The sequence below is a fragment of the Dendrobates tinctorius genome, unplaced genomic scaffold (genome assembly GCF_039654945.1).
Source record: "Dendrobates tinctorius isolate UK_male_01 unplaced genomic scaffold, ASM3965494v1 ptg000214l, whole genome shotgun sequence".
NCBI classification, from domain to species: domain Eukaryota; kingdom Metazoa; phylum Chordata; class Amphibia; order Anura; family Dendrobatidae; genus Dendrobates; species Dendrobates tinctorius.
Genome location: NW_027361881.1, coordinates 2,696,447 through 2,810,830, shown reverse-complemented (window position 1 = coordinate 2,810,830; position 114,384 = coordinate 2,696,447). Strand labels below are relative to the sequence as shown.

Here is a 114,384-nt window from a genome sequence, read left to right as displayed (position 1 = left end):
TACAGGACCGCTAATGTCACCAGATGCACCCCAGTGTCACTACAGGACCGCTAATGTCACCAGATGCACCCCAGTGTCACTACAGGACCGCTAATGTCACCAGATGCACCCCAGTGTCACTACAGGACCGCTAATGTCACCAGATGCACCCCAGTGTCACTACAGGACCGCTAATGTCACCAGATGCACCCCAGTGTCACTACAGGACCGCTAATGTCACCAGATACACCCCAGTGTCACTACAGGACCGCTAATGTCACCAGATACACCCCAGTGTCACTACAGGACCGCTAATGTCACCAGATACACCCCAGTGTCACTGCAGCACCGCTAATGTCACCAGATACACCCCAGTGTCACTACAGGACCGCTAATGTCACCAGATGCACCCCAGTGTCACTACAGCACCACTAATGTCACCAGATACACCCCAGTGTCACTACAGCACCGCTAATGTCACCAGATACACAAGAGTGTCACTACAGCACCGCTAATGTCACCAGATGCACCCCAGTGTCACTACAGTACCGCTAATGTCACCAGATACACCCCAGTGTCACTACAGTACCGCTAATGTCACCAGATACACCCCAGTGTCACTACAGTACCGCTAATGTCACCAGATACACAACAGTGTCACTACAGCACCACTAATGTCACCAGATACACAACAGTGTCACTACAGCACCACTAATGTCACCAGATACACAAGAGTGTCACTACAGCACCACTAATGTCACCAGATACACCCCAGTGTCACTACAGGACCGCTAATGTCACCAGATACACCCCAGTGTCACTCCAGGACCGCTGTCACCAGATGCACCCCAGTGTCACTCCAGTACCGCTAATGTCACCAGATACACCCCAGTGTCACTACAGTACCACTAATGTCACCAGATACACAACAGTGTCACTACAGTACCACTAATGTCACCAGATACACAACAGTGTCACTACAGCACCGCTAATGTCACCAGATACACCCCAGTGTCACTACAGTACCACTAATGTCACCAGATGCACCCCAGTGTTACTGCAGCACCGCTAATGTCACCAGATACACCCCAGTGTCACTACAGTACCACTAATGTCACCAGATGCACCCCAGTGTCACTACAGGACCGCTAATGTCACCAGATACACCCCAGTGTCACTGCAGCACCGCTAATGTCACCAGATACACCCCAGTGTCACTACAGTACCACTAATGTCACCAGATGCACCCCAGTGTCACTACAGTACCACTAATGTCACCACAGTACCACTAATGTCACCAGATACACAACAGTGTCACTACAGCACCGCTAATGTCACCAGATACACCCCAGTGTCACTACAGGACCGCTAATGTCACCAGATGCACCCCAGTGTCACTACAGTACCGCTAATGTCACCAGATGCACCCCAGTGTCACTACAGTACCACTAATGTCACCACAGTACCACTAATGTCACCAGATACACAACAGTGTCACTACAGTACCGCTAATGTCACCAGATGCACCCCAGTGTCATTACAATACCACTAATGTCACCAGATACACCCCAGTGTCACTACAGTACCGCTAATGTCACTAGATACACCCCAGTGTCACTACAGTACCACTAATGTCACCAGATACACAACAGTGTCACTACAGCACCGCTAATGTCACCAGATACACAACAGTGTCACTACAGCACCGCTAATGTCACCAGATACACCCCAGTGTCACTACAGTACCACTAATGTCACCAGATGCACCCCAGTGTCACTGCAGCACCGCTAATGTCACCAGATGCACCCCAGTGTCACTACAGTACCACTAATGTCACCAGATGCACCCCAGTGTCACTACAGTACCACTAATGTCACCAGATACACAACAGTGTCACTACAGCACCGCTAATGTCAGCAGATACACAACAGTGTCACTACAGTACCACTAATGTCACCTGATACAACCCAGTGTCACTACAGGACCGCTAATGTCACTAGATACACCCCAGTGTCACTACAGCACCACTAATGTCACCAGATACACCCCAGTGTCACTACAGCACCACTAATGTCACCAGATACACCCCAGTGTCACTACAGCACCACTAATGTCACCAGATACACAACAGTGTCACTACAGGACCGCTAATGTCACCAGATACACCCCAGTGTCACTACAGCACCACTAATGTCACCAGATACACCCCAGTGTCACTACAGCACCACTAATGTCACCAGATACACCCCAGTGACACTACAGCACCACTAATGTCACCAGATACACCCCAGTGTCACTACAGCACCGCTAATGACACCAGATGCACCCCAGTGTCACTACAGTACCGCTAATGTCACCAGATGCACCCCAGTGTCATTACAATACCACTAATGTCACCAGATACACCCCAGTGTCACTACAGTACCACTAATGTCACCAGATGCACCCCAGTGTCACTACAGTACCGCTAATGTAACCAGATACACCCCAGTACCACTAATGTCATCTGTCACCAGTTATATCCCCAATATCACCAGAAATCCCACTAATGTCACTAGATATACCCCCAATATCAATATAGATACCACCAGTATCTCCTGTCACCACAGATACCCCCAATATCACCATGGATACCACTAATGTCACCAGACACCAGATATACCCCCAATATCACCATAGATATCACCAGTATCACCTGTCACCACATATACCCACAATATCACCATAGATACCACTAATGTCAGCAGATATACCGCAATATCACCATAGATATCACCAGTATCACCTGTCACCACATATACCCACAATATCACCATAGATACTACTAATGTCACCTGTCACCAGCTATACCCCCAATATCACCATAGATATCACTGTCACCAGCTATACCCCCAATATCACCATAGATACTACTAATGTCACCAGATATACCCCAATATAACCATAGATACCCCCAAAATCACCATAGATACCACTAATGTCACCAGATATACCCCAATATCACCATAGATACCCCCAATATCACCATAGATACCACTAATGTCACCAGATATACCCCCAATATCACCATATATACCACTAATGTTACCAGATATACCCCCAATATCACCATAGATACTACTAATGTCACCTCTCACCAGATATACCCCCAGTGTCATCATAGATACCACTGATGTCTCCAGATATACCCCCAATATCACCAGATACCACTGTCTCCAGATATACCCCCCAATATCACCATAGACACCATCAATGTCACCAGCTATACCCCTAATATCACTATAGATACTACAACTGTATGCAATTATACCCCTAATATCACTATAGATACTGCAACTGTATGCAGTTATACCCCTAATATCACTATAGATACCACTTATTTCACCAGATATACCCCCAATATCACCATAGATACTACAGTTGTCACCCGTCACCAGATATATCCCCAATATCGCCATCGATACCACTAATGTCACCAGATATACCCCAGATATCACCATAGATATCACTAATGTCACCAGATATACTCCCAATATCACCAGAGATACTAATAATGTCACCTCTCACCAGATATACCCCCAGTGTCACCATACATACCACTGATGTCACCAGATATACCCCCAATAACACCATCGATAACACTATTGTCACCAATATACCCCCAATATCACCATAGATACCACCAATGTCACCAGATATACCCCCAATATCACCATAGATACTACTAATGTCACCTGTCACCAAATATACCCCCAATATCACCATCGATACCACTAATGTCACCAGATATACCGCAGATATCAAATTCAAAGAAGCTTTATTGGCAGGACTAAATAAACATTAGTTTTGCCAAAGCAAGTGCACAAAAGGGAATAGGGATTGGGACTGTAGGAATGGTGGGTGGGGGCAGATCCAGGATGGGGCTATAGAAGTCAATGGCATAGGGAAGGTGGATGGGGGGGTTGGGGGCAGATACAGGATGAGGGCTATAGAAGTCCATGGCATAGGGAAGGTGGAAGGGGGATGGGGGCAGATCCAGGGTGGGGGCTATAGAAGTCCATGGCATATCATAGTTCTCTTTCTTGCAGTCTATGGCATTCGCTCACATATTGCGCTGCTATCTCCACTGCTCTCTCTTCTTCCCCCAGCAGGATGTATGTTTTCTCTTCCTCCTTCATGGTGGTGAAATCCGGGAAGAGATGTGAGAGTCTCCTGAAGTGAGTGTCCCTCACTGCTGAGTACTTGGAGCAGTGTAGCAGGAAGTGGGTCTCATCTTCCAGGGCCTCCTGGTCACAGTGTTGGCACAGTCTTTCCTCCCTGGGCTTGTAGCTCTGCCTGTGTCGGCCGGATTTGATGGCCAGACTGTGGGCACTGAGTCTATACCGGCTCAGGATCTTGCGGTCTCTGGGGTCCTGGAGTTTCTCCAGGTATGGAGCCAGTCTGTAGTCTCTCTGTAGCCTCCGGTACATGGTCAGTTTCTGTGAGCTGATGATGTTCTTCCAGTCACGTACCTCTCCTGGCCTTCGTCTACCATCTTCCTGATTTCGGCTTTTGTCAGGTTGCTGTGATTGGTTTTCTGGTCAGGTTGGGTTTGGGTGAGCTGTTCTGAGGGTCCTGGTTTTTCTGTTTCACCTACATGTGTCAGGGCTTTATGGTGAGGGGAGCTTGGATTGCTCCTTTGTAGGTGAGCCCGGAATGACAGTGCCCTCTTTAGAACAGTTAGGTGTAGAGGGAATCTGCCCAGCTCGGCCCGGCAAGCACTGTTGGAGGTGCTCCGATGGACTTGGAGAAGGTGCTTGCAGAATTCCAGGTGGAATATTTCTGTTGGGCTGGAATCACACCTTGACCAGTCTGGGTAGGTGTGAGGACCCCAGACTTCGCTGCCATACAGGAGGATTGGGGCGGGAGATCACCATAGATACCACCAATGTCACCAGATATACCCCCAATATCACCATAGAAACTACCAATGTCACCTGTCACCAGATATGCCCCAATATCATCATAGATATCACTAATGTCACCAGATATACCCCCAATATCACCATAGAATCTACCAATGTCACCCGTCACCAGATATGCCCCAATATCACAATAGATACCACTAATGTCACCAGATATATGTCCAATATCACCAAAAATGCCCCGAATGTCACTAGATATTCCCCAGTGTCCCCATAGATACCACCAATGTCACCAGATATACCCCCAATATCACCATAGAAACTACCAATGTCACCTGTCAGATATGCCCCAATATCATCATAGATATCACTAATGTCACCAGATATACCCCCAATATCACCATAGAATCTACCAATGTCACCCGTCACCAGATATGCCCCAATATCACAATAGATACCACTAATGTCACCAGATATATGCCCAATATCACCAAAAATGCCCCGAATGTCACTAGATATTCCCCAGTGTCCCCATAGATACCAATAATGTCACCAGATATACCTTTAATGTTACCATAGATACATCTAATATCAAATGACTGACCGTCGCTTCCAAACAGAAATCAGGTGTGTACAGGTGCTTACTGTATGCCTAAGAAATAAAGCCGCACTCTGTAGCACTATAGTACGCAAACATGAAATCAATGAAATATGAATTGAATTACTGCTCTTGATAATTGGAAATATTGAGAATATGTGGTCCTTACATTGGCTAATTCATGGGTGCCCAGCAGCCACGATAACGTGTTTCTCCCTGCTCAGACCTATCCTAATGTAAATCATTTCTTAGGCTGAAGGCCTTCAATTACAGTGGGACAAATAAGTATTTGATACACTGCCAATTTTGCAGCTTTTCCCACCTATAAAGAATGGAGAGGTCTGTAATAGTTATGAGTGAACGTGCTCTGGTAACGTGTTATCAGAGTACGCTCGGGTGTTATCCGAGTATCTTGGGTTTGTTCGAATAATATGTTAGAATCCGTGCGGCTGCATGATTTGCAGCTGTCAGACATATGCAGGAGATTGCCTGTTTGTCTAACAGCCGCAAAACATGAAGCTGTAGAGACTCAAACATATTATTCAAGCACACCCAAGATACTTGGATAACACCCAAGCGTACTCTGATAAGACGTTATCTGAGCACGTTCACTCATCACTTTAAGGCTATGTGCCCATGATCACGAATAGCGGATTTACCAAATCCAATACATTTCTATTTATGTAATTTATGCTGTGGAAACTAACATCTACGCAAGAGAAATTGACATGTGGCGGTCCTGAAAGATGTGCCACATGTCCGTTTCCACATGTGCACAGAGTTGCACAGCAGATTTGTCACGACCGACAAGATTAAGTCCAGCGGACGACACAACTTATACCTACAACAGGATAAATGTGGAGAGGAAGTCCCTAACCGTAGGGAACAAGGGACAGGGACACCTCCTGAGCTCCAATCCGAGCCTGTCCCTAAACTCCCTTAACACCCTAAGCTGGTCCTTCCCCCCGCCGTCATCATGTGCTTGGTCCCTGATTGTCACCTCACTAATCCCTGGGTAGTGCACTGGCCTGCAAGAAAGCTGGCCTCACCACAGCAGACGATCAACACAGGGAGAGTGACATACCCATGACAGACAGAAAAAGAGGAACATAACTTAATACTGTCTCTGCTGTAAAGCACCACACAGCCGAGGACAAAGGCACCAGGACTACGAACTCCATGAAAACAGCAGATTCACGACTGCAACCAGAGAGCTCCAAACTTCAGGCTGGACATCATAGATTACTCTATCACTGACAGTCAGCTGATGGGTCATGTGACGTTTTCAAGGATGGTGGGAGTGGTCACCACCCACATCAGCTGATTAGCAACAAAGCAGCTGCCAGCAAGGAAAACTGACATTTAACCCTTGCTGGCCTGAAATGAAAAAAACAAACAAACTATATTTAAATTATAGCGGAACAAGAGCTTCCACAAATCCAAAATGAATCGTGACAGTATTCCTAGAAATCCCATCCACTATGCTGCAACATGTGGCAGCTGCAGCATGAAACCCACAGCAATTCCAGAACGTGGGAGCGTAACTTTACAGACCTCTCCATTCTTTGTAGGTGAGAAAACTTGCAAAACCCGCAATGGATCAAATACTAATTTTCCCGCTGTATATGGGAAGGTAGGATCCTGCTGTAATTAAATGACATATTTGTATACATAGACTCTGTGACTGAGCACTCCACTCCTCAGCCTCTGGCAGTCTGAATTACAGCAGGATCCTATGTATACACATAAATGCAGGCTTCAGCCTAGGAGAGGATTCACATTACATAGGTACCAGCAACGAGTATCGCCTTATCGCGGCTGCCGGGTACTCATGAATTGTCCAATTTACGCGCTAAGTATTCTCAATTTTATCTAGAGCAGTAATACAATTCATATTTCTTATATATCATGTATACATGGTATAGAGTATTGATACCACTAATGCCACCAGATCTATCACAGCAGCATGGTGGCTCAGTGGTTAGCATTGTTGCCTTGCAGCGATGGGGTCCTTGGTTGTTTGTGTGGGCTCTCCGGTTTACTCTCACACTCCAAAGATATACTGATAGGGAATGTAGGTTGTGAGCCCCGATGGGGACAGTGATGACAATGTCTGTAAATAGCTGTGGAATTAATGGTGCTGTATAAGTGAGTAAAATAAATAAAAATATCACAGTGTCACCACAGATACTACAGATAATCCATTCCGGTCCCACAGGTAACTCAGCCTAGTCCTACAGATAATCCAGTCCTGTCCCACAGATAATTCAGTTCGGTCCCAAAGGTAATTCAGCCTGGTCCTACAGAGAAACCAGTCCTGTCCCACAGATAATTCAGCCTGGTCCCACAGGTAATTCAGCCTGGTCCTACAGATAATCCAGTCCAGTCCCACAGATAATCCATTCCGGTCCCACAGGTAACTCAGCCTAGTCCTACAGAGAAACCAGTCCTGTCCCACAGATAATTCAGCCTAGTCCTACAGAGAAACCAGTCCTGTCCCACAGATAATTCAGCCTGGTCCTACAGATTATCCATTCCGGTCCCACAGGTAACTCAGTTCGGTCCCACAGGTAATTCAGCCTGGTCCCACAGATAATCCAATCCGGTTCCCCCTATTGGGGAACATTTTCTCTAAGCTTTTTCTCTTAAAGACAACCTCTACTTTCCATAAATATTTTGTTATATGATATAAAAGCCGCTGTTCTCCTGATTCCAGAGTTGTTTTTCCTTTGGTCTTGACATCTGCCCCTGTCTCTGTATATTAACCTAGTCTTGTCAGACAACTGGGCGTGGTGATCTAGAAGGCACACAGGGAAGAGTTGAGGACCACTCCCACTTGGATAAAAAAATATATTTATTTACTGGGAAGATGAAGCCATATGTCAGGAACAGAGAGGAGCGCGAACAAGAGAAGCACAGTGCAGGGATTCAGGAGAACAGCGCCATTCACTCCTGGTAGAAAAGTGATAGGTTCTAATACACTGCGAGTTGCCATTTATGTATTTGGTCAGATTTATACACAGACCTAAAAAATAAAATGAAGCCTTGCATTGGCCGGGAATCGAACCCGGGCCTCCCGCGTGGCAGGCGAGAATTCTACCACTGAACCACCAATGCTCCAGCTGTGTGAAGACTGCGGAGCAGCTGTGGAATTCCTGGGAACAGACGTCCCTGCAGCACTTACAGGACTGCAGTAATGAGGGGGAGGGCTGCCGGGGCTACGTCTGTCACTAAACGCTCCTGTCTGCACAGAGCATGATGGGAGTTATTGTCCAGTGATGTTCTGCAGATGTGAACTGGAGTCAGAGGGGGCACAACAATGTTCTGAAGATCTGAGGGGGCCAGTGGTGTAATCAGAGGCGGATTAAGAGTAGCCGAGGCCCCCAGCAGTTTAGAAGGGCCCCATCCCCCAATGTATCATGTGACATATCACATGAGCCCCCTTTGATAGCTTCTGTGATAAGTCACGTGATTAGCACACAGGTGCTCTGGTGACATCTGTAGATGATAAAAGAGAGAAAGCGTCGCAAAATTTATTTCCCCTTAGGCCTGTTTCACATTTCCGTTATTTTGACGGGAGGCAAATCCGCCAGAGCGGCTAAAAACGGATCCGCCTGCGTCATGGGCTAAACGGATGCTACAGGATCCGTGTTGTGTACGGATCTGCTGGAGAGGAAATATAAAGGAACCGCGGCCTGGAAAGGAGAGAGAGAGAGAGAGATCCTCGTGTATACAGGCCGAGCCCCCCACATCGCTCCCTATATACAGGACGAGCCCCCACATCGCTCCCTATATACAGGACGAGCCCCCACATCGCTCCCTATATACAGGACGAGCCCCCACATCGCTCCCTATATACAGGACGAGCCCCCACATCGCTCCCTATATACAGGACGAGCCCCCACATCGCTCCCTATATACAGGACGAGCCCCCACATCGCTCCCTATATACAGGACGAGCCCCCACATCGCTCCCTATATACAGGACGAGCTCCCCACATCGCTCCCTATATACAGGACGAGCTCCCCACATCGCTCCCTATATACAGGACGAGCCCCCACATCGCTCCCTATATACAGGACGAGCCCCCACATCGCTCCCTATATACAGGACGAGCTCCCTATATACAGGACGAGCTCCCCACATCGCTCCCTATATACAGGACGAGCTCCCCACATCGCTCCCTATATACAGGACGAGCTCCCCACATCGCTCCCTATATACAGGACGAGCTCCCCACATCGCTCCCTATATACAGGACGAGCTCCCCACATCGCTCCCTATATACAGGACGAGCTCCCCACATCGCTCCCTATATACAGGACGAGCTCCCCACATCGCTCCCTATATACAGGACGAGCTCCCCACATCGCTCCCTATATACAGGACGAGCTCCCCACATCGCTCCCTATATACAGGACGAGCTCCCCACATCGCTCCCTATATACAGGACGAGCTCCCCACATCGCTCCCTATATACAGGACGAGCTCCCCACATCGCTCCCTATATACAGGATGAGCTCCCACATAGCCCCCTATACACCGTATGAGCTCCCACATAGCTCCCTATATACAGGATGAGCTCCCACATAGCTCCCTATATACAGGATGAGCCCCCACACAGCCGCCTATATACAGGACGAGCTCCCACATAGCTCCCTATATACAGGATGAGCTCCCACATAGCTGCCTATATACAGGATGAGCCCCTACATAGCTCCCGATATAAAATATGAGCCTGCACATAGCCTCTTATATACAGTATGAGCCTCTTATATACAGTATGAGCCCCCACAGTCCCCTATATACAGGATGAGCCCCCACACAGCCCCCTATATACAGGATGAGCCCCCACACAGCCCCCTATACACCATAGCCCAGATTGCTATCATTATAATCTGCTTATGGGTTTAATAATCTGCAGGACATATCACTATGAATCTGCCAGGAGGTGGAGGAGCGATGCTCTGCAGAGAGGTCAGTGGTGTAATAATCTGCAGGACATATCACTATGTATCTGTCAGGAGGTGGAGGAGCGATGCTCTGCGGAGAAGTCAGTGGTGTAATAATCTGCAGGATCGATCACTATGTATGTGTCAGGAGGTGGAGGAGCGATGCTCTGCGGAGAGGTCAGTGGTGTAATAATCTGCAGGATATATCACTATGTATCTGTCAGGAGGTGGAGGAGCGATGCCCGGCAGAGAGGTCAGTGGTGTAATAATCTGCAGGATATATCACTATGTATCTGTCAGGAGGTGGAGGAGCGATGCCCGGCAGAGAGGCCAGTGGTGTAATAATCTGCAGGATATATCACTGTGCATCTGTCAGGAGGTGGAGGAACGATGCTCTGCAGAGGGGTCAGTGGTGTAATAATCTGCAGGATATATCACTGTGCATCTGTCAGGAGGTGGAGGAACGATGCTCTGCAGAGGGGTCAGTGGTGTAATAATCTGCAGGATATATCACTGTGTATCTGTCAGGAGGTGGAGGAGCGATGCTCTGCAGAGAGGTCAGTGGTGTAATAATCTGCAGGATATATCACTGTGTATCTGTCAGGAGGTGGAGGAGAGGTGCTCTGCAGAGAGGTCAGACAGTGGTGTAATAATCTGCAGGATATATCACTGTATCTGTCAGGAGGTGGAGGAGCGATGCTCTGCAGAGAGGTCAGTGGTGTAATAATCTGCAGGATATATCACTATGTATCTGTCAGGAGGTGGAGGAGCGATGCTCTGCAGAGAGGCCAGTGGTGTAATAATCTGCAGGATATATCACTGTGCATCTGTCAGGAGGTGGAGGAACGATGCTCTGCAGAGGGGTCAGTGGTGTAATAATCTGCAGGATATATCACTGTGCATCTGTCAGGAGGTGGAGGAACGATGCTCTGCAGAGGGGTCAGTGGTGTAATAATCTGCAGGATATATCACTGTATCTGTCAGGAGGTGGAGGAGCGATGCTCTGCAGAGAGGTCTGTGGTGTAATAATCTGCAGGATATATCACTATGTATCTGTCAGGAGGTGGAGGAGCGATGCTCTGCAGAGAGGCCAGTGGTGTAATAATCTGCAGGATATATCACTGTGCATCTGTCAGGAGGTGGAGGAACGATGCTCTGCAGAGGGGTCAGTGGTGTAATAATCTGCAGGATATATCACTGTGCATCTGTCAGGAGGTGGAGGAACGATGCTCTGCAGAGGGGTCAGTGGTGTAATAATCTGCAGGATATATCACTGTGTATCTGTCAGGAGGTGGAGGAGCGATGCTCTGCAGAGAGGTCAGTGGTGTAATAATCTGCAGGATATATCACTGTGTATCTGTCAGGAGGTGGAGGAGAGGTGCTCTGCAGAGAGGTCAGACAGTGGTGTAATAATCTGCAGGATATATCACTATCTGTCAGGAGGTGGAGGGGCGATGCTCTGCAGAGAGGTCAGTGGTGTAATAATCTGCAGGATATATCACTATGTATCTTTCAGGAGGTGGAGGAGCGATGCTCTGCAGAGAGGTCAGACAGTGGTGTAATAATCTGCAGGATATATCACTGTATCTGTCAGGAGGTGGAGGAGCGATGCTCTGCAGAGAGGTCAGCGGTGGAATAATCTGCAGGATATATCACTGTGCATCTGTTAGTAGGTGGTGGAGCGATGCTCTGCAGAGAGGACAGTGGTGTAATAATCTGCAGGATATATCACTATCTTTCAGGAGGTGGAGGAGCGATGCTCTGCAGAGAGGTCAGTGGTGTAATAATCTGCAGGATATATCACTATGTAGCTTTCAGGAGGTGGAGGAGCGATGCTCTGCAGAGAGGTCAGCGGTGGAAGAATCTGCAGGCTGTATCAGTGTGTATCTGTCAGGAGGTGGAGGAGAGAAGCTCTGCAGAGAGGTCAGTGGTGTAATAATCTGCAGGATATATCACTATGTATCTTTCAGGAGGTGGAGGAGCGATGCTCTGCAGAGAGGTCAGACAGTGGTGTAATAATCTGCAGGATATATCACTGTATCTGTCAGGAGGTGGAGGAGCGATGCTCTGTAGAGAGGTCAGCGGTGGAATAATCTGCAGGATATATCACTGTGCATCTGTTAGTAGGTGGTGGAGCGATGCTCTGCAGAGAGGACAGTGGTGTAATAATCTGCAGGATATATCACTATCTTTCAGGAGGTGGAGGAGCGATGCTCTGCAGAGAGGTCAGTGGTGTAATAATCTGCAGGATATATCACTATGTAGCTTTCAGGAGGTGGAGGAGCGATGCTCTGCAGAGAGGTCAGCGGTGGAAGAATCTGCAGGCTGTATCAGTGTGTATCTGTCAGGTGGTTGGGGGGTGCAGAGGGATGCTCTGTAGATCTCCGCTCTCAGTATGTGCAGTGATGTAGACTGAGCCCTCGCGGGCAGGGTCCCCCCTCTCCTTATGTACTTGTGTGTCCCTTGTCTTACACATGTCCATTATACTTGTCTATATTTCCCCTTTTCACATGTAAAGCGCCATGGAATAAATGGCGCTATATAAATGCATAATAATGATCTGGGATACTCTGGGCAGTCGGTGGAGATATCTGGATGTGATGAGAATGTTGTGGAAGCTCCATACAGTATGTGAGATGGTCACATGGATCTAGTACGTCACCATGTGGATGCAGGGGGGTACTACACTTCATGATGGATGACAGATCTCCCAGGCTGTAGCTCAGTAGCAATAAGAAATCTGTCTGCAGAAGGACACAGCTCACAGACTTGGCCGTCACATATGTGGGGAAAACCCATCTGCGTTATGTAAAGTGTAATCAGTGCCAAATCTGCTTCAGTAAGTGCAATACTGATCAATAGGGTGTTCTTACAATGGCAGGCAATTACACTTGGATATTGGTGCAGAAAATCTCTGTGTGATCTGAGAGGAACAGCAATGATGCCCGAAATGCAAAAAAAAAAAAACAGCGGTTAGGCCGGGGTCACACTAGAGAGGAATCCGGACGAGTAAGAGGTGATAAAAGCACGCATTACACACGGACCAATGATTCTCTATGGGGCAGCTCCCAACAGCCGTGTAATTCTCATCCGTATCCTACAGTCCGTGCCAATCCATGCTGCGATTGTCAGCGTACTACGCCAATGAAAGTATGGGTGCGCTAAAAATACGCATCACACACGGGGACCACACATGTGACCTGCGAGAAATACGCACCCGGTGTCTTTTAGAAAAGCCGGCAATTCAGTGCGCGATACAGTAAAATCACACTGACAGGTTTAATAAAGAAACAAAAGAATAGATATATACACATAGAATACACACACACACAATAAATATATATATATACACATATATATACATACATACACACACACACACACGTCATTGAGACACTATAATATATATATATATATATATATATATATATATATATATATATATACAGTGCCTACAAGTAGTATTCAATCCCCTGCAGATTTAGCAGGTTTGATAAGATGCAAATAAGTTAGAGCCTTCAAACTTCACACAAGAGCAGGATTTATTAACAGATGCATAAATCTTACAAACCAAAAAGTTATGTTGCTCAGTTAAATTTTAATAAATTTTAAACATACAAGTGTGGGTCAATTATTATTCAACCCCTAGGTTTAATATTTTGTGGAATAACCCTTGTTTGCAATTACAGCTAATAATCGTCTTTTATAAGACCTGATCAGGCCGGCACAGGTCTCTGGAGTTATCTTGGCCCACTCCTCCATGCAGATCTTCTCCAAGTTATCTAGGTTCTTTGGGTGTCTCATGTGGACTTTAATCTTGAGCTCCTTCCACAAGTTTTCAATTGGGTTAAGGTCAGGAGACTGACTAGGCCACTCCAACACCTTGATTTTTTGCCTCTTGAACCAGGCCTTGGTTTTCTTGGCTGTGTGCTTTGGGTCGTTGTCTTGTTGAAAGATGAAATGACGACCCATCTTAAGATCCTTGAAGGAGGAGCGGAGGTTCTTGGCCAAAATCTCCAGGTAGGCCGTGCTATCCATCTTCCCATGGATGTGGACCAGATGGCCAGGCCCCTTGGCTGAGAAACAGCCCCACAGCATGATACTGCCACCACCATGCTTGACTGTAGGGATGGTATTCTTTGGGTCGTATGCAGTGCCATCCAGTCTCCAAACGTCACGTGTGTGGTTGGCACCAAAGATCTCGATCTTGGTCTCATCAGACCAGAGAACCTTGAACCAGTCTGTCTCAGAGTCCTCCAAGTGATCATGAGCAAACTGTAGACGAGCCTTGACATGACGCTTTGAAAGTAAAGGTACCTTACGGGCTCGTCTGGAACGGAGACCATTGCGGTGGAGTACGTTACTTATGGTATTGACTGAAACCAATGTCCCCACTGCCATGAGATCTTCCCGGAGCTCCTTCCTTGTTGTCCTTGGGTTAGCCTTGACTCTTCGGACAAGCCTGGCCTCGGCACGGGAGGAAACTTTCAAAGGCTGTCCAGGCCGTGGAAGGCTAACAGTAGTTCCATAAGCCTTCCACTTCCGGATGATGCTCCCAACAGTGGAGACAGGTAGGCCCAACTCCTTGGAAAGGGTTTTGTACCCCTTGCCAGCCTTGTGACCCTCCACGATCTTGTCTCTGATGGCCTTGGAATGCTCCTTTGTCTTTCCCATGTTGACCATGTATGAGTGCTGTTCACAAGTTTGGGGAGGGTCTTAAATAGTCAGAAAAGGCTGGAAAAAGAGATAATTAATCCAAACATGTGAAGCTCATTGTTCTTTGTGGCTGAAATACTTCTTAATACATTAGGGGAACCAAACAGAATTCTGGTGGTTTGAGGGGTTGAATAATAAATGACCCTCTGAATAAACTTTTCACAATTTAAAAAAAAATTAAACAAAGAAATAACATTCTTTTTTGCTGCAGTGCATTTCACACTTCCAGGCTGATCTACAGTCCAAATGTCACAATGCCAAGTTAATTCCGAATGTGTAAACCTGCTAAATCTGCAGGGGGTTGAATACTACTTGTAGGCACTGTATATATCACAGAGTTCTTCATAGCAGAATAGCTGCTAATTCAATTGCCGGCTTCTGTCAAATCATTCCCCAGCCCGACATGAAATGACACATGGTCACATACAGTAAACCATTTCATTTCATGTTTTTTTTTTTTTTTTTTTATATGTCCTTGACTAATAATTAGATGAGGGCTTGTGTGCAAAATTTGGGAGGTGTAGGTGTTATTTTAAGGGGTTAAATTCATTGTAAAAAAAAATGCGTGGGCTCCCTCTGTGATTTGTCAACCAGAGAGGTTAAGCAGGTGAGTGAGGGCAGATTTTAATAGCCATGAGAGGGACCATTGTTTTTGACACCCCTATCCCCCCACCCCCCACGGCTACAAAAATCTGCCCCCAGACACCCAAGAAATGGCGCATCTATAAGATGCGCCAATTCTGGCACTTATCCTCTCTATTCCCATTGCCCTGTAGCGGTGGCAAATGGGTTAATATAACAAAGGGTTAATGTCACCATTCGATTGTAAGGTGACATTAAGCCGATTAATAATGGAGAGGTGTCAATCAGACACCGATCCATTATTGACCCTATACTAAGAAAGGGTTAAAAATCACACACAGACATTAATTAAAAAGTCATTTCATGAAATAAATACACCAAGCTTTTGGCAAATTTTTATTAGTCTGGTAATCCCAAAAAAACCATGACCTGCAAAAAAATAAATAATATATATATATATATATATATATATATATATATACACATTCCATGTGTGTATATCTATTCTTTCGTTTCTGTTAGAAACCCTGTCATAGGGCTCCATTATATAATAATAAATAAGAATCTTTATATAGCGCCAACATATTCCGCAGCGCTTCACAGTTTAACAGTTTCAAAACACAAGTCATAACTAACAACGTTAACAATACAATAATTAAAGCACAATAACGCTGGTTTCACATTTGCGTTAAAACAACGCTGCGCCCTGCGTCGTTAGGCCCCGCCCCGAGCCGGCTCCCTGCCCGCCCCATCCGGGATCACCGCCTACTTTCGCATTTGCACGCATGCGATCGGCGCACCCTATCTTTAGCATAGGGTGCGCAGATCATGCGCTGCCAGTGTGAAAGTAGCGTGCTGCGCACTTTTGACGGTGCGCCGTGCGCGCCGAAATGCAACATGCTGCATTTCGGCGCGCACGGCGCACCGTCAAAAGTGCGCAGCACGCTACTTTCACACTGGCAGCGCATGATCTGCGCACCCTATGCTAAAGATAGGGTGCGCCGATCGCATGTGTGCAAATGCGAAAGTAGGCGGTGATCCCGGATGGGGCGGGCAGGGAGCCGGCTCGGGGCGGGGCTTAACGACGCAGGGCGCAGCGTTGTTTTAACGCAAATGTGAAACCAGCCTAAGCAGCCCCTGCTGGTGAGAGCTTACACTCTACAATGAGGTGGGGGAGATGCAGAGGACAGGTGAGTATTTACAATGGTATATCTAAAATGATGGTCCAGCCATCTTGAGGGATTGATGGCTGGATGGAGATAGTGAATGGGCTACACACGCACACTTAAGGGCCTGTCACACTAAGCGATATCGCTATAACGTCACTGGTTTTGTGACGCAGCAGCGATATTGCTAGCGATATCGCTGTGTCTGATACTTACCTCCGACCGGCTCCCCGCTGGTTATCGCTGATCGCGCGAGAACGTCCTGGGCCGCTTCTCGTCGTCAGCTTCCTGCTGTGACGACGAGCGACGCGTGGACGCGGGCGGGAGGACGTCAGGATCGCCTGGTGTGACAGGTAAGTAGCGATCCCCGTCCCCAGCAATGTCGCTGGTGAGATCTGCCTGTGTGGCAGCTCACTAACGACCACTTAGCGATGTACCAGCGATCCTGACCGCGTCATATCGCTGGTCGGGATCGCTGGTGCATCGCTAAGTGTGACAGTACCTTTACACATAGAATTACTCTGATTAGTGAACGTGGTAAGCTGCTCTGAACAAATGTGTTTTGAGGGAGCGCCTAAAACTATGCAAATTGTGGTTAGTCCTAATTTCTTGGGGTAGAGCATTCCAGAGGATAGGAGCAGCACAGGAGAAGTCTTGGAGTCGGGAGTGGGAGGTACGGATTAGTGCAGAGGTTAGTCGAAAGTCGTTATGTCCATTTTGCAAGCCAGCGAGAAAACCTCATCATACGGATGCTTACATGCGCAAAATAAGCGACCACACCTTGATTACAGATGACATACGGAGCACTATTTAGGGGTCATTCATCCGTATTACGCATGTAAAATACGGACTGTATTTTGCGTCGGTTAGTGTGACCCCGGCCTTAGTCATTAAGTTGCAGCATTAAACCCTGACGAGGGCTGGTGATTCCGGGACACCATTGATTACAAGATCGCACATTGTGTACGGGAACGTCTTGATTTCCGCGTCCTCTAATCATGAAGAGCTCAGATGAGTTTCCCAGGGATCGCTGGCAGAGCGACACAGAATACACATCAGATATGAGTCCAGGGAAAGACACAATAGTCTTGAAATTCTGAGCTCCTCAATAGGGATAATTACAGCAATTACTTCTAATCCCTCAAAAGAGAATAAAAATCTGCTTAATTCTCTTCTGTCATCTTCCTGTCTTACTGTATGTAGTCCCCGGAGGAGGCGACGAGACCCTGCTGTATGTAGCCCCCCGGAGAAGGCGACGAGACCCTGCTGTATGTAGCCCCCCGGAGAAGGCGACGAGACCCTGCTGTATGTAGCCCCCCGGAGAAGGCGACGAGACCCTGCTGTATGTAGCCCCCCGGAGAAGGCGACGAGACCCTGCTGTATGTAGCCCCCCGGAGAAGGCGACGAGACCCTGCTGTATGTAGCCCCCCGGAGAAGGCGACGAGACCCTGCTGTATGTAGCCCCCCGGAGAAGGCGACGAGACCCTGCTGTATGTAGCCCCCCGGAGAAGGCGACGAGACCCTGCTGTATGTAGCCCCCCGGAGAAGGCGACGAGACCCTGCTGTATGTAGCCCCCCGGAGAAGGCGACGAGACCCTGCTGTATGTAGCCCCCCGGAGAAGGCGACGAGACCCTGCTGTATGTAGCCCCCCGGAGAAGGCGACGAGACCCTGCTGTATGTAGCCCCCCGGAGAAGGCGACGAGACCCTGCTGTATGTAGCCCCCCGGAGAAGGCGACGAGACCCTGCTGTATGTAGCCCCCCGGAGAAGGCGACGAGACCCTGCTGTATGTAGCCCCCCGGAGAAGGCGACGAGACCCTGCTGTATGTAGCCCCCCGGAGAAGGCGACGAGACCCTGCTGTATGTAGCCCCCCGGAGAAGGCGACGAGACCCTGCTGTATGTAGCCCCCGGAGGAGGCGACGAGACCCTGCTGTATGCAGCCCCCGGAGGAGGCGACGAGACGCTGCTGTATGTAGCCCCCGGAGGAGGCGACGAGACGCTGCTGTATGAAGCCCCCGGAGGAGGCGACGAGACCATGCTGTATGCAGCCCCCGGAGGAGGCGACGAGACCATGCTGTATGTAGCCCCCCGGAGGAGGCGACGAGACGCTGCTGTATGAAGCCCCCGGAGGATGCGACGAGATCCTGCTGTATGTAACCCCCGGAGGAGGCGATGAGACCATGCTGTATGTAGCCCCCCGGAGGAGGCGACGAGACACTGCTGTATGAAGCCCCTGGAGGAGGCGACAAGACCCTGCTGTATGTAGCCCCCGGAGGAGGCGATGAGACGCTGCTGTATGAAACCCCCAGGGGAGGCGACGAGACACTGCTGTATGAAGCCCCTAGAGGAGGCGACAAGACCCTGCTGTATGTAGCCCCCGGAGGAGGCGACAAGATCCTGCTGTATGTGGCCCCTAGAGGAGGCGACAAGACCCTTGGCCCCCTTGAGACTCTGCCTCCACCATCCTCGAACCGTCCACAGTAACACTGGCCACTCTTGGAAAAACTCCACTTCTGCACCCCGTCCTCACCAATCACACATTACCAGTTCCCATCTAACACCAGATCACATACATAGCCAGCAGCTTTTGCTTTAGCCAAAAGAATGTTTAAGCCGCTAGTACGGCAAGGTAGACTCTTTTGGCCGGGCCCTACTCTACTCTAAACTATTAAACATTTCTTAAACTAACAAACACTTTTCTTAGGTATATTTTATTTATTTTTAAGTGTCACATACATTTTTTTTTTTTAAATAACCAATACCACCACATACAAGGGACATGGAAGGACCATGTATCACCACCACATCGTGACAAATAATACCACATACAAGGAACAAATACCATCACACCATGACCAGACCACATATTACCACCACATAGTGACCGAAAAATACCATGTACAAGGAACAAATACTATCACACCATGGCCAGATCTCATTTCACCACCATATAATGACACAATACTACAATACTGATCATTAATAAAAAAAAAAAAAACGCAATAGTAATATCACCATAAGGGCCATTATACACAGGAGATCTGTATATTATATATAGTGTACAGGTAATACAGGGATCACCAGTGCCATTATACACAGGAGCTCTGTACATAGCGTCAGTGTATAGGTAATACAGGGATCACCAGTGACAGTATACACAGGAGCTCTGTATATAGTGTGCAGGTAAATCAGTGACCACCAGTGACATTATACACAGGAGCTCTGTATACTGTGTATAGTGTCCGTGTACAAGTAAGGCCGGTTTCACATTTGGGTTTAGGGCCGCAGCGTCGGCCTGCGCACGGCCGCCGCTAAGCCCTGCCCCCTGCTGCGCCTCCGCCGGTAGCTCCGCCTCCGAGCGCATGACGCTGCACGCGTCATGCGTCCCCTATCTTTATCACTGAGGACGCAGGCCCTGTGCAGTATGCGCTTTGGCGGCGCATGCATCCTTTTGACGGTGCGCCGACCAGCGCCAAACGCAACCTGTTGCATTTTGGTTGCGCTCGGCGCACCGTCAAAAGGACGCATGCGCCGCCAAAAGCATACTGCGCATGGCCTGCGTCCCCAGTGATAAAAATAGGGGACGCAAGACGCATGCAGCGTCATGCACTCGGAGGCGGAACTATCAGAGGGGCGTGGCAGGGGCGGGGCTTGGCGGCGGCCGTCGCTGCGCCCTGAAACGCAAATGTGAAACTAGCCTAATTCAGTTATCACTAGTGACATTATACAGAGGAGATCTGTACGTAGTATATAGTGTCAGTGTACAAGTAATTCAGTGATCACTAGTGACATTATCCACAGGAGATCTGTACATAGTATATAATGTCAGTGTACAGGTAATACAGGGATCACCAGTGACTTTATACACAGGAGCTCTGTATATAGTATACTGTATATAGTGCACAGGTAATACGGGGATCACCAGTGACATTATAGACAGGAGCTCTGTATACAGTGTATAGTGTCCGTGTACAGGTAATACAGTGATCAATAGTGACATTATACACAGGAGCTCTGTACATAGTATACTGTGTATACTGTAAGATTCCAAGTAATTCAGTGATCACTAGTGACATTATACATGGGAGCTCTGTAAGTAGTATATAGTGTCAGTATACTGGTAACACACAGGCTTACCAGTAACGTCTGTAGTTGAAGTACTTCATCTTTGCTTTTCTTCTTTATCCAGCTCACAACGCCATCACTTATTCCAGCCAGGAATCATCTATGCAGAAAATAACACACAGTTATCTTTCAGATCATATTCCCCACTTTTTTTTCCCAACTTCTACACTACATCAGATAAAAAAGTGACATAGTGCCACCTTGCACAGTAACAGGAACCCCCAGTTCATCGTTTGCTATCCCACATTTTCAATACAGCATCATTTGTGCTCCCCCATCCTCAAGTCATCATTTGCTGTTCCCCACCCCCCAGTCTCAATTCATAATCATTGGCTTGCTCCCACCCCCAGTACAGCATCATTATATCTCCCTCACCTTCTGTACAATTCAATTCATTATTTGCTTTCCCCTACCCTCAATTAATCATCACTTGCTCTCCTTCAAGGCCCCGTTACACACGATATCGTTGCAAAGTCACCAGTTTGGTGACGTTGCAGTGATGTCGAAACAACATTGTTGCGTGTGACACGTAGCAACGATCAGTTAGCCGATCGTTAATCGTTGCCTAATAATCTGGGCCATAAATCTATCGTTGGTCTCCCGCTGGACAGCACACATTGCTGCGTGTGACAGCGAGAGACCAACGATCAGCGACGCTATGAGCTGGTATCCAGGGTAAACAGCGGGTAACTAAGAGCTGCGCGGCTCTTAATTATGCTGTTTACCCTGGATACCAGCTTGCTCGCTGGTCCTGATCGCTTGTGAGTCTGCCTATGTGACAGCTCACCAGCGATCAGCTATGTCCCAGTGACCCCATCCACGTGGGATCGTTGGTGGGATCACTGGGACATTGAAGCGCATAACGGAGCCCTTACCCTCAATTCATCACTATTTGCTCATACCTCCCCCACCCTCAATATATCATTTGCTGTCCCCCATCCTCATATCCTAATTATTTGAGCTCTCACCCTCATCATTTGCTGTCCCCTACCCGAATATATGGCGCCTCTCCTTTCCAGTCTGAGATACTTTGTCACCATGACTGTGGGTTTCTCGGTGGCACATATGTGACCGGGCGTTAGTGAGGACTACCTCTATACAATGAGAGGGTGGCGAGGTGTGCATGAAAGCTTTTTTGGAGAAAAAGCAGGTATGTCCACTCATAAAAACAATATCTTTTATTTCAGATCCATAAATAACAGTTCTGTCGGCTCATCCAGACCTATCTGACCGCTCTGCATCACAGGGATCTCTATGACTAAGAGCGGCCAGCAATGCCGGAGAAGCATCAGAAATGTCTGTATGAGCCGACAGAACAGGTTTTATGGATGTGAAATAAAGCCTCAGGTTTTATGGATGTGAAATAAAGCCTATCGCTTGTATGAATGGACGCTCCTGCTTTTTCTCCAAGTTTCCACGTATGTTACACTGGGCTGCAGTGTGAAGCGGGGCCCACATGTGAGGTGACGCTATACTACATGTGATGTCGGCGGTTCATTCCCTACACTTTGTATTCTCTATGGAGGTTATTATACCCGACAAAGAATTGTCCAGAGGAAAACAGTGTAAGGCCGGGGTCACACGAGGGATGAGTCTCATGCCAGAGAATCCGCTCAATTATGCTACTGACACTCGGCTCAAACTCTCATCCGAGCGTCATCTTAGTGTGATCCGAGTCTCTTGGTTGAGGAATCGGAGCACATTGAGAAGAGAACGTAATTTCTCCATCTCCATTGTCTGAGGCCGTGGATGTCGGACTGCGCTCAGATGACAGCTGAGTGCAGGCCGATGTATCACACGCATCCATAGATTTCAGTGGGTGCGTGTGATCTGAATTCCAGAGCCACTCGCAGCGGCTGCAGATTATCTTTCCACAGGCCAATTATGGTCTGTAGAGAAAAATCACAGATCTGCGCTGCCCCATAGTGCAACACTGTGCCGAGCGTTATCCGATAACACATCACACAGCGCTCGCTCATGTGAGAGAGGCCCGAGAGCCTTTATCCCCTGCAGACCTCCCATCAGCCTCTCATGCTGGAGGCCGGCCTCACTTACTGTAATACTGTGGAATTATTGCCTATTTCTACATATACTGTGCTTGAGATATAGATATATATATATATATATATATATATATACACACATATACACACACTAGCTGAAGAGCCCGGCGTTGCCTGGGCATAGTAACCAACTGTGGTTAGTTATAACAAATTATAATGATTATATTGCATATAAAAACCGTGAATCTAATCCTATCCTGTGTAATGCTGACTGCTGAGCCGTGTATCTAATCCTCTCCTGTGTAATGCTGACTGCTGAGCCGTGTATCTAATCCTCTCCTGTGTGATACTGACTGCTGAGTCGTGTATCTAATCCTATCCTGTGTCATACTAACTGCTGAGCCGTGTATCCAATCCTATCCTGTGTGATACTGACTTATGAGCCGTGTATCTAATCCTATCCTGTGTGATACTGACTGTTGAGCTGTGTATCTAATCCTCTCTTGTTTGATACTGACTGCTGAGCCGTGTATCTAATCCTATCCTGTGTGATACTGTCTGCTGAGCCGTGTATCTAATCCTATTCTGTGTGATGCTGACTGCTGAGCCGTGTATCTAATCCTATCATGTGTGATACTGACTGCTGAACTGTGTATCTAATCCTATCCTGTGTGATACTGTCTGCTGAGCCGTGTATCTAATCCTATCCTGTGTGATACTGTCTGCTGAGCCGTGTATCTAATCCTCTCCTGTGTGATACTGACTGCTGAGCCGTGTATCTAATCCTCTCCTGTGTGATACTGACTGCTGAGCCGTGTATCTAATCCTCTCCTGTGTGATACTGTCTGCTGAGCCGTGTATCTAATCCTCTCCTGTGTGATACTGACTGCCGAGTTGTGTATCTAATCCTCTCCTGTGTGATACTGACTGCTGAGTTGTGTATCTAATCCTCTCCTGTGTGATACTGACTGCTGAGTTGTGTATCTAATCCTCTCCTGTTTGATACTGACTGCTGAGCCGTATATCTAATCCTATCCTGTTTGATACTGACTGCTGAGCCGTATATCTAATCCTATCCTGTGGTGATACTGACTGCTGAGCCGTGTATCTAATCCTATCCTGTGTGATACTGACTGCTGAACTGTGTATCTAATCCTATCCTGTGTGATACTGACTGCTGAGCCGTGTATCTAATCCTCTCGAGTGATACTGACTGCTGAGCCGTGTATCTAATCCTCTCGTGTGATACTGACTGCTTAGTCGTGTATCTAATCCTATCCTGTGTGATACTGACTGCTGAGCCGTGTATCTAATCCTAGCCTGTGTGATACTGGGCTCCCCCTGCAGTCTGTGTCAGAGGGTGGTCTGTGTTGGCACGGTAATAAATTGTGTTATTTCCAGCTTTACAGAAGGACGATAACACCATAGAAATGATAAGAATAATAGGCCTCAGTTACCACAACTGTCTACAATGAAAACTGTTGCTGATAGCGACCAATCACAGCTCATTTTTCATCTTTTAAACAGCTCTGGGACAGCGTGGCGAGTTTTGAGTGGCGACTTTTGTGTTTCGACTTTTATGTGGCGAGGTTGGTGTGTGTGTGGTGAAATGTGTGCTGAAGGTGGTATATGTGGTGAAGCACGTGGTAGTGTGTGGCACATTTTGTGTGTGTGTTCATATCCCCGTGTGTGGTGAGTATCCCATGTTAGGGCCCCACCTTAGCAACTGTACGGTATATACTTTGGCGCCATCGCTCTCATTCTTTAAGTCCCCTTTGTTCACATTGGGCAGCTGTCAATTTGCCTCCAACACTTTTCATTTCACTTTCTCCCCATTTTACCCCCATTTTTCACTTTACCCCCATTATGTAGATAGGGGTAAAATTGTTTGAACTGGAACACGCAGGGTTAAAATTTCGCCTCACAATATAGCCTATGACGCTCTCGGGGTCCAGACGTGTGACTGTGCAAAATTTTGTGGCTGTAGCTGCGACGGTGCGGATGCCAATCACGGACATACATACACACCCACATTGAGCTATATGTGTATGTGAGTGTGTGGTTGTGTTACATGACATCTCTGGGAGGTGAGCCTATTCCTCAGCTATAACTCCTGATGAGCAGCGTCCTGGAGACCCCTGCCCCCTGCAGAGACCCATGAGGCTGCTGTGGCCCATCTGCCCCCTGACAGGACACCGCAGCTCCATTCAGAAAACTGAAGTTACCAGTTACCACACTGTGCTCTTACCCTTCTTCTCTGCAGGGGGTGAGGGGTGGCCGCACACACTGGGCTCTTACCCTTCCCTGCAGGGGGTGAGGGGTGGCCGCACACACTGGGCTCTTACCCTTCCCTGCAGGGGGTGAGGGGTGGCCGCACACACTGGGCTCTTACCTTTCCCTGCAGGGGGTGAGGGGTGGCCGCACACACTGGGCTCTTACCCTTCCCTGCAGGGGGTGAGGGGTGGCCGCACACACTGGGCTCTTACCCTTTTCTGCAGGGGGTGAGGGGTGGCCGCACACACTGGGCTCTTACCCTTTTCTGCAGGGGGTGAGGGGTGGCCGCACACAGTGCTCTTGCCCTTCTTTGCAGGGGGTGAGGGGTGGCCGCACACACTGCGCTCTTACCCTTCTCTGCAGGGGGTGAGGGGTGGCCGCACACACTGTGCTCTTACCCTTCTCTGCAGGGGGTGAGGGGAGGCCGCACACACTGGGCTCTTACCCTTTTCTGCAGGGGGTGAGGGGTGGCCGCACACTGTGCTCTTACCCTTCTCTGCAGGAGCTGAGGGGTGGCCGCACACACTGTGCTCTTACCCTTCTCTGCAGGGGGTGAGGGGTGGCCGCACACACTGTGCTCTTACCCTTCTCTGCAGGGGGTGAGGGGTGGCCGCACACACTGTGCTCTTACCCTTCTCTGCAGGGGGTGAGGGGTGGCCGCACACACTGTGCTCTTAGGCTGTGTGCACACGCTGCGGATTTTGCTGCGGTTCCGCAGCAGTTTTTGCTGCGGTGTACAGTACCATGATTCCCTATGGGAATCAAAAACCGCAGTGCAGACGGTGCGGAATTTTCCGCGCGGATTATCTGCGGTTTTCAATCCGCAGAAAGAATTGACATGTCAATTCTTTCTGCGGATTCTCCTGCGGTTTGCCATCTCCTCTATTGAGGAGATGAAAAACTGCAGGGCAAAACCGCAGAGCAATCCGCAGGTAAAACGGCAGGTCTTTTGACCTGCGGTTTCACCTGCGGATTTTACAAAATCCGCGCGGATGAATCCGCACATAATCCGCAGCGTGTGCACACAGCCTTACCCTTCTCTGCAGGGGGTGAGGGGTGGCCGCACACACTGCGCTCTTACCCTTCTCCTCTGCAGGGGGTGAGGGGTGGCCGCACACACTGCGCTCTTACCCTTCTCCTCTGCAGGGGGTGAGGGGTGGCCGCACACACTGCGCTCTTACCCTTCTCCTCTGCAGGGGGTGAGGGGTGGCCGCACACACTGCGCTCTTACCCTTCTCCTCTGCAGGGGGTGAGGGGTGGCCGCACACACTGCGCTCTTACCCTTCTCCTCTGCAGGGGGTGAGGGGTGGCCGCACACACTGCGCTCTTACCCTTCTCCTCTGCAGGGGGTGAGGGGTGGCCGCACACACTGCGCTCTTACCCTTCTCCTCTGCAGGGGGTGAGGGGTGGCCGCACACACTGCGCTCTTACCCTTCTCCTCTGCAGGGGGTGAGGGGTGGCCGCACACACTGCGCTCTTACCCTTCTCCTCTGCAGGGGGTGAGGGGTGGCCGCACACACTGCGCTCTTACCCTTCTCCTCTGCAGGGGGTGAGGGGTGGCCGCACACACTGGGCTCTTACCCTTCTTCTCTGCAGGGGGTGAGGGGTGGCCGCACACACTGGGCTCTTACCCTTCTTCTCTGCAGGGGGTGAGGGGTGGCCGCACACACTGTGCTCTTACCCTTCTCTGCAGGGGGTGAGGGGTGGCCGCACACACTGGGCTCTTACCCTTCTCCTCTGCAGGGGGTGAGGGGTGGCCGCACACACTGGGCTCTTACCCTTCTCCTCTGCAGGGGGTGAGGGGTGGCCGCACACACTGGGCTCTTACCCTTCTTCTCTGCAGGGGGTGAGGGGTGGCCGCACACACTGGGCTCTTACCCTTCTCTGCAGGGGGTGAGGGGTGGCCGCACACACTGGGCTCTTACCCTTCTCCTCTGCAGGGGGTGAGGGGTGGCCGCACACACTGGGCTCTTACCCTTCTCTGCAGGGGGTGAGGGGTGGCCGCACACACTGTGCTCTTACCCTTCTTCTCTGCAGGGGGTGAGGGGTGGCCGCACACACTGGGCTCTTACCCTTCTCTGCAGGGGGTGAGGGGTGGCCGCACACACTGGGCTCTTACCCTTCTTCTCTGCAGGAGGTGAGGGGTGGCCGCACACACTGGGCTCTTACCCTTCTCCTCTGCAGGGGGTGAGGGGTGGCCGCACACACTGTGCTCTTATCAGGGTCTACAGCTGACACACAGGGTCCTCAGTGATAGTATATGGCCGCCGCTGTCACTGAGCACACCGCCTGCTGGAGCCTCCTCACACCGTCCGTACACGTCACACAGGCTCAGTCACACTCCTCACCCGGGGCCGCTCCTGACTGATAACACTGAGGAGAACGCTGAGGAGAAACCCGCGCTAAGCAGGGATTGGCTGGTGGGAAGCCCCGCCCAGCTGTCAGTCACAGTGACTCCGCCTCCTGCTCTGTCCACGAGACGCTGCTGTGTGAGATGTGCCGTGTTCACACTGGAGCAGCGGAAAAAAGCGGACCAGAGGCATATAGCGGAGCGGAGGTGCATACTGAGCAGCAGTTTATACTGAATCAGTGGTTTATACTGGAGCAGTTATCATTCTGAAGCAGCAATTTGTTCAGCAGCGGCGGTCTGCACTGGAACAGGATCTGCACTGGAGCGGGATCTGCACTGGAGCGGGATCTGCACTGGAGCGGGATCTGCACTGGAACGGGATCTGCACTAGAGCAGCGGTCTGCACTGGAGCGGCGGTCTGCACTGGAACAGGATCTGCACTGGAGCGGCGGTCTGCACTGGAACAGGATCTGCACTGGAGCGGGATCTGCACTGGAGCGGGATCTGCACTGGAACGGGATCTGCACTGGAGCAGCGGTCTGCACTGGAGCGGGATCTGCACTGGAGCGGGATCTGCACTGGAGCGGGATCTGCACTGGAACGGGATCTGCACTAGAGCAGCGGTCTGCACTGGAGCGGCGGTCTGCACTGGAACAGGATCTGCACTGGAGCGGCGGTCTGCACTGGAACGGGATCTGCACTGGAGCGGCGGTCTGCACTGGAACGGGATCTGCACTGGAGCAGCGGTCTGCACTGGAGCGGGATCTGCACTGGAACGGGATCTGCACTGGAGCGGGATCTGCACTGGAGCGGGATCTGCACTGGAACGGGATCTGCACTGGAGCAGCGGTCTGCACTGGAGCGGGATCTGCACTGGAGCGGGATCTGCACTGGAGCGGGATCTGCACTGGAACGGGATCTGCACTGGAGCGGCGGTCTGCACTGGAACGGGATCTGCACTAGAGCAGCGGTCTGCACTGGAGCGGCGGTCTGCACTGGAACAGGATCTGCACTGGAGCGGCGGTCTGCACTGGAACGGGATCTGCACTGGAGCGGCGGTCTGCACTGGAACGGGATCTGCACTGGAGCAGCGGTCTGCACTGGAGCGGGATCTGCACTGGAACGGGATCTGCACTGGAGCGGGATCTGCACTAGAGCGGCGGTCTGCACTGGAGCGGGATCTGCACTGGAGCGGGATCTGCACTAGAACGGGGTCTGCACTGGAACGGGATCTGCACTGGAACAGAATCTGCACTGGAGCGGCGGTCTGCACTGGAGCGGGATCCGCACTGGAACGGGATCTGCACTAGAGCGGCGGTCTGCACTGGAGCTGGATCTGCACTGGAACGGGATCTGCACTGGAGCAGCGGTCTGCACTGGAGCGGGATCTGCACTGGAGCGGGATCCGCACTGGAACGGGATCTGCACTAGAGCGGCGGTCTGCACTGGAACGGGATCTGCACTGGAGCGGCGGCCTGCACTGGAACGGGATCTGCACTAGAGCGGCGGTCTGCACTGGAACGGGATCTGCACTGGAGCGGCGGTCTGCAGTGGAACGGGATCTGCACTGGAGCGGAGGTCTGCACTGGAGCGGGATCCGCACTGGAACGGGATCTGCACTAGAGCGGCGGTCTGCACTGGAACGGGATCTGCAGTGGAACGGGATCTGCACTGGAGCGGCGGTCTGCACTGGAGCGGGATCCGCACTGGAACGGGATCTGCACTAGAGCGGCGGTTTGCACTGGAACGGGATCTGCACTGGAGCGGCGGCTTGCACTGGAACGGGATCTGCACTAGAGTGGCGGTCTGCACTGGAACGGGATCTGCACTAGAGCGGCGGTCTGCACTGGAACGGGATCTGCACTGGAGCGGCGGTCTGCAGTGGAACGGGATCTGCACTGGAGCGGCGGCCTGCACTGGAGCAGTGGTCTGCGCTAGAGCGGCGGTCTGCACTGGAACGGGATCTGCACTGGAGCGGCGGTCTGCACTGGAACGGGATCTGCACTAGAGCGGCGGTCTGCACTGGAGCAGGATCTGCACTAGAGCGGCGGTCTGCACTAGAGCGGCGGTCTGCACTAGAGCGGCGGTCTGCACTGGAACGGGATCTGCACTAGAGCGGCGGCCTGCACTGGAACGGGATCTGCACTGGAGCGGCGGTCTGCACTAGAGCGGCGGTCTGCACTAGAGCGGCGGTCTGCATTGGAACGGGATCTGCACTAGAGCGGCGGTCTGCACTGGAACGGGATCTGCACTAGAGTGGCGGTCTGCACTAGAGCGGCGGTCTGCACTGGAACGGGATCTGCACTAGAGCAGTGGTCTGCACTGGAACGGGATCTGCACTAGAGCAGTGGTCTGCACTGGAGCGGGGTCTGCACTAGAGCGGCGGTCTGCACTGGAACGGGATCTGCACTAGAGCAGCGGTCTGCACTGGAACGGGATCTGCACTGGAACGGGATCTGCACTAGAGCAGCGGTCTGCACTGGAACGGGATCTGCACTGGAACGGGATCTGCACTAGAGCGGCGGTCTGCACTGGAACGGGATCTGCACTAGAGCAGTGGTCTGCACTAGAGCGGTCTGCACTAGAGCGGCGGTCTGCACTGGAACGGGATCTGCACTAGAGCGGCGGTCTGCACTGGAACGGGATCTGCACTAGAGCAGCGGTCTGCACTAGAGCGGTCTGCACTAGAGTGGCAGTCTGCACTGGAGCGGGATCTGCACTAGAGCGGCGGACTGCACTAGAGTGGCGGTCTGCAGTAGAGCGGCGGTCTGCACTGGAGTGGCGGTCTGCACTGGAGCGGCGGTCTGCACTGGAGCCGCGGTCTGCACTGGAGCGGTGGTCTGCACTGGAGCGGCGGTCTGCACTGGAGCGGCGGTCTGCACTGGAGTGGGGTCTGCGCTAGAGCGGTGGTCTACCCTAGAGTGGCAGCCTGCACTGGAGTGGGGTCTGCACTGGAGCGGGGTCTGCACTAGATCGGTGGTCTGCACTGGAGAGTTGGTGCATTCATGGCCACTTTTGGTGCATACGTCTAGAACTTGTACGCTCAACAGTGGCCACAATCAGGATGGGTGGCTAGCCATCCCTTCATCATAGGGACCAATTTTTTGAGAACGAGTACAGCACAGTAAACATTTTTTGCACCTGCCCACTACAAGAAGAGGCCCTCAGTCTGAAGAAGTGGCCCTCAGTCTGAAGAAGAGGCCCTCAGTCTGAAGAAGAGGCCCTCAGTCTGAAGAAGTGGCCCTCAGTCTGAAGTGGCCCTCAGTCTGAAGAAGTGGCCCTCAGTCTGCTTCCATTTCCTATGCAGTTAAGCGGACATCATGCAGATCCTGAGCGGCCAGGTGCAGGCCAAGACAATCCCTTTTGGCTTCTGTCTGGTAAATGGGGCATACAGCTATGGGAACGGTAAAGGACCGATCGGGAAACCCTTATGGCACACAAAGTGCACAGAAGGCAGGGCACACTTCCCCTAAGAGAGGACGCATCACGGCATAGTTCACATTCAGGGGTTCGGGAAAGCTGGGTGATATCTCCTACTGAGGAGGAATCAGCTGATCTGCGGCCGAGGGCAGCGGCGGCATAAGCCGCGGTATCGGATAAATCAGCCAGGATTGCGGAGAGCTACTTTAACTTGAAAATAGGATTGTGGAAAATCCCTATTCCGCCTAATCCGCCGATTTGTCACAATACACATGTTTTGCCTTGATCTGGCAGCTGTGGATTACAGACATGCGGCGTATATCCAGACAACTGACCCAGCCGCCCGGAGTGATGCTATAAACTGCGGGATCATAATATAAAGCACAGGATCGGGATACAGCAGAGCCGGCCGGATCGTCTGCAGGCCGGGTATAGATGCAATACTGCGCCATAACATTAATACCGCTGCCTTCGTATGGCGCCTCTCCCTTCCTCTGAGGCCTGGGACTCCACATTCCTCCGCAGCCGTCCTGCGTTCCTGACAGCAGATCCTGTGCGTTGCTCGTGGATCGGACTTGTTTTTCCCTCCTCTGATCGGTCGGACATCGATCTAGGAGTTTGGAGCCGAGTCCTCACCTTGATTTCTTGGTCATGTTTCTCAGACGATTCCTGACGACCATTATCCTGATGAGAGGCGCAGATGTTAGGAGATAACAAGTGCTCCATGTCACTGCCACATGGCCCCACCACACGGCCTCCGCCAGCTTCTCTCCTCCCCACAGTCACTCGGTGCAATCTTCAATGGCGCCATATAACCATCCCCATGATTACACTCGCCTCACTTCACCCAGGTACGGCTACACCGGGCCTACATGCAGCTTCATGGAGCAGAGAAGCCATCTTGCCTCTGGCAACCAATCACAGCACAGCTTCCATTCCATTTTCTGGTCTGGTAAAATGAAAGCTGAGCTGTGATTGGTTGCTATGGGCTACAAACGCTCACGGAGGACAACAGGACTGTACAGTGATGATTTCACTAGGCCGGGCCACACGGCAGCCATATAGGCGGTCACCTCACGAGAGGCGATTTGGGACAAATCCGCCATCGCCACATTATCTATATACCTCCTACTAACAGTGTTAAACCCTGAGGAGCAGTTGCCGTTAGCAACCAAGTGATTGCTGATTCCCGCCATGCCTCTGAAAAGCGAGTGTTGGAAACCAACGGGGGCAACACCGACGCGCGTTTCAAGATTTTTCTAATGTCACCGCCATTGTGAAAGGGCTTTATAATTTACATTGTATATTAACCCCTGGAGTGTCTTTTTTATGTTGTTATTTTATTTTTATTTTTTTCTGGTAATTTCCTGAGAATTTATTCTACATTTTTTTCCACCTGTGTGTTTTTTACAAACTTTTTTTTTCCAGCGTTTTTTTTTTTTCTGTCTTTTACATTTTTGGGAATTTTTTTTATTTACATTAAACGTTAAAAAAGACGCCTTTTTTTTTTTTTAAAGCTGTGGACACTCCGGCATCCTCTGAGTGTCGTTTTGAGCCTTCCTATTGACTTGTATTGTAAAGTATAGAACAATAAATGGTGATTACAGTGGATGACGTGCCTCTTCTAGTCACCTAACCGCTGCAGACAATCATAGTCCTCTGCCGTCTGGATGGAGCAGGCGCCGGAGGGGCCTCTGGTACATGCACAGACTAAAGCCAACCACTGTGCATGTGCCGATCTTCAGCTGCACCTTATGACGTGGAGCCCATAGACGAGGCTGTAGGCATCACATCAATCAATGCCGCGTGGGCGGGATTAGCGGAGATCGACCAGGGCTCTTACACATCTGGATACGCCCACTGGACACTTCAGCCATATTCAGAACAGGCACATTTCTAGATCTTTTTATAATTGACTAATGGAAAGAAGTTTTGAAAGTTATGTTCAGGTCACAAGCGCTGATGGGGGAGATTCAAGGGCAGACGCGGTGGAGCCTTCAGTGGCCCAATAGGTAAGGGGGCCACCTCCACCTCCAAAGCACGTTAATTTGATGGGTGATTGGACTGTAAAGCGCCATATATTGTCCTTGCACAGGGGCCTTTTTTGTCTGGTAAGGCTTATTACAGCAAAGTTCTTTGTATCTGCAACTTTTAATATGCTTTTTTGTTTATTCATTCATTTTACAAAATATCTGCTTGCTGTCAGTGAAGAAATTCTAATATAAAAACTAGAGATCTTGTGGATCTGATACTTCTGAGATCCAACGAAGGGTTTGCTTCATGCACTATACGGAGAGAAGTTTTTGGCCCTCTCCTGTCTATCCCTCATCATTGTGACTCCTGTGACTGAAGACACCGTAACCATCCTCCTCCGTTCTATAGGGATATACAGTGTTCCCATTCACTGACAGCAAACAGAGGACTACAACATGCCAGGGATTGTCTGTCCGCTGTCTCTAACATGATGCCCTTCATTTATCTGAAACTTAATCTCTCCAAAACTGATCTTCTCGTGTTTCCGCCTTCTGCTAACCTACCTATACCCGAGATTCCAGCTACCTTGGGTGGTTCAACCATAACTCCCCAGCAGGACGCCCGCTGTCTTGGGGTCATACTTGATGTAGAACTTTCCTTTAATCCCTATATCCAATCCCTCACTCACTTATATCACATGTCCACAATCCGACCTTTTCTCACCCTTGAAAGTGCAAAATCTGCTACTGTCGCCCTTATTCCTTCTCGTCATGGCTTTACTGATCCGTCTCCTTCTAACCAAACTTCCTCCAATCCGTCCTGAAGACGGTAGTCAGTGTCATATTTCTGTCCAGCTATTTCACCGATGCTCTCCACCTTGTGTCAGTCATTGCACCAGTTTCCCAATACAAACGTATCTCTCCCCCACAAAGCTCTCCACAGTTCAGCACCGCCTGATACCTTATCCCTCATTTCTGTCTATCACCCTACCCGTGCCCTCCGTTCTGCAACTGATCTAAGACTAACATCCTCCATAATCCGAACCTTGCACCTCCATATCCATGTCTGCTCTCGTGCTGCGCCAGTTTTCTGGAACGAACTACCCCAAAAGAACCGACTAATATTTAGCCTCTGTTTAAGCGTTCTTTAAAAAAAAATAACTTTAGACAAATCTATTACCTCAACGCACAAACCCAACTCTCTCCTGTTCTCTCCTAAACGTAAATGATAATCTGCTCCCTCCTATCCATATGTCTCCACGTTCTCCATGCCCCTGACAGCACACGGTAACAGCACTCAGACTGATCCTGGCTGATGACCAATCATACATGCACATATACAGATCCTGGCTGGTGATCGGGTCATACATGTACATATACAGATCCTGGCTGATGACCGGGTCATACATGTACATATACAGATCCTGGCTGATGACCGGGTCATACATGTACATATACAGATCCTGGCTGGTGATCGGGTCATACATGTACATATACAGATCCTGGCTGATGACCGGGTCATACATGTACATATACAGATCCTGGCTGATGACCGGATCATACACGCACATATACAGATCCTGGCTGGTGATCGGGTCATACATGTACATATACAGATCCTGGCTGGTGATCGGGTCATACATGTACATATACAGATCCTGGCTGGTGATCGGGTCATACATGTACATATACAGATCCTGGCTGATGACCGGATCATACATGCACATATACAGATCCTGGCTGATGACCGGATCATACATGTACATATACAGATCCTGGCTGATGACCGGATCATACATGTACATATACAGATCCTGGCTGATGACCGGATCATACATGTACATATACAGATCCTGGCTGATGACCGGATCATACATGTACATATACAGATCCTGGCTGATGACCGGATCATACATGTACATATACACATACTGACTGGTGGCCAGATCATACATGCACATATACAGATCCTGGCTGATGACCGGATCATACACGTACATATATAGATACCGGCTGATGACGGGATCATACATGTACATATACGCATACTGGCTGGTGATCAGGTCATACATGTACATATACAGATCCTGGCTGGTGACCGGATCATACACGTACATATATAGACACCGGCTGATGACGGGATCATACATGTACATATATGCATACTGGCTGGTGATCAGGTCATACATGTACATATACAGATCCTGGCTGATGTCCGGATCATACACGTACATATATAGATACCGGCTGATGACCGGATCATACATGTACATATACACATACTGGCTGATGACCGGATCATACATGTACATATACACATACAGACTGGTGACCAGATCATACATGCACATATACAGATCCTAGCTGGTGACCGGATCATACATGCACATATACAGATCCTAGCTGGTGACCGGATCATACATGTACATATACACATACAGACTGGTGACCAGATCATACATGCACATATACAGATCCTAGCTGGTGACCGGATAATACATGTACATATACAGATCCTGGCTGATGACCGGATCATACATGTACATATACACATACTGGCTGATGACCGGATCATACATGTACATATACACATACAGACTGGGGACCAGATCATACATGCACATATACAGATCCTAGCTGGTGACCGGATCATACATGCATATATACAGATCCTAGCTGGTGACCGGATCATACATGTACATATACACATACAGACTGGTGACCAGATCATACATGCCCATATACAGATCCTAGCTGGTGACCGGATCATACATGCACATATACAGATCCTGGCTGGTGATCGGGTCATACATGTACATATACAGATCCTGGCTGGTGATCGGGTCATACATGTACATATACAGATCCTGGCTGATGACCGGATCATACATGTACATATACAGATCCTGGCTGGTGACCGGATCATACATGTACATATACAGATCCTGGCTGATGACCGGATCATACATGTACATATACAGATCCTGGCTGATGACCGGATCATACATGTACATATACACATACTGACTGGTGGCCAGATCATACATGCACATATACAGATCCTAGCTGGTGACCGGATCATACATGCACATATACAGATCCTAGCTGGTGACCGGATCATACATGTACATATACACATACAGACTGGTGACCAGATCATACATGCATATATACAGATCCTAGCAGTTGACCGGATCATACATGCACATATACAGATCCTAGCTGGTGACCGGATCATACATGCACATATACAGATCCTGGCTGATGATGGGATCATACATGTACATATACACATACAGACTGGTGACCAGATCATACTTGCACATATACAGATCCTAGCTGGTGACCGGATCATACATGTACATATACAGATCCTGGCTGATGACCGGATCATACATATACATATACAGATCCTGGCTGATGATGGGATCATACATGTACATATACACATACAGACTGGTGACCAGATCATACATGCACATATACAGATCCTAGCTGGTGACCGGATCATACATGTACATATACAGATCCTGGCTGATGACCAGATCATACACGTACATATATAGATACCGGCTGATGATGGGATCATACATGTACATATACACATACTGGCTGGTGACCGGATCATACATGTACATATACAGAGCCTGGCTGATGACCGGATCATACATGTACATATACAGATCCTGGCTGGTGACCGGATCATACATGTACATATACAGATCCTGGCTGGTGACCGGATCATACATGTACATATACAGATCCTGGCTGGTGACCGGATCATACATGTACATATACAGATACTGACTGGATCATATATGTACACATACAGATCCTGGCTGGTGACCGGATCATACATGTACATATACACATACTGACTGGTGACCGGATCATACATGTACATATACAGATACTGACTGGATCATATATGTACACATACAGATCCTGGCTGGTGACCGGATCATACATGTACATATACAGATCCTGGCTGGTGACCGGATCATACATGTACATATACACATACTGACTGGTGACCGGATCATATATGTACACATACAGATCCTGGCTGGTGACTGGATCCTGCAGCCTCATATCATAACCATTATTATCTATATATATAAAACTGAGTGTATGCATGTGTGTGTATCAAGCCACGCCCATTCCACATAGCCACACTCACTCCATACGCAAAGCCCCATATAATAAATATCTTATATATATGTGTATATATATATGTTAACTGATCATTATATGTATATATATATCTAATATACAGTGGGGCAAAAAAGTATTTAGTCAGTCAGCAATAGTGCAAGTTCCACCACTTAAAAAGATGAGAGGCGTCTGTAATTTACATCATAGGTAGACCTCAACTATGGGAGACAAACTGAGAAAAAAAAATCCAGAAAATCACATTGTCTGTTTTTTTTTCATTTTATTTGCATATTATGGTGGAAAATAAGTATTTGGTCAGAAACAAAATTTCATCTCAATACTTTGTGATGTATCCTTTGTTGGCAATGACAGAGGTCAAACGTTTTCTGTAAGTCTTCACAAGGTTGCCACACACTGTTGTTGGTATGTTGGCCCATTCCTCCATGCAGATCTCCTCTATAGCAGTGATGTTTTTGGCTTTTCGCTTGGCAACACGGACTTTCAACTCCCTCCAAAGGTTTTCTATAGGGTTGAGATCTGGAGACTGGCTAGGCCACTCCAGGACCTTGAAATGCTTCTTACGAAGCCACTCCTTCGTTGCCCTGGCGGTGTGCTTTGGATCATTGTCATGTTGAAAGACCCAGCCACGTTTCATCTTCAATGCCCTTGCTGATGGAAGGAGGTTTGCACTCAAAATCTCACGATACATGGCCCCATTCATTCTTTCATGTACCCGGATCAGTCGTCCTGGCCCCTTTGCAGAGAAACAGCCCCAAAGCATGATGTTTCCACCACCATGCTTTACAGTAGGTATGGTGTTTGATGGATGCAACTCAGTATTCTTTTTCCTCCAAACACGACAAGTTGTGTTTCTACCAAACAGTTCCAGTTTGGTTTCATCAGACCATAGGACATTCTCCCAAAACTCCTCTGGATCATCCAAATGCTCTCTAGCAAACTTCAGACGGGCCCGGACATGTACAGGCTTAAGCAGTGGGACACGTCTGGCACTGCAGGATCTGAGTCCATGGTGGCGTAGTGTGTTACTTATGGTAGGCCTTGTTACATTGGTCCCAGCTCTCTGCAGTTCATTCACTAGGTCCCCCCGCGTGGTTCTGGGATTTTTGCTCACCGTTCTTGTGATCATTCTGACCCCACGGGGTGGGATTTTGCGTGGAGCACCAGATCGAGGGAGATTATCAGTGGTCTTGTATGTCTTCCATTTTCTAATTATTGCTCCCACAGTTGATTTCTTCACTCCAAGCTGGTTGGCTATTGCAGATTCAGTCTTCCCAGCCTGGTGCAGGGCTACAATTTTGTTTCTGGTGTCCTTTGACAGCTCTTTGGTCTTCACCATAGTGGAGTTTGGAGTCAGACTGTTTGAGGGTGTGCACAGGTGTCTTTTTATACTGATAACAAGTTTAAACAGGTGCCACTACTACAGGTAATGAGTGGAGGAAAGAGGAGACTCTTAAAGAAGAAGTTACAGGTCTGTGAGAGCCAGAAATCTTGATTGCTTGTTTCTGACCAAATACTTATTTTCCACCATAATATGCAAATAAAATGAAAAAAAACAGACAATGTGATTTTCTGGATTTTTTTTTCTCAGTTTGTCTCCCATAGTTGAGGTCTACCTATGATGTAAATTACAGACGCCTCTCATCTTTTTAAGTGGTGGAACTTGCACTATTGCTGACTGACTAAATACTTTTTTGCCCCACTGTATCTATTTCATCGGCACATCTTCTTGACCACAACAGGTACACTGCCTGTGTTGCCCATAGCAACCAATCACTAAGCATCTTTCATTTCACCACAGCTGTTTAAAAGATGAAAGCTAAGCTGTGATTGGTTGCTATGAGCAACAGTTTTCCTTGTAGACAGTTGTGGTAACTGAGGCCTATTATTGTTATCATTTCTATGGTGCTATCGTCCTTCTGTAAAGCTGGAAATAACACAATTTATTACCGTGTCGACCCAGACCACCCTCTGACACAGACTGCAGGGGAGCCCAGTATCAGGAACTTCTCTTAGTCTGGCATGAAGCATCTCATTAACTTAACAGGTATCAGATTAATCGGTGAAACAGCGCCAACCTGACAATGTTGGCTCTGACGGGATGATATGGGATATTAGGGGTAGTAGTTCGGTGGCTCTGGCTGATGGGATGATGTGGGATATTAGGGGTAGTAGTCCGGTGGCTCTGGCTGACGGGATGATGTGGGATATTAGGGGTAGTAGTCCGGTGGCTCTGGCTGACGGGATGATGTGGGATATTAGGGGTAGGAGTCCGGTGGCTGTGACGGGATGATGTGGAATATTAGTGGTAGTTGTCCGGTGGCTCTGGCTGACGGGATGATGTGGGATATTAGGGGTAGTTGTCCGGTGGCTCTGGCTGACGGGATGATGTGGGATATTAGGGGTAGTAGTCCGGTGGCTCTGGCTGACGGGATGATGTGGGATATTAGAGGTAGTAGTCCGGTGGCTATGGCTGATGGGATGATGTGGGATATTAGGGGTAGTAGTCCAGTGGCTCTGCCTGACGGGATAATGTGGGATATTAGGGGTAGTAGTCCAGTGGCTCTGGGTGACGGGATGATGTGGGATATTAGGGGTAGTAGTCCAGTGGCTCTGGGTGACGGGATGATGTGGGATATTAGGGGTAGTAGTCCAGTGGCTCTGGGTGACGGGATAATGTGGGATATTAGGGGTAGTAGTCCGGTGGCTCTGGCTGACGGGATGATGTGGGATATTAGGGGTAGTAGTCCGGTAGCTCTGGCTGACGGGATGATGTGGGATATTAGGGGTAGTAGTCCGGCGGCTGTGACAGGATGATGTGGGATATTAGGGGTAGTAGTCCGGTGGCTCTGGCTGACGGGATGATGTGGGATATTAGTGGTAGTTGTCCGGTGGCTCTGGCTGATGGGATGATGTGGGATATTAGTGGTAGTATTCCGGTGGCTCTGGCTGATGGGATGATGTGGGATATTAGGGGTAGTAGTCCGGTGGCTCTGCCTGACGGGATAATGTGGGATATTAGGGGTAGTAGTCCGGTAGCTCTGGCTGATGGGATGATGTGGGATATTAGTGGTAGTAGTCCGGTAGCTCTGGCTGATATGAGATATTAGTGGTAGTAGTCCGGTAGCTCTGGCTGATGGGATGATGTGGGATATTAGGGGTAGTAGTCCGGTAGCTCTGGCTGGCGGGATGATGTGGGATATTAGGGGTTGTAGTCCGGTGGCTCTGGCTGACGGGATGATGTGGGATATTAGGGGTAGTAGTCCGGTGGCTCTGGATGAGGGGATGATGTGGGATATTAGGGGTAGTAGTCCGGTGGCTCTGGATGACGGGATGATGTGGGATATTAGGGGTAGTAGTCCGGCGGCTGTGACGGAATGATGTGGGATATTAGGGGTAGTAGTCCGGCGGCTGTGACGGGATGATGTGGGATATTAGGGGTAGTAGTCCGGCGGCTGTGTCGGGGTGATGTCGGATATTGGGGGTAGTCCGGCGGCTGTGACGGGATGATGTGGGATATTGGGGGTAGTCCGGCGGCTGTGATTGGGTGATGTGGGATATTGGGGGTAGTCCGGCGGCTGTGACGGGATGATGTGGGATATTGGGGGTAGTCCGGCGGCTGTGACGGGATGATGTGGGATATTGGGGGTAGTCTGGCGGCTGTGTCGGGATGATGTGGGATATTGGGGGTAGTCTGGCGGCTGTGTCGGGGTGATGTGGGATATTGGGGGTAGTCCGGCGGCTGTGTCGGGATGATGTGGGATATTGGGGGTAGTAGTCCGGCGGCTGTGACGGAGTGATGTGGGATATTGGGGGTAGTCCGGCGGCTGTGATTGGGTGATGTGGGATATTAGGGGTAGTAGTCTGGCGGCTGTGACGGGATGATGTGGGATATTGGGGGTAGTCCGGCGGCTGTGTCGGGATGATGTGGGGTATTGGGGGTAGTAGTCCGGCGGCTGTGACGGAGTGATGTGGGATATTGGGAGTAGTCCGGCGGCTGTGTCGGGATGATGTGGGATATTGGGGGTAGTAGTCCGGCGGCTGTGACGGAGTGATGTGGGATATTGGGGGTAGTCCGGCGGCTGTGACGGAGTGATGTGGGATATTGGGGGTAGTCCGGCGGCTGTGATTGGGTGATGTGGGATATTGGGGGTAGTCCGGCGGCTGTGTTGGGATGATGTCGGATATTGGGGGTAGTCCGGCGGCTGTGTCGGGATGATGTGGGATATTGGGGGTAGTAGTCCGGCGGCTGTGACGGAGTGATGTGGGATATTGGGAGTAGTCCGGCGGCTGTGTCGGGATGATGTGGGATATTATGGGTAGTAGTCCGGCGGCTGTGACGGAGTGATGTGGGATATTGGGGGTAGTCCGGCGGCTGTGACGGGATGATGTGGGATATTGGGGGTAGTCCGGCGGCTGTGACGGGATGATGTGGGATATTGGGGGTAGTAGTCCGGCGGCTGTGACGGGGTGATGTGGGATATTAGGGGTAGTAGTCCGGCGGCTGTGTTGGGGTGATGTGGGATATTAGGGGTAGTAGTCCGGCGGCTGTGTCGGGATGATGTGGGATATTAGGGGTAGTAGTCCGGCGGCTGTGACGGAATGATGTGGGATATTAGGGGTAGTAGTCCGGCGGCTGTGACGGGATGATGTGGGATATTAGGGGTAGTAGTCCGGCGGCTGTGTCGGGGTGATGTCGGATATTGGGGGTAGTCCGGCGGCTGTGACGGGATGATGTGGGATATTGGGGGTAGTCCGGCGGCTGTGATTGGGTGATGTGGGATATTGGGGGTAGTCCGGCGGCTGTGACGGGATGATGTGGGATATTGGGGGTAGTCCGGCGGCTGTGACGGGATGATGTGGGATATTGGGGGTAGTCTGGCGGCTGTGTCGGGGTGATGTGGGATATTGGGGGTAGTCCGGCGGCTGTGTCGGGATGATGTGGGATATTGGGGGTAGTAGTCCGGCGGCTGTGACGGAGTGATGTGGGATATTGGGGGTAGTCCGGCGGCTGTGATTGGGTGATGTGGGATATTAGGGGTAGTAGTCTGGCGGCTGTGACGGGATGATGTGGGATATTGGGGGTAGTCCGGCGGCTGTGTCGGGATGATGTGGGGTATTGGGGGTAGTAGTCCGGCGGCTGTGACGGAGTGATGTGGGATATTGGGAGTAGTCCGGCGGCTGTGTCGGGATGATGTGGGATATTGGGGGTAGTAGTCCGGCGGCTGTGACGGAGTGATGTGGGATATTGGGGGTAGTCCGGCGGCTGTGACGGAGTGATGTGGGATATTGGGGGTAGTCCGGCGGCTGTGATTGGGTGATGTGGGATATTGGGGGTAGTCCGGCGGCTGTGTTGGGATGATGTCGGATATTGGGGGTAGTCCGGCGGCTGTGTCGGGATGATGTGGGATATTGGGGGTAGTAGTCCGGCGGCTGTGACGGAGTGATGTGGGATATTGGGAGTAGTCCGGCGGCTGTGTCGGGATGATGTGGGATATTATGGGTAGTAGTCCGGCGGCTGTGACGGAGTGATGTGGGATATTGGGGGTAGTCCGGCGGCTGTGACGGGATGATGTGGGATATTGGGGGTAGTCCGGCGGCTGTGACGGGATGATGTGGGATATTGGGGGTAGTAGTCCGGCGGCTGTGACGGGGTGATGTGGGATATTAGGGGTAGTAGTCCGGCGGCTGTGTTGGGGTGATGTGGGATATTAGGGGTAGTAGTCCGGCGGCTGTGTCGGGATGATGTGGGATATTAGGGGTAGTAGTCCGGCGGCTGTGACGGAATGATGTGGGATATTAGGGGTAGTAGTCCGGCGGCTGTGACGGGATGATGTGGGATATTAGGGGTAGTAGTCCGGCGGCTGTGTCGGGGTGATGTCGGATATTGGGGGTAGTCCGGCGGCTGTGACGGGATGATGTGGGATATTGGGGGTAGTCCGGCGGCTGTGATTGGGTGATGTGGGATATTGGGGGTAGTCCGGCGGCTGTGACGGGATGATGTGGGATATTGGGGGTAGTCCGGCGGCTGTGACGGGATGATGTGGGATATTGGGGGTAGTCTGGCGGCTGTGTCGGGGTGATGTGGGATATTGGGGGTAGTCCGGCGGCTGTGTCGGGATGATGTGGGATATTGGGGGTAGTAGTCCGGCGGCTGTGACGGAGTGATGTGGGATATTGGGGGTAGTCCGGCGGCTGTGATTGGGTGATGTGGGATATTAGGGGTAGTAGTCTGGCGGCTGTGACGGGATGATGTGGGATATTGGGGGTAGTCCGGCGGCTGTGTCGGGATGATGTGGGATATTGGGGGTAGTAGTCCGGCGGCTGTGACGGAGTGATGTGGGATATTGGGAGTAGTCCGGCGGCTGTGTCGGGATGATGTGGGATATTGGGGGTAGTAGTCCGGCGGCTGTGACGGAGTGATGTGGGATATTGGGGGTAGTCCGGCGGCTGTGACGGAGTGATGTGGGATATTGGGGGTAGTCCGGCGGCTGTGATTGGGTGATGTGGGATATTGGGGGTAGTCCGGCGGCTGTGACGGAGTGATGTGGGATATTGGGGGTAGTCCGGCGGCTGTGATTGGGTGATGTGGGATATTGGGGGTAGTCCGGCGGCTGTGACAGGGTGATGTGGGATATTAGGGGTAGTCCGGCGGCTGTGACAGGGTGATGTGGGATATTAGGGGTAGTAGTCCGGCGGCTGTGACGGGGTGATGTGGGATATTAGGGGTAGTAGTCCGGCGGCTGTGACGGGGTGATGTGGGATATTGGGGGTAGTCCGGCGGCTGTGACGGGGTGATGTGGGATATTAGGGGTAGTAGTCCGGCGGCTGTGACGGGATGATGTGGGATATTGGGGGTGGTAGTCCGGCGGCTGTGACGGGATGATGTGGGATATTAGGGGTAGTCCGGAGGCTGTGTCGGGGTGATGTGGGATATTAGGGGTAGTAGTCCGGCGGCTGTGACGGGGTGATGTGGGATATTAGGGGTAGTCCGGCGGCTGTGTTGGGATGATGTCGGATATTGGGGGTAGTCCGGCGGCTGTGTCGGGATGATGTGGGATATTGGGGGTAGTAGTCCGGCGGCTGTGACGGAGTGATGTGGGATACTGGGAGTAGTCCGGCGGCTGTGTCGGGATGATGTGGGATATTATGGGTAGTAGTCCGGCGGCTGTGACGGAGTGATGTGGGATATTGGGGGTAGTCCGGCGGCTGTGACGGGATGATGTGGGATATTGGGGGTAGTCCGGCGGCTGTGACGGGATGATGTGGGATATTGGGGGTAGTAGTCCGGCGGCTGTGACGGGGTGATGTGGGATATTAGGGGTAGTAGTCCGGCGGCTGTTTTGGGATGATGTGGGATATTAGGGGTAGTAGTCCGGGGGCTCTGGGTGACGGGGTGATGTGGGATATTAGGGGGGTAGTCCGGCGGCTGTGACGGGATGATGTGGGATATTAGGGGTAGTAGTCCGGCGGCTGTGACGGAGTGATGTGGGATATTAGGGGTAGTAGTCCGGCGGCTGTGTCAGGGTGATGTGGGATATTGGGGGTAGTCCGGCGGCTGTGACGGAGTGATGTGGGATATTAGTGGTAGTAGTCCGGCGGCTGTGACGGAGTGATGTGGGATATTAGGGGTAGTAGTCCGGCGGCTGTGACGGAGTGATGTGGGATATTGGGGGTAGTCCGGCGGCTGTGACGGAGTGATGTGGGATATTAGTGGTAATAGTCCGGCGGCTGTGACGGAGTGATGTGGGATATTAGGGGTAGTAGTCCGGCGGCTGTGACGGAGTGATGTGGGATATTGGGGGTAGTCCGGCGGCTGTGACGGAGTGATGTGGGATATTAGGGGTAGTAGTCCGGCGGCTGTGACGGGGTGATGTGGGATATTAGGGGGGTAGTCCGGCGGCTGTGACGGGATGATGTGGGATATTAGGGGTAGTCCGGCGGCTGTGATTGGGTGATGTGGGATATTGGGGGTAGTAGTCCGGCGGCTGTTTTGGGATGATGTGGGATATTAGGGGTAGTAGTCCGGTGGCTCTGGGTGACGGGGTGATGTGGGATATTAGGGGGGTAGTCCGGCGGCTGTGACGGGATGATGTGGGATATTAGGGGTAGTAGTCCGGCGGCTGTGACGGGATGATGTGGGATATTAGGGGTAGTAGTCCGGCGGCTGTGACGGGGTGATGTGGGATATTGGGGGTAGGCCGGCGACTGTGACGGGGTGATGTGGGATATTGGGGGTAGTCCGGCGGCTGTGACGGAGTGATGTGGGATATTAGGGGAAGTAGTCCGGCGGCTGTGACGGGGTGATGTGGGATATTGGGGGTAGTCCGGCGGCTGTGACGGGGTGATGTGGGATATTGGGGGTAGTCCGGCGGCTGTGACGGGGTGATGTGGGATATTGGGGGTAGTCCGGCGACTGTGACGGGGTGATGTGGGATATTGGGGGTAGTCCGGCGGCTGTGACGGGGTGATGTGGGATATTGGGGGTAGTAGTCCGGCGGCTGTGACGGGGTGATGTCGGATATTGGGGTAGTCCGGCGGCTGTGACGGGGTGATGTGGGATATTGGGGGTAGTCCGGCGGCTGTGACGGGATGATGTGGGATATTGGGGGTAGTCCGGCGGCTGTGACGGGGTGATGTGAGATATTGGGGGTAGTCCGGCGGCTGTGACGGGGTGATGTGGGATATTGGGGGTAGTAGTCCGGCGGCTGTGACGGGATGATGTGGGATATTGGGGGTAGTCCGGCGGCTGTGATTGGGTGATGTGGGATATTGGGGGTAGTCCGGCGGCTGTGACGGGGTGATGTGGGATATTGGGGGTAGTCCGGCGGCTGTGACGGGGTGATGTGAGATATTGGGGGTAGTCCGGCGGCTGTGACGGGGTGATGTGGGATATTGGGGGTAGTCCGGCGGCTGTGACGGGGTGATGTGGGATATTGGGGGTAGTCCGGCGGCTGTGACGGGGTGATGTGGGATATTGGGGGTAGTCCGGCGGCTGTGACGGGGTGATGTGGGATATTGGGGGTAGTCCGGCGGCTGTGACGGGGTGATGTGGGATATTGGGGGTAGTCCGGCGGCTGTGACGGGGTGATGTGGGATATTGGGGGTAGTCCGGCGGCTGTGACGGGATGATGTGGGATATTGGGGGTAGTCCGGCGGCTGTGACGGGGTGATGTGGGATATTGGGGGTAGTCCGGCGGCTGTGACGGGGTGATGTGGGGGTAGTCCGGCGGCTGTGACGGGGTGATGTGGGATATTGGGGGTAGTCCGGCGGCTGTGACAGGGTGATGTGGGATATTGGGGGTAGTCCGGCGGCTGTGACGGGGTGATGTGGGATATTGGGGGTAGTCCGGCGGCTGTGACGGGGTGATGTGGGATATTGGGGGTAGTCCGGCGGCTGTGACGGGGTGATGTGGGATATTGGGGGTAGTCCGGCGGCTGTGACGGGGTGATGTGGGATATTGGGGGTAGTCCGGCGGCTGTGACGGGGTGATGTGGGATATTAGGGGTAGTCCGGCGGCTGTGACGGGGTGATGTGGGATATTGGGGGTAGTTCGGCGGCTGTGACGGGGTGAAGTGGGATATTGGGGGTAGTCCGGCGGCTGTGACGGGGTGATGTGGGATATTGGGGGTAGTCCGGCGGCTGTGACGGGGTGATGTGAGATATTGGGGGTAGTCCGGCGGCTGTGACGGGGTGATGTGGGATATTGGGGGTAGTCCGGCGGCTGTGACGGGGTGATGTGGGATATTGGGGGTAGTCCGGCGGCTGTGACGGGGTGATGTGGGATATTGGGGGTAGTCCGGCGGCTGTGACGGAGTGATGTGGGATATTGGGGGTAGTAGTCCGGCGGCTGTGACGGAGTGATGTGGGATATTGGGGGTAGTCCGGCGGCTGTGACGGAGTGATGTGGGATATTGGGGGTAGTCCGGCGGCTGTGACGGGGTGATGTGGGATATTGGGGGTAGTCCGGCGGCTGTGACGGGGTGATGTGAGATATTGGGGGTAGTCCGGCGGCTGTGACGGGGTGATGTGGGATATTGGGGGTAGTCCGGCGGCTGTGACGGGGTGATGTGGGATATTGGGGGTAGTCCGGCGGCTGTGACGGGGTGATGTGGGATATTGGGGGTAGTCCGGCGGCTGTGACGGGGTGATGTGGGATATTGGGGGTAGTCCGGCGGCTGTGACGGGGTGATGTGGGATATTGGGGGTAGTCCGGCGGCTGTGACGGGGTGATGTGGGATATTGGGGGTAGTCCGGCGGCTGTGACGGGGTGATGTGGGATATTGGGGGTAGTCCGGCGGCTGTGACGGGATGATGTGGGATATTGGGGGTAGTCCGGCGGCTGTGACGGGGGATATTGGGGGTAGTCCGGCGGCTGTGACGGGGTGATGTGGGATATTCGGGGTAGTCCGGCGGCTGTGACGGGGTGATGTGGGATATTGGGGGTAGTCCGGCGGCTGTGACGGGGTGATGTGGGATATTGGGGGTAGTCCGGCGGCTGTGACGGGGGATATTGGGGGTAGTCCGGCGGCTGTGACGGGGTGATGTGGGATATTGGGGGTAGTCCGGCGGCTGTGACGGGGTGATGTGGAATATTGGGGGTAGTCCGGCGGCTGTGACGGGGTGATGTGGGATATTGGGGGTAGTCCGGCGGCTGTGACGGGGTGATGTGGGATATTGGGGGTAGTCCGGCGGCTGTGACGGGGTGATGTGGGATATTGGGGGTAGTCCGGCGGCTGTGACGGGATGATGTGGGATATTGGGGGTAGTCCGGCGGCTGTGACGGGGTGATGTGGGATATTGGGGGTAGTCCGGCGGCTGTGACGGGGTGATGTGGGATATTGGGGGTAGTCCGGCGGCTGTGACGGGGTGATGTGGGATATTGGGGGTAGTCCGGCGGCTGTGACGGGGTGATGTTATAGTGAGTGTGGCTCTGCGGAGTGGCCGGCCATCCTCTCAGCTCTCCATGTATAGATATAACCCTTATAATGCCCGCTGCCGGCCTCTTCATGGCGGCACGTTCTTCCTATCGCTGCCGCCCCTCGCTCCTCCGGTCTCTGCTGGTTTCTGGCGTCTGTACTCGTCCCCGCTCGTTGTACAGCGCCGTGGAATATGTTGGCGCTATGTAAGTGATTATCATCAGTCTCCTCCCTGACAGCAGGCCGAGCACTGGGCGCAGACCCTCCTGGAGGACTACAAGTCCACGCCTGCCCTGAGCCCCGGTGCATGCCGGGAGAGCTGCACATCTGGAGCCCCCAGGAAACCTCCAGCGGCTCCTGAGGTGGGACGAGTCCATGTCCGGTGACTGCTCGGGGGCGACCTCATTACTGAGGCCTTCTCTCACCCACGGCAGCTCTCGGCACAGTTCTCTTCCCTGGTCGCTGATGTAATTAGTTTCGCCCTCGTTCTCCCATTCGCTCCGCTTCCTACAACCCCTCACACCCCCCTGTACGATGAATGGTTCCATCCTCGCCTGCCTTGTTTGTGACTGGCAGCCCAGTAGGCCAATAGATGGTGAGTGGAGGGGCGGGGTCCCGGTAGAGCCCGCCCACTATGATTGACAGGCAGCCTGCACCATCCACGACAGCGCTTTTTTTTCCTCTCCTTCTACTCAGTGATGAGAAGAGTGACAGGGTATATTGACCAATCAGAGCAGACATTCTCAGTATGTGGGCGGTCCTCACTTAGCGGCCAGCCAATGGCGTGGCTTGGCAGAGCGGGCCGCGGGCGGGTCATCGTGTCAGCGCTGGGGCGCCAGCCGATCATTTTTAACGGTTTGTGTGAAGGAGGGAAGGCCGCGCTCCTGGGCAGCGGTGTAGTCTGCCGCCGGCGGCGCTGCTGGTGTCTCGCCCTCACACGGTCACCCGGACCGACACCCGCCGGGAGAGGGCGGCAGCGGCTCACCCGCCTCCGGGAGGAGCGTCCGAGCTCGGGAGGCCGGGGCTATCGCGACAGCTCCTCACCTATTACATTCTTGTCACGACAGGCCCCGCCCCGGAGGCTCCTGGTGAGTGATAGACGCGGGAGCTCCGCACATCGGCGACAGCTGAGAGCCGGTCACAGCGGTATAGAGAGGGACAGCGGTATATAGAGCCTGTCACAGCGGTATAGAGAGGTGTACAGCGGTATAGAGGGGGACAGCGTTATATAGAGCCTGTCACAGCGGTATATAGAGCCTGTCACAGCGGTATAGAGGGGGACAGCGGTATAGAGAGCCTGTCACAGCAGTATAGAGGGGGACAGCTGTATATAGAGCCTGTCACAGCGGTATAGAGGGGGACAGCGGTATAGAGAGCCTGTCACAGCGGTATAGAGAGGGACAGCGGTATATAGAGCCTGTCACAGCGGTATATAGAGCCTGTCACAGCGGTATAGAGGGGGACAGCTGTATATAGAGCCTGTCACAGCGGTATAGAGAGGGACAGCGGTATAGAGAGCCTGTCACAGCGGTATATAGAGCCTGTCACAGCGGTATAGAGGGGGACAGCTGTATATAGAGCCTGTCACAGCGGTATAGAGAGGGACAGCGGTATATAGAGCCTGTTACAGCGGTATAGAGGGGGACAGCGGTATATAGAGCCTGTCACAGCGGTATAGAGGGGGACAGCGGTATATAGAGCCTGTCACAGCGGTATAGAGGGGGACAGCGGTATATAGAGCCTGTCACAGCGGTATATAGAGCCTGTCACAGCGGTATAGAGGGGGACAGCTGTATATAGAGCCTGTCACAGCGGTATAGAGAGGGACAGCGGTATATAGAGCCTGTCACAGCGGTATAGAGGGGGACAGCGGTATATAGAGCCTGTCACAGCGGTATAGAGGGGGACAGCGGTATATAGAGCCTGTCACAGCGGTATAGAGGGGGACAGCGGTATATAGAGCCTGTCACAGCGGTATAGAGAGGGACAGCGGTATAGAGAGCCTGTCACAGCGGTATAGAGAGGGACAGCGGTATAGAGAGCCTGTCACAGCGGTATAGAGAGGGACAGCGGTATATAGAGCCTGTCACAGCGGTATAGAGAGGGACAGCGGTATAGAGAGCCTGTCACAGCGGTATAGAGGGGGACAGCGGTATATAGAGCCTGTCACAGCGTTATAGAGGGGGACAGCGGTATATAGAGCCTGTCACAGCGGTATAGAGAGGAACAGCGGTATAGAGAGCCTGTCACAGCGGTATAGAGAGGGACAGCGGTATAGAGAGCCTGTCACAGCGGTATAGAGAGGGACAGCGGTATATAGAGCCTGTCACAGCGTTATAGAGGGGGACAGCGGTATATAGAGCCTGTCACAGCGGTATAGAGGGGGACAGCGGTATATAGAGCCTGTCACAGCGTTATAGAGGGGGACAGCGGTATATAGAGCCTGTCACAGCGGTATAGAGGGGGACAGCGGTATATAGAGCCTGTTACAGCGGTATAGAGGGGGACAGCGGTATATAGAGCCTGTCACAGCGTTATAGAGGGGGACAGCGGTATATAGAGCCTGTCACAGCGGTATAGAGAGGGACAGCGGTATATAGAGCCTGTCACAGCGGTATAGAGAGGGACAGCGGTATATAGAGCCTGTCACAGCGTTATAGAGGGGGACAGCGGTATATAGAGCCTGTCACAGCGGTATAGAGAGGGACAGCGGTATATAGAGCCTGTCACAGCGGTATAGAGAGGGACAGCGGTATATAGAGCCTGTCACAGCGGTATAGAGGGGTACAGCGGTATAGAGAGCCTGTCACAGCGGTATAGAGAGGGACAGCGGTATATAGAGCCTGTCACAGCGGTATAGAGAGGGACAGCGGTATATAGAGCCTGTCACAGCGGTATAGAGGGGGACAGCGGTATAGAGAGCCTGTCACAGCGGTATAGAGGGGGACAGCGGTATATAGAGCCTGTCACAGCGGTATATAGAGCCTGTCACAGCGGTATAGAGAGGGACAGCTGTATATAGAGCCTGTCACAGCGGTATAGAGAGGGACAGCGGTATATAGAGCCTGTCACAGCGGTATAGAGGGGGACAGCGGTATAGAGAGCCTGTCACAGCGGTATAGAGAGGGACAGCGGTATATAGAGCCTGTCACAGCGGTATAGAGAGGGACAGCGGTATATAGAGCCTGTCACAGCGGTATATAGAGCCTGTCACAGCGGTATAGAGGGGGACAGCGGTATAGAGAGCCTGTCACAGCGGTATATAGAGCCTGTCACAGCGGTATATAGAGCCTGTCACAGCGGTATAGAGGGGGACAGCGGTATATAGAGCCTGTCACAGCGGTATAGAGGGGGACAGCGGTATATAGAGCCTGTCACAGCGGTATATAGAGCCTGTCACAGCGGTATATAGAGCCTGTCACAGCGGTATATAGAGCGGGACAGCGGTATAGAGAGCCTGTCACAGCGGTATAGAGGGGGACAGCGGTATAGAGAGCCTGTCACAGCGGTATATAGAGCCTGTCACAGCGGTATATAGAGCCTGTCACAGCGGTATATAGATCCTGTCACAGCGGTATATAGATCCTGTCACAGCGGTATATAGATCCTGTCACAGCGGTATATAGAGCCTGTCACAGCGGTATAGAGGGGGACAGCGGTATAGAGAGCCTGTCACAGCGGTATAGAGGGGGACAGCGGTATATAGAGCCTGTCACAGCGGTATATAGAGCCTGTCACAGCGGTATATAGAGCCTGTCACAGCGTTATAGAGGGGGACAGCGGTATATAGAGCCTGTCACAGCGGTATAGAGGGGGACAGCGGTATATAGAGCCTGTCACAGCGGTATATAGAGCCTGTCACAGCGGTATATAGAGCCTGTCACAGCGGTATAGAGGGGGACAGCGGTATAGAGAGCCTGTCACAGCGGTATAGAGGGGGACAGCGGTATAGAGAGCCTGTCACAGCGGTATAGAGGGGGACAGCGGTATAGAGAGCCTGTCACAGCGGTATAGAGGGGGACAGCGGTATATAGAGCCTGTAACAGCGCTATAGAGGGGGACAGCGGTATAGAGAGCCTGTCACAGCGTTATAGAGGGGGACAGCGGTATATAGAGCCTGTCACAGCGGTATAGAGGGGGACAGCGGTATAGAGAGCCTGTAACAGCGCTATAGAGGGGGACAGCGGTATATAGAGCCTGTCACAGCGTTATAGAGGGGGACAGCGGTATATAGAGCCTGTCACAGCGGTATAGAGGGGGACAGCGGTATAGAGAGCCTGTAACAGCGCTATAGAGGGGGACAGCGGTATATAGAGCCTGTCACAGCGTTATAGAGGGGGACAGCGGTATATAGAGCCTGTCACAGCGGTATAGAGGGGGACAGCGGTATATAGAGCCTGTAACAGCGCTATAGAGGGGGACAGCGGTATATAGAGCCTGTCACAGCGTTATAGAGAGGGACAGCGGTATATAGAGCCTGTCACAGCGTTATAGAGGGGGACAGCGGTATATAGAGCCTGTCACAGCGGTATAGAGGGGGACAGCGGTATAGAGAGCCTGTCACAGCGGTATAGAGGGGGACAGCGGTATAGAGAGCCTGTCACAGCGGTATAGAGGGGGACAGCGGTATAGAGAGGGACAGCGGTATAGAGAGGGACAGCGGTATAGAGAGGGACAGCGGTATATAGAGCCTGTCACAGCGTTATAGAGGGGGACAGCGGTATATAGAGCCTGTCACAGCGGTATAGAGGGGGACAGCAGTATAGAGAGCCTGTCACAGCGTTATAGAGGGGGACAGCGGTATATAGAGCCTGTCACAGCGGTATAGAGAGGGACAGCGGTATAGAGAGGGACAGCGGTATATAGAGCCTGTCACAGCGGTATAGAGAGGGACAGCGGTATATAGAGCCTGTCACAGCGGTATAGAGGGGGACGGCGGTATAGAGAGCCTGTCACAGCGGTATAGAGAGGGACAGCGGTATATAGAGCCTGTCACAGCGGTATAGAGAGGGACAGCGGTATATAGAGCCTGTCACAGCGGTATAGAGAGGGACAGCGGTATATAGAGCCTGTCACAGCGGTATAGAGGGGTACAGCGGTATATAGAGCCTGTCACAGCGGTATAGAGGGGGACAGCGGTATATAGAGCCTGTCACAGCGGTATAGAGAGGGACAGCGGTATATAGAGCCTGTCACAGCGCTATAGAGGGGGACAGCGGTATAGAGAGCCTGTCACAGCGGTATAGAGGGGGACAGCGGTATATAGAGCCTGTCACAGCGGTATAGAGAGGGACAGCGGTATAGAGGGGGACAGCGGTATATAGAGCCTGTCACAGCGGTATAGAGAGGGACAGCGGTATATAGAGCCTGTCACAGCGGTATAGAGAGGGACAGCGGTATATAGAGCCTGTCACAGCGGTATAGAGAGGGACAGCGGTATATAGAGCCTGTCACAGCGGTATAGAGAGGGACAGCGGTATATAGAGCCTGTCACAGCGGTATAGAGAGGGACAGCGGTATATAGAGCCTGTCACAGCGGTATAGAGAGGGACAGCGGTATATAGAGCCTGTCACAGCGGTATAGAGGGGGACAGCGGTATATAGAGCCTGTCACAGCGGTATAGAGAGGGACAGCGGTATATAGAGCCTGTCACAGCGCTATAGAGGGGGACAGCGGTATAGAGAGCCTGTCACAGCGGTATAGAGGGGGACAGCGGTATATAGAGCCTGTCACAGCGGTATAGAGAGGGACAGCGGTATATAGAGCCTGTCACAGCGGTATAGAGAGGGACAGCGGTATATAGAGCCTGTCACAGCGGTATAGAGAGGGACAGCGGTATATAGAGCCTGTCACAGCGGTATAGAGGGGGACAGCGGTATATAGAGCCTGTCACAGCGGTATAGAGAGGGACAGCGGTATATAGAGCCTGTCACAGCGCTATAGAGGGGGACAGCGGTATAGAGAGCCTGTCACAGCGGTATAGAGGGGGACAGCGGTATATAGAGCCTGTCACAGCGGTATAGAGGGGGACAGCGGTATAGAGGGACAGCGGTATATAGAGCCTGTCACAGCGGTATAGAGAGGTGTACAGCGGTATATAGAGCCTGTCACAGCGGTATAGAGGGGTACAGCGGTATATAGAGCCTGTCACAGCGGTATAGAGAGGGGGACAGCGGTATAGAGAGCCTGTCACAGCGGTATAGAGAGCCTGTCACAGCGGTATATAGAGCCTGTCACAGCGGTATAGAGGGGGACAGCGGTATAGAGGGGGGACAGCGGTATAGAGAGGGACAGCGCTATATAGAGCCTGTCACAGCGGTATAGAGGGGGACAGCGGTATATAGAGAGGGACAGCGGTATATGGAGCCTGTCACAGCGGTATAGAGGGGGACAGCGGTATATAGAGCCTGTCACAGCGGTATAGAGGGGGACAGCGGTATATGGAGCCTGTCACAGCGGTATAGAGAGGGACAGCGGTATAGAGGGGGACAGCGGTATATAGAGCCTGTCACAGCGGTATAGAGGGGGACAGCGGTATAGAGGGGGACAGCGGTATAGAGGGGGGACAGCGGTATAGAGAGGGACAGCGCTATATAGAGCCTGTCACAGCGGTATAGAGAGGGACAGCGGTATATAGAGCCTGTCACAGCGGTATAGAGGGGGACAGCGGTATAGAGGGGGACAGCGCTATATAGAGCCTGTCACAGCGGTATAGAGAGGGACAGCGCTATATAGAGCCTGTCACAGCGGTATAGAGGGGGACAGCGGTATATTGAGCCTGTCACAGCGGTATAGAGGGGGACAGCGGTATATAGAGCCTGTCACAGCGGTATAGCGGGGGACAGCGGTATAGAGGGGGACAGCAGTATATAGAGCCTGTCACAGCGCTATAGAGGGGGACAGCGGTATATAGAGCCTGTCACAGCGCTATAGAGGGGGACAGCGGTATATAGAGCCTGTCACAGCGGTATAGAGGGGGACAGCGGTATATAGAGCCTGTCACAGCGCTATAGAGGGGGACAGCGGTATAGAGAGCCTGTCACAGCGGTATAGAGGGGGACAGCAGTATATAGAGCCTGTCACAGCGCTATAGAGGGGGACAGCGGTATAGAGAGCCTGTCACAGCTGTATAGAGGGGGACAGCGGTATAGAGAGCCTGTCACAGCGCTATAGAGGGGGACAGCAGTATATAGAGCCTGTCACAGCGCTATAGAGGGGGACAGCGGTATATAGAGCCTGTCACAGCGGTATAGAGGGGGACAGCGGTATAGAGAGCCTGTCACAGCGGTATAGAGGGGGACAACGGTATAGAGAGGGACAGCAGTATAGAGAGCCTGTCACAGCTGTATAGAGGGGGACAGCGGTATATAGAGCCTGTCACAGCGTTATAGAGGGGGACAGCGGTATATAGAGCCTGTCACAGCGTTATAGAGGGGGACAGCGGTATATAGAGCCTGTCACAGCGTTATAGAGGGGGACAGCGGTATATAGAGCCTGTCACAGCTGTATAGAGGGGGACAGCGGTATATAGAGCCTGTCACAGCGCTATAGAGGGGGACAGCGGTATAGAGAGCCTGTGACAGCGGTATAGAGAGCCTGTCACAGCGCTATAGAGGGGGACAGCGGTATAGAGAGCCTGTCACAGCGGTATAGAGGGGGACAGCAGTATATAGAGCCTGTCACAGCGGTATATAGAGGGGGACAGTGGTATATAGAGCCTGTCACAGCGGTATAGAGGGGGACAGCGGTATAGAGAGCCTGTCACAGCTGTATAGAGGGGGACAGCGGTATATAGAGCCTGTCACAGCGTTATAGAGGGGGACAGCGGTATATAGAGCCTGTCACAGCGCTATAGAGGGGGACAGCGGTATAGAGAGCCTGTCACAGCGGTATAGAGGGGGACAGCGGTATAGAGAGCCTGTCACAGCGGTATAGAGGGGGACAGCGGTATAGAGAGCCTGTCACAGCTGTATAGAGGGGGACAGCGGTATATAGAGCCTGTCACAGCGTTATAGAGGGGGACAGCGGTATATAGAGCCTGTCACAGCGCTATAGAGGGGGACAGCGGTATAGAGAGCCTGTCACAGCGGTATAGAGGGGGACAGCGGTATAGAGAGCCTGTCACAGCTGTATAGAGGGGGACAGCGGTATATAGAGCCTGTCACAGCGCTATAGAGGGGGACAGCGGTATATAGAGCCTGTCACAGCGCTATAGAGGTATATATAAACTTGGCACACACCAAAGGTTTCTGATGCAGAAAGGTGATTTTTAATTATACAACAGTACATACATACCCTAACCCAAGCACTTGGGATTCGCGGCGGATACTGCGTCCACACTCCACAAACCACCACGCAGTGGGACGGCTTCATGTGCCTCCTCACAGGATTGGTCTATCTCACAAAGCCCAGTCACTAAGAATCTCACAGTACAATATATCGTACATTGATGAAGGTCCTAGACCGAAACGTCTGTGTATGTATGTACTGTTGTATAATTAAAAATCACCTTTCTGCATCAGAAACCTTTGGTGTGTGCCAAGTTTATATATATTTAGTTCACGGATTGGGATCCTACTTGGGCACCACCTACAATTCTCAGGGTTGTGCCAACGGTTTTGTTCTTACAGCGGTATAGAGAGGGGGGACAGCGGTATAGAGAGGGGGGACAGCGGTATAGAGAGGGGGGACAGCGGTATAGAGAGGGGGGACAGCGGTATAGAGAGCCTGTCACAGCGGTATAGAGGGGTACAGTGGTATATGGAGCCTGTCACAGCGCTATAGAGAGGGGGACAGCGGTATAGAGGGGGACAGCGGTGTAGAGAGCCTGTCACAGCGCTATAGAGGGGGACAGCGGTATAGAGGGGTACAGTGGTATAGAGAGCCTGTCACAGCGCTATAGAGGGGGACAGCGGTATATAGAGCCTGTCACAGCGGTATAGAGAGGGACAGCGGTATATAGAGCCTGTCACAGCGCTATAGAGGGGTACAGCGGTATAGAGAGCCTGTCACAGCGCTATAGAGGGGTACAGCGGTATAGAGAGCCTGTCACAGCGCTATAGAGGGGTACAGCGGTATAGAGAGCCTGTCACAGCGGTATATAGAGGGGGACAGCGGTATAGAGAGCCTGTCACAGCGTTATAGAGGGGGACAGCGGTATAGAGAGCCTGTCACAGCGGTATAGAGAGCCTGTCACAGCGCTATAGAGGGGGACAGCGGTATAGAGAGCCTGTCACAGCGGTATAGAGGGGGACAGTGGCATAGAGAGCCTGTCACAGCGGTATATAGAGGGGGACAGCGGTATAGAGAGCCTGTCACAGCGGTATATAGAGGGGGACAGCGGTATAGAGAGCCTGTCACAGCGGTGTATAGAGGGGGACAGCGCTATATAGAGCCTGTCACAGCGGTATAGAGGGGGACAGCGGTATATAGAGCCTGTCACAGCGGTATATAGAGGGGGACAGCGCTATATAGAGCCTGTCACAGCGGTATATAGAGGGGGGCAGCGGTATATAGAGCCTGTCACAGTGGTATATAGAGGGGAACAGCGCTATATAGAGGTGTACAGCGGTATAGAGAGGGGGACTGTCTTATGAGGAAAGGTTGCAGGATTTGGGAATGTTTAGTTTGCAAAAGAGAAGACTGAGAGGAGACTTAATAGCTGTCTACAAATATCTCAAGGGCTGTCACATTGTAGAAGGATCAACTTTATTCTCATTTGCACAAGGAAAGACTAGAAGCAATGGGATGAAACTGAATGGGAGGAGACACAGATTAGATATTAGAAAAAACTTTTTGACAGAGTGATCAATAAGTGGAACAAGCTGCCACGAGAAGTGGTGAGTTCTCCTTCAATGGAAGTCTTCAAACAGAGGCTGGACAGACATCTGACTGGGATGATTTAGCGAATCCTGCTTTGAGCAGGGGGTTGGACCAGATGGCCCGGAAAGGGCCCACCCAACTCTACCATTCTATGATTCTATATAGAGGGGGACAGCGGTATAGAGAGCCTGTCACAGCGTTAGAGGGGGACAGCGGTATAGAGAGCCTGTCACAGCGTTATAGAGGGGGACAGCGGTATAGAGAGCCTGTCACAGCGTTATAGAGGGGTACAGCGGTATATAGAGCCTGTTACAGCGCTATAGAGGGGTACAGCGGTATATAGAGAATGTCACAGCGTTATAGAGGGGTACAGCGGTATATAGAGCCTGTAACAGCGCTATATAGAGGGGGACAGCGGTATAGAGAGCCTGTCACAGCTGTATAGAGAGGGGGACAGCGGTATATAGAGCCTGTAACAGCGCTATATAGAGGGGGACAGCGGTATATAGAGCCTGTCACAGCGTTATAGAGAGGTGTACAGCGGTATATAGAGCCTCTCACAGCGCTATATAGAGGGGGACAGCGGTATATAGAGCCTGTCACAGCGGTATAGAGGGGGACAGCAGTATAGAGAGCCTATCACAACGTTATAGAGGGGGACAGCGGTATATAGAGCCTGTCACAGCTGTATAGAGAGGTGTACAGCGGTATAGAGAGCCTGTCACAGCGGTATAGAGGGGGACAGCGGTATATGGAGCCTGTCACAGCGGTGTAGAGAGGTGTACAGCGGTATACAGTTGTGGCCAAAAGTATTGACACCCCTGCAATTCTGTCAGATAATACTCCGTTTCTTCCTGAAAATGATTGCAAACACAAATTCTTTGGTATTATCTTCATTTAATTTGTCTTAAATGAAAAAACACAAAAGAGAATGAAGCAAAAAGCAAAACATTGATCATTTCACACAAAACTCCAAAAATAGACCAGACAAAAGTATTGGCACCCTCAGCCTAATACTTGGTTGCACAACCTGTAGCCAAAATAACTGGTCTTCTTTCTTTTCTCCATGCTCATTGTGGTACACACAAGGACACAGGACAGAGGTTGAGTCAACTTTACTCCATGTCAACTGGCTGCAAGTGTGATTTAGTTATTGCCAACACCTGTTAGGTGCCACAGGTAAGATACAGGTGCTGTTAGTTACACAGATTAGAGAAGCATCACATGATTTTTCGAACAGTGCCAATACTTTTGTCCACCCTCTTATTTATGTTTGGTGTGTAATTATATCCAATTTGGCTTTAGGACAATTCTTTTTGTGTTTTTTCATTTAAGACCAAAGAATTTGTGTTTGCAATCATTTTCAGGAAGAAACTGAGTATTATCTGACAGAATTGCAGGGGCGTCAATACTTTTGGCCACAACTGTATAGAGCCTGTCACAGCGGTGTATAGAGAGGGTACAGCGGCATATAGAGCCTGTCAGCGGTATAGAGGGTATAGTGCTCTATAGAGGGGTATAGTGGTCTATAGAGGCATATAGCGGTGACAAGGGCGTACAGCGGCGTGTAGCTACCGTGTGTGTGTATATATATATATATATATATATATATATATATATATAGCTACTCTCCTACAATATACAGTAATATATAATGTACAGTGATATTTATGATATACTATGTATAATCATATAATGTACAGTGATGTATAGTATGTAGTGAGATATATATACATTTATATTTAACTAAAATATACATCAGTCCTACATTATACACTAATATGTGTTGTGTACAGTGTTATATAATGTACAGTATGGCTGTGAAGTCATAGCTGACTTACTGATAATGTACAGATCCATGTAATATACAGTGTGATATATACTGATACGGTGTGATGTTATCTATCTCATGTGTAATGCGCAGTGTGATTCATTACTGTACACATTAAGATCAGTAGGATAGATGATATAATGTACGGTGTACTTATACTCATGTGACATTGCTAATAATGCACAGCAGGAATTATACTGATATAATGATTAGTACTATATAACATATGTAATGTACCTTATGGTAGAGAGCAGTCGTGGACACTGGTGATATACTGTGTAGCAAAAATATGCAGAATGTTAATTACAGAACAGCCACGTAATGTGCAGTGTGATACATGATATATACATTGTACAGCATCATATGTACAGCACAGCGCGGTCATATAATGTACAGCACAGCGCGGTCATATAATGTACAGCACAGCTGCTAATGGCTACAGTAGAGCGAATGTCAAGGGTGCGGTGGATATACTGTGTAATGTACGGTGCGGTGGATATACTGTGTAATGTACGGTGCGGTGGATATACTGTGTAGTGTACGGTGTGGTGGATATACTGTGTAATGTACGGTGCGGTGGATATACTGTGTAGTGTACGGTGCGGTGGATATACTGTGTAATGTACGGTGCGGTGGATATACTGTGTAGTGTGCGGTGGATATACTGTGTAGTGTACGGTGTGGTGGATATACTGTGTAATGTACGGTGCGGTGGATATACTGTGTAGTGTACGGTGCGGTGGATATACTGTGTAGTGTACGGTGCGGTGGATATACTGTGTAATGTACGGTGCGGTGGATATACTGTGTAATGTACGGTGCGGTGGATATACTGTGTAATGTACGGTGCGGTGGATATACTGTGTAATGTGCGGTGGATATACTGTGTAATGTACAACGGTGCGGTGGATATACTGTGTAATGTACAACGGTGCGGTGGATATACTGTGTAATGTGCGGTGGATATACGTGATGGATATACTGTGTAATGTACGGTGCGGTGGATATACGTGATGGATATACTGTGTAATGTACGGTACGGTGGATATACTGTGTAGTGTACGGTGCGGTGGATATACTGTGTAGTGTACGGTGCGGTGGATATACTGTGTAATGTACAGTGCGGTGGATATACTGTGTAATGTACGGTGCGGTGGATATACTGTGTAATGTACGGTGCGGTGGATATACTGTGTAATGTACGGTGCGGTGGATATACTGTGTAGTGTACGGTGCGGTGGATATACTGTGTAGTGTACGGTGCGGTGGATATACTGTGTAGTGTACGGTGCGGTGGATATACTGTGTAGTGTACGGTGCGGTGGATATACTGTGTAGTGTACGGTGCGGTGGATATACTGTGTAATGTACGGTGCGGTGGATATACTGTGTAATGTACGGTGTGGTGGATATACTGTGTAGTGTACGGTGTGGTGGATATACGTGATGGATATACTGTGTAATGTACGGTGCGGTGGATATACTGTGTAATGTACGACGGTGCGGTGGATATACTGTGTAATGTACAACGGTGCGGTGGATATACTGTGTAATGTGCGGTGGATATACGTGATGGATATACTGTGTAATGTACGGTGCGGTGGATATACGTGATGGATATACTGTGTAATGTACGGTACGGTGGATATACTGTGTAGTGTACGGTGCGGTGGATATACTGTGTAGTGTACGGTGCGGTGGATATACTGTGTAATGTACGGTGCGGTGGATATACTGTGTAATGTACGGTGCGGTGGATATACTGTGTAATGTACGGTGCGGTGGATATACTGTGTAATGTACGGTGCGGTGGATATACTGTGTAGTGTACGGTGCGGTGGATATACTGTGTAGTGTACGGTGCGGTGGATATACTGTGTAGTGTACGGTGCGGTGGATATACTGTGTAGTGTACGGTGCGGTGGATATACTGTGTAGTGTACGGTGCGGTGGATATACTGTGTAGTGTACGGTGCGGTGGATATACTGTGTAATGTACGGTGCGGTGGATATACTGTGTAGTGTACGGTGTGGTGGATATACGTGATGGATATACTGTGTAATGTACGGTGCGGTGGATATACTGTGTAATGTACGACGGTGCGGTGGATATACTGTGTAATGTACAACGGTGCGGTGGATATACTGTGTAATGTGCGGTGGATATACGTGATGGATATACTGTGTAATGTACGGTGCGGTGGATATACGTGATGGATATACTGTGTAATGTACGGTACGGTGGATATACTGTGTAGTGTACGGTGCGGTGGATATACTGTGTAGTGTACGGTGCGGTGGATATACTGTGTAGTGTACGGTGCGGTGGATATACTGTGTAATGTACGGTGCGGTGGATATACTGTGTAATGTACGGTGCGGTGGATATACTGTGTAATGTACGGTGCGGTGGATATACTGTGTAGTGTACGGTGCGGTGGATATACTGTGTAGTGTACGGTGCGGTGGATATACTGTGTAGTGTACGGTGCGGTGGATATACTGTGTAGTGTACGGTGCGGTGGATATACTGTGTAATGTACGGTGCAGTGGATATACTGTGTAGTGTACGGTGCGGTGGATATACTGTGTAATGTACGGTGCGGTGGATGTAGTGTACGGTGCGGTGGATATACTGTGTAGTGTACGGTGCGGTGGATATACTGTGTAGTGTACGGTGCGGTGGATATACTGTGTAGTGTACGGTGCGGTGGATATACTGTGTAGTGTACGGTGCGGTGGATATACTGTGTAATGTACGGTGCGGTGGATATACTGTGTAATGTACGGTGCTGTGGATATACTGTGTAGTGTACGGTGCGGTGGATATACTGTGTAATGTGCGGTGGATATACTGTGTAATATACGGTGTGGTGGATATACTGTGTAGTGTGCGGTGGATATACTGTGTAATGTACGGTGCGGTGGATATACTGTGTAGTGTACGGTGTGGTGGATATACGTGATGGATATACTGTGTAGTGTACGGTGCGGTGGATATACTGTGTAGTGTACGGTGTGGTGCATATACTGTGTAGTGTACAGTGTGGTGGATATACGTGATGGATATACTGTGTAGTGTACGGTGCGGTGGATATACTGTGTAGTGTACGGTGCGGTGGATATACTGTGTAGTGTACGGTGCGGTGGATATACTGTGTAATGTACGGTGCGGTGGATATACTGTGTAGTGTACGGTGCGGTGGATATACTGTGTAGTGTACGGTGCGGTGGATATACTGTGTAATGTGCGGTGGATATACTGTGTAATGTACGGTGTGGTGGATATACTGTGTAGTGTACAGTGCGGTGGATATACTGTGTAATGTGCGGTGGATATACTGTGTAGTGTACGGTGCGGTGGATATACTGTGTAGTGTACGGTGCGGTGGATATACTGTGTAGTGTATGGTGCGGTGGATATACTGTGTAGTGTGCGGTGGATATACTGTGTAATGTACGGTGCGGTGGATATACTGTGTAGTGTGCGGTGGATATACTGTGTAGTGTACGGTGCGGTGGATATACTGTGTAGTGTACGGTGCGGTGGATATACTGTGTAGTGTACGGTGCGGTGGATATACTGTGTAGTGTACGGTGCGGTGGATATACTGTGTAGTGTACGGTGCGGTGGATATACTGTGTAGTGTACGGTGCGGTGGATATACTGTGTAATGTACGGTGCGGTGGATATACTGTGTAATGTACGGTGCGGTGGATATACTGTGTAGTGTACGATGCGGTGGATATACTGTGTAGTGTGCGGTGCGGTGGATATACTGTGTAATGTACGGTGCGGTGGATATACTGTGTAATGTACGGTGCGGTGGATATACTGTGTAGTGTACGGTGCGGTGGATATACTGTGTAATGTGCGGTGGATATACTGTGTAGTGTGCGGTGGATATACTGTGTAGTGTACGGTGCGGTGGATATACTGTGTAATGTACGGTGCGGTGGATATACTGTGTAATGTACGGTGCGGTGGATATACTGTGTAATGTACGGTGCGGTGGATATACTGTGTAGTGTACGGTGCGGTGGATATACTGTGTAATGTGCGGTGGATATACTGTGTAATATACGGTGTGGTGGATATACTGTGTAGTGTGCGGTGGATATACTGTGTAATGTACGGTGCGGTGGATATACTGTGTAGTGTACGGTGTGGTGCATATACTGTGTGGTGGATATACGTGATGGATATACTGTGTAATGTACGGTGCGGTGGATATACTGTGTAGTGTACGGTGCGGTGGATATACTGTGTAGTGTACGGTGCGGTGGATATACTGTGTAATGTACGGTGCGGTGGATATACTGTGTAGTGTACGGTGCGGTGGATATACTGTGTAGTGTACGGTGCGGTGGATATACTGTGTAGTGTACGGTGCGGTGGATATACTGTGTAGTGTACGGTGCGGTGGATATACTGTGTAATGTGCGGTGGATATACTGTGTAATGTACGGTGTGGTGGATATACTGTGTAGTGTACAGTGCGGTGGATATACTGTGTAATGTGCGGTGGATATACTGTGTAGTGTACGGTGCGGTGGATATACTGTGTAGTGTACGGTGCGGTGGATATACTGTGTAGTGTATGGTGCGGTGGATATACTGTGTAGTGTGCGGTGGATATACTGTGTAATGTACGGTGCGGTGGATATACTGTGTAGTGTGCGGTGGATATACTGTGTAGTGTACGGTGCGGTGGATATACTGTGTAGTGTACGGTGCGGTGGATATACTGTGTAGTGTACGGTGCGGTGGATATACTGTGTAGTGTACGGTGCGGTGGATATACTGTGTAATGTGCGGTGGATATACTGTGTAATGTACGGTGCGGTGGATATACTGTGTAGTGTACGATGCGGTGGATATACTGTGTAGTGTGCGGTGGATATACTGTGTAGTGTACGGTGCGGTGGATATACTGTGTAGTGTACGGTGCGGTGGATATACTGTGTAGTGTGCGGTGGATATACTGTGTAGTGTACGGTGCGGTGGATATACTGTGTAGTGTGCGGTGGATATACTGTGTAGTGTACTTGAGCTCAAAGGTTTACACACCCCGGCAGAATTTTTTCTTTCTTGGCCTTTTTTCAGAGAATATGAATGATAACATCAAACTTTTTCTCCACTCATGGTCAGTGGTTGGATGAAGCCATTTATTGTCAGACTACTGTGTTTTCTCTTTTTAAATCATAATGACAGCCCAAAACATCCAAATAACCCTGATCAAAAGTTCACATCCCCTGGTGATTTTGACCTGATAACATGCACAGAAGTTGACACAAATGGGTGTGAATGGCTACTAAAGGTAACATCCTCACCTGTGACCTGTTTGCTTGTAATCAGTGTGTGTACATAAAAGCTGAGTGAGTTTCTGGGATCCGAACAGACTCTTGCTTCTTTCATCCAGCCACTGACATTTCTGGATTGTGAGTCATGGGGAAAGAAAAAGAATTGTCAACAGATCTATGGTAAAAGGTAGTTGAACTGTATAAAACAGAAAAGGAATACAAAAAGATATCCAAGGAATTGATATTGCCAGTCAGCAGCGTTCAGACTGTGATTAACAAATGGAAAATCAGGGGCTCTGCTAAAACAAAACCACGGTCTGGTAGAACAACAAAAATTTCATCCACAACTGCCAGGAAAATTGTTCGGGATGCAAAGAAAAACCCACAAATAACATCAGCTGAAATACAGGACTCTCTAAAAACTAGCGGTGTGGCTGTTTCAAGATGCACAAGGAGTCAATTGAAGAAAAATGAGCTGCATGGTCGAGTCGCCAGGGGAAAGTCATTACTGCACAAATGCCAGAATCTATCCTACAATACGCGAAACAGCACAGAGCCAAGCCTCAAAACTTCTGGAATAAGGTAATTTGGAGTGATGAGACCAAAACTGAACTTTGTGGCCAGAACCTTAAGCGTTACATTTGGATAGAGGTCAACAAGGCCTATGATGAAAGGAACACCATTCCTACTGTAAAGCACAGAGGTGGATCGCTGATGTTTTTGGAATGTGTGAGCTACAAAGGCACAGGAAACTTGGTCAAAGTTGAAGGAAAGATGGATGCAGCACGTTATCAGCGAATACTGGAGGCAAAATTGCAATCCTCTGCCCGGAAGCTGCGCATGGGACGTACTTGGACGTTCCAACATGACGACCAAAAACACAAGGCCAAGTCGACCTGTCATTGGCTACAGCATAACAAAGTGAAGGTTCTGGAGTGGCCATCTCAGTCTCCTGACCTCAATATCATTGAGCCACTCTGGAGAGATCTCAAGCGCGCAGTTCATGCTAGACAGCTTAGGAATTTACAGGAAGTGGAGGCTAATTACCAAGAGGAGTGGGCAGCTTTACCATCTGAGAAAATAAAGAACCTCATCCACAACTACCACAAAAGACTTCAAGCTGTCATTGATGTGAGAGGGGGCAGTACACGGTATTAAGAAATGGGGAATGTGAACTTTTGATCAGGGTCATTTGGATGTTTTGGGCTGTCATTATGATGTAAAACGAGAAAACACAGTAGTCTGACAATAAATGGCTTCACCCAACCACTAACCATGAGTGGAGAAAAAGTTATGGTGTTATCATTCTTATTCCCTGAAAAAAGGCCAAGAAAGCCAACTTCTACCGGGGCGTATAAGCTTTTGAGCACCAGAGTATACAGAGTGATCCCTCTCTTGTGTATCCCCCCAGTATCCCCTCTCTTCTGTGTATCCCCCCCAGTATCCCTTCTCTTCTGTGTATCCCCCCTCTTCTGTATATCTCACCAGTATCCCCTTTCTTCTGTGTATCCTCTCTCTGTATCCCTCCAGTATCCCCTCTCTCTGTATCCCCCCAGTATCCCTCTCTCTGTATCCCTCCAGTATCCCCTCTCTTCTGCGTATCCTCTCTTTTGTGTATACCCCAGTATCCCTCTTTTCTATGTATCCCCCCAGTATCCCTCTCCTCTATATATCCCCCCAGTATCATCTCTTCTTTGTATCCCCCCAGTATCCCTCTCTTCTATGTATCCCCCAGTATCCCCTCTCCTGTGTTTCCCCCAGTATCCCCTCTCTTCTGTGTATCCCCTCTCTTCTGTGTCCCCCCAGTATCCCCTCTCTTCTGTGTATCCCCTCTCTTCTGTGTATCCTCTCTTCTATGTATCCCCCCAGTATCCCTCTCGTCTGTGTATCCTCTCTTCTATGTATCCCCCCAGTATCCCTCTCTTCTGTGTATCCCCTCTCTTCTGTGTATTTCACCAGTATCCCTTCTCTTCTGTGTATCCCCCCCAGTATCCCCTCTCTTCTGTGTACCCCCCCAGTATCCCCTCTTCTGTGTATCCCTCTCTTCTATGTATCCCCCCAGTATCCCTCTCTTCTGTGTATTTCACCAGTATCCCCTCTCTTCTGTGTACCCCCCCAGTATCCCCTCTCTTCTGTGTATCCCTCTCTTCTGTGTATCCCCCCCCAGTATCCCCTCTCTTCTGTGTATCCCCCCCCAGTATCCCCTCTCTTCTGTGTATCCCCCCCTAGTATATTTTTCTGGGATACCCAGCTGTATACCCCCATCACCCAACGGCTGCCCTTGGCCCTCACGCCTGTCTTTGTCTCCACAGGTGTCATGATCGCGGCTTGGTGAGCAGAGGACCCAGCAGATGGAGCCGTCCCGGTGAGTGCTCCTCCCGGCAGCAGCGCACAGCCCCGGAGGGGAAGGCGGAGGTGGGCCGCACCAGAATAGGAGGTGGTATCTACGTGTATCTCGGAGAGCGCAGGCTCAGACGCCACGTGGGTTTGGGACACCATGGTGGAGAAGCAGCGCTGTCCCTTGCAGAGGGACGGCGTGTACCGCTGGTTCTCCGAGCTCTCCTCCTCCCAGCGCATCGAGTTTCTGTGTGGCCTTCTGGACCTTTGTCTCCCTCTGGAGCTGCGCTTCTTGGGCTCTTGCTTGGAGGACCTGGCCCGCAAAGACTATCACTCACTGCGGGACTCTGAGATCAAGGCTAACAACCCAGCCGACCTGGGCGGCCTCACCAATCTGGCGGATGAGGTGGTGCGAAGCAAACTACTGGTGTCCCTGGCGCTGCTGGCGTCTGACAACCGGGAGGCAGCAGGCGTGCTATGCCGGACCCTCACCCACATCGACTCCATCATTAATAACCTGGGCCTGCAGCTCAATGAGGGCCGCACGGGGGATGAGTTCCTGCTGCTCTTTACCATGGCCACCAACCATCCGGCCTTCAGCTTCCATCAAAAGCAGCTGCTGCGCAAAGAGCTGGCCCACATCCAGGGGAGGCACTGCACCAGCACCGGACCCCCGACTGTGCCCACCACTGCCACCACCACAGTCAGCAGCAAGGGCTGCATCAAGGTACGTGCCTGCCTGGCCTCCTGTCTCTGCCTACCAGTCCCCTTGGCCACCTGTGTCTCTTTTTTTCCTGCCTTCCCCTTAGTTGCCTTCTGCTTTGCCCTCATGGCTACTTTATCCTGCCTGACCTTCTCATCCTGCCTGTGTGCCTGTTAGGCCATGTGTCTTTGTTCCTGCCTGTCTGTCCCTGGGCTGCCTGCTGCTCTGTTCCCCGGCCCCCTTATACTGCCTGTCCTCTTGGCCGCCGGTGGCTCTGTGTTACGAGGGCACAGTCAGTCCGGTTTTTGCGCCCTCCTCCTCGGCAGTGGCCTTCTTTACAGGGGTTCAGCATGGACCCAGATGTCATGTGAGGACGCGGCCTGTGATTGGCGTTACCTTCAGTGGATTCTGGCCGCCCTGCGGTCACTTATGTGCCACCTGCTGACCTTGGTGAAAGAGGAGGCCACGATCGCTGTGTGCCCTGCCTGCCAGGGAAATGTCACTCACTTGGCAGGCAGGCGCTGCCTTCTATACATAGCATTGGGGGATGTGCCAGCAAGTGTAACGGAGCAATAGCCGCTACACTGGGCCGCAGGAGTGTATCAGGGCTGGCCAGCAATAGGGGAGATTCCCCTTTACCCTTTTTCTTTTTTTCTTGCTTGACATGTGAGTGGAAAGATTGCGAGCATGTGTGTCCAGCCGAGCACCACGCTGCACGCCTCGCCTCCTGCAATCACTGCTGGGACTAATGGGGCTTATTGGGCCCCCACCCACCGCCTGGCGTTGTGCTGATTGATAGAAATAACATTTATTCAGGGTATAAATAAAAGTTTAGTAACTTTCTAGGAAGTCATCACTTGTTAGAATTTCCCAGCAGCTGGAACACTGGCCCGACACGGTGTACGTCCTATATAGGCTCCGTTCACACCTGCGGTGTTCACTGTGGATACTGGCGGTGGTTGCTGACGCTCCGCTGCCTGTAGGAGTGATTGTCCAGATGCTTCACCCACACAGATTGACTTTTGGTATCAGTGAGGGTCTCAGCATGCTCCTGTCCTAGAGCCTGCAGCGGTGGCTGGTAACCTTGACAACGAGCTGTACACTATGGACCCCTCCATTCTTCAGAAGGTGGAGTATTTTTAATAAGCGGCAGTCGCATAGTTGCTTATTTTTACTAGCCCTTTTGCCCATTATTGAAGATGAGACAACCCCTGTGTATATAAAATGTAATGTTATTTATTGGACAATTCCTTTAAGCATCCCAATTGGAAAATGTAAACTGCAATGTTTTATGTTTCTAGTTGACGCCATAAACTGATTTGCAGCCGCCTAATGCCAGCGAGTGTTCACAGTGTATCGTCCTGGGTGATAGTCTGTACCTACTTTGTCTTACAGATGACCCCAAGAACAGAGACCCCGACCAGCAGCATTGGGAACAGCCTAGCAAATGCACTTCACACCTCCGCACATTCCATAGATGACCCCATACCCAAGAGGCCTTCTGGAAAGCACTCCAAAGGTAGGACGGCATCGTGTGACACTGTCAGCAGCCTCTCCACCAGGCACGTGTATACTTGGGGAATCCTGTTCATTGACTCTTGCATCCACCATGCTTTACATACCGGCCTCCCCGGTGTCCTGATATATTGTAGGACATGTAGTGGGTCCGTGGTCCCTTCCATCACCCATGCTTTACATATCACCTGCCCCGGTGTCCTGATATATTATAGAATATGTAGTGGGTTTGTGGACTCTTCCACCCCCCCATGCTTTACATGCCGGCCGCCCCGGTGTCCTGATATATTATAGGACATGTGGTGGGTCTGTGGTCCCTTCCATCCCCCCCCCCCCATACTTTACATGCCGGCCGCCCCGGTGTCCTGATATATTATAGGACATGTGGTGGGTCTGTGGACCCTTCCGCCCCCCCATGCTTTACATACCAGCCCTCCCAGGTGTCCTGATACATTGTAGGTCATGTAGTGCGTCTGTGGACTCTTCCACCCCCCCCCCATTCTTTACATACCGGCCACCCTAGTGTCCTGATATACTATAGGACATGTGGTGGGTCCGTGGTCCCTTCCATCCCCCATGCTTTACATGCCGGCCGCCCCGGTGTCCTGATATATTATAGGACATGTGGTGGGTCTGTGGACCCTTCCGCCCCCCCATGCTTTACATGCCGGCTGCCCTGGTGTCCTGATATATTATAGGACATGTGGTGGGTCTGTGGTCCCTTCCGTCCACCATGCTTTACATGCCGGCTGCCCCGGAGTCCTGATACATTGTAGGGTATAAACCCCTGTGATCGGGGCCGGGACAGTGGGAATGTGTCGCTCTCCCGCACTAATAACACCGCCATGTGGCGCTTGTGTCTGGACTTGCTGCTGTAATTTGTTTTCCTCCTTCCAGTTCTCTTTTTGCCTCGGGACATTTTTTTCTTGGTGGTTTTGATTGTTTTTTTGTGCTGCGACGTTCACACCCAGAGAGACGTCCTGATAAGTTTTACCCTGGATGTGGAGTCTACGCTGCAGTCATGTGTCACCTTACTGTGGACGCTCGCGTGGGATCGGGGGGCCAGTCGTTACCATCTCTTCATAGAAAGCGAGCCGACACTCGTGTATGGGGGCTTCAGCCCTTCGCTAATCATAGGCCCAACTGGAAGTGAATATTGGGGCAACCCATTTACTCTCAGATTTTGGAGTTCGTCTGTGAGGGCCAGGAGTCCCTCGCTGTGTCGCCCCCGCACGCTGTGTCGCCCCCGCACGCTGTGTCGCCCCCGCACGCTGTGTCGCCCCCGCACGCTGTGTCGCCCCCGTCGCCCCGCTCCTGCACACGGACGTCTCCGTGTCTTGTATTTCTGATCTTGCTTCTCTGTTATCTGATCTCCGCAGAGCGTTATCGTAGATCGCAGATTCAAGCCAAGGCATGCGGCCCCCCGACAGCTGCGCAGACCCTTAATCTGCTATGTGGACATTTTAACTCTCTCACTGCTGGAGGGAGCACTGCGCCACCATGATGATGGAGGACGGAGTAGTATTCAGTCTGGTCAGGTTGTCGGATGGCCGCCATTGCCCCGTGTGTTATCGTAGCAGCTGCCGTAAGGAGCGAGCGATGGCTCTGTATGAAGGGGATCCGGACACCCCCTCTGCATACCATTACGGTGGGAGAAGCAGCTGTTGTCTCTACAGAATGAAGCTGAAAGTTGACATTTCTTTCTCTCGAGCCCGTAGACCCCCGACCTTCCCCCATGAACAGTGTAAAGTTGAGCGCCAAGGCCGCCAACTGAGCAGACGTGCTTCCGTCCAATTTCTGCTGGAAATGCTTATTTTTTGCCGTTCACGCGGCTGACTCCCGCCTCGCCCTGGTTATTTGTCCGACATTATGCTGAATTAGCATTAATAGAAATTACAGCTGTGCTTGGGGGCTGGGGGGATTCCTTCCAGGCCGCAGCAAAAAAACTATCAAAAGGAAGCGCGGCAATGGGATGTGACGCGGGGCCGTGCGGCGGGGTGTGACGCGGGGTCAAATAAGCCGACAACCCTGGGGATTGATTTCCATTCTGTGCTACACTCATGTGCGGAGAGACCTAGACTTGTGCTCATCCAGGGCCTGCTGGTTCTTGAATGGAAAATCAGCACAACAGGTGCAGGATGGGTGTGACCGTTACCCCTGCCCTTTTATATGTACCATGTAGTGTCTATGACAACTCTATGGGCATTGACAGGAGCAGAAGTGTCTCCACCATAGTTATATGGTTTTTGGCCGGCGTGAGATCAGCAGCGTGGACGGCAGGGCGCCCCTTCTCCGCGCCGAGGTCTGGACGTGGATGGCAGGGCGGGCGCCCCTTCTCTGCGCCGATGTGTGGATGGCAGGGAGCCCCTCTCCGCGCCGAGGTCTGGACGTGGATGGCAGGGCGCCCCTTCTCCGCGACGAGGTCTGGACGTGGATGGCAGGGCGCCCCTTCTCCGCGACGAGGTCTGGACGTGGATGGCAGGGCGCCCCTTCTCCGCGCCGAGGTCTGGATGTGGATGGCAGGGCGCCCCTTCTCCGCGCCGAGGTCTGGATGTGGATGGCAGGGCGCCCCTTCTCCGCGCCGAGGTCTGGACGTGGATGGCAGGGCGCCCCTTCTCCGCGCCGAGGTCTGGACGTGGATGGCAGGGCGCCCCTTCTCCGCGCCGAGGTCTGGACGTGGATGGCAGGGCGCCCCTTCTCCGCGCCGAGGTCTGGACGTGGATGGCAGGGCGCCCCTTCTCCGCGCCGAGGTCTGGACGTGGATGGCAGGGCGCCCCTTCTCCGCGCCGAGGTCTGGACGTGGATGGCAGGGCGCCCCTTCTCCGCGCCGAGGTCTGGACGTGGATGGCAGGGCGCCCCTTCTCCGCGCCGAGGTCTGGATGTGGATGGCAGGGCGCCCCTTCTCCGCGCCGAGGTCTGGACGTGGATGGCAGGGCGCCCCTTCTCCGCGCCGAGGTCTAGACGATGGTGGAGTGGAATTTCTGTGGATCATCACATCTGGCGCCGCGGCCTCCGTCCCGGGGATGACTCATGGCTGACGCTGCAGCAGATGGAAGCGTTTCACTCCCCGAGTTCTGTGCGGAAACCATGTGCCGGCACAGCGGACACTTTCTTTGATCTGCATTTGCTGACGTCGGATGTTTTCTGCGGCCACTGCGCTCTGCTGCCGGCGGAGCTGCGTGCCCGGGGGGGCGCTCACGTGTAGGGTCTCCTCTGCCGGAGTCACCATCACCATTGTGTCTGGATCACTTGTTCTTTTCATCTAGAAAAAAACTCCCGACAATGAAAAGTGCGAACGCGGCAAATGTCTAGTGTGTGGCCTGAGAGCGAGCTGCCAATCACTGCGTCCCTGTGGTGACAGCCACCCAGCTTTCCCAGACTCCTGAATGCCAGATGGCAGCTAGCAGACATATGCTGGACTATGCTGACAGTATTGGGTTTGGTGGCTGATAACAGGGAACAGTAGATTCCTGGCGTCTCGCTGTATTCCTGGCTGGTGTTCTCTGTTCCTGTGCTCTTCATGATGATTGTGCACTGAATCTGGGGGGGATCTGAGAGGTAACGGGGCGATACCTGATATCACATATTCAGTGTGTACTCTGGATTGTACAAGATCACAGAAATCTGTCACACAGCGCCCCACCTGACTACAGGTTGTGTCTGGTATTACACCACTGATTCATGGAGAAAAATGGGCTTACATTGTAATACCACACACGACCTGAGGACGGGGGTGGCGCTGTTGAATGAACAGCCATGTTTTTCTGATCCTGCACTGAATGTCAGAGTGCTGCTCTCTGATCATTACAGACGGCACTGATCATAGAGACCCTCCGTACATCCCCCCACTACAGAGCGCACGTGTATGTGCCCCGACGTCAGCGAGAGGAAACACAACTGATCGCCCTGATGTTAGGAGCCCCGGGGATAAGGAGAGATGGGGTCTGTGTCCACGGTGTAATGATGAGGTACAATGAGCCCCCTCAGCACAGCGAAGACCCCATAACCCTGACCGCGAGGGGCCAGGACCTTTGTGACCAATGCAGTGTGAATCGCCTAGAAGAGCTTTTCTCTTGGAGTCATTTTTTTTTTTTTTTTTATTTTTTTTTTTAAATTTTAGTGAATGTTGAAAAAATTGAACTTAAAGGTTTGTCGCACAAGAAGAAGGACAAAACCGCAGACTGCTGCTTCGAGGTAAGTGGTGACGGCCGAGCCCGAAGGGTTAAACCACAGGTATTCAGAAGTAGAAAAAGTAGTTGTCGTCCCCCTGGTGTTACACAGTAGTTATGGCGCCCCCTGGTGTTACACAGTAGTTATGGCGCCCCCTGGTGTTACACAGTAGTTATGGCGCCCCCTGGTGTTACACAGTAGTTATGGCGCCCCCTGGTGTTACACAGTAGTTTTGGCGCCCCCTGGTGTTACACAGTAGTTATGGTGCCCCCTGGTGTTACACAGTAGTTTTGGCGGCCCCTGGTGTTACACAGTAGTTTTGGCGGCCCCTGGTGTTACACAGTAGTTTTGGCGGCCCCTGGTGTTACACAGTAGTTTTGGCGGCCCCTGGTGTTACACAGTAGTTTTGGCGGCCCCTGGTGTTACACAGTAGTTTTGGCGGCCCCTGGTGTTACACAGTAGTTTTGGCGGCCCCTGGTGTTACACAGTAGTTTTGGCGGCCCCTGGTGTTACACAGTAGTTTTGGCGGCCCCTGGTGTTACACAGTAGTTTTGGCGGCCCCTGGTGTTACACAGTAGTTTTGGCGGCCCCTGGTGTTACACAGTAGTTTTGGCGGCCCCTGGTGTTACACAGTAGTTTTGGCGGCCCCTGGTGTTACACAGTAGTTTTGGCGGCCCCTGGTGTTACACAGTAGTTTTGGCGGCCCCTGGTGTTACACAGTAGTTTTGGCGGCCCCTGGTGTTACACAGTAGTTTTGGCGGCCCCTGGTGTTACACAGTAGTTTTGGCGGCCCCTGGTGTTACACAGTAGTTTTGGCGGCCCCTGGTGTTACACAGTAGTTTTGGCGGCCCCTGGTGTTACACAGTAGTTTTGGCGGCCCCTGGTGTTACACAGTAGTTTTGGCGGCCCCTGGTGTTACACAGTAGTTTTGGCGGCCCCTGGTGTTACACAGTAGTTTTGGCGGCCCCTGGTGTTACACAGTAGTTTTGGCGGCCCCTGGTGTTACACAGTAGTTTTGGCGGCCCCTGGTGTTACACAGTAGTTTTGGCGGCCCCTGGTGTTACACAGTAGTTTTGGCGGCCCCTGGTGTTACACAGTAGTTTTGGCGGCCCCTGGTGTTACACAGTAGTTTTGGCGGCCCCTGGTGTTACACAGTAGTTTTGGCGGCCCCTGGTGTTACACAGTAGTTTTGGCGGCCCCTGGTGTTACACAGTAGTTTTGGCGGCCCCTGGTGTTACACAGTAGTTTTGGCGGCCCCTGGTGTTACACAGTAGTTTTGGCGGCCCCTGGTGTTACACAGTAGTTTTGGCGGCCCCTGGTGTTACACAGTAGTTTTGGCGGCCCCTGGTGTTACACAGTAGTTTTGGCGGCCCCTGGTGTTACACAGTAGTTTTGGCGGCCCCTGGTGTTACACAGTAGTTTTGGCGGCCCCTGGTGTTACACAGTAGTTTTGGCGGCCCCTGGTGTTACACAGTAGTTTTGGCGGCCCCTGGTGTTACACAGTAGTTTTGGCGGCCCCTGGTGTTACACAGTAGTTATGGCGCCCCCTGGTGTTACACAGTAGTTATGGCGCCCCCTGGTTTTTTAGAGTAGTTATATACAATGGATGAAGAGAAAAGCCAGGGTTTATCCGCGCTAGACCACAAGGAACCAACATTGTTGCCCTGATGAAGTGGCCATGAAACGCGTTGGCTTGAGTGTGAATAAAGGTTTGCTTGCATCTTCGGTTGGTTCCTTGTGGTCTAGTGCGGATAAACCCCGGCTTTTCTCTTCATTCATTGTATGTATCTGCGTTCCGGGATCTGCAGCGGCCAAAACTTCTAAAGGTGGTTGTGACCCTTCACAACCACACAGGTGAGTGGATTACCTTTGTTAAACACGCTGGTGTCCCTCATTTACCGCCTTAGTGCGCTCCCCCTCTCTCTATTTTTTTTTTTTATAGAGTAGTTATGGCACCCCCTGGTGTTACATACTAGTGATGGCGCCCCCTGGTTTTATAGAGTAGTTATGTCGCCCCCTGGTGTTACATACTAGTGATGGCGCCCCCTGGTTTTATAGAGTAATTATGTCGCCCCCTGGTGTTACGCAGTAGTTATTTCGTCCTCTGATGTTACACAGTAATTATGTCGCCCTGTGATATTACACAGTAATTATATCGCCCTCTGGTTTTATAGAGTAGTTATGGCGCCCTCTGATATTACACAGTAATTATGTCGCACCCCTGAGGTTGCACAGTAGTTATGGCGCCCCTGGTGTTACATACTAGTCATGGCACCCCCTGGAATTGCATAGTAGTTATGGCCTTTGACCCCCAACTTGTTTTATATATTGGCATTAGCAGATTGTGGGGGTCAAACCTGCTGACTGTTTCCCTTTAAAGGAATTTGACAAAAGCTTCAAGTGTTCGATTCTTACTTTTTTACTTCACGTCTCCAGTAAAGTTACACAAGTGAATGTTTCAGGTCATTGTCTTCTTACTTTAGGTATTTTGGTCCGATTCCTCGGTGTCGCTGGTCACCAAATCTTCCTCTGAAGTTACAGATCTAATTTCTAAGGTAATGAAAGCAGTAATGCCGGGAATGATGGCAGCCCCAGCGACTGCATGTGGAGTGTATGGTGAGGGTACAGCTCACCGACCATTGTGCAGGACGGGTCTTGTGGGGTGTTCCCGGGACACTGCGAGTCTTGTGGGGTGTTCCCGGGACACTGCCGGGCCTTGTGGGGTGTTCCCGGGACACTGCCGGGCCTTGTGGGGTGTTCCCGGGACACTGCCGGGCCTTGTGGGGTGTTCCCGGGACACTGCCGGGCCTTGTGGGGTGTTCCCGGGACACTGCCGGGCCTTGTGGGGTGTTCCCGGGACACTGCCGGGCCTTGTGGGGTGTTCCCGGGACACTGCCGGGCCTTGTGGGGTGTTCCGGGGACACTGCCGGGCCTTGTGGGGTGTTCCCGGGACACACTCTCTCGGGCCTTGTCGGGTGTTATTCTCTCGGTATTCTGTGGGTTATTTTTGTAATCACGTCTTGTATTTTGTGGGACGAGCTGCTGTTTTTCTCGATGTCCATCCCCTCCTTCATAGACCTTGCAGAATTGTCGATGGGTCAGGTTCTGTTGGTGTACAGACGACCTGCACAATATTCGGGGGTCTTTCTGTCGCTGATATTCAGAGTATATAGTGATGATCTATAATATAGGATCCATTGTTGGACTTATGGCTCCTGCACACGAGCGCCGTGTTCAAGCTGTAGGAGACGCGTCTTCCCCTAATGACCCTTCTGTTTGTGTCCTTACAGATCTCTCACGTCTTTTCAGAGGATTTGGAGAAATGCATTCCTTACCGTGGGGCCGTGGACTCTTACTCCGTGGACAGACACCTTGTGGATCTGGACTTTGATCACCGGTGCGCTCTCACTGCTCGTTTTGCTCCTGTGATTTTTCGCTCTCAGCAACGCTCCAATGACTTTTGTGTATTGTGTTCCAGGTGTTTGGGGTCTCTGCCCCCCCATGTATTAAAGAGTGACCTTATAAAGAAATTCTTCAGCACGACATCGAACCATCAACCGCACCAGAACCTGAGTGAGTGTCAAAGACCATCTCCTTACTGTCCATTACTGTACAAATCCCTGATTATTGGGGCCTCGTTTCCCACAGGTCCCAGCAACCCATCCCATGTGAAAGTTGGCACGTCTGTGGGACCCTCTATACGGTACGTAGGTCTTAGCGGCTGGAAGTCGTGTCCCATCCGTCGCTTGTTTGGTGTGAACAGTTGTTGCTTGTATTGCAGACCGATATGTGGCGTGGCCGGCATCCAGTCTTCCCACAGCAGCATTGCCTTGCACCACAGCGGGGCCACCATGACCATGTCGCCGTGCTCCAGCTCCGCCGCAGTGATGTACCGGCCTCCAGCAGAGCCTACATCTTCTACCGGGATACCATCCAGCGTGCCAAGCCCGCAAACTCAAGAGCAGCAGGACATACTAGAGTGGCTCCGAAAGTTACGCCTGCACAAATACTACGCAGTATTCAGCCAGCTGTCCATGAAAAAGGTAACCAGCTGCCGCTTCAATCTCATGTCTGCGGTCGCTCCAGGCTCGTGTCTGCGGTCGCTCCAGGCTCGTGTCTGCGGTCGCTCCAGGCTCGTGTCTGCGGTCGCTCCAGGCTCGTGTCTGCGGTCGCTCCAGGCTCGTGTCTGCGGTCGCTCCAGGCTCGTGTCTGCGGTCGCTCCAGGCTCGTGTCTGCGGTCGCTCCAGGCTCGTGTCTGCGGTCGCTCCAGGCTCGTGTCTGCGGTCGCTCCAGGCTCGTGTCTGCGGTCGCTCCAGGCTCGTGTCTGCGGTCGCTCCAGGCTCGTGTCTGCGGTCGCTCCAGGCTCGTGTCTGCGGTCGCTCCAGGCTCGTGTCTGCGGTCGCTCCAGGCTCGTGTCTGCGGTCGCTCCAGGCTCGTGTCTGCGGTCGCTCCAGGCTCGTGTCTGCGGTCGCTCCAGGCTCGTGTCTGCGGTCGCTCCAGGCTCGTGTCTGCGGTTGCTCCAGGCGCTGGCCTCGTGTCAGGCAGTGCACCTGAAAATTGGTGTCAGGCAGTGCAGTTCACTTGCATGGAGCCATCATGCGTATCTCTGGTGCAGAGAGAGGCCAGGAGTTCTGCTCTGCAGAGAATGACTTTTACAGAACTGCAGCCCTCCTGTCTTCGCATTGCTGGGGGTCTAAGAGGTCTGACCTCCACTGATTACGAAGTGATGGTCTAGCGACATCATTACATTTTTCCATGGAGAGTTATGCCTGGATCATCTATAGTTGGCCTCCATTAATTGCTTGATGATCACCACCTCTTTGACCCCATTGGAGCTATCGGACATGCTCATGTCATTTACATGGGTCTGCCGCTAATACCCCACACTTATATACGTGCTGTTTCTGTCTCCACAGTTCTTGAGTCTCACCGAAGAAGACTTGAACAAGTTTGAATCTCTCACGATGGGAGCGAAAAAGAAGCTGAAGACTCAGCTGGAACTGGAAAAGTGAGTGCAGCGCTCGCATCCTCGCCTCTGCCACGTCCCCCAACTAATGACTCTTTCACTTTGCCCTTTTTGTGGAAGTAAACTAGTAACAATCGTAGTGAAGGGATCGTGCATTTACCGTCTCCAACATGAGAGCTGTAATTAGTTCCCTTTGGAAAGTTGCAGGAAAGTAGAAATAATGAAACGAAGGCGACCAGGAAATCCTTGGAAGCCGGCGCTCGTTTCTGGATATGTTTGTGACGTCTGTGCAAAAGCAAGCAGGGGAATAGTCAGGAGCAAAGTGCTTTGTTTCCTCATTTTTAGAGAGAATTTCTTTTTTTTTTTTTGCTGCTCCTTGTTTTTTTCTTCATCCTTTTATTATGTTTGTATCTTTTTTAAGCTTTTTGTCACTTTCTGTTCAGTAATATGGACGTAGTTATTCAGTGTCAGTGGTTTACATCCATCTCCTCCTTTGCAACTTTTAAGAAAAGTTCCTAAATTTGTGCACAATTGCACCCTGGTGTCCTAGTGCCGCGCAAGAAGTATTATTTTGGTTGTTGTTTTTTTTTTTGTTTTTTTTTTTTTAATGAAACTTTCTACTCTTAAAGAGTCTCAGATGAGCTGTACTCTTGAAATCTTTGATTTTGCACTAGTTTATCAAGCTTCATGCTCCCATTTTGATGAATTTCACCCAAAAAGACAGAAAAGTGACTAAAGAAAAACCTTAAGGGCAGAGACACACTGGCGTATTTCTCCTGCGGGTAATCGCATCGCACTGAACGGACTGGCCCGCACCTCTCCTGACCTGAGCATGACAGCATGATGGATTACTATGCAGCTGTCAAGCTCAGGTCAGGAGAGCCGACAGCCAGTGCGAGTTTTACAATGCGATGCTGGGACGAAAAATACGGCAGTGTGACTCTGCCCTAATAGATGAATCGGCCCCAATGTCTGTAGGAAATCCTGGCGAGTTCCCACTCCACCTCCATGATGGACATTGGGTAGATGTGAGATCTCACTGACGTTTTGTGTGTTCCCTCCATCAGAGAAAAGTCTGAAAAAAGATGTCTGAATTCAGCATCGTGTGCGTTCACCAGCAGCGGGGTGGCGCGGGTTCCCCCAACCAGTCATGTGGGGCCCATACACACTGCCCACCGCACCCATTCTCCAGGTAAGACATCTGTGCTGGCGGAGATTGCAGGTGCCAGGAAGTGACTGTGCTCCGGCCGCCAGCCTTCCTCCAATGTAATGTCTAACTTTCCTTCTAGAGTTGTCCGTAGACGTGGAGCCCGCAGCCTCTCGGATGCCCCTGGAGGGCAGCTCGTCGTCGGAGTATTCCAGCTCACCATCGAGCCCAATGGGACTCCAGACCCGGGACGAGAGCTCCGACAGCGCAGAGGAAATGGACAGACGTAAGGAGAATGCCGTCCTTGTCCTAAAGGGACGCTGCCTCAGATGATCATTATTATTATTTTTTTTTTTTCAAACAGATTAAAAATGTCATGTTCATTCAGCGCCGACAGCCCCAAACACGTCAGATACATTACATACTTTTAGGACAGAGTAGGACGATCACCAGATGTGTTCGGGGGTCTCCAGACTCTGCCCTGAACACAGAAGTCAGGTGGAAAGGAGGATTGGGCATTCTGAATCTCAATATACCGTGGGGGAGCAAGTGGGCAGAGGAGTGTGGGGGAGCAAGTGGGCAGAGGAGTGTGGGGGAGCAAGTGGGCAGAGGAGTGTGGGGGAGCAAGTGGGCAGAGGGAGTGTGGGGGAGCAAGTGGGCAGAGGGAGTGTGGGGGAGCAAGTGGGCAGAGGGAGTGTGGGGGAGCAAGTGGGCAGAGGGAGTGTGGGGGAGCAAGTGGGCAGAGGGAGTGTGGGGGAGCAAGTGGGCAGAGGGAGTGTGGGGGAGCAAGTGGGCAGAGGGAGTGTGGGGGAGCAAGTGGGCAGAGGGAGTGTGGGGGAGCAAGTGGGCAGAGGGAGTGTGGGGGAGCAAGTGGGCAGAGGGAGTGTGGGGGAGCAAGTGGGCAGAGGGAGTGTGGGGGAGCAAGTGGGCAGAGGGAGTGTGGGGGAGCAAGTGGGCAGAGGGAGTGTGGGGGAGCAAGTGGGCAGAGGGAGTGTGGGGGAGCAAGTGGGCAGAGGGAGTGTGGGGGAGCAAGTGGGCAGAGGGAGTGTGGGGGAGCAAGTGGGCAGAGGGAGTGTGGGGGAGCAAGTGGGCAGAGGGAGTGTGGGGGAGCAAGTGGGCAGAGGGAGTGTGGGGGAGCAAGTGGGCAGAGGGAGTGTGGGGGAGCAAGTGGGCAGAGGGAGTGTGGGGGAGCAAGTGGGCAGAGGGAGTGTGGGGGAGCAAGTGGGCAGAGGGAGTGTGGGGGAGCAAGTGGGCAGAGGGAGTGTGGGGGAGCAAGTGGGCAGAGGGAGTGTGGGGGAGCAAGTGGGCAGAGGGAGTGTGGGGGAGCAAGTGGGCAGAGGGAGTGTGGGGGAGCAAGTGGGCAGAGGGAGTGTGGGGGAGCAGGACATATGGCTCTGTAAGAGGACAAAGGAGTCTATAAGAGGACCGGGGAGTGTGGAGGGAAAAGGTGGCTGGTGGAGGAGGACAGGGGAGTGTGGAGGGGACAGAGGCCTCTGGAGGAGGACAGGGGAGTGTGGAGGGGACAGAGGCCTCTGGAGGAGGACAGGGGAGTGTGGAGGGGACAGAGGCCTCTGGAGGAGGACAGGGGAGCGTGGAGGGGACAGAGGCCTCTGAAGGAGGACAGGGGAGCATGGAGGGGACAGAGGCCTCTGGAGGAGGACAGGATAGTTTTGAGGGGACAGAGGCCTCTGGAGGAGGACGGGAGTGTGGAGGGGACAGAGGCCTCTGGAGGAGGACGGGAGTGTGGAGGGGACAGAGGCCTCTGGAGGAGGACGGGAGTGTGGAGGGGACAGAGGCCTCTGGAGGAGGACGGGAGTGTAGAGGGGACAGAGGCCTCTGGAGGGAGGACAGGGGAGTGTGGAGGGGACAGAGGCCTCTGGAGGAGGACAGGGGAGTGTGGAGGGGACAGAGGCCTCTGGAGGAGGACAGGATAGTGTTGAGGGGACGGAGGCCTCTGGAGGAGGAGGATGTGGGAGTGTGGAGGGACAGAGGTCTCGGCAGTGGCTCGTTTCCCTCTTCTATAAATGTCGTTTGATGTTTTGGTGCTCGTGTACTCGGCTGCTGACCGCTCTTGTGTTGTAGGTCTGGGTCGGCACTCGGACGGCTCGGAGAAGGATAAGTCTGTCTTGTTGGTGAATCACTTTACATCAAGTTCCATTCGGCCGACAGCTCAGGTTTTACCAGTGCAAAACGACTGCGGCTCCAGCGTTTCGAGCCATCACCCAGCACCTCTGCAGATCATGGCCGGGGCCCCGTCTCACATGGGCCCACTGCACCTTATGAACACTTTGCACAAATCAGACCGGGGCAGCACAGAGATTAAGATCCTTCAGTCTTCTCCACACTCCCTCTTGTCTTCAGAAGACAGGGGTAAAGCTTCGCCCGGATCCAGAAGTGGCATGAAAATAGAGAAGAGTTTTGGAAACATGCTCCTGGATGTGAAGGCTTCCTCCGGCCCTCTGCAGCCTGGTCAGGTACTTTCCATTATTCCCGACAGCAGCCCCATGCAACAGACTGTAAGCTTCGGTGTCCGGACCAAAGTGGGAAATACTCTGTCTGGGGAAAGGACGATGAAGCCAGCTCCCCAGCCGGCCCTAATGGTGGAAAGCAGCGCCCCTTCCTCCATGCCATCCACGCCAGTTTTCCACGTAACCCGCACACCCGTGAAGCTTCTGGTGTCCTCGTCGGATTCTTCTGTGGTTGGAAAGATGACCGGCACCAGTGTCTCTCCTGCAATAATAAACCCCAGAAGTGTCCTGTATACAGCCAATACCAAAGTTGCCTTTTCTGCTTTGAGTGGCTTGCCTATTGCCCAATTGCCCAGCAATTTCTGTGCAAACAGCAATGCCACCGCCAGCAACCACAACTCCACGTCATACAGCAATGTGACCAACCACCCAAGCTGCCCAGTCCCCAGCTCCAGCCCCACCATGTCCTCCACGTCTGACAACAGTTACTACAGTGGCAGCGGCAATGCACCAACCATGAACATCCAGATTACCAGCCAGAACCCCGGCCACCACCATGCCCACCATCAGCCGCAGCAGCAGCCGCCACAGGCGGGGTGCACGGTCTGCAGCTCGTGTGGCTGCAGTGGCAGCTGCGGGTCGGCTGGGGTCACCGTCAATTACGGCAACTATTTCCAGCATCAGTTCTCCACCCCCTCGCTGTTCCCCTTCTCCCTCATGCCCTTCAACCCAGTGTGCAATAACGGGTACATTAACGCCCAGCAATACAACAGCAGCGCTTCATTCCCAGTGATGCACACGCCGTACAGCAACAGCCTGAACCCAGACTCCATGCTTGCGGGTCAGCCCGGCTTCTCCTTGCCCCCCATGCAGAACTTTATAACTGGCACCGCGGGGGTGTACCAGCCTCAGGGCATGATGGGAACCATTAATGGCGCAACTCACAAAAAGAGCGGAAACATTTCCTGCTACAACTGTGGGGTCAGCGGCCATCGCGCTCAGGACTGTAAGCAGCCGTCAATGGACTTCAATCAGCAAGGTAACGTGTACTGCTCGATCTCCCCTCCATTCAGCCAGGGCTCTACAGAGCCGAGCAGGTGGACCCCCAGTGATCAAGAAGTTATCCCCTATCTGTTTAATAGGGGGCAACTTCTATCTTAGGTGCAAGCCCTTTAACCCTTAGCGTCATCCTCTGTGCACATACACACTGCTCTAACCTGGCAGCTGTCAGTCCTGATGGCCATCGGGCCCCTGCCTGAAGTTATCGGGGCCCCATGTCTACCATGTTAGCTCTGTGAAGCCCGCGGCATAAAAGATGGCCAGTTTTCCAACCAAGTAGTGAGGGAAAAATAAGCCCCAAAACAGCTCCAACGCTGGGAAAAAAAAGTGTTATGAGTCACGGAAATGTTTTTCTTTATAAATGTCTTTGAGAATCACGTTCCCGAGTCACTTTAAAGACAAGGTCGGAATTTTTTTTTTCCATCTTTTTACCCTGTTTTACGCTATTTATATGGTAAAGTGAATGGTGTCATCCAAAACTACAAAACTAAAGGATACGACTGGAAAGGAAATCTTGTGCTTTGTAGGGATGTTACGCGGTCTTGCAGTGGAGGGTCCTCCTGGGCATCATGTTATCACCGCCAGTCATGGACCCCTATAAAGGAAGCCCCCCGTCTCTCTAATGAATGGCTATGTTTATGGTCTGAGTAGCTTTATCGTACAGTAGCGGCCACCACTTAATACCTTTCCTTTTTACCTCTCATTCAGGAACTTACCGTCTTAAGATCGCTCCCCCACCAGACGGCATGGACTCTGCGGACTGACGGCCCGGACTCTGCGGATTCACGGCCTGGGCCTGGGTCTCTGTTCATCTAAAGGTGCTGAAGTGATCTCCCCTCGGGGGCTGCGCTTCTTTGTTGCCAAATTCTGCTTCGGATATCAATAATCTTAATGGCGTCACAATGACCTCAGCTCGAAGCCGAGAAAGCGGATTCACTGGAAAAGAACTGGTTTATGGTTAGTTTATTTTATTTTTTGTTATTAATCTCTCAAGTTATCTGAGACTTTGAGGGCAGCTACAATAAAAAAAAAATTGCGGCATCAGTCTGGCGCCTGGTGTCCGCTCGCGGCCAGGATGTAATCACTGGGATCTCGTAGATTGCACTAGGGGACGACCGGACCGGGTATTTTATCTTCTCTCTTGTGGACCACCTGATGTCGGCAGTAGACCCCATCATACTTCATCCATGATGAATTTTTGCACTTTATTTTTTTTTTATGTATCTTTATATTTCATTGGATCTGTGTTACAAATTGGGGGAGAACACACGACGGATAATCGGGACAGAGACTCCATGCTTGCCTAGCAAACCTCGGGGCCTGGGACCCTGGAGATGACAGTATTCTCTGAGGACTTGTATCCAAGGGCTGCAAACACTACGTCTCCACCATCCGTGCTCTTGGATGCCCAGGTCGCAGTCTTGGAATTGTTGTTTTGTTACAAGACATTTCTTTTCCCACAGCCATAAAGTATTGATGAAGTCGCCAAAACGACATTTAGCACTAAAGTCCTCGATCGCTGCGGCGAGTTCGGGAACGGCGGCGGCACCGACTCCTGCAAAAAACCAAAGATTATGGAGGCGCTGCAGAAGGTGACCCGCAATGCTTCTCATCCCAATCGCTTGCTACATATCTGACTGGACACTACAGAAAAGCCAGAATATTCCTGCCCGATGCGTGGAGTGACGAGCAGAGAAGTCGCTGGGATCCGGCGTATGGTTGTATTACAGATTCGGGTTGTTTTTGCCGCTCCAGTTTACGGCATTGTGACCTTTTCCAGTAGATGCTTCGTTTTGCAGGTATGGCGGCACACAGTTTTATAGCCTGGAACGGCGACGTCTCCGCGTGCCGCCATATTGCCACCAAACATCACTTTATAATCTGAATATAATATTGGGTAATCTTAAATCATGGGTCACATCCAGATTTTTTTAAAAGTCCATCTCGCTCCCGTCAGCCCTTCGCAAACACAACGCAGAGATTATAATCGGGATGTAAAGGGTTAAATGGCGTTCAGGTCATTACATATGCAGGAGTAGGATGTCCGACTCCGCAGCCTCGAGCAATAGTCCATGTGCGAGGCGAGAAGGCGATAGGCGGCACGCTCATCGCGGGGCGGTGTATACAGACGGGGTGGGGGGGTTACACGTATCCCCCGCCTCTTAGATTATGGCGGATGCACCATGATCTTTACCGTTTATTTTTTTTATTTTTTTTTTTTTTATATATACATGAGACCTCTTTGTGCGCTGAAAGCCAAACTTTTATTTTCTTTTAAAAATAAAAAAAGGTGAAATTTGAAATGTTTAATGACCTAGGAATAACGATGAATATTAAGAGGAAAGTGGATTTTTGACCTTTTTCTTCCATCTTATGTGTAAATGGCCAGTGCACAAAAATTGTGTTTAGGAAAAATAGGAAAATGTTTGATATTTGTTGCTGCCTACGAGGAGCATTGCGGTTGTCCCCATACGTTACCGCTCCACAGGAGGACTTTGCTGAGACGCGTCGATCCCTCGCATTTCACTACGTCGATCAAATTTGCACCTTAATGTCTTCCCTGCTTCTGCCGGCGCCATTAATGGCGGGTGCTTCGCACCGGCCCGCGGCAGCAGGTAAGCACTTCTTCCACCATTTGGCAGACCGTCGGTTTTGCTTTAGCACTTCTTTTTTGTTTGCTAATTGACTCTCATCATGAAAGTCGAGCTCCGGGTGTTACACATACTAGGGTGATAATACTTAGTTGCTTTAAAGAGTCTCTGCGGCGACGCTCAGGTCCACATCCGACCGTCGGGTGTCGTTCATGTACAGACCCATCATACAATGTTCATACATCACTACGGGCCCGGACGGCCCCCTACGTGCAATAATTGCAGATTTTACACAGTTTTTTAACCACAAAACTCAACGTTATTTTCATTTTTGTTTTATTGATCCCCCCCACCATCACCGAAAAATCTCAATGGGATAATTCCCATATAACTGCAGCCATAAATCGTCCTCTGTGTGGGGAACCGGCGCCTCGGATGTGTATGGGGGGGTGTACCCCTTATTATATCAGTCCGATTACACTTTACGGTATTACACTACAGCAGGGTCAACAGACAAACCCGAGCGTGCAGCGTATGGCAGCATTAGGGTCATTATTTCCAGACATCGCGGTTACAGATGCTGCCCGATGTGCTGCTATTTGGCGCATTAATACGTATTAGTATCCTGCACCGCGGTAAAGTAACTTCAGGGGGAGTGCCGGATTACAGGGTCAGCGGGCATTTTACATATTTGCATTTGTTTTTATGAAAAAAAGGAATTATGAATCAAGAAAAGCAGCACGAGACTCCCTTCATGTTAACGGGTACATACCTGTACATGTGATGTCATACCTGTACGTACGGTGATGTCATCTTGACTCCTCCCCATGTGGTTGTCATGTTGACTCCTCCCTGTACAGTGATGTCATCTTGACTCCTCCCCATGTGGTGATGTCATCTTGACTCCTCCCCATATGGTAAATCTTGACTCCTCCCCATGTGGTGATGTCATCTTGACTCCTCCCCATGTGGTGATGTCATTCTTGCAGTTTTTACCCTTTATTTGCTGTCAGTTAATAAGCACAGGCCTTTTGGGTGTGGGACATGCTCTCCTTTTTAGTAATAACCCCGCCACATTCACAAACACTATTTTCTTTGGGCCTTCTCGGTGGCGTGCGGTTCCCCGCAGTATTACGGTGGCGTGCACTCTCCTCCTGTACATAGTCCGTGCGCTCCTCGGCTCTGTAAATGGTTGTGTACTTGGTTTCTTATGTTTATTATACTTTGGTAAGAATTATAACTGTACATTTTTAGAATGACGTTTTTATCTACGCCTTGAAGATAAAAATATGGTTTATACAGAAATGCACAAAAACAAATGAATAAAGAAAAAAAAAAATTCTTTTTTTGTTTTTTTACATGATGTCTATGTGTGGTTATTCTACGAGTGTCCAGACAAGGGTATAATACAGGCAGATAGAGCAAGTGTCCAGATTTGATCTGAACATAGACCAAGGCCTTGGTCCGGCGGCCCTGACCGTACATGCGACCCTCCCCCTACCTGCCGGAGGTCGGCATCCCCGACACCTCTGCTTATTAGTCGGCTCGACACAATGTAAAAACACAAAACTGGGAACCTCTTTTATATAATTTGTTGGTGAAATGAGACATGCCGGCATTACACCCAACATGTAACCAGCACCTCCGAGCCCCAGAGCTGAGGGTAGCCGGATACGTGTCTCCTCAGGTCACACATGGAAGCTGTAGAAATGGAGGGCAACCAGATTGAGAGGAAGTTTAGGCAATTATTTATTCAATGACCTTAGACTCGATCTCGAGCCATGGCGACGCTTTGTAGGAAGTTCCATCTTGTACAACCCTAGATAGGTTCACCAGGGTCTTCTCTGACATGATCTTGATAGTATCAAGCCATCGAGTTCTTCCTCTTAGTCTTGCTCCTTCCACTCTGACCATGATGTTCTCCAGTGATCGCTCTCTTCACATGATCTCTCCTAAGTAGACAAGTCATACCTTGGTGATCCTTGCTCTGAGTGTCTGGTTTGCTCTTCTCACCATCCATGGGATTGATAAGATCCTTCTCCAGCACATTTCCAAGGCGTTGATTCTTCTTGCATCTTGTTTCTTTCTTGTCCACAGAAAAGACCAGACTATGTACGAGCCGTGTTTTCATCGTCAGTGAAATGCTCCTTGATTTTGAAGACTTGGTCCAGGCGTCATCGCTGCATCTAAAGTGATCATTGATCAGAGTAGGTTGAAGTCTTCACAGCTTCCAGTTTATGGACATCTATCTCAGATGTGTCCTGGTGCTACCTGGCTGTTGTCAGTGTCTTGGTCTCCCTTGTAGTGACTAGCAGTCCTGTGTTTGAGGGTTTCCATCTTGTTTGTATGGTAAATAATTGAAGATTTTACCAAGAGGAATACGGTGTTTCCACTACACCATTAATGACCGATCCCCGGGATTCCTCACTGTCTCATGGTCTGACGCCACCATCCATCAGATGCTACCAGCATCCGTCACCAACGATGGGGCGGTCGTTAATAAATTGGGAGTCTGTGACCACCAGACGGAAGAGCCACTGGGCAACCATAATAATTAAGGATATGGCTGAAAGCCATGAGAAGCGGCTATTCTGCGGCGCCTCGGAAGGATCAATATGGAGCCACGGAGATTAGCTTCCTGCACGTGGACCTGAGGACGGGCTCTCCAAAAACGTTCCCACCGCTCCACAAAGATGTCAGGAAAAAATGTATCATGCAAGAGCTGAGTGTGTGAAATGCAGCAGAACCACCTGTATAGAAGATTGTGGCCCGGTATACAGGTCCGTCAGGTCCAGACTCCAAGATGGCTTGTACTAATGATGGATGAACCATGGGCAGAACGTTTGCTCTGCAGATCATCCATCCCAGTAGTCAGGCCCGGTACTGGTGGGGCTTTATCCCCCGTCTTCCCACAGGAACAATGCATCAAACCCAGAAAATATATTAATGAGGCGACTAACGACAAGAACATAAAATGCCGTAAAATCCAACTAAGGTCACATAAAAGCCAGGAATAAATATAAAAACAAGCTTTATTTATACAAGAAAAAGGACAAATGAACAGAAGCAAAACTAAAAAAAAAAAAAAAAAAAGCCTCATTATTGAACCCAAAATCAGCGAGTCTATGTTATGCCTAAAATTATAAAGAGAAAAATAAAGTGAAATACGTGCATAAGGTTATGACCCGTGCAGGACACCGCTCGGTTTATGGGGTGGCACGTCACCCGCACGACCTGTCCACAGTGTGCTGGAGCCAGCACCCATCCCTGCACCCTAACTAAAGCGGTCTCCTTCCACTTGGGTAACAGGAACATGCAGGGTGACAGTCGGGACCATATTGGACAGGTGGAGGGGAAGCCTTTGCCTCCGCCGAGCACGCTCCTGGCTATCTGAGCACGCAGACATTCAGCACTAGGCAGTGGGTGATTATATTTGTCTAGCGCAGGGTGAAGAATGGCTTTACATACAGAAGCATTAATGAAACGCTGGTCTAGAACTACGTGGGCACGTGTCACCTAATCCCACACCATCTGCAACCTTCACCCCGTTATCCCCCCAAAAGAAAAAATACTCCAGAATACAAGGGTTGGACAGAAAATCAGGAGAATTTATATAATTTACATCCCAGGCCTGAGCACCGCAGTCTGCTCCATCTGCACCAAGCTAAAACGGCTAAAGAAAAGACTTGGCTGCGAGTCAATCACATGTGCAGTGAACGTACGGATAGACAATGGCCCCCAGCATAACAAAACATGAAATGACGGGTCAGAAAAACGGCCTTTACAGAGCCAGCCTGACGCTGAGATGCATCTGGTCTCACAGCTACAAGGGGAGGAAACATGACACAGTCAGGCCTCTGGTTACAGCATGGACCTTTAATTCTCCAGACGCAGGATAAATTGTACGTGCGGCACGATATAGTCTGCGGGACGGAGGAGACGCGCAGGCGGCAGCACTCTTCTCATAAGACTCATGGGGGAAGGAATAAAAAGATAAAGAAAAATGACAACTGGGGGACGGGGGTCTTCATGCAATGTTCATCCCAAATGTCTCCTGTGACGCGTAGACCATGTACAGAAATCCGTCCTCATCCTTTTCCCGTTCGTAAACCTCAGATATAGGCGTGGAGACGCTGACCATGCTGTGGCCGTTCACCAGCAGGAAGAAAGCTTGGTTGGCGTTCAGCTGGAGACGTCTCCTGCAAAAAGTGGGTAAAGGAAGAAAGTCACATCCTGCTCGAGATCCGGGAAGAACAGACCACCGGCGCAATCTAGATCAATGCCCCCTTTATCAGTGGGACACCCCCTATAATATGCCTGTTACATATATGATCACTGACTGTATGACCACAGGGACCACCATTGCTCACCAGAAGGGGAGACGTGCCCGACGTCTGTAGGGGAGAGGCGGCCGCGCGCCCCCCCCGACGTCTGTAGGGGAGAGGCGGCCGCGCGCCCCCCCCCGACGTCTGTAGGGGAGAGGCGGCCGCGCGCCCCCCCCCGACGTCTGTAGGGGAGAGGCGGCCGCGCGCCCCCCCCCGACGTCTGTAGGGGAGAGGCGGCCGCGCGCCCCCCCCCGACGTCTGTAGGGGAGAGGCGGCCGCGCGCCCCCCCCCCGACGTCTGTAGGGGAGAGGCGGCCGCGCGCCCCCCCCCGACGTCTGTAGGGGAGAGGCGGCCGCGCGCCCCCCCCCGACGTCTGTAGGGGAGAGGCGGCCGCGCGCCCCCCCCCGACGTCTGTAGGGGAGAGGCGGCCGCGCGCCCCCCCCGACGTCTGTAGGGGAGAGGCGGCCGCGCGCCCCCCCCGACGTCTGTAGGGGAGAGGCGGCCGCGCATGCTCACCACAGCTCTAATCACTGTAGTAGAGGGACTTTGGGCCCCCTCATTTTCAGGATCGGTGGGTTTCTCTGAAAGGACAGGTCCAGACACTGAGCCAGCAGGAAGTCCTGCAGCCTGAGATAAGACTGGTGGATGCAGGCAGTGTATAAGGGAGGGCATTGTTCTACCCATCAGCTCATATGAAATTAATATCCGAAACGGACAATCCCGGAGCTCGGATGTATTCTACACAATCCCAGAATGGCTGCCCCGTCGTCTGTGCGTCTTACCGGATAATTTTGATGAGCTCGCTCATATTCACGTGATCCGGGACTAAGAATTTGGTTTTATCCAGCACTGGGAGCTGCTTCTCCCCTTTGTACCTCTCGATAATGACCTGTAGGGGAGAATGAGAGAGCGTCAATGTGACATCATCTGTACGTAGTGCGCTCCAGGTGCTTTCTCCTTTACTACATCGGCACTTAGCTATGTGACTCGTGTCACAGCCAGTTATGGTTACAGCTGAGCTGATGTTTTGTTACTGTGGCAGCTTCAAACTTAGAACAGCTGCAATTTTCATTCCCAAGCTGCTGCACCACGCGCGAGGCCACAGTACGGCATATAACACATATATCACACCCTAAGGATAGGTGGGGAAGGTACCAAGTGCAGAAAGAGAGAAGACCAAAGACACAAATATTATATATAAAACTAAAGATTACAACGGGACACCCGAAGAACCCGCCAGCAGGAGAATGTGGGTTACAGCGGCTCTCGTGTATAAATTGTATTTGATACTTATTTATGCCTTTTTTTCTGCACGCGGCCCCTGTGATAACCAGCGGAGCAGTCTTAGGGTTGGATGTATGGCTGATGAGCCTCCATTGAGGCCGCTGGATCACGGGTGGCTGTTTTGGGTCTTCTTGCAGAGGGTCCGTGTATTATCGGACGTGCACGTTTCCTTCTTGTGCTGCTTGGTTTATGACTGATATAAAACCTCCCCAATTGTGTGGTGTCACCGACTGTAAAGGGGAGAACAAGCCACTAACTATGGTTCTACTCCCCACTTTCTGAAGGGCTGGACTGATCAATGGGGACAAATTGCACAACTTGTGCTTGAACGCAGTGTAATGCAGGCGATTGGGAGTCACAGCGACGGCAGACGAGGAGCGCTCTGACTTTGCGGCCGGACGGCTAGACGAGGAGCGCTCTTAGTGGCCGTTGTACCCTGTGAGCCGCTATTCCACCCCATCCACCTGCATTACGCTTCACTGCGGCAGCGGGATACAGCTGCAGCGTTGTGGCCGTGCAGCCGCAGCGAGTCCTCGCTCACCATCTGCCATACAATGCAGGGCTTATTACAGGTGATCGGGCTGCGATGTACAGACAGCTTTTTTAGCCGCAGTCTGTGGAACTTTCCATTCTGTCCGGAATCCTGTGCAACCAGAGCAATTGACGTCACGGAGGAGCCGCCACTAGCCGGGGAAGCAAACTGTAAGCATCCAGCGTTGCATAAAGCAGTCATATGACCGAGCGAGGGGATTGCTGGAGGAAAAGCCATCTGGAGAGGCCTGAAATGTGATCGGCGGGCTCAGCTGTCTGTGTAAGCCCCTTCCTGCGCCACCTCCTCCTCTAGGCGCTCAGAGGGGTTTGTGAGAAAACACGCTCTTAAAAGGACAGAGACCCCACTGCTTATAATAAGGCTGGTGCGTTATAAGGGGAAAGTGGGGGCAGGGAGGTTTCTGCACCTTTTATTACTCATCCCCCTTACAGTACAGTCAACAGCGCACCAATGGGAAGGTGCGGGGATTTCTGTTCCGTATTGTGGACCCCCATGTTTGATCATTAGAGACGGCGGCGATCACTCACCGGGATTTTAGTCGGATGCTGCTCTCTGATCACCCGGACATCTTCCACTCTCTGCTCTAAAAAAGAAATCAGACAGTAATGTGTATACAAAGGGTGATAATGGGGCAAGAAGCTGCAGAAGCAAGCATTTACCCCTGGTACGGGGCATTATGGGGTAGACTCACTTTATATACACCCACCTCCCCCTATTACAGCCCCGTAATAAGAGATTGTGTGTCCTACTAGTAACACCCGCAGTCCTGGGGTCACCCGCCATCCTGGGGTCACCCGTCCTGCATCTGCAACGTTGACCGGTCAGACTGATACATTTCCCCCATAGGCGGCGGATGCTGAGGGATACTGCGCCGCTGCATCGCCCAGGAGGTCATGTATTTGTCTGACGGTAAATTCTACAAATGTATCTGCCACCAGGATTGCTACAATGTTACCAGTTGTGACTGTCGGGAAAGATTTCTATTGGTCGGAGCCAGAGAAGAATCAGTTAATGAACTTTTTGAAGGTTTTCAAGAATGTTTCCAGTTTCTCACAGCACGCCAAGATTTTGAGACCGGCATCTCTGGACCTGTGAGAGGTTATGGCACCCCCACAGGCAGTTATCTAGTACTGCAGGGGTTTATTTTTTCTAGTTATATAATGCATTTCCTTCTCCTATTCATCATAAAGCAGCGATATATTCTGCAGCGCTGTACAGAGACGGTGAATGGTGACAATCTAATCTCGTCATCGCAGCTGCCCCGGTGCAGATGGCAGAGTCCTCAGAGGTGATGAGCGGTCCAAGTCTTCTTGTAGAGGTCACCATCATAATTGGATTTCTCCAAGCCCTCAGCCCCCTGCACAGCTGTAGCATTGTAACCTGGTCTCCAACAGGAGGGCACTGCGGGGGGCTCCTAATACGGTTTACTGTTCATTCAATGGCAGCAAAGTCAGAGGGACCTTTTGAATATCTAACAAGTATGGGGGTGTCCCAAATCCCCCACAACAAAGGCTGTCAGGGAAAAGAGGGAATCCAGAGGACAAAGGGATCAAGGGGGGAGAAGGAGGGACAGAGGAGGGGAGGAGGAGGGACAGAGGAGGGGAGGAGGAGGGACAGAGGAGGGGAGGAGGAGGGACAGAGGAGGGGAGGAGGAGGGACAGAGGGGGGGAGGAGGAGGGACAGAGGGGGGGAGGAGGAGGGACAGAGGGGAGAAGGAGGCCCGGAGAAGGAGGGACAGAAGGGAGGAGGAGAGACAGAGGGGAGGAGGAGGGACAGAGGGGAGGAGGAGGGACAGAGGGGAGGAGGAGGGACAGAGGGGAGAAGGAGGCCCGGAGAAGGAGGGACAGAAGGGAGGAGGAGGGACAGAGGAGGGGAGGAGGAGGGACAGAGGGGGGGAGGAGGAGGGACAGAGGGGGGGAGGAGGAGGGACAGAGGGGGGAGGAGGAGGGACAGAGGGGGGGAGGAGGAGGGACAGAGGGGGGGAGGAGGAGGGACAGAGGGGGGGAGGAGGAGGGACAGAGGGGGGGAGGAGGCCCGGAGAATGAGGAGGGACAGAGGGGAGGAGGAGGGACAGAGGGGAGGAGGAGGGACAGAGGGGAGGAGGAGGGGGAGGGACAGAGGGGAGGAGGAGGGGGGGGGACAGAGGGGAGGAGGAGGAGGGACAGAGGGGAGGAGGGGGGACAGAGGGGAGGAGGGGGGACAGAGGGGAGGAGGAGGAGGGACAGAGGGGAGGAGGAGGGACAGAGGGGAGAAGGAGGCCCGGAGAAGGAGGGACAGAAGGGAGGAAGAGGGACAGAGGAGGGGAGGAGGAGGAGGGACAGAGGAGGGGGGGGGGAGGAGGAGGGACAGAGGAGGGGGGGGGGAGGAGGAGGGACAGAGGAGGGGGGGAGGAGGAGGGACAGGAGGGGGGGAGGAGGAGGGACAGAGGAGGGGGGGAGGAGGAGGGACAGGAGGGGGGGAGGAGGAGGAGGGACAGAGGGGGGGAGGAGGAGGAGGGACAGAGGGGGGGGGAGGAGGAGGGACAGAGGGGGGGGAGGAGGAGGAGGGACAGAGGGGGGGGAGGAGGAGGAGGGACAGAGGGGGGGGGAGGAGGAGGAGGGACAGAGGGGGGGGGAGGAGGAGGAGGGACAGAGGGGGGGGGAGGAGGAGGAGGGACAGAGGGAGGAGGAGGAGGGACAGAGGGGGGGGGAGGAGGAGGAGGGACAGAGGGGGGGGGAGGAGGAGGAGGGACAGAGGGGGGGGGAGGAGGAGGAGGGACAGAGGGGGGGGGAGGAGGAGGAGGGACAGAGGGGGGGGGAGGAGGAGGAGGGACAGAGGGGGGGGGGGAGGAGGAGGAGGGACAGAGGGGGGGGGGGAGGAGGAGGAGGGACAGAGGGGGGGGGGGAGGAGGAGGAGGGACAGAGGGGGGGGGGGAGGAGGAGGAGGGACAGAGGGGGGGGGGGAGGAGGAGGAGGGACAGAGGGGGGGGGAGGAGGAGGAGGGACAGAGGGGGGGGGAGGAGGAGGAGGGACAGAGGGGGGGGAGGAGGAGGAGGGACAGAGGGGGGGAGGAGGAGGAGGGACAGAGGGGAGGAGGAGGAGGGACAGAGGGGAGAAGGAGGAGGGACAGGGGAGAAGGAGGCCCGGAGAAGGAGGAGGGACAGAGGGGGGGAGGAGGAGGGACAGAGGGGGGGGAGGAGGAGGAGGGACAGAGGGGGGGAGGAGGAGGGACAGAGGGGGGGAGGAGGAGGAGGGACAGAGGGGAGGAGGAGGAGGGACAGAGGGGGGGAGGAGGAGGGACAGAGGGGGGGGGGAGGAGGAGGGACAGAGGGGAGGAGGAGGAGGGACAGAGGGGAGAAGGAGGAGGGACAGAGGGGAGAAGGAGGAGGGACAGAGGGGAGAAGGAGGAGGGACAGGGGAGAAGGAGGCCCGGAGAAGGAGGAGGGACAGAGGGGGGGAGAAGGAGGAGGGACAGAGGGGGGGAGAAGGAGGAGGGACAGAGGGGGGGAGAAGGAGGAGGGACAGGGGGGGAGGAGGAGGAGGGACAGGGGGGGAGGAGGAGGGACAGAGGAGGAGGAGGAGGGACAGAGGAGGAGGAGGAGGGACAGAGGGGGGGGAGGAGGGACAGAGGGGGGGAGGAGGAGGAGGGACAGAGGGGGGGGAGGAGGAGGAGGGACAGAGGGGGGGGAGGAGGAGGAGGGACAGAGGGGGGGAGGAGGAGGAGGGACAGAGGGGGGGGAGGAGGAGGAGGGACAGAGGGGGGGGAGGAGGAGGAGGGACAGAGGGGGGGGAGGAGGAGGAGGGACAGAGGGGGGGGAGGAGGAGGAGGGACAGAGGGGGGGGAGGAGGAGGAGGGACAGAGGGGAGAAGGAGGAGGGACAGAGGGGAGAAGGAGGAGGGACAGAGGGGAGAAGGAGGAGGGACAGAGGGGAGAAGGAGGGACAGAGGGGAGAAGGAGGCCCGGAGAAGGAGGAGGGACAGAGGGGGGGGAGAAGGAGGAGGGACAGAGGGGGGGAGGAGGAGGAGGAGGAGGGACAGAGGGGGGGGAGGAGGGACAGAGGGGGGGGAGGAGGAGGGACAGAGGGGGGGGAGGAGGAGGGACAGAGGGGGGGGAGGAGGAGGGACAGAGGGGGGGGAGGAGGAGGGACAGAGGGGGGGGAGGAGGAGGGACAGAGGGGGGGGAGGAGGAGGGACAGAGGGGGGGGAGGAGGAGGAGGGACAGAGGGGGGGGAGGAGGAGGAGGGACAGAGGGGGGGGAGGAGGAGGAGGGACAGAGGGGGGGGAGGAGGAGGAGGGACAGAGGGGGGGAGGAGGAGGAGGGACAGAGGGGGGGAGGAGGAGGGACAGAGGGGGGGAGGAGGAGGGACAGAGGAATCCGGGGGTAGAAGGACAGAGGAGCCCGGTTGCAAGGTCCGTTCTCCCAGTATGGATGAGCAGGCCATGCCCGTGTATGGGGGGCCCGGGAGGAACAGCTCATTGTGTTGCACTATGAAGGTTATACAGGATAATGTGACCAAGTAACGTCACTATTCTTTGCTTAGCGCCCCCTGCAGGCCCAGCCCTGTTTATCCTGTTCCCAGCCTCTGAGCCCGATGGTCGCTGCAGACAGTAATGGCGCCTGCTCTCTGTCACGGCCGTTAGGATTCCCCTGGGGTCTCTGTTCTCAGCTAAAAAGCAATTACAAGAGACAGAAGAAAAGGATGAACCGCAGTAAAGAGCTCCGCAGCCCTTCACTATTCCAATATGGCGGCGGCTCTTAAAGGGCCGGTCCTACAATGTATAGTAAATGAGGAATTCAACAACTTTATAACACAGAGATGTAGGAGGAACAGGCCCAACTAATGTGGGGTCATTGGTTGAGCGCCCTCTTTAGGTTAATTTAACCCTCGCTTACAGTCTATATATAAGGAAACTTAACTAAAATTTCCCTGCTATGATCTCTCTATACCTTTAGATGTGGGGGGGATACTTCACCTGCGAGGGTGCGGTATATAATCTGTGTGGGGGGAAGAGAGCAGCGTGGGGGAGGGTAACGACTGCCCTCTGTGTGAGCAGTATTTATAACAGGAGGGGGTATATACCCTGTGTGTGGGGGTGTGGTATATACCCCATGTGAGTATACAGTAGGTGCGGGGCCTTAAACCCTCGGCCCCCTCCTGTTACTTCTGATTCTCCTCCTTCCAGTACCTGGGATACCAGGCGGGGGGGCGCGCCTGCGGGCGAGGGTGCTGCATCTCTGCTGGGTGACTGAGCCCCTTTCACTTTCCATATGACATGTGCAGACATGGCCATACATCATTAATGAGCGCAGCGGCTCCCTCTCATTAACCCTACAAGGCCGGAGCGGCGTGGCGTCCCACTCAATATCTGAGCTACGGTAACTGGCTCCAGAGGATGGCGCTCCAATGCAATATGGATCCCCAGAGACCGGCACGGAATCAGGAGCGATCATTCCTCACACTAAATGCGGAGAAGTGTATGCCGAACTCTTAAGCTGCCCAACAAGGGGTAAAGAAAGCCCCTCGCTGCGTCAGCCAATCAGCAGCCGGGGGGGGTCACTTCACCCTAATTTGCACCCATGCCCACGCTTCAAGGGGTCAGGTCCCAGCTCTACGCTGCCTGTAAGAGCAGGCACAGCGCATTATTATTGTCTCTTGCACTGTACTGATAGGATTTAGCATGAGGCCCCTTTAAATATTGCAGACAGCAGCCATAGACTTAGCGGATGATGTGATGTTTGAGCGAGGTGCCGCTCCGCCAGCGTCCTGCCATTACACAATTACATGGCTGATCGACAAAGATAATGACCCAGTTACAAGGAGACGGCTAATAAGGGGACACGTCCCGGACAGTGCGGCCGTTGTGTCCGGCGGTGAATGCATCGTCGGAGCTGTCGGGGGCAGCGGGCGCCCCTATTATACCCACAGCTACAAGTGGTGCCCCTAATATACCCGCAGGTACAAGGGGCGCCCCTATTATACCCACAGGACCAAGTCAGGCCCCTAATATACCTGCAGGTACAAGGGGCGCCCCTATTATACCCACAGGACCAAGTCAGGCCCCTAATATACCCGCAGGTACAAGGGGCGCCCCTATTATACCCACAGGACCAAGTCAGGCCCCTAATATACCCGCAGGTACAATGGGCGCCCCTATTATACCCACAGGACCAAGTCAGGCCCCTAATATACCCGCAGGTACAAGGGGCGCCCCTATTATACCCACAGGACCAAGTCAGGCCCCTAATATACCCGCAGGTACAAGGGGTGCCCCTATTATACCCACAGGACCAAGTCAGGCCCCTAATATACCCGCAGGTACAAGGGGCGCCCCTATTATACCCACAGGACCAAGTCAGGCCCCTAATATACCCGCAGGTACAATGGGCGCCCCTATTATACCCACAGGACCAAGTCAGGCCCCTAATATACCCGCAGGTACAAGGGGCGCCCCTATTATACCCACAGGACCAAGTCAGGCCCCTAATATACCCGCAGGTACAAGTGGTGCTCCTAATATACCCACAGGACCAAGTCAGGCCCCTAATATACCCGCAGGTACAAGTGGTGCCCCTAATATACCCGCAGCTACAACTGGTGCCCCTATTATACCCACAGTGCCAAATGGTGCCCCTATTATACTCGTAGCAACAAGTAGCACCTCTATTATACGAGCAGCGCCGAGTGGTGCCCCTATTACACCCACAAGGGCAATAGGTAACCCTACTAAATCTCCATATTATACACACTGCAGTAATGGGTGACCCGATTATACCCACAAAGGCAGTGTGCCCCCATATTAGATCTGCAGCAGCCCCCTTTATTGTATCTGTGGCCTTTGCCTCTTTAATAACCACAACCGTCACCCCATGGAGCTCCGCCAGACATGGCGGGTGACACGAAGCCTCTCGTCCAACCAGGAGAATTTGACGCCAGCGAGCGCCAATGTTACCGGGAGGAGGGACTCAGGTCACTGGGGGCATCAACAAATGACATACCAAAGGGGAGAGGGTCAGCTGCACCCCCACCAACAGTGTCTTATTTGGTCCCCTGCCCACAAAACAATGTCACCATCTCCCCAAGATCTGCTCCTGGATGGATGGGCTGTAACACACAGAGGCCGGCTGTGCGAGCGGAGTCCGGTGATATACACTGTGTTACACCCCCCTATCTCTGCAGTCTCACCCAGTAGAGGATTTCACCCTACCCCCCCAGGTATCTCTTCCACAGTGTATCACCCCCCCCCCCCCCGGGAGTCACTAGACCTTCGGCCCCCCAGTGTCCGAACCCCCTCCCCCCCGGGTGTCCGATCCTTCTCCACCTCCTCCTGGCTGTCCGATCCTTCTCCTCCCCGGATGTCCTATCCCCATCCACCCCCCTGGTGTCTGATGATTCACCTCCCACCCCCCGTGTCTTATCCCCCCTCCAGTGTCCGATCCTCCTCCCCCCCTCCAGTGTCCGATCCTCCTCCCCCCGAGTGTCTGATCCTCCTCCTCCCCCGTGTCTCCCCCTCCCCTCCGTGTTTTACCCCCCGGGTGTCTGATCCCCCCTTCCCCTCCCCCCGTGTCTTACCCCCCCCGGGTGTCTGATCCTCCTCCTCCCCCGTGTCTCCCCCTCCCCCCGTGTCTTACCCCCCCCGGGTGTCTGATCCCCCCTTCCCCTCCCGTGTCTTACCCCCCCCCGGGTGTCTGATCCCCCCTTCCTCTCCTCCCGTGTCTTACCCCCCCCGGGTGTCTGATCCCCCCTTCCCCTCCTCCCGTGTCTTACCCCCCCCCCCCCGGGTATCTGCTCCCAACCCGGGTGTCTTCCCCTCCCCCCGTGTCTTACCCCCCCCGGGTGTCTGATCCCCCCGTGTCTTCCCCTCCCCCCCCGGTGTCTGATCCCCCCTTCCCCTCCTCCCGTGTCTTACCCCCCCCCCCGGGTGTCTGATCCCCCCTTCCCCTCCTCCCGTGTCTTACCCCCCCCCCCGGGTATCTGCTCCCAACCCGGGTGTCTTCCCCTCCCCCCGTGTCTTACCCCCCGGGTGTCTGATCCCCCCCCTTCCCCTCCCCCCGTGTCTTACCCCCCCTCCACGGTGTCTGATCCCCCTTCCCCCGTGTCTTCCCCTCCACCCCGTGTCTTACCCCCCGGGTGTCTGATCCCCCCTTCCCCTCCCCCCCGTGTCTTACCCCCCCCGGGTGTCTGATCCCCCTTCCCCTCCCCCCGTGTCTGATCCCCCCCTCCCCCCGTGTCTTCCCCTCCCCCCGTGTCTGATCCCCCCCTTCCCCCGTGTCTTACCCCCCCTCCACGGTATCTGATCCCCCCCTTCCCCCGTGTCTTCCCCTCCACCCCGCGTCTTACCCCCCGGGTGTCTGATCCCCCCTTCCCCTCCCCCCCGTGTCTTACCCCCCCTTCACCGTATCTGATCCCCCCTTCCCCCGTGTCTTCCTTTCCACCCCGTGTCTTACCCCCCGGGTGTCTGATCCCCCCTTCCCCTCCCCCCCGTGTCTTACCCCCCCCCGGGTGTCTGATCCCCCCTTCCCCTCCCCCCGTGTCTTCCCCATACCCCCTGGTGTCTGATCCCCCCGTGTCTTCCCCTCACCCCCTGGTGTCTGATCCCCCCCTTCCCCTCCCCCCGTGTCTTCCCCTACCCCCGTGTCTGATCCCCCCCTCTCCCCGTGTCTTACCCCCCCCCCTCCACGGTGTCTGATCCTCCTCCTCCCCCCAGGTGTCTGATGCCCCCTTCCCCTCCCACCCCCCGTGTCTTATCCCCCCCCCCCGTGTCTGATCCTCCTCCCTCCCCGTGTCTGATCCTCCTCCCTCCCGTGTCTGATCCTCCTCCCTCCCCCATCCCCCCCCTGGTGTCTGATCCTCCTCCTCCTCTCCCCCCCCGGGTGTCTGATCCTCCTCCCTCCCCCATCCCCCCCCCCCCGTGTCTGATCCTCCTCCTCCCTCCCTCCCCCCCGGGTATCTGATCCTCCTCCCTCCCTCCCCCTCCCCCCCGGGTGTCTGATCCTCCTCCCTCCCCCATCCCCCCCCCTGTCTGATCCTCCTCCCTCCCCCATCCCCCCCCCCGGGTGTCTGATCCTCCCTCCCCCATCCCCCCAGTGTCTGATCCTCCTCCCTCCCCCATCCCCCCCCCTGTCTGATCCTCCTCCCTCCCCCATCCCCCCCGTGTCTGATCCTCCTCCCTCCCTCATCCCCCCCTGTCTGATCCTCCTCCCTCCCTCATCCCCCCCTGTCTGATCCTCCTCCCTCCCCCCCCATCCCCCCCCCGGTGTCTGATCCTCCTCCCTCCCTCATCCCCCCCGTCTGATCCTCCTCCCTCCCTCATCCCCCCCCTGTCTGATCCTCCTCCCTCCCTCATCCCCCCCCTGTCTGATCCTCCTCCCTCCCTCATCCCCCCCCTGTCTGATCCTCCTCCCTCCCCCCCCCCGGTGTCTGATCCTCCTCCTCCCTCCCTCCCCCGGTGTCTGATCCTCCTCCTCCCTCCCTCCCCCGGTGTCTGATCCTCCTCCTCCCTCCCTCCCCCCCGTGTCTGATCCTCCTCCTCCCTCCCCCCCCCCGTGTCTGATCCTCCTCCCCCCCCCCGTGTCTGATCATCCTCCTCCTCCCTCCCCCCCCCCCCGTGTCTGATCCTCCTCCTCCCTCCCTCCCCCGGTGTCTGATCCTCCTCCTCCCTCCCTCCCCCCCGTGTCTGATCCTCCTCCTCCCTCCCTCCCCCCCGTGTCTGATCCTCCTCCTCCCTCCCCCCCCCCGTGTCTGATCCTCCTCCCCCCCCCGTGTCTGATCATCCTCCTCCTCCCTCCCCCCCCCCCCCGTGTCTGATCCTCCTCCTCCCCCCCCCCCGGTGTCTGATCCTCCTCCTCCCTCCCCCCCCCCGGTGTCTGATCCTCCTCCTCCTCCCTCCCTCCCCCCCCCCGGTGTCTGATCCCCATCCCCCCCCCCCGGTGTCCGATCCTCCTCCCCCCCCCCCCTTCCCCGGGTGTCTGATCATCCTCCTCCTCCCTCCCCCATCCCCCCCCCGTGTCTGATCCTCCTCCCCCCCCCCCCCCCCCCGGGTGTCTGATCCTCCTCCTCCCTCCCCCCCTCCCCTCCCCTCCCGTGTCTGATCCTCCCCCCCCCCCCCCCCCGTGTCTGATCCTCCTCCTCCTCCCTCCCCCCCCTCCGGTGTCTGATCCTCCTCCCCCCCCCGGTGTCTGATCCTCCTCCCCCCCCCGGGTGTCTGATCCCCCTCCCCGGTGTCATTAGTCCGGTGTCTCACGGTTAGCGGGACACTTTGTATCCTGCAGCCGGAAATGCGGGACTTTAACTCCTTCGTTGCCGGAAGCCATGTTGTCCGCAGCTCCCGGGTCAGAGGCGGCCCCACTACAACTGGTGGCCCTAAGCTGGGGCCCCTGCATAGTGACGTCACACCATCTGCCGCACCAATCTCTGCGGGGGGAGGTTAACCCTTCAGCTGCCGGATCGCCCTTATTAACCAATTCAGCACCCTGGACATCACCCGGCGGGCGGCCCTAGAGGAGGGGTCCCTGCAGCCAGTGCCCGTCTTACCTAGTGTCCGCCTCTGCTTGAAGCTCTTCTCTGAAGGCATGGCCGCCCGTCTGTGTGAGGAGACCGCTTCACCCGGGTCTCTGCTGCCTCCTCCCTGCACCGTCTGCAGCGCCTGCCCCGACCAGCACAACAACACACTGCCCGCTGACGTCACAGCTGACGTCACCGACCGCCTCCAGCCGCCATGTTGAGTGAGGCAGGGAGAGTCACGTGTCATGCCTGAGGGGAGGGGGAGAATGAGGTGCCAGAGCATGCGCACACAGATCTACACCCTGCACATGCGCAGAGCGGAGGATGAGAAGGGTGAGATACACAGCATGGGATTAGATACACGGCTCAGCAGTCAGTATCACACAGGAGAGGATTAGATACACAGCTCAGCAGTCAGTATCACACAGGAGAGGATTAGATACAGAGCTCAGCAGTCAGTATCACACAGATTAGATACACGGCTCAGCAGTCAGTATCACACAGGGGAGGATTAGATACACGGCTCAGCAGTCAGTATCACACAGAATAGGATTGGATACACGGCTCAGCAGTCAGTATCACACTGATTAGATACACGGCTCAGCAGTCAGTATCACACAGGGGAGGATTAGATACACGGCTCAGCAGTCAGTATCACACAGGGGAGGATTAGATACACGGCTCAGCAGTCAGTATCACACAGGGGAGGATTAGATACACAGCTCAGCAGTCAGTATCACACAGGGGAGGATTAGATACACGGCTCAGTAGTCAGTATCACACAGGGGAGGATTAGATACACGGCTCAGCAGTCAGTATCACACAGGGGAGGATTAGATACACGGCTCAGCAGTCAGTATCACACAGGGGAGGATTAGATACACGGCTCAGCAGTCAGTATCACACGGGAGGATTAGATACACGGCTCAGCAGTCAGTATCACACAGGGGAGGATTAGATACACGGCTCAGCAGTCAGTATCACACAGGGGAGGATTAGATACACGGCTCAGCAGTCAGTATCACACAGGGGAGGATTAGATACACAGCTCAGCAGTCAGTATCACACAGGGGAGGATTAGATACACGGCTCAGCAGTCAGTATCACACAGGGGAGGATTAGATACACGGCTCATTAGTCAGTATCACACAGGGGAGGATTAGATACACGGCTCAGCAGTCAGTATCACACAGGGGAGGATTAGATACACGGCTCAGCAGTCAGTATCACACAGGGGAGGATTAGATACACGGCTCAGCAGTCAGTATCACACAGGAGAGGATTAGATACACGGCTCAGCACACAGTATCACACAGGAGAGGATTAGATACACGGCTCAGCAGTCAGTATCACACAGGAGAGGATTAGATACACGGCTCAGCAGACAGTATCACACAGGAGAGGATTAGATACACGGCTCAGCACACAGTATCACACAGGAGAGGATTAGATACACGGCTCACCAGTCAGTATCACACAGGGGAGGATTAGATACACGGCTCAGCAGTCAGTATCACACAGGGGAGGATTAGATACACGGCTCAGCAGTCAGTATCACACGGGAGGATTAGATACACGGCTCAGCAGTCAGTATCACACAGGGGAGGATTAGATACACGGCTCAGCAGTCAGTATCACACAGGGGAGGATTAGATACACGGCTCAGCAGTCAGTATCACACAGGGGAGGATTAGATACACAGCTCAGCAGTCAGTATCACACAGGGGAGGATTAGATACACGGCTCAGCAGTCAGTATCACACAGGGGAGGATTAGATACACGGCTCAGTAGTCAGTATCACACAGGGGAGGATTAGATACACGGCTCAGCAGTCAGTATCACACAGGGGAGGATTAGATACACGGCTCAGCAGTCAGTATCACACAGGGGAGGATTAGATACACGGCTCAGCAGTCAGTATCACACAGGAGAGGATTAGATACACGGCTCAGCACACAGTATCACACAGGAGAGGATTAGATACACGGCTCAGCAGTCAGTATCACACAGGAGAGGATTAGATACACGGCTCAGCAGACAGTATCACACAGGAGAGGATTAGATACACGGCTCAGCACACAGTATCACACAGGAGAGGATTAGATACACGGCTCAGCAGTCAGTATCACACAGGATAGGATTGGATACACGGCTCAGCAGTCAGTATCACACAGATTAGATACACGGCTCAGCAGTCAGTATCACACAGGGGAGGATTAGATACACGGCTCAGCAATCAGTATCACACAGGGGAGGATTAGATACACGGCTCAGCACACAGTATCACACAGAGGATTAGATACACGGCTCAGCAGTCAGTATCACACAGGAGAGGATTAGATACACGGCTCAGCAGTCAGTATCACACAGGAGAGGATTAGATACACGGCTCAGCACACAGTATCACACAGGAGAGGATTAGATACACGGCTCAGCAGTCAGTATCACACAGGATAGGATTGGATACACGGCTCAGCAGTCAGTGTCACACAGATTAGATACACGGCTCAGCAGTCAGTATCACACAGGATAGGATTAGATACACGGCTCAGCAGTCAGTATCACACAGGAGAGGATTAGATACACGGCTCAGCAGTCAGTATCACACAGGAGAGGATTAGATACACGGCTCAGCACACAGTATCACACAGGAGAGGATTAGATACACGGCTCAGCAGTCAGTATCACACAGGATAGGATTAGATACACGGCTCAGCAGTCAGTATCACACAGGATAGGATTAGATACACGGCTCAGCAGTCAGTATCACACAGGATAGGATTAGATACACGGCTCAGCAATCAGTATCACACAGGAGAGGATTAGATACACGGCTCAGCACACTATCACACAGGAGAGGATTAGATACACGGCTCAGCAGTCAGTATCACACAGGAGCGGATTAGATACACGGCTCAGCAGTCAGTATCACACAGGAGAGGATTAGATACACGGCTCAGCACACAGTATCACACAGGAGAGGATTAGATACACGGCTCAGCAGTCAGTATCACAGGATAGGATTGGATACACGGCTCAGCAGTCAGTATCACACAGATTAGATACACGGCTCAGCAGTCAGTATCACACAGGGGAGGATTAGATACACGGCTCAGCAATCAGTATCACACAGGGGAGGATTAGATACACGGCTCAGCAGTCAGTATCACACAGGAGAGTATTAGATACACGGCTCAGCAGTCAGTATCACACAGGAGAGGATTAGATACACGGCTCAGCACACAGTATCACACAGGAGAGGATTAGATACACGGCTCAGCAGTCAGTATCACACAGGATAGGATTAGATACACGGCTCAGCAGTCAGTATCACACAGGATAGGATTAGATACACGGCTCAGCAGTCAGTATCACACAGGATAGGATTAGATACACGGCTCAGCAGTCAGTATCACACAGGATAGGATTAGATACACGGCTCAGCAGTCAGTATCACACAGGAGAGGATTAGATACACGGCTCAGCAGTCAGTATCACACAGGAGAGGATTAGATACACGGCTCAGCAGTCAGTATCACACGGGAGAGGATTAGATACACGGCTCAGCAGACAGTATCACACGGGAGAGGATTAGATACACGGCTCAGCAGTCAGTATCACACGGGAGAGGATTAGATACACGACTCAGCAGTCAGTATCACACGGGAGAGGATTAGATACACGGCTCAGCAGTCAGTATCACACGGGATAGGATTAGATACACGGTCCAGCAGTCAGTATCACACGGGATAGGATTAGATACACGGCTCAGCAGTCAGTATCACACAGGATAGGATTAGATACACGGCTCAGCAGTCAGTATCACACAGGATAGGATTAGATACACGGCTCAGCAGTCAGTATCACACAGGAGAGGATTAGATACACGGCTCAGCAGTCAGTATCACACAGGATAGGATTAGATACACGGCTCAGCAGTCAGTATCACACAGGATAAGATTAGATACACGGCTCAGCAGTCAGTATCACACAGGAGAGGATTAGATACAGGGCTCAGCAGTCAGTATCACACAGGATAGGATTAGATACACGGCTCAGCAGTCAGTATCACACAGGATAGGATTAGATACACGGCTCAGCAGTCAGTATCACACAGGAGAGGATTAGATACAGGGCTCAGCAGTCAGTATCACACAGGAGAGGATTAGATACACGGCTCAGCAGTCAGTATCACACAGGATAGGATTAGATACACGGCTCAGCAGTCAGTATCACACAGGAGAGGATTATATACCCCGCTCAGCAGTCAGTATCACACAGGAGAGGATTAGATACACGGCTCAGCAGTCAGTATCACACAGGATAGGATTAGATACACGGCTCAGCAGTCAGTATCACACAGGATAGGATTAGATACACGGCTCTGCAGTCAGTATCACACAGGAGAGGATTAGATACACGGCTCAGCAGTCAGTATCACACAGGATAGGATTAGATACACGGCTCAGCAGTCAGTATCACACAGGATAGGATTAGATACACGGCTCAGCAGTCAGTATCACACAGGAGAGGATTAGATACACGGCTCAGCAGTCAGTATCACACAGGAGAGGATTAGATACACGGCTCAGCAGTCAGTATCACACAGGAGAGGATTAGATACACGGCTCAGCAGTCAGTATCACACAGGATAGGATTAGATACACGGCTCAGCAGTCAGTATCACACAGGATAGGATTAGATACACGGCTCAGCAGTCAGTATCACACAGGAGAGGATTAGATACACGGCTCAGCAGACAGTCTCACACAGGAGAGGATTAGATACACGGCTCAGCAGTCAGTATCACACAGGAGAGGATTAGATACACGGCTCAGCAGTCAGTATCACACAGGAGAGGATTAGATACACGGCTCAGCAGTCAGTATCACACAGGAGAGGATTAGATACACGGCTCAGCAGTCAGTATCACACAGGAGAGGATTAGATACACGGCTCAGCAGACAGTATCACACAGGAGAGGATTAGATACACGGCTCAGCAGTCAGAATCACACAGGAGAGGATTAGATACACGGCTCAGCAGTCAGTATCACACAGGAGAGGATTAGATACACGGCTAAGCAGTCAGTATCACAGGATAGGATTAGATACACAGCTCAGCAGTCAGTATCACACAGGAGAGGATTAGATACACGGCTCAGCAGTCAGTATCACACAGGATAGGATTAGACACACGGCTCAGCAGTCAGTATCACACAGGATAGGATTAGATACATGGCTCAGCAGTCAGTATCACACAGGAGAGGATTAGATACATGGCTCATCAGTCAGTATCACACAGATTAGATACACGGCTCAGCAGTCAGTATCACACAGGGGAGGATTAGATACACGGCTCAGCAGTCAGTATCACACAGGATAGGATTGGATACACGGCTCAGCAGTCAGTATCACACAGGAGAGGATTAGATACACGGCTCAGCAGTCAGTATCACACAGGGGAGGATTAGATACACGGCTCAGCAGTCAGTATCACACAGGGGAGGATTAGATACACGGCTCAGCAGTCAGTATCACACAGGAGAGGATTAGATACACGGCTCAGCACACAGTATCACACAGGAGAGGATTAGATACACGGCTCAGCAGTCAGTATCACACAGGAGAGGATTAGATACACGGCTCAGCAGACAGTATCACACAGGATAGGATTAGATACACGGCTCAGCAGTCAGTATCACACAGGAGAGGATTAGATACACGGCTCAGCAGTCAGTATCACACAGGAGAGGATTAGATACACGGCTCAGCACACAGTATCACACAGGAGAGGATTAGATACACGACTCAGCAGTCAGTATCACACAGGATAGGATTAGATACACGGCTCAGCAGTCAGTATCACACAGGATAGGATTAGATACACGGCTCAGCAGTCAGTATCTCACAGGATAGGATTAGATACACGGCTCAGCAGTCAGTACCACACAGGATAGGATTAGATACACGGCTCAGCAGTCAGTATCACGCAGGACAGGATTAGATACACGGCTCAGCAGTCAGTATCACACGGGACAGGATTAGATACACGGCGCAGCAGTCAGTATCACACAGGATAGGATTAGATACACGGCTCAGCAGTCAGTATCACACGGGACAGGATTAGATACACGGCTCAGCAGTCAGTATCACACAGGAGAGGATTAGACGCATGGCTCAGCAGTCAGTATCACACAGGATAGGATTAGATACACGGCTCAGCAGTCAGTATCACACAGGATAGGATTAGATACACGGCTCAGCAGTCAGTATCACACAGGAGAGGATTAGATACAGGGCTGAGCAGTCAGTATCACACAGGAGAGGATTAGATACACGGCTCAGCAGTCAGTATCACACAGGATAGGATTAGATACACGGCTCAGCAGTCAGTATCACACAGGATAAGATTAGATACACGGCTCAGCAGTCAGTATCACACAGGAGAGGATTAGATACAGGGCTGAGCAGTCAGTATCACACAGGAGAGGATTAGATACACGGCTCAGCAGTCAGTATCACACAGGATAGGATTAGATACACGGCTCAGCAGTCAGTATCACACAGGATAAGATTAGATACACGGCTCAGCAGTCAGTATCACACAGGAGAGGATTAGATACAGGGCTCAGCAGTCAGTATCACACAGGATAGGATTAGATACACGGCTCAGCAGTCAGTATCACACAGGAGAGGATTAGATACACGGCTCAGCAGTCAGTATCACACAGGATAGGATTAGATACACGGCTCAGCAGTCAGTATCACACAGGATAAGATTAGATACACGGCTCAGCAGTCAGTATCACACAGGAGAGGATTAGATACAGGGCTCAGCAGTCAGTATCACACAGGATAGGATTAGATACACGGCTCAGCAGTCAGTATCACACAGGATAGGATTAGATACACGGCTCAGCAGTCAGTATCACACAGGAGAGGATTAGATACAGGGCTCAGCAGTCAGTATCACACAGGAGAGGATTAGATACACGGCTCAGCAGTCAGTATCACACAGGATAGGATTAGATACACGGCTCAGCAGTCAGTATCACACAGGAGAGGATTATATACCCCGCTCAGCAGTCAGTATCACACAGGAGAGGATTAGATACACGGCTCAGAAGTCAGTATCACACAGGATAGGATTAGATACACGGCTCAGCAGTCAGTATCACACAGGATAGGATTAGATACACGGCTCTGCAGTCAGTATCACACAGGAGAGGATTAGATACACGGCTCAGCAGTCAGTATCACACAGGATAGGATTAGATACACGGCTCAGCAGTCAGTATCACACAGGATAGGATTAGATACACGGCTCAGCAGTCAGTATCACACAGGAGAGGATTAGATACACGGCTCAGCAGTCAGTATCACACAGGAGAGGATTAGATACACGGCTCAGCAGTCAGTATCACACAGGAGAGGATTAGATACACGGCTCAGCAGTCAGTATCACACAGGATAGGATTAGATACACGGCTCAGCAGTCAGTATCACACAGGAGAGGATTAGATACACGGCTCAGCAGACAGTCTCACACAGGAGAGGATTAGATACACGGCTCAGCAGTCAGTATCACACAGGAGAGGATTAGATACACGGCTCAGCAGTCAGTATCACACAGGAGAGGATTAGATACACGGCTCAGCAGTCAGTATCACACAGGAGAGGATTAGATATACGGCTCAGCAGACAGTATCACACAGGAGAGGATTAGATACACGGCTCAGCAGTCAGAATCACACAGGAGAGGATTAGATACACGGCTCAGCAGTCAGTATCACACAGGAGAGGATTAGATACACGGCTAAGCAGTCAGTATCACACAGGATAGGATTAGATACACAGCTCAGCAGTCAGTATCACACAGGAGAGGATTAGATACACGGCTCAGCAGTCAGTATCACACAGGATAGGATTAGACACACGGCTCAGCAGTCAGTATCACACAGGATAGGATTAGATACATGGCTCAGCAGTCAGTATCACACAGGAGAGGATTAGATACACGGCTCAGCAGTCAGTATCACACAGGAGAGGATTAGACACACGGCTCAGCAGTCAGTATCACACAGGATAGGATTAGATACACGGCTCAGCAGTCAGTATCACACAGGAGAGGATTAGATACACGGCTCAGCAGTCAGTATCACACAGGAGAGGATTAGATACACTGCTCAGCAGTCAGTATCACACAGGAGAGGATTAGATACACGGCTCAGCAGTCAGTATCACACAGGAGAGGATTAGATACACTGCTCAGCAGTCAGTATCACACAGGAGAGGATTAGATACACGGCTCAGCAGTCAGTATCACACAGGGGAGGATTAGATACACGGCTCAGCAGTCAGTATCACACAGGAGAGGATTAGATACAGGGCTCAGCAGTCAGTATCACACAGGAGAGGATTAGATACACGGCTCAGCAGTCAGTATCACACAGGATAGGATTAGATACACGGCTCAGCAGTCAGTATCACACAGGAGAGGATTAGATACAGGGCTCAGCAGTCAGTATCACACAGGAGAGGATTAGATACACGGCTCAGCAGTCAGTATCACACAGGATAGGATTAGATACACGGCTCAGCAGTCAGTATCACACAGGAGAGGATTATATACCCCGCTCAGCAGTCAGTATCACACAGGAGAGGATTAGATACACGGCTCAGCAGTCAGTATCACTCAGGATAGGATTAGATACACGGCTCAGCAGTCAGTATCACACAGGATAGGATTAGATACACGGCTCTGCAGTCAGTATCACACAGGAGAGGATTAGATACACGGCTCAGCAGTCAGTATCACACAGGATAGGATTAGATACACGGCTCAGCAGTCAGTATCACACAGGATAGGATTAGATACACGGCTCAGCAGTCAGTATCACACAGGAGAGGATTAGATACACGGCTCAGCAGTCAGTATCACACAGGAGACGATTAGATACACGGCTCAGCAGTCAGTATCACACAGGAGACGATTAGATACACGGCTCAGCAGTCAGTATCACACAGGATAGGATTAGATACACGGCTCAGCAGTCAGTATCACACAGGATAGGATTAGATACACGGCTCAGCAGTCATTATCACACAGGAGAGGATTAGATACACGGCTCAGCAGACAGTCTCACACAGGAGAGGATTAGATACACGGCTCAGCAGTCAGTATCACACAGGAGAGGATTAGATACACGGCTCAGCAGTCAGTATCACACAGGAGAGGATTAGATACACGGCTCAGCAGTCAGTATCACACAGGAGAGGATTAGATATACGGCTCAGCAGACAGTATCACACAGGAGAGGATTAGATACACGGCTCAGCAGTCAGAATCACACAGGAGAGGATTAGATACACGGCTCAGCAGTCAGTATCACACAGGAGAGGATTAGATACACGGCTAAGCAGTCAGTATCACACAGGATAGGATTAGATACACAGCTCAGCAGTCAGTATCACACAGGAGAGGATTAGATACACGGCTCAGCAGTCAGTATCACACAGGATAGGATTAGACACACGGCTCAGCAGTCAGTATCACACAGGAGAGGATTAGATACACGGCTCAGCAGTCAGTATCACACAGGAGAGGATTAGATACACGGCTCAGCAGTCAGTATCACACAGGAGAGGATTAGACACACGGCTCAGCAGTCAGTATCACACAGGATAGGATTAGATACACGGCTCAGCAGTCAGTATCACACAGGAGAGGATTAGATACACGGCTCAGCAGTCAGTATCACACAGGAGAGGATTAGATACACTGCTCAGCAGTCAGTATCACACAGGAGAGGATTAGATACACGGCTCAGCAGTCAGTATCACACAGGAGAGGATTAGACACTATTCGGTGGGGTGACAGCTGCCACACACAAGATGGAGGCCAGGCGCTCTGTGTGTGATCGCCCCCATGAGGCGGAGAGCTGCAGCTAATCAGCATCGTCCTTCCTGAATCCTTAATGAGGACATCACAACACAGGGTGACCCCAGACCCCTCCCTGAGGACGGACCCTCCGAAAACAATTCCAAGAAAATGGTGAATTGTTCCCAGAATCAAGAAATGAAAAGAATTACAAAGTGACACAAAGTAACAACCCTGCAGCACAATGCAATGTGACATACAGTCACACACTGGAGAATGTGACAGCGTAACAATCCACCATGATACAGACAGCTGGAATGGAACACGGCACTGAAACGTGAGAACGCGACACAAGGGGACACGTGACAGCCTCAGTCATGGCGGAGCGGGAGGGCCGTGCGCTCTCACCCCGGGCCCCAAATCCTGACACATTGCTCGTCACACAGAAGCATTTCGGTTGTAGTTACAGGCGCTGAGTTCAGGCCGCTAATCGAGTGCGATCGACAGTATTGAAGTTGTTCGATCCTTGGTTTCCGGCCTCTCTCCACCGTCTGAGCATTAATGATGGGGGCAGAACGATCACTACTTGTTTCACACGTCCGTTTGTGTTCATCAGGCAAAATCCGCCATTTTGCAAAAAAAAAAGGATCCGCCATTTTTCTTGGCGGATCCATTTTTTTCCCCATTGAGTTGCATTCCCGGCGGATCTTGACGGACGGCCATCCGTTGGATCCGTTTTTTTGCGGATCCGCCAAAATTTTGACGTCCGCCGACATGCCCGAACGGACCATGCAACGTTTTTTCGGGCGGCCGGATCTGCATTTCTCACTGCGCATGCCCGAAAGACTTCACTCAGCCGGAAATTTAACCCTAAACTCTGTTCTGGAGGCTGAAAAATTCTCCCCCCCCCCCCCCTTCCCCCGTGTCCTGAGTAAAACAAACTGTGCCCAAAGACACCTGTGGAGCGGGCAGCAGCAATGAAGATGCATGCTTCAGAAAAACAGGACCTGAAGCATGTGACTGCTGGGGGCGTGGCCTAAGCTCCGGAGTGCCAGGAGCTGAAGGAAAACTAGAAGGGTAGTAATTTTATTTCTATAGCGTCGACATATTCCGCAGCACTTTACATTTCAGAGGGGATTTGTACAGACAATAGACATTACAGCATAACAATAATCACATACAGTAGATTATAACAAATACCAAGAGGAGTGAGGGCCCTGCTCGCAAGCTTACAGTCTATGAGGAAAGAGGGAGACACGAAAGGTGGGTGGTAACAGTTACCCTGATTGTATGGACCAGCCATAGTGTTAAGTGTGTAACAGTACAGACACAGAGGGCTAATGGATGCATAAAGCATGTGGGAGCATGAAGGGTAACTACGGGACAAAGTTACCAAGGGACATAAACCAGATCAGGCCGGGGTCAAAGCACGAGATAGCAGGCAAAACTCGTAACAGGGACACAGCCAAATCAGAACCGACGTAACGTAGCACTGGCACAACATGGTCAAACACACTCGGCCAAGGGTCAGAGAATAAGCGACAGGGAATGGCCCCACAATGAGGCTATAAGAAGCCTCCCAGAGTGAGGCCAACCCTAAAACCACCTAATCCCAGGAACTCAGCAGTCCATGACAATAATGCAGCCCCCCCCACACACAGTATAATGCAGTGCCCCTCAGAGTATAATGTAGCCTTCTCATAGAGTATATTGCAGCCCCCCTCAGTAAGAGATGGGGCACTATCAGCAGGAGCCAGGGCACTATCAGCAGGAGACGGGGCATTGTCAGCAGGAGATGGAGCACTGTCAG

The 114,384-nt window shown here is 52.1% G+C and overlaps 2 protein-coding genes and 1 non-coding gene across 3 annotated transcripts; 1 reads left to right on the top strand and 2 right to left on the bottom strand.

Annotated features, from left to right (window-relative positions):
- Positions 1-8,528: 8,528 nt before the first annotated feature.
- TRNAG-GCC (transfer RNA glycine (anticodon GCC)) lies at positions 8,529-8,599 on the bottom strand. The gene has a single exon. It is a non-coding gene; the product is annotated as a tRNA-Gly (tRNA).
- Positions 8,600-48,968: 40,369 nt separating this feature from the next.
- ZCCHC14 (zinc finger CCHC-type containing 14) lies at positions 48,969-87,410 on the top strand. The gene is made up of 14 exons (XM_073554916.1): positions 48,969-49,226; positions 67,409-68,160; positions 69,532-69,655; positions 73,772-73,845; positions 76,305-76,376; positions 77,112-77,218; positions 77,300-77,394; positions 77,470-77,524; positions 77,603-77,864; positions 78,738-78,829; positions 79,855-79,979; positions 80,077-80,220; positions 82,017-83,441; positions 84,170-87,410. The coding sequence occupies exons 2-14, from the start codon at positions 67,594-67,596 to the stop codon at positions 84,223-84,225; spliced, it is 3,198 nt and encodes a 1,065-aa protein (XP_073411017.1). The 5' UTR covers positions 48,969-49,226; positions 67,409-67,593; the 3' UTR covers positions 84,226-87,410.
- Positions 87,411-89,913: 2,503 nt separating this feature from the next.
- MAP1LC3B (microtubule associated protein 1 light chain 3 beta) lies at positions 89,914-102,878 on the bottom strand. The gene is made up of 4 exons (XM_073554917.1): positions 102,722-102,878; positions 92,739-92,794; positions 91,160-91,266; positions 89,914-90,251 (listed from the first exon to the last, which is right to left on the bottom strand). The coding sequence occupies exons 1-4, from the start codon at positions 102,759-102,761 to the stop codon at positions 90,080-90,082; spliced, it is 375 nt and encodes a 124-aa protein (XP_073411018.1). The 5' UTR covers positions 102,762-102,878; the 3' UTR covers positions 89,914-90,079.
- Positions 102,879-114,384: the final 11,506 nt, after the last annotated feature.

Bases quoted from the DNA above. Each gene is read 5' to 3' on its own strand.
- ZCCHC14 (XM_073554916.1), top strand. From the start codon at position 67,594: ATGGTGGAGAAGCAGCGCTGTCCCTTGCAGAGGGACGGCGTGTACCGC. The intron at 69,656-73,771 runs GTAGGACGGCAT...TTTAAATTTTAG, and splicing joins TTCTGGAAAGCACTCCAAAG to TGAATGTTGAAAAAATTGAA. The intron at 83,442-84,169 runs GTAACGTGTACT...CCTCTCATTCAG, and splicing joins AATGGACTTCAATCAGCAAG to GAACTTACCGTCTTAAGATC.
- MAP1LC3B (XM_073554917.1), bottom strand. From the start codon at position 102,761: ATGCCTTCAGAGAAGAGCTTCAAGCAGAGGCGGACACTAG. The intron at 92,795-102,721 runs GTAAGACGGGCA...TTTCTTTTTTAG, and splicing joins CAAGCAGAGGCGGACACTAG to AGCAGAGAGTGGAAGATGTC. The intron at 90,252-91,159 runs GTAAGACGCACA...CACTTTTTGCAG, and splicing joins GAGCTCATCAAAATTATCCG to GAGACGTCTCCAGCTGAACG.